Genomic DNA, 144,179 nt, shown 5'->3' on the forward strand with positions numbered 1-144,179 from the left:
GGACAGACAAGAGAGCCTTGGCTGTCTTGCTCTACCACTTGGAAACTCAACAAAGGACTTATGTGGACACTAAAACTGTCATTAAACTGAATAGAATAGCTACATCACACCAAGAAATCTAGCCCTAGAGTTTTATACAAAGACTGAAGTCATGATCATTCACTGATCACTGCAGTACATTTCAGAATGTAATGAAATTATTAGTAAACTATTTTAACTTAAAAGCTACTGAATCCAGTAGATTTCTTGAGCTCTGAAGAACATAAATGAAGGACAAAGATAAGCAAGACATCTAAATTAAATCTAACAGGATAGTCTAAAACCTATGAACAGGGGTGTTTTTGGTTATTTTCTTTGATTTGATTCCGAATGAATACTACATATATCTGGAATATTTTCTTGTTATTTCTCTATGTATTGGAAAAGGTGTGTTTTTTTTTTTTTAGGAAAGTGCCTTTCTATAAAGCCCTGGACTGAATTTATGCAGAATAGTGCATTTTCTTCTCATCATTTAGTTTTAAGAAATATAAATTTGTAATGAAAAAAAAAGGTGAGAAAAGCTACCCAGGAGACTGAAAGAGATTGATTCACTCAGTAAATGCATTTCTGGAGGTAAAAACAAAGGAAGGAATGAATAATGTTGTTGAAAAATCCCACAAACACTAAACCAAACCAATCAAACAGAATACTATATGTGAATTTAAACCAGCCAGAGTCTGAAATTAGAAAAAAAAATCTAACCATCAAAGCAGTGAAATATATCTTTCCAAGTGCAGCAGCAGAAAAAGGGTTAGATATTTTTACAATGTAACTTACATTTGACAAACTAACTGTGGACAACTTTTCATGGTGCAGTTAACTAAAATAACTGTAGACTAAAACTAATGTCTCAGAAGTCAACTCCCAGACCTATGATCAGCTTCACAGTATACACAGAAATGCCACTGCACCAAAGAAACAAAGGATCTCATTAAGTAGAGGAATTAGTGCTATGCAAGCAGGTGTGTATTCCGTTCCCTTCCCACCACCTTCCCAACATGACTAATTAAGCCAAGGCAGAGCACCCCAATAACATGGCTATTGTCATTGCCAAATTATTTCAAGCTGGCTAAAGTGTCTTTATAGATTACTACACTGAGCTGGGTAGAATCATAAGTAATCTCAAATACTTAGCCAAGCCTACTAAAAGCACTCTGTGTGGAAATAGTTAGGTGGAAGCTAGGATAAACTTAAAGACAAAATAAGAGAAAATAACCATAACCATGATTAATCATTGACATTTGAATTAATCATTGTGATTTTCAGTTTTTAATGCATTGATCACTTTTAGAAATTAATAGTAAAATTAATATATAATAATAATAGTTAATGATAATAAATTCCACCAGTAAGCTATGCCACTATAAGACTATACTGAAATCAATTCTAAAAGGAAAGTTGCTAAATGTACAACATTTACTCTGTAATGGAAAATTCTCAATCTTTTGCTAATACTGTTTCAATCCCGTATCTTCAAGACCTGGTGCCAATGATGAAAATGATTTATGTGAAGTTGCTTTCTATTACATATGTAATTTTGAAGTATCATGTACAATTGACTCTGATGATTTAAATCCTCCCTGACAACTATGGGTTCAGTTCAAGAACAACCGTTGCCTTTTTATAGAATCTAGAATTTTAAAGTCCAGTTGACTTCAGCAAAAAGAAAAGGAAGATATTAACAAGGATCACTAAACCAAACGTATTTGTCTCTGCATTAGAACATAAACATATTTAAAATCTTGTGAGCTATGAGGTATTTTATGGCTTATCCAGAATTAATAAATTACGAGATTAAGGGCTGGGCTTTCAAGAGTTGAGGAACATTCAAGCTGAAACCTGGTCTTAAACTCAAGTTTGACTTGTGATTCTTTCAGGCTGTTTTCTCTAAACTCATTCTGCAACAAGCTTGAGCGAGATGCATTCACCTTCCCTTGAGGAAATTCTCACCGGAACTCCTAAGTTCCTCTGTGAAAACATGTCAGCACTTTTAATGAAGATATAGTTCACGATTTACCTCAGCAGGATTGCTCACATGAACACATTTTTGAAAATCCTTGTCACTTGCTGTAAAAGGACTGTACATCAGGGTGTGTTATAGCAATACTTTCTGCTGATAAAGTACCACTTCACATACTATGTCCATTTTCCAAATTATTATAATTTATATTCTGCCCAAATGGAAATATCTAATAGATCAGTAGTTGTAAAGAACAATAAGGAATGATGTCACTTTGATCTGTTGTTTAGTTTCAGGGATAATGTTCATTTGCTATACATCTTGAAAGAGTTTCTAAGAGCAGGATTCTTGAGCAGGCTGGTGGAGAGGCAAGGTCAGAGAGATGGATAATTACACTCCAATGTAAATAATCCAGTTGTCCAAGCCCTTATAAACAAGTCAAAATATGTTGTCAACCACTCATTCCATATAAAAAGTTATATATATGTAAACAATTCTATGTAATTCACACAAATCCCCACACACATTTTGCATCAAATTCATTAGCTGAAATAGGTCAATAGATGTCAAAATGTGTTTAAGAAGAGCTACTCAGGAAAAAGTCGACACAAATAGTTTGTTTTTCAGCAGTCACAATTCTGAAAATCACTTTTGAGTAGCAGTGTTTATAAAGTAACAACCAGCTTCCAAACTAAGCTACCCCAGGTCTTATGTTTTGGAATCACTTCCCAGATCATCCTAAAAGATCCTCTGCAAGTTATTGAAGCCAGACAGGAATTCAAAGTGTCGTTGACAGTTTATATAGTTCATAATCCTCTTACTAGATTTATGTCCTTTCTCTGTCCTTATGCTAGATGTGACATGTACAGCCAGTACAAAGATTGGAGCTAGCACAGACCACAGCAAGAGAGAGACAACAGTTAGTGGGAGATATTACACTTTGGTCTAGATCTTTATGATTCACTTTCTCCCTAAATTCATACCTGTGTTTGTTACCTTTCAGAACATGCTGCAGACTCTGTACGTCCTCCAAGATGAAAAAGAAAACTGTTGTCGAGTATGGCAGGATGAAAAAATCTGGGCTCCCAGGTTGGATTCCTTCCATTTCACATGTACCTGCTGTCACTATGACTGTGCTTCATCTGTTCATGGGCACTGAGAAGTGCTTATTTGAGAGAGGTGGGTTTTTTTTAGTTTTAATGTAAAATACTCCAACAGAAACAAAGGTAGTCCAACACCAGCAGATTTCAAAAACATCATATCTAAACCCCTGACTGTATGCACAAATATCAATACAGCCTGAAATGTAGTAATATCAATACAGCCTGCAATTATCCTAGTAATAATTCCACTCATTACAAGACACATACAGCATCATGAGAATTTTCTCAACCCATACAATATTTTACATATGCAAGCAATCATATTTCTAGCATCAAAATCCATGGGAGTTAATTTATACACGCACAATTTTCTTATCAAAGTTAATTTTTTGTGTGCAAAACTATCCCACAAGCAAATTTAACAAAAAAAAAAAGTAACACTCAAAAAAAAAAAAGAAGAAACTTAAAGTTTCACACTGGGAAAATGGCAGGCTACTCTGGCTATTTAAGCATTGTTCTGCTATGATTACAACGAGTAATCAAACAAACAAAAAAAAAAAAACAGGAGTGCTCACCAACTAGCAGGAACTGTCTCCCTTGAGGCTTGAGACAGCAAAACATTCACAGGGCCGCTGACTCCAGCAGAATAGCTCACTTGCTTTGAGCTAAACAGAGTTTAACAGATTGAAGCTTTGATTAACAAATGGAGTTAATAACAAAGTAAGAAATTAGTTTGAAAGTCTTTCTGCTTTTGATTTGACTTTGTGCACAATTGTTCACAGGCATTTCTGCCCCTGTCTTAGACCACTGTTTGTTCTGTTCTTTTTTTGTAAAACGTAGAGAAAATACTACCTTCCCACTGACGCTCATTATTTAATAGAAATTCTGTTTTCAAGCACATAAAGAAAAGATCGGATTTTACTCCAAGGCAGTTAAGACACGATAGTGAATATAAACATATCAGCTACCCCTCAACACTTCTTTTCGGTGATGATTGCTTATGGAGTAAAAATTTACACTGTATTTGTATCTTTGCTTAGTTGTCTTAGAATCATAGAATCATAGAACGGTTAGGGTTGGAAGGGACCTTAAAGATCATCTAGTTCCAACCCCCCTGCCATGGGCAGGGAAACCCTCCACTACACCAGGTTGCCCAAAGCCTCATCTAACCTGGCCTTGAACACTTCCAGGGATGGGGCATCTACAACTTCTCTAGGCAACATGTTCCAGTGCCTCACCAAAGGCATTTGTCTTCATACAAAGTGGATACATATGCACACATTATGTTTACAAAATGACTAATATTTAATAATAATATTGTATTTAGATATTAGACCATTTCAGGGTGGTATTTTTATACATATGCCTGTTATCTATAAGACCGTAGGGTTTTTCATTGAAGTTTCCAACCTATTCTCCCTGTATCAATATATTTTCTGAGTTCTGCTGTATATACACTTGATACGTACATGTGTTATGTTATTACTTTGAAATATACCACTCTTATTAACATTGGATGAGCTCTCACTGAGAGTAAAATATAGATCATCTATCTGCTTTTCTGCTTTCTAATTTCTCCTACTATTATGACCTACCTCCCAGCCCCACCTCTCCCCTCCCCACCCCACCCGCCCCCCCCCCCCATCTGATTAGTTTCTTGTATAGTTTAGTAGAGATCTAAAGAACATTATGGATAGAAGAACATCAATTGCAACTGGAACTGGGGAACTCCATCTGAATTAAGAAAATTAAAGCTTAAGATAGAAAGTGCTTGAAAAATTGTCTGAAGAAAAATGCATGCAATCTGTTGGTCATATCTCAGTTTGTTAAAAGACTAATTTAATTAACTATGAAGTAGAAACAATTTATTTGTACGTATCCAGAAATTAAATGCAACAGCCAATAGTTAAGAAAACCAGACTAAAAAGTTTATTTGTTTTAGTTACCCCAAGACTTAATTTTAAAGTAATATATTTTGAAGAATGTTATGTTACAGCTTTGTGGTAAGCAGTTATATTTCCTACGGAGAAAACTGGCAAACACTCTTATACAGAATCTCCACTTTATTTTCAGAGACTGAAAACCTTTGCTAAGCCTTTGGTTGCTTATTGAAGTATACTTAACTACTCATTTTTCTTTTTAGTGACTTCACTCCCATATTTAAAAGTTGGCCTTTTTGTTTTAGTATTGTGTTTATAAAAAAAAAAATCTGTTCTATTTGTGGTTTTGAGCTTAGCAATAGGTCAAAGCCTCTAGGGTTTCATACTTGAATGAATTACATCCTGGGGAATCCTGTGTACTGAGAAAGCCAGATTAATTAACATAATCAAACATGTCTCAGTAAAACGAGGATCTAAAACTACAGTGATGTCATATCCTATCACAACACCCTCTTAAAATGCTGCAATGTTCAAACTGGCAGTACAAGTGTGGTAAAGACTACATACATGAGGTCTTTATTCCTTACCATTATGATACTTGTGGTTTTCAACTCTGTCAGCTTGGAAGCGAATCTAATGTTTGTAAGATCAATGTATTGCTTTTCTAAGAAACCGTATAACTTTAACTTTGTAGCTGAATATATCATGACAAAACATTGTGAGTTTACAGATTCGCATATTTCAACTCTGGAGCCATTGTTGATTTGAACTTCTGGATCTCAGGGCTCATCAAATTTTACCCAGGGGCTCCTGAATCAAACCCAGAACATACAGCTGACCTAGATTTAAAGATTTCAAATAGTGATCAGTTCTGCTCCCTCTTTAATTGTTTCAATTTTTTAATTGCTTCAAAGTAGGAAATTGTTTTTGTACTCTGAACTCTTTTATCATGTTCCAGTCTTGCTAATTTACTACCTCTACTCATCTGAAAAATTACCTTCCTTTCACAATCTTTTTTTCCATCATGAAGGTGTCTAAAGACATCTCTGAACCTTTCTGGTTTTTACAAGATAAACTGCTTTAATCTTATGTTAGAAAAGTATTTCAAAGTCGTCAGCAGTCTTCTTACAGAATGATTATTTAAACATATAGAACCATAACATATTCCAGATTGAGTACACTAAAATGATCGTAACAACTTCTCATGACTACAGCTATGATTAGTTTGTCTTAATATTCCGCAAGGACTCTGTCACACCAGAAAGCACATACACTAATCCTTCAACTATAACTGCTCTACTGTTGAGTAGCCGAAGGATCTTACATTCAGTTATATAAATTGTGTGTCATTCAAGTGAGCTACTCTATAAAATTGACCCATGCTTATTTCTTGCCAAGTACAAATATACAGAGCTTTTAAGTATCCCCATTTTTGGGACAGAAAAAAAAAAAGGTAATCTACTGTTACGATCCAAATTAGTAACCTTAAAGAATTTTGACTCCCAGGCTGAATTTTGACTCCTGGTGAATATCTCTCAAGCTCATAAATACAAGTGCTTTACTTTCAAATATACCTAAATACTTGTTGGACCAGAGAAAGAGTAGTTATACAGCTTGCTGTTTATGAGGAGAATTCACATGAACATATTTTGGTGAAAACTTTTCATTTCAACATACTAGTGTTTTCCATTTATGAAGAACATGCTTCAATTAACCTCCAATAGTACTGAAAGTAAATTATACAGCTCAGCTTTGTACACATACGATACACACATACCACTATCATGTTTTGAATGATGAGTAATATTTTATGATGTTGTTATCCAGGTATATGAGACATATGTAATGAGCGACATTAATAGTTAAGAGAGATTCATACTACGGTGACACTCTATGGACTTAATTTTTTAAATGGATTTTCAAACAAGTCTCACTTTTCAATTTACTATATCTACCAGAAGTATCAAAAGATTCCTTAAAGATTCTGCTATGAAGACAGGCTGAGAGAGTTGGGGCTGTTCAGCCTGGAGAAGAGAAGGCTCCGCGGTGATCTTATCACAGCTTTCCAGTACCTAAAGGGGGCCTACAGGAAAGCTGGAGAGGGACTTTTTACAAGGGCGTGTAGTGACAGGACAAGGGGCAATGGCTTTAAACTGAAGGAGGGGAGATTTAGATTAGATATAAGGAAGAAATTTTTTACATTGAGAGTGGTGAGGCACTGGAACAGGTTGCCCAGAGAAGTTGTGGATGCCCCATCCCTGGAAGTGTTCAAGGCCAGGTTGGATGAGGCTTTGGGCAACCTGGTGTAGTGGAGGATTTCTCTGCCCATGGCAGGGGAGTTGGAACTAGATGATCTTTAAGGTCCCTTCCAACCCTTACCATTCTATGATTCTATCTTTTAACGATTGGACATAGCCAATCACATAGCCATGTGATCAGCTTTGTATAATAGCAGGTTAAGTCTGTCAGTAGTGATATGGAAAGCATAAAAAGGTGGTAAGTAAAACAATAGTGAATTAAACCACTTAAAACTATTAGGGAATATTTTATCAAAGCTTGTGATTAAAAACTAAGTGTGCTTCTATGCTTCTAATCTCATTGAAGTCAACGGTATGTGCTTGAGCACTTTGTTGAACTGGAATTTTTCATACATCGAGGCATGTTGTTTAAATTTGTTCAGAAAAGAGTCTTTTAATATTCAACACTACCCATATGAGAATTTTCAAAAGCTTGAAAACAACGTTCGTATTTAGCAGAACAAAATGGTGCAACAGCAAAGCTGCTACTTAAAGTTTTTCCCATAGGGATTTTGAGAAGTTTGACCTCTGCATATCTAAAGCATAGCCTATATTTATAATTAATAGAAATGTTCCTATTGGAGACCTGGAGTGTTTGCGCCGGTAGTTTTCACTAGCAGCATCATAAGAAAAATGCACTTGCTTTTGTGCAAACAAATGAAATGTTGGACCAGTTCACTGTTGCAGTACATAACACTCAAAGATAAACAGCGCCTGGAGAAGGAGCCTCACTAAATACTTATTTTAAGGGGAAAGATAAGAATCAAGTGTTCTGAATATACTAAGGAAGTACTCTACACTGATTCTGTAGAGCACCTGCATTGAAAGTCTGTCCTTGAGCAAACAGAGGGATTCTTTAGTTAGTTTGCTATTATATTTCCAGTTAAGGGTTTAAATCAGGTTCTTTTTGTGATGGTTGTTGCCACCTAGGGCAAAGGGGAGAACAAGAACAAAAGGATAAACTTTTTGCAAAGTGGACCTAGAGTACTGAATATAAAGAGTTCCTGAATTTGTGTAACCACTCTGAATAAAAAATGTTCAGGGAACAGAGGAAATAAGTTAGCAATATTATAGTACATTCTTCAGCCATACACTTGACAGGTATCTACAAAGAAATCCAAACTGGATCTAAAACGTGTGGTAGGCATCATTATTTAGTGACACCTGCTGGAACAATCTTGAAGAAGAGCTAAAAAAAGAATAAAGATATGGCAAAAATGGAAAACATAAGTTAAAAACTGAGGTGAAAGCTGCATGTGGGATATTTTTGAAAGAAAAAAAAAAAGACAATATACCTGGAAGAGGAACATGTGATTGCCTCTAAAGATTTCTAATGAAATACCATATTTCTAACACACACCCTATCCTTGGATATAAGGAATGCATAAAATTCGTTTTTTTTTTTCTATTCTGTATAAAAAGTTGTTCTATATTTCACTTTCTCTTTTCTGTCTTCCTTTTTCTGTATTGTTTGATATACTTCCCTAAACTTCAGTTTCTTTTACTCTGCTTCATGTGCCTAATCTTGCTGAACCTTTATCTTTTTCCACATCTCCTTCCTTCTTCAGCACTTGGGATTTCTGTAGCTTTTTGACAGCTTAAGTAAGACTTTGGCCTGAAATAATCACATGGTCTGCGCAAGCAGCGGGGCTGCTGTCTAAAGCAAGTTAGTGGTTATAGGAAAAAGTAAGCAAGCAGATGTTACGAGGCGAACACTGACAGGGGGATAGCCCCATCCAGATACATTTCACGTATGCAGAGATCTGTTCCTGAACTGCTCCCAGATTTCTCCTTCCAAGTGACTCTCGCAGACATGACGTAGGTGTTCAAAGGCCACTGCCTTTTAGGCTCACAGAGTATCACTACTCTACAATCTCAGACATATTTTCCTCTTCTGCCCCTCTCCAGGTATAGTCCTTCCTCACATATCTTTCATTTTACATCCTTGTTACTTCATGCACAAACTGTAGAGATTCCTGCAAGAATTTCTCAAACAATATTTCTCAATATCAACTCATGCATCCTTGTCCTTTTCTAATGCAAGCAGCTCCTGGCTTGCGTGACATGTTGCTTGGTTTCTCTAATAACAACTGTAACCATCGCACTGTCCCACTGTCACCTGTCCTTGTAAACTCATTCTCTGGTCCTCTCTCTTCTCGGGAATAACTTTCTTGTTTCCCTCTTACAACACTCTTTCCCTTTTTCCTTCCCATAATCTCTTCCAGTCTCCTCTGCAGCCAAACTTTCAAACTCTTAAAATTTCACCATTAGTCTGACTCATGGCACCAGATCATCCCTCTTTTCTGAAAAGTGGAACAGAGCTGGATATACTTTTTCCGTGTCCATCAGCACTGTACTTTCAAAGAAGAAGAGACTGAAATACAGATGCGGGTTTCCCCCCCCCCTCCCCTCCCCGTTTCCTAAGGAAAATCACACCACCAGCCTCACAGGCAAAGCAGAATAACTGCCACCCCTCTTTCCCCAATCCCTTCCGAGACCCAAGGCTCCGTGAATTCACCCCAGCTCCCGAACGATGGCTGCGCCGTGCAGGCATCATCCCCACCGCCCTTTTCCCCGCAGAAGGCGCTCAGGCCGGGTCTGCTCTGAGCGCGAACACCAACCGCCGGCCCCAGCCAGGGGCAGCCTCTCCAGGGCCCCCGCTCGCCGCCGCCGTCCCCGGTCCCGCCCCGCCGACCTCCGCGGTGGCAGCGCGCTCCGAGGGGGCGGCCGGGGCCGGCCCCCGCCCTGCCTCCCCGCCCGCCCCGCCGCCACCGGGGCCGCGGCGCCCCCCGCGCCCGGGATGCGGCCGGCGGCGGGGTGCCGGCTGCTGGCAGGAGCGGAGGTGGGCTCCCTCCGCCGCCGCGGCTCGGCGCCGCCGCCGCGGCTGGGATTAGGCTCCCGCTCGGCGGCGATGCGGAGCGGCGGGGCGGGAGCGGCGGGGCCCAGCGGGCGGGCGCGGGGCGCCGCCGGGCACTAGGCGGGCGGCGGGCGCGGAGCCGCCGGAGCTCTCCAGGGTGCTGGGGCGCCGCCCGCCGCGGGGAGCCGCGCCGCCGCCCTCGCCCGCCGAGCCGCGCCGCCCCGCCGATGCCGCGGACAACACCGCTCCCGGGATCCGCGGCGCCTCCGAGCACCATGGCCCGGATTAGGTACCTCCGCGCGGCCGTCTCGGGGTTTTATCTGTGGGAAGCCGCGGTACTGCTCAGGTGAGTTGTTTCCTTCGGGGAAGCAAAGGTCCTCCGGCCGGTTTTCTCGGGCGGCTGAAATGCCTGGGACTCGGGTCACTGCCTTTCCGCACCACGAACGGCCGGCTAGCTTGGGCAGCCAGGCTGTGGGCACGGGAACTAAATCCGTGGGGTCCGTGCTTCGCCTAGGACTTTGTAACATTGCATTGCCTGGCGTTTGATTTCGTGTTTTGCAAGCTGCAGGCTGTGCGTTTTCTTCACCTGTTCACTGTTAGGGTTCCCCTACGTGATCTGTGAATTTTATCACGGTGTTTAGCAGGAAATGTAGCATTAACGATCTTGAAAATTCTTCAAGAGCCAAGTCTATATGTAAAAGTTACAGAAGATAATCTCAGTCAGGAATATATCTATTTACTTATTACTATCAGCTCTTTCCAGTAAAAGGAAAATCAGGGATAGCGTTAAGTCAGAGTAGTCTTATACAGAAACAGAAAAAAATGACAGCTGAGTGAACAGAGGATGTGGTCTACAGAATTTCCCTCAAGAGTGAAAGTGTTTGCTGTACCACTGGCAGTCTAGGATTTGTATTACAAAGGATAGCAACATACCCAGAAATTATGACCTGAGTAGAAGACTGAGGTTCATCTGGCTTTTTCTACTTTCTGCCCAGCACACTTTTCTAGCTTAAGTAATGTTACGATATCAGTGCAAGCATTCTTTTGAAACATAGCTCTAGAAGTGCGGTGATAGCAATCTAAAATAAACTTGAATCCTCTGTTTAAAGGTGAGAGGAAAACTTAAAAAGAAAAATTAGACATGTAAAGAAGCAGATTTCATTGTCATCGTGTATTCACTGCTGATGCAGAGTTAACTCTGCTTGTTATCAACAAACATCCTAGCTCTGTATCACAACAGACTATGACATATAAAACGACAATGCCAGACTCTTTTAAGAATCACATAGTTACCTGTCAAAGATAAAAAGGGAAACTTAGATTTGAAAAGTGGTTTTCCAGAGAGAGTTTGGAGATTATACACGTAAGGGATTTACAGTCACAAAGTTAAAACAGTAGCACGTCCTGCCCCACAGTGATGGCACAGTTCACAGGTGCTCACAGGTTCACAGCAAATCTTTCCTTTTTGAAGTTAGTTTAATGACCTGTTTTGTATCAACATATGTAACATAAATAGTTTATAATGTGTTTTTATTGTAATTGTGCCAAAAGAAAGAGATTTTAAGAAACTGGGTCACATGGTATGGGATTAATTAACACTGGGAGGAAAGAGTAAATGCATGTATATTACAGTTTAAATTTTCCAGTTGCATTGAGTATTTAATATTCAGAGTAGATGAACAAACCTCTGTGTAGTGTAGACAATACAAGAAGTACTGTGCTATTATTATTTTATTTCAATGTACTTACTTTTTTTTTTACTTATTTTGAACTCATTTTTCCTTTGCATATTATTTAATTGACATCTTACTGTTGAATGATTCATCCTTTATTTTAGTAATATAAAAACACATATTGTATTCTAAGGGGAAAAAAAGTGAAAAAATCAGATTTGGAAAGCATACATATATTTTGCATCACATAATTCTAGACTAATATTTAATTGTTTCAAAATGTGTACAGGTGTTTTATTTTGCATAAATTCAAATTATTCTCTTCAATGTCCAAGTAGCTCTTGTATTTCAATAGCCTTCTGCTCTTAAATTGTCATTTTATCACAACGAACACGGTTACTGTCCATGAGGACTATACAGTCTGAGAATGACTTCAGAAAGCTGCTCGGAATCTATGTATATCTTAGATATATATCTCAATATAGAGATTGTTGTTGCATTTAGGTCTAGCAATAATACCTGAGAAAGTCAGTTTGAGACACACAGGAGTCCTCTCCATGCTTTGAAATGGAAAAAGAGTTTTAAAAAAAAAAAAAAAGGTTAATATAGTACAACTTGTAAAATTCCCAAGGTTCTGGGAGCCATTAATTCTAGTTCTTTTCCAGCTTAAGCCTTGTGCTATGATTTACATTAGAGCAAAGGGAACAGGGAACAGTAGGACACTATTTCCACTCTCTGTAAGACACACAGGCTCCAGCCTTAACACCTATATAACACCCTCAGTGAGAAGATGGATGTGCTATGAGCACAGCCAAACCCTAAGCGTTTCACTTGCTCAAACATTACGGAAAAAATAATGTATCTTCTCTTACATTGTGCAACATGAAAACTTTTCTGCTCTTCATTAACAACCACTCACGGCTGTGTGAGAAGACTGAAGGAACCCAACAGGAAGAACCTTCGATTCTTGTCCAACAGCCCCGAGACTGTTTAAAGTGATTGTTTAAGTAATATGCCTGTGAAGAGAGGCATTTAGTTTTATTTTCTGTACAGAGCAAATGAAAACAAAAAGGATTTTTTTCAGTGTAAAGTTACAGGCTTGCTACTTTAATGAGTAAAGTCTCTTAATTGGCATGCTTCACAAGAGAAAACTGCACTTGATTACGTTTTTTTTTAATAATAATTTTTCAGCCCACATCTAAAGACTCTTCAAATTGAAATGACTGAAACAAGATGTATACTGGTCATAATAGGATCTAACTATTAATTTGATTTCTGAAAGACATTGTAGAGACAATAAAACATTGTTAATAGTTTTCATTATATTGAGCATGTTTGTACTAGTATGCCTTAGATCAATAACATACTTATTGATAATATATTAATAGATTTCAGCCATGAAAACCAAGGGTTTAAGCACATAACATTCTATTATGTTTTCAGTGATATATTTAGGGGCTGGGAGAAAAGCTATAATTTTATTATTTATTAATGACTGCCAGGCCGAGCCTCAGTGTGATATTAAAAACAGGGCAGAGATGTAAAAATGAGGGTAAAAGCTGGGAAAAAAAATTTAATGAAGCCTAAATAATAACTGTAATTCACTAACAGACAAGGAAAATAAACATTTCTAAGATATGGTTTGAAGTTATAATAATCTCTAAGACAGAGTATTTCTCTGTTTTCATTAAACATAATAGTGTTAACAAAAAATTCCTTTGAATTTCCCTGGATACCAAGAGGTCATGCTGAAAGGAAGATAATATTTGTAGAGTCAACATGAAGATCATATTTGTGAGTCAGAGTTTTATGACAGTTCTCGAACTTGCAAGGGCACCAGCACAACTTTATTAGAACTACACTGTCAGGGACTTGACAGGGACTCTGCTTTCTCCTGAAAGAGTATAATATGGCTATTTTATATGTAGACCTATGTATGGGGAAAGCACAGAACAAAAAGGTAGGTGGCACTGCGGAAATGCAAAATAGATTCTCCCTATATGGTATTTCTTGAAGTATCCATATTAGCATAGACCAAGAATCATGCTATGATTAGATTATTGCCTCTTTCCTGGTTCTGTTCACTGGCCCATTGGTCTTATACTGAAGGAAAGGGTATTACAGAGACAGCTAGTTGCACTTAGTGACCATAATCTTGCAGAAAAAACCTCTTGGGCACATCTGATCTCACAGTTAACTGATTTTGAAATTATTCTTGCATTGCATTGCAAACTGATTTCAGATGAAAAGCTTTAAGAAGCAGAAGTCAATATCCTTTAAGTCAGCATTAGTTCCTCCAAATAACGAAACAGAAAAAAATGGCAGCTAAAAAATACTAAATCTATCATATCGTCACAAAGATCTTTGAAAATAAAGATTTTCAGATGTTCTGATGAGACTTCAGTAGCTTATTAATATGTTAAGAATTATACCTACAGTACAATACAAGAAAATAGTCTTATTAGTTACCTTTAGCTGTCTGCTAAAATCAGGTTGTGAGTAAAATACTGTGTGAAAGAAAATGTAGTAATTCAAGATGGAAGCACTGAGGCACAGTACCTTTCCTCAGCAGCAGCCCAGACTCAATTTGAAAATATAATTTCTATGAGATAAATCAGTCAACAGACTCCAAGTCAAAATGGAAAAGATTTGATATGTCTCAGGGAGCAGCAAGGGAAGGGAAGGCAAGCTGGGAGTCCAGACTCACAGCAAAGCAGGCAGGAGCAGGGTCCTACCAACAGAGTTTGAAGTCCCATGGAACCTGTGCAGGAGCAGAGCAAATCCAGTCCAAACAACAGTTCAGATTGTCACGCAAAGTTGGTATTGATGAGGCAGGTCCAAACTCAAGCCAAAAAGTCAGGTCAGATCAGGATCAGGATCAGAATTAGGAAGGTACAAGGCTGGGCAAAGGTATACTTGCACAGTAGCTCACACAGAGACCAAGAGCATCTCCTCAGCACTCCTGAGGGAGAGAGGAAAAAAAAAAAAAAAAAAAAAAAAAAGAAGCAAACAGGAAAAAAGTAAAAAACAGCTCCTGAGAGAAGAGGAGTGAACTCCTGCTGAGGCTTCTACAGCTTTTTATCAAACAGCTCTGCTTCAAAGCTGGGCTGCTGCATTATCAGAGCTGGCACTGAGCCCAGGTAGCCAAACCCCTGGGATGAAGGAAATGTGTGCAGGGTCCTCATAAAATGTCAGGAGGAGAGCCTTGGAGTTCTCTTGCATGATGTACTCATAGGCAGGCGTTGTACCTTCCAAAACTCAGACAAAAAGGAAGTGTGGTTTTTTTTTTGTCACTAATAATATGTAATTCAAGTTCTCTTGTGTTTCAACTATACCAGTGAAAACACGGAAATTCCTTTGAACCAAATATGACTTTTGCCATGAGTGTGAATTTAATCAGAACTTTTTACTACCCATTCTTTATTTCTACAAAACCCCAATTATTTTTGTGACTAACATGTTTATAATTTTGAGAAAGAATTATGTGTAGATTTTTGAGTTTATAACATTATGAACTGTAAGAAAATTAAATAACAAAGACATTTCAATTAAAAATGTGAATCTTCAATTCTTACCGTGCTAGTGACATTTTCTTACTTTTTAACCTCTCCCAATTCATTCCAAGCCAACTGATGCTAACAGTAACTGAAAGCAAATAATATTGTGAGATAAGTGCTCTGCTTCTGTATGATGAAAAATGGAACAGCTCCTCTGTCAGATTGGTCTTGTACCCTAAGAATCATGACAATTAGAGAAAATGAAAATTTTTATAAGATCAGAGCTTCTTATTTTAACAGATTTAGAATACAAGCTCCAAATGACCTTACAGAGTATTATGTAATAATACCTATAGGGAATGATGCCGCAAATCAGCTTTTCTCAAGTAATGAACAATAAAAAGCCCTCTGTGCAGTGTTGCATCTTCTCCTTTTTATTGCTTTTCCTGCTGGTCTTCATGATGTTTAATGGAAGAACCAGTAAAAAGAGATCGAAACTAAAAAGTAGTAGTTTTACTTTCACTGACACACAGACATTGTGAACAAATCAAGTAAAAGACACCTTTTTGAGAATATTAACTACCAGCAGAAAGGAAATATGTCAGAGAGCAGGAAAAAAACAGAGCTAGAAACTATGTGTAACAAAAATGCAGGACCAGAGCAGGAGAATGAGAAGACATCAGGAAGCAGAACATTCTGCACAACAAAGTCAAGAGAAAAGAAGATAAGAATCTTTGAGAACGTACTTTTTTCTAGCCCAGACTGTAATCCATTATTTTTATGGCTTCTGAAGCAATACGATCCTTCCTGTCTGATGTCTTTAGATGTTGTGTCAATACCAATGCTAAGCAGTATGAGTAAAAAGAAAGAATGAAGGGAAAAAAGTACAAAAAGAGACACTATGTGATTATAAAAGTACAAAAGAATGCATTTTGTTACTCTTCCAGTCAGCTACCTAATGAATTGCTCCAACATTATTCAACAGCAAAAGGGGTTATAATACTTGGTGTATATTGCAGTGGACTTTTTACATAATGACTACTTCCTATATAATTTTCCTGTACCATGTACCATCCTGTTATTCCTCTAGTTCTGCCACAGATGTGTAAAATAAGCAGCAACAAGGAGAGTCAGGGCTATTTCCAGATAGGAACTTCCCTGGGGAAGATCGATACTCTTCAGTATTCTTATTACCGAAGTTTCTATTTGGTGACATAAAAATTTAGCAAAATGTGGTTTCCAAGGGAAAAGTTGAAAACCAGTTCCAGTTGAAAACAGCAGAAAATGTAGAAAAGTTGAAGACGATTCTGGCCTGAGATAATCATGTGGTCACCAATGGGACTGTTGAAAGAGTGGATCTGCACAAGTAGTGGGGCGGCTATCTAATACAAATCAATGGCTATAGGAAAAAGCAAGCTAGCAGATCATCCTGGCATGGTTTCAGTGAAACAATAAAGTGAGTAGAAAGCAAACACAGAAGTACTAAATTATTTCAAACTGTGAGGCTGAGTTAATTGCTATTAACCTGCATGTGATTCTTACAGCTAAGACTGAGTTAGGAAAGGTATCATAAGGAAAGTCAGTACAGTTATGACATTTAAAAAAGCAAACTAGTTTTTTTGCTCTTCCTGATTAAAATTCAAGCTGCAGTTATAGCTACATAACCTACTGTCTTAAGATTTTGCCCTTTGTTGCATTTCATCTTTGATATAAAATATATATTAAAATATCTTTGATATTAAAAATAATATTGGAATATGCTACTCATCTCACCCTTGCCCAAGGCTTCACATACTATGTGCACTTTGCATAAGACTCCACTATGCCTAGAACTTATCTCCAGTTTCTCATAAAATAAATTTTTCTCTCAGAATTTTGAGAGGTAAAATATGAGCCTAATGTAATCCTAAATAGCATCTCTGAGGATCTACAGGTGCCAGAATATATCATTTCCAAGATGACTTTCTATAAAAATGACTGTTAACAAATTTGTATAATTTTTACCAACAATTAACCTTAATTAACTTCAATTTCACAACTAACCACTCAGCAGAAATGCCTAGTAAATACAGTTATAACAGCATGGTTCTTCAGAAGATTGGGTTTTTAAAAAATTATTATTAATTTACATCTTAGTGAATGACTGCAGAGCTTAGGGACTTTTTTGTGAAAAGTCATTTTATTATGTTCTGGGATACAGTGAGACTTGCGTATTAAAAAGATTCTGAGTTTTTCTCCTGCTAAGGCTTTTAATTTCGTAAAGTTTTCAAATCCGCGCTGTCATCTGTTAGATTCAGTAATGCGCAGGAGCATCCAGCTCTGGGCATATGTAGGCTAAGACATATTCATCTGCAGGGACCAACTAAGCTTCCAGTTTTGTGAGCAACATATCTGCTGGCTAAGGGTGCCCTACTAGATAAATAAAATAAATGTCACAAACTGGTAACTTGCTGGCAAAAGTAGGGTAAAACTTTTCGTTTTTCGAAGGGAAAAATAAAACTTCTGAAATCAAACATGACTAAAGCACTGAATTCACACAGCTAAATTATTACTAAATACAGTATTCTAAGATAAATGTTAATTCTGTGCCTAAGCACCTATGTAACACCTCCACGAAGGGATGCACATCTGAGCGATGTTTTCCCTGATGCTACAGGGTCAGATCCATTAGCTCTGACTCAGCAGTGTTAGAACTAAAATCAAAGTAGGCAGATTTCAGCATCACATCCAGACTGCATCCCATAAAAGATTTTTTTTTGTAATCATAATGGGGTTTTTTTGTCGCTTTACCTATCAGAAAGAATGCTTTAAGCAAACGTTTTTCTTTTCTTCTTTTTTGCAAAAAAAAAGGGAGCAGATTTATCAGAGTTTGTAAGATTTATCAGTTTGCTTTAACTCTTAATTTGCAATAATTAAAGTAAAATAAACTACCTTCTGTTTTCCTTCAACTCTTGCACATTGAAAATCGGATACTCATTGTTTTGAACATGATACTGCAATTTTTTTACTGCATAAAGTGAATACGGAATGCACCCACTTGAGACTGTAACATGATTACAAAAAGTGCAATACAGTAGAGTACTAAAATTAAAGACCTACTTGCAACCATTTGCTCCATATATCTATCAAAATCTTACCTCCAAAACTTATCCCAAAATTCTAACACTGTTGAAACAAACTCTAAGAACGTATGTCTTTAACTATTATTGTTATTCCTGTACGGAGATATTTCAATGTAAGAGTATTCAAATTTTCACTTGAAATCAAAATGTGAACACAAATGCACTTGCTCAAATTCTTTAAGTAATGGTAAACAGAATGGCCTCTCTCCTCCTTTTTAACAGTGATGACTCCTTCAGGAGATGAAGTGTCTTGCACATAATGAAGACCAGAGTGCATTCGGTCATGGTCTTTCTTTCAGCCATCATATTTCTTTTGTTTATACAAAGCTTAGAAGACTCAGATGATAATTAAGGGGATGCTGGATAAGTGGCATAAGCAAGACTAGTATGCAAAGACAAAGCACATATCTGAGGGCAAGTTTAAACATCACTTTCTGTGTGTGTAAGAGAATGTGTGCATGTGTAGTGGACCAGGATAATTTTGGTGGAAATATGAAAGGCTAGCAGCACTGGTTTTTAACCTTCACATTATTTTCTTTGACTTATTCAGTAAGGAATACGCTTCAGTGCATGCATTAGGAAAACTGAGTTCTGTCATTATGTGGCATAAATCCTGCCACTCTCATCATCACCCTGAAGCTCAGCCTTCTTGTTCTTTAAAGAAAGTCTTATATTGAATTATTATAGTGTCATTTCTAGGTAGAATTAACAAAAAGGAAAAATTACTTAATCCATTTATTTCGTGTAAATTAACACAGCTCTTTGAACATCACCATTCTTGTCTCACCAAAAATTCCAAAGCTCTGAAAAGATTTTATTGCTTTTTCAATGCATAAAAGGAATTTAAAGTTGCAGAAAGCAGAAGAAAATCTCTGTCAATTCTATGAGGCAGGTGTTCAGAGAATTTTTTAAAAATTAGAACCTGAGACCCCACATTCAGTTCCCATTGTTATTAGAAAACTGATTGTGGCTAGCAGAATAGAAAGGACACTGGACAGTATTCTAGCAAAGCCTGCCAGCACTTCATTGAAACAACATTGAAAGAGTTATGTTTCTGAAAAACCTATTTCAAGAAATCAGCAATTTTCCTACTAGAACTATTTCGTCTTAATTGAAAATTCTTAATCAATAGTAATAACACAGTATCTACACTATAATTAGCTGACTAATCAAAACAATTTAATGAGAAGTGTTTTGGCAAATAACTTTATATAGCACTGAGTTCTATTTACTGATAAGTTTTTACTTGTCTGAGCTGTAGTCCTGCTTGTTGAAATACTTCAAGGTGAGTGCCTCTTCAGGCTATATTCAGCTTTTCTCTAACTGAATTTGTATCTTATCAAACTTATTTTGGAGAAAAAGTCTCATCTTCTAAACAGCCATCTGGCACGCTCACTGAGGATACAGGACAACACTGTTGTACTGATACAAGCAGAGCTTCCCTAAGGCAAGTGGAATAGTGTTTAACCAAATTGTGCATCAGTCTTTACAAACTCTGGGGTTTTAATTAAAAATCAAATTTTTATCTATTTTTTTATAAACCCCAACTATTTCATTCTATTACAAGATTTTCTGTGAAGATTTTTATGAATACTAAAACAATTGTTTGAGAAGAAACATGTCAAAGAACTCCAGTTTTCAGTTTCAGTTATGGTTTTCAACTCATAAAAGTGGATTTTTAAAGCAAAATAAGGCAAAGGAGGAACAGAAGACTTATGACGTTCTAAATGGTCATTAATTATGATTATGATAAATATCTTTTTTCTACAGATGCACACTTCAGTGGAAACTTTCTGTTTATATTGAGTGAGAGTACAGCAACATAGTGGATGCAAAGTAAGCTGATGGGGCAATGCCACAACAACAGGAAAAAATCTAGGCAGTGAATTAGAACTAGAAAACACAGTAATACGAAGCTCTACAATTTAAAGGACATTTTGCGATGCATTCAAAATACCAGATCAACCAAGGAACTATAATCTATAGAGTTCTGTTTTCAATATTCACAGGTTGCTCCTATTTGAAAAGAGTTTGCCTTGGGAAACAATGATTTGCAGATTTTAGCCAGGCAAAAGTCTCATTTTAATCAACTCTCCTTTCAATCTAGTGTTGCCTCATTGACATCAGTTGAATTACTATTCATTATGGTGGTGAAAGACATCAGTCTGATCCTGCACAAGTTCAATTGATTAGAGGAATCATTCATTAATCACAAAAATATATGTAATTGTTCAGCTCCGACATGCTTTCATAGAAGGATATCTGGTGTTGTAAAAGATAATATTCTGAAATAATTTTACTTGATCATTTTGCAATCTATCCACTACTCCAATAACTTTTCTCAATTATTTAATTAATGTACAAATTATTCTTCATAGTGAGATAGTAATGCAAGTTCAGACTACTATAAATTCATGATTTAGAGTTTCTATTTTCAAAGATCTTCTGTTCATTTTAGCCAACTATTATCTGTCTGAAAAATAACTCAAAACAGTTAATTGAGTTTTGGGAAGAACTAATTAATTCAAAGTTAAAGTCGTCAAAAACTAAACCCATGTAGGAGGTCTTGGAGAGATTTGTCAGAATCTGAATATTTAAAACATTCTTTGCTCCTTGTATAGCTGTTTGAGTCAGGTATTTCTCAAAAAAAAAAAAAAAAAAGTAGGTTGAATAAATTAAGAAACAGCAAGAAACCTAGACCTGAATTTAGAACATTCATAAAAATAAGATGTACAACAGGTACAAAAGATTACTAAGTAGATTCTTCTGGGAAAACAAAGAACAAATTGTCAGATTACAGTCATAATTCATAAAATGTTCTAAGAAAATTCACAGGCTGCATGCCTGAAATCGGCAACAATAAACTTGTCTTAAACAAGAAAGCAGAATTGGAGTTGGACAACAACTGGAATTAGAGTTGGAAAACAACCTGGAGTTTATTGAGTCCACAATTTAATTAAGCTAGAAAGCCATGCCCATAGGATTATGAAGAATGCTGACAAATTAGTGTTCTTCCTTTACCTTAAGAGATAATTTTTTTTTCCCCCCAAGGAGGGGTAGTAAAGCATTGTGCTTATATCTATGTACTGAGCCACAAACAAAAACAAATATATGCAAATTTAGCCTCATCTAGAATATAAAGCCCTTCAGCTTGTGGAACGGTGATCAGGTCAGAGTGACTTAGTCAGAAGATTTAAAACCCCATTGTTCTCTAATTTTTCTCTCTCTTCAGAAAAGCTGAAACACTCTCCAGCAATCCAAAAACTGTAGTAGATAAAGTAAATAAGCTATAAACATTCTATCATTTTACTTCCATGACAAACAGGACTGGAGGACTACTGTAGGGCTGGAGGAACTCTCAACTGTTTTGATAAAAGAAAAAAAATTTACACCGTAAAGGTATCAGGAACATCATAACAAAATGCTTCTAACCATCGCCTAACCTTCAAAGAGCACTGAAATGCAATTACTTCAGTCACCGAAAAAGAAAAATGATTTTTTTCCAAATCTGAAAGAAAAGACATTTTTAATATTTGCATTGAAACACAATCATATATATTTTTCATGTAGTTTTCATTTCTAACTACTAAAATAATAAAGAATGGATAATTAGTGGCCTTAAATGGAAATGTATTTTTTGTTGCACATAAAAATTTTTACTTTAACTGAAAATATGTCCTCATGTAACTCTACTAATCTCTGCAGCATTATATCAAAAAATTAATCTGACCATTTGAATTTATTCAAATTACGAGGATAAAAGGACAACTAGGAAAATCTAAAACTGTGAAAAATCAGTAGAAAATCTAACCTGTCACAGAAAATATTTAAAATTCTCCTGAGGATTTTTATTAGAAAATACGTCTTGGTGATATAATGCTTCTGCTCCTATTAATTGAAGTGACAGTCTTTTCTCTGGAAAACATGAGTTAAGAGTTCTGTGCTTCTCTCTGATCTGATAAAATTATTATTGTCTAAAATATTACAGATATGAAAATGTGCATTTTCATTACATCAGGAACTGACAACTTCATGACCTGTAACAAAAAAAATTCTTCTTTAATTATCAAGCAACACATTGTTGTCATTTTAACAGAAATAACAGGGAAAAACATTTGGAATCTCAGTCTTTTTTGAGATGCTGCAAACTTAATTCTTTCTCCTCCATTTGCTATCTTTGGGTTTAGTACATGTCACCTTCTTCCACTATTCTTTCACTACTGGAAACTCACTTTTCTTTTGCTTTTTTTTTTTTTCCTTGGTCCTTCAGAATGAAATAGATTTTTTCACCAATATATGTCAAGTAGAATTATTTTTATGGTGGAATAGAAAGGAGTTACAAGCAAATGATCTCCTTGCATTAGCCTTGGACTGTAGAGGAAGGTAATGTTACCTAATTCAGGCATTTAAACTAGGAGTTCAGTTACCCTGGCTTTGCTGTGTAGATAATGTAAAGAGACTGAGTTTTCCAACAAATATAATTCAGAGAAGAAGGTGAATTTGGAGTCTTGTTTTGCTCCTCAGAAGAAACTCTTTCTGTGTGAGCTGGAATGGGACAGCAGTGACAGTCGATTCTGTATGTCACTTTCAGAACTGGATCCATGCCGCTGTGATCCTCTGACACAACTCCTGGCTTTCCAGAAAGGCCCTGGCTTTTCATGATTCAATATTGCTGATTAATGGCCTTCAATAGGAGAAGTCTATTTGTCTTCTTGTTTCTGTGAAGGATTTTAATTTTCAATAGAGTGAAGAGATTGCCTTAAAATTTCAATGCAATTCTTAGAAATATTTGCTTTAAACGTATTTGTTCCTGCTTCTGAGCTGCCAGTCTACAATACTTGCCTCATCTGCAAGGTTTTCAAAAGGTAAATTTGTTTACTGGAACAAAACACAGAGAATCACATCTCTCTTCTGACACAGCTATCTCAGGTAGTGAGTTTAAACACGTCACACCTCAGAAGAACATCTGTGTCATGCTACTTGACTAACCAAATGCATTTTAGTGACAAACCGCAAAAATTTGGAAAAACTTTAGAAAACAGCTTTATCCACAAAGATCAAACAAATAAGTATTGTTTTTGCTTTACATTGACATATTTTTTTCCTAAAATTGAAAGCAGTTTTTATCTTTCTGAAAAAACAGGATTATTATTTTTGTTCAATCATGGAAAACACTTTCATTCAAATGGGCTTTAGGCCTTCAGTGGTTGTTCTTAACATTTGCTGGTTTTGTTTTAAGCTGTCACATTCTAGAACATTCTTACGTCAAAAAGGTATTTTTGTCAGGTTTATGTTCACTCTTAATGTGTGAAATTCTACATACTATAAACTCTGATCTTTTCAGTTCTTTTCCTACTTTAATTAATAGATCAGATAATTTGAGACACTCCCTTTACAAAAAAAATCTTATGCTTCTGAGCTCTTCAAACACAATATTCCTTTTTCCCATTAATTATACCAAATACATTTTATTAAGATATCTATATTGCACAGAAGAGGTTTAAAGACTGTCTTCATACCACAAAATCTTACTGCCACAGTTTTCAAAATGCAATTATCAGACACCACCTGTTTGAGGATCATTTTATATTAGCAGGTCATGTTAATTACATGGATATACTGAGTAATTTTTATTTTTAAACTGGGTAATTCTGTCACCATTACTTACAGTTACAGAATCAACGGAATTAGTCTAGAGATTCATTCACCTAACCATTATTGGTGGACCAGCAAATAAGTATCAATTCAGATCAATTTGCTGAAATGTTTTTGTGTATTGCTGTTTGTGAGATGCAACTGAATGCATATTGTCTGGCTGCAGTTGTTGCTTTCCTTTTGAGTGTGTAATTAATTTCCTTGAGCTTCTGTGCAAAGCTTTGAGATGTAGAGTGTATTAAAAATATTAAAAGATCAGCTGGAGAGAATGAACCACAAAAACAACATCCAGTTGCTCCAGGGGTTCGGCCACACTTGCTGTCTTAAAGAATGAGTAATGAAATGAAAGAGCTATTGAACCATCATAATGCATGTAAAGCATCATATAACAGCTCTTTAGTATGTGTTGTAAGACGAAATACAAAACTTTTATCTCTCTGAATGGCTAAGATGGATTGTATTTGAGACAAAAGATATAATTTATGATCAGACGAGAAAAATCAGCAAGTCAAATATGACAATATTTCGGTGATTCTTCCCCTCTGCTCCACATTAGTAAAACCCCACCTAGAGTACTGTGTGCAGCTCTGGAGTCCTCACCACAGGAAGGAACTGAACCTGTTGGAGCAGATCAAGAGGAAGTCAAAAAAATGTTCAGAAGGATTGAACATATCTCCTATGAAGAAAGGCTGAGAGAGTTGAGGTTGTTCAGCCTGGAGAAGAGAAGGCTCCAGGGAGATCTTACTGCAGTCTTTCGGTACTTGAAGGGAGCCTGTAAGAAAGATGGGGTCAGATTTTTTAACAGGGCTTGTTGCAATAGGACAAGGGTCAATGGTTTTAAACTAAAAGAGGGTAGATTTAGACTAGATATAAGGAAGAAATTTTTTACAGTGAGGGTGGTGAAACACTGGAACAGGTTGCTTAGAGTGATGGTAGATGCCCCATCCCTGGAAACATTCAAGGTCAGGCTGGATGGGGCTCTGAGCAACCTGATGGAGTTGAAGATGTCCCTGCTCACAGCAGGGGGGTTGCACTACATGACCTTTAAAGGTCCCTTCCAACCCAAACTCTTCTATGATTCTATGATTTAGCTTAAAATTCTGTCCTCTTTGCAGGCACACTTCATACATGGAACATTAGCTCATTTTTTCCTAGTAGTGGTCAATCTCTGATTTTGAAGCTGCCTATGGTTTATGGACAGGTCAAGTGCAGTTTCCATTCCGGAGCTTAATTCCATACTGTGCATGGAGCTGACGTGCATTCAACTACTGGACAAGTCAAATACTCTGCTGTGAAAGGAATTGAGCTAAATGGGCCAACATTACCACATGTGACCTGCAACTCAGCTGACAGGTTACAGTACAGGCACCTGCAAGCCTGCAACCCAGCCCTAGCATAGAAAGACACTGAGAAGACACCTTTTTCCACTTTGAACAACTCCCATTGCTTCCTTTCCTTAACCTCTTCAAGTCTGTAATGAGCCTTTTGGCAATCTGGAGATTTGTGTGTGAGACTTGTAATTTCTGCTCTGAATTCAGCCTGCTTTTCTGTATATCATAGGTCATTCCTTTTCACCAAGCTACCCATATATGAAACACAACAACTTATATTTTGCTAAATTGTTTCTTCCAGAAAGCTGTACTGTCTTGACTGGTACAGTTTGATCTTCTGTTAAATTACCTTTATTATTAAAACTGGGTGCCTAAATTCCCATTTGAATTTGTCTGTCTCTTGTTGAATTTTTTTCTACTCTTCTTCATTAGATAAATATCCAGCATTTTCTGTGCCTTTGAGGTATTTATACACTTCAATCATGTTATTTTTCAGTCTTCTTTTTGATAAACTGAACAGATGGAACTCTTAGAGTCTCTTACTGTAAGAACATTTTCCCAACTTTCAGATCATGGTTTAGTGTCTTTGTTCAGTACCTTTCTTAATGCTTTGATGTCCTTTCAAAACTTGGACACAAAATGTGATGCAATGTCCCAGAACTGATCTCATTAATATAATCTAAAATAATAAGTGACCTTCACGCTCCTACTCACTTTTTCACTCTTTCCACACCAACAGATAACACAGTAGTGCAGTAAGAACTTTACCACAACAGTGCTGAGTTGTTCCACATGAATTCTGAATCCTTTTTAAGACTCACTGCTCTCTCTCCAACTCTGCCCACGTTCTCAATTCATATATCTCTTAATATCTTTTCTTCATCTGTTTTAAACTGTTCTACTTAAATGGACTGAACTTAAGAAATCAGGTTATTTTCTTGTCATCATCGATATTTATATCTGTCATTTTTTTGCAAGTACCTGAAAGGGGCCTACAAGAAAGCTGGAGAGGGACTTTTTACTAGGGGATATAGTGATAAGACAAGGGGCAATGGCTTTAAACTGAAAGAAGGGAGATTTAGATTAGAGATAAGGAAGAAATTTTTTACATTGAGAGTGGTAAAGCACTGGAACACCTTACCCCAAAAAGTTGTGGATGCCCCATCCCTGGAAGTGTTCAAGGCCAGGTTGGATGAGGCTTTGAGCAACCTGATATAGTGTAGGGTTTCCGTGCCATGGCAGCAGGGTTGGAACTAGATGATCTTTGAGGTCCCTTCCAATCCAAACCGTTCTATGATTCTATGATTCTATAATTCTTAGTTTGAAACCATCAATGATTTCGTATTTTCTTTCCAGATCATAGATGACAGTGCTGAACACCATTACTACTACAACTCCCTACGGTAGCTTTTTGTCTAGAATTTAGGATCTGAGTGCTGATATAGAGAAACTTCATCTTGATTGTGCCAGGCTGCTTCTTTCTCTCTAACATTTATAGCCCACTGTAACTGTCCTCAGCTTGACTTAACAGTTTCAGACTTAAATATGACTTTTGGTAGGTCATGCACTGTCATAGAGCTGTGATTCAGGATGTTTTCGTATCTCGGTCCCTGAAATTCCAACTTCACAGTCTTCAAGGCATGACACAAAGCTCATCTCTCCTCAGATTTTAGGTGAACACTGATTTAACAGACAGAATACACCAAAGACAGGAGTAATAATAGACCTGGTGATTGTAGTTTTCTGTTCGTGCCTCGTTTTGTATAACAGCGTATTTGGAACAAAAATTCAGACCCTAACTTTTGATGATGTAAATTCAGTTGTTCACAAGTGATTTTTCAAATATATTGTTTGACAACATATTCCATTTTTTTCTTCATTTTTGTCCACTATTTTAGTTAACAAATTTATTTTTAACTGTTTGGCAAGGGTTAATATACATTGTAAAGGTGTTCAGGATACATTCAGGGAAGTGAAATAAAGTATTACTTTCAGACTGAAATTTGAAGATGGCTTATATCCTTATAACTGTTAGTAATATTTACCAAAACCTCACAGGAATGACACACAATCACTATCAGAGTTAGCATTCCTTGGTAAATATGAATAGACCAGAAGACTGGGAGGTTATAATCTCTCTCCAGTAAAAGACTTCAGCAATGGGAAGCCTTCGCTGCCTCCACCTTTGAACAAAAATGTACAGCTTTCCTTGGTAATTTTAGAGATGCATGATGACTTTATACTAACCACAAGTTTATAGCAGCTTAATTCTGAAAGCACCACAAGATAAAACTTTTGCTGATAATAAGTTCTTATAATTCTATCTGTTAATAAATGAATGCAGAAATTCTTTTAAAAAATGCAGCAGGTCGAAGTAAATTCCCTCTAGAGGTGCGCAAAGCCATTCCTGGAATTATGCAATAGTTGTGTATTGAGGAGGAAGCTATGTACACATTAACACTTAAAGAAGCCAAATTCATACTTCATGAATGGGGTTGAACTTTTTCTAACCACTTAGCCAGAGGTTTATTTTTCAGAGGCAGGGTACAATAAAACTGCAGAATCTTTACCATGCAGAATTAGTTTTTATGTTAATTTATAAACAGAAAAAAACGTACTTTACCAGCTAGACCTTCTTAAAATCCACTGCCTTACTCAGGTTTTACTATCTTACCAACTTTTCCTCCTTTTTAACTAGAAGAATATTCCACAAGTCAGCTTGGATTGATGAAAGTATTTGTCCAACAGTATTCTTTAAATACATATTTTTGATTAAAGACAACTTGAACAGGCAGAATTCTGCAGTGCTCAATCTGCTTTCACCCAGTAATACACCAAGCTGAGAAAAAGGAAAAACATTCCTTGAAGAAATATTTAATTACAAATTACAGCTGATTTCTAAAATAAAACTTACTTATACAAAATGTATTAATTATGCTGAATATATTATTTTCAGAAGGAGGCAATACAATTATTCAAGATATTCTGAGACTTAATGACTAATGGAAGCAAATATTAATGATGCTACCATACAAAAAGATAAATGTGACTTTGAGAAGATCCATAGTCACAGCAATTACTATTTTTCTTGTCAGCATGTTACCTTAATTTCAAAGTACTGTATTCCATGGTAGCCTTTAAAAGCAACATCTACAAGTGCAACAACAGAAAGATTTTTAAAAAGTTCAGAGAAGAGAAAAAAGCACAAATAAATTATCCATTCAGAGAAAGTGATCAATATTGAAGCTAGCAATGGGCCTTTCTTTCTTTGTTTTCTGGAAAATTTTTATCTAGAATAAAAATATAGGATATATAGATATGCATATGTCATGTAGTGTAGGAATTCTATATACACTATAGAATAGAAGTGTTATATATGTATGTATATATACAGTATATACAGTATATATACAGTAACTTGATTCTTCTGCCTTGCAAACAGATAAAATCCAGCAAAGTGTAATTGGACTCGTATTTTATTTGCTTTATAACTGTGTATGATACTTTACAGAAATACAAATTAATATGAGTTGCAATAATGTGATGAACCAAATACATTCAGAATGATTGATCATGAAAATTATGTCAGAGGGCAATAGGATAATTTCAAATTGAACTAGAAAAAGAATATGTTAAGTACTTACTTTCTCAAAAAGCGAAATACATTCTCCAGGTACGGGAAGAAATAGAGAACTAGGTTAGCTACTGAATAACTGTTTTTACTGAAAGTTAATACTGAAAGAGATACCTAAGTATGCAGAACAATTTAGTAATATTCAACAATTTAGAAATTTATCAACAATCTAGAAATATGCAAATCAACTTACATAGAGAATACAATAAACACTAGATAAGGAAATAAGCAGAAGTGTTAATTTTTAACTCTTGATTTCAGTTAATATTACAATTGAAAGACCTTATTGCCAGTTTTAATTAAAGTATGAATAAACCACAGCATTCTAGATGTCTCTATGTTCATATTCTGTGTATGTCCAAATTTGTAACACTCAAGATTTAATATGAAATAACTTTTGATTTAAGATATGAAACTTAAATTTCAAATTTGAAGACAGATTTTTAGCAGACCTTCTAAATGTAAGTTGCCATTAAACTGCAACTTTTCATGTCCTGAGTAACACCGTCTTAGGAGGAAAAATATTACATTTCCAGACTGCATTTAACATGACATCTGGATACAGACATACCTGCACATATTTTTCCATTTTGGAACTCAATCCATTTTTACAAGCAAAGTTCAGCATAGTTTTTTCTATGTGTTAGAAAATTCCGAAGGATTTTACGTTATTCCCTGTGTTTAATTCTAAATGAAGACATTTAAGCACTTCTAAAAGAGTATATTAGCATTAACAGGAGACAATGAAGTGGGTAAGTAAAAGAGATTCACATCTTTCTGCAATAAATTTTACTAGAAGTCAGCACAAACAGGAAAAGCTCTTTATCTTTTTTGAAACTTCAAAAACCACGAATGATTCTAGTTGCACTGTGTATCACAATGTTACTCATGATTTTATTTATATACGCTTTTATTGACTGTTGTTTTTTCAATGTGTTGCCTAGCACTTGAGTAATACTTGAGTTCCACAACAATAAAGACTTTTTCTTTGGGTCTACAAGGCTGATCATAGTGCCGATACTCTTCTCTCCTGGCACGTACAGAGAAAACTTTAGAATGTCAGTGGGAGTTCTGCATATGTATGGATAGGAGGCTATAGAAGATGACGTTTGCCATGTGGCCTTGAGATGAAAATTTTGCCCTAAGATAGTTCCTTTGGTAAGGTTTTCTTTTTTTTTTCCACCACAGCAGTCACTTCTGTTTTAATAGAAAAAGAACCTCTAAGACAATGTTAAAGAATACCATTTGCCAGGAGACTGGTTTGTTGTATTATGTTTAAACATCAACACAAAACACTGGCTGAACAAAAATCGGTGATAGTAGTATTATCCTATTAAAGATCCTTACTGTTTTTTGTTTTTTTTTTTCTGATCAAGGCTTCTATTACACTACATCCAGTTAAACAGACCAATCTTAGAGTAGACTTCAAATTATGACATTCCACATGTGCAGCTATTTGTGTAGATGACATTATTTAACTCTGTGATAATGGATTGATTGCTGTTTACTGGAAATGTTACTAATCTCCTGAAGTCCTGAGGAAGAGGTAACAGCAAGCTATAACTATGCTAAGCTAAATAAAATTTTTATATAAAATGATATTTATAAAATGAACTTACAGTTTCCCTTTCTTTACTACTATTTTTGAAGCACAACTAGCTTGAACAGCAATCTTAGCTTTCTTATTTTCTGTTCATACAAAAATGATCTAAGTGATTGTGTAAAATTAAAGTTTCCCTAACAAAATGTTTTGTTCTGTTTGTTTGGTTTTCTTTGCTATTAGCTTGGTGGCCACGAAGGAAACAGACAGTGCAAGATCTCGTAGCATGCCAATGTCACCATCTGATTTCCTGGATAAGCTCATGGGTAGGATGTCCGGCTACGATGCAAGGATCAGACCAAATTTCAAAGGTAATTTCAAACCTAAACTTCCAGGTTTTCCATACTTCAGTTTTTATTCTCACACAAATGTAGTTTCTGGAACAAATACGAAAACGAAAAAGTACACTTACTGAAAAAAAGTGCCTTCTTTTGCCTTTCTTTGCTATGACAGTTCATTTCAGTAACAATATGCTCTATTCCTGTCACTTTCAAAGCTGCTTGAACGCAGACCTTTTGAAAATTTAGATTATAACTAGATTTGAATTGTCTAATAAGAGTTGGTTATTTTTTTCTTTTCTGAAATGCTTGTTAATAGATTCAAATTCCCTCCTTGGACTACTATAGCCTAAAGCACTCCAGAAACCATGTTGTGTGAAAGGGAAGCCAAACCCTCACACCTTTCTGATCCTAACTAAAGGGAAGAGTGTGTTAATGACATGACTATCAGAGCCAATGCAAGAGAGCTTATCTTAGTTACCGAACCTATCACCAAATTCTCCTGTGACACTAGACTCCTCACTCCTGTGTCCCAGTGCTGCTTTGAAATGGCAAAAAGGACCACATTTCCTCTTGTTCCTTTCCTTATTCTCAGTATTCCACTGAAACTTCAGGTTCAAAACACCTGGAATTGTCTCTTGGTGTGTGCCTTCTATGCACTTGTTACAAAGAAGATTCAAACAAAACGAAGGAGCTTCAAAGAAGATTGAAAGTCCAATGTTTGCAAATGCAACGATTACATCTTCTGAAGGTCTTGGCGTCACCTATCTCATCCATACTCAAGCATGCTAAAGTAGAGTATCTAATGAAGGACTCTACAAACTACATTATTATACAAATATACAAACTATTATACAGGCAAATACCACCCATTCTAACTTTTGCAGTCTGGGAAGCTTAGGTGAATTTGACTATTCTTTTTTAGAATGCAAAGAGTTCCAATAATATTTATTTCTGAATCTTTAAATCAAGTTGTCAGTCTTTAAATTCTGCAGAATATAAATTTTTTTTAAAGAATAAACTTATTGTGATTAAAAATTATATTATTCTTACTTTGCCTCAGCTGCCTCCTCCTATCCCTATCTTCTTCAGTCTAAGACATTCCACTACAAGGCAGGTTTTACACCATGTTTACTACAAAAAATTTCCCTTCAAGCAGACAGATCTTCTTTCTCTAAGTCATCTGTCACTGCCTTTCCATCTTAATTCTTATTCAGCGTTAAATTTTATAATTTTTTGACATCTCCAGGTCCCAGAAACTTAAGTGCTTCTGACTTTAAAGCCATTGCTATTTGCTGGTTTTGCCAGAATTTGCTCAGACTGATTCATAAGGACCAAGCAAGTAGTTTGTCAAATTACTTCCTCATCAGTAAGCCATAAACAGTTGGTTTATGGCTTGGTAATAACAGTTGTTAATAAACCTATTACCCAGGATTTACTGCAGTTGGACATGCTTTGCTTTTAATAAGTTAGCAGCGCTGATATTTCTCAGAGAGTGATAAACATGCGTTGGAAATTTAAACATGTTGCTAAAATATTTACAACAGTGATCACTATCCCCAATGACCATACAGAATAAGTCCCTTGAACTTTCCTTGTCAGAACTACTTTGAAGAATGTTCCAGTGTCTGGCTTCCCAGAGGGTTAATGTATCAAACAACATTTGCAAAGTAATGCAAAACACCGTATTTCTAAAATTACTTTCTTATATGACTGGTTGATCTTAAATTATTTTGTTCCTTATTACAGTAACGTTGACTTGTTGCCACAGTACACTCTCTAGCATGCAAACTGCAGGTTCAACCTAAGGTAAAGCTGTGCTGGGCAAAAGAAGACCTCAGGCAAAGTCTAAGCACTTCAGTTTATCTTCTTTGAGTCTCCTGATGTCCTACAAACAAGTGTTTAACAACGAGGACCTTACAATTTAGCAGTTGATTTAGGGATTGGATTTTGGATTGTGTCATGGACACCATGCAATCACAATCTTCTGATGGGGCTACAGTGAAGAACAGGCAGATGGTTTAGAGATTAACAAGTTCGATACAGTACTTCTTGAAAGTATAACTCAAAAGACTTAGAGCCTTGTTTTGTAACGGTTTAAATTTAAAGAGACAAAACTTAATTTGACATTGTTCTTTTTTAAAAACTGCACATTCTAAATCTTCTAGACAGCTATGCAGTTTGAACAAATCTGTCCAGAATGATTCAGATCTATCACTAAGAATAAGTATCTCCTTAAGTGACTTTGCCACGTTCTGGTTAGTTTTATTAGTCTTAGAAAAAGTGCTGGGGCTTAATGCCTTTTTGAGCTTTTAATCTGGCAATAGTTTTAAACAGAATGAGTTCTAATAAAAGAACTCAGACAATCATTTAAAATCATTTGTTCTTGCAATAAAATTCCTATGTAGACAAGATTTTTAACTACCATTGTTTACTCATAATTAATCTTGGTCTGTAGCACATAATTTTATATTTTCTCTGAGTTCTCTGCTTTTGGATAAGAAATTTTGCATATCTGTTCTTGTTCAACAGAAATAATAGAGAAGACTGTTGGTGCTTATTTAGCTATGGAATAAAACAAAATTAAAACCTCTTGTAGAACCTTTGTTCCAGTTGCAAAATATTCTTATTTCCAGTACATCAAACCTATGGCAATGTGCTTCTCTTATTCAGCTGTTTCAGATCCCAGACTATGTCTGTTCCTGAAAACATAGAAAATACTTCACTACCTTTCAAATTTGTACACAATTATGCAATCCATGCGTAAAAATTGTCATGGCCTCAAGATGCTCAGAATTAACCTGAGAGAGAAGAAGTGTTATATTTTTAAATCTACACACCCCAGATTTCGCCATTGACTGCAATCTAGAAGGTGGAAATATTGGGATTTACACCGGAAAATATAAAGTTTTCCTTGTCCTGGTATTGCCAAACAGCACTCAACAATCACTAGTTTAGGAACCAGGACTTAATTGAGAAAACTAGTGCTCTTCTGATCACTTCTGGAAGCTGTTCATGCTTTTCGCCTTTTCGATATTCTATGGTAATAAAATATTTGTGTTTTGGAAGAGTGAAAAGTATCATTTTTTGTTTGCTTTGAATTTGATAGCTATTTCACTGATTTTCTTGTTGTGTGACATATTGAAAAATGGAGGAAAATTACTACTTCCTTTTGATCTTTACAGATTTGTATACTTTTCCATGTGAAGAGTCCTGTTCTACTTAAGCTGTTTTTATGTGGCAAAATTTGATAGAACTGGTGATCTTTGTTTGACTTCTTGACATCTCTTTTATCCCTAATATATCCTTTTGAATTGCACACATGAGAAATTTTGAAATATTCAAGACGAAAGTTCATTATCTACTTGTACACTAGTCCATTTTTTTAAAAAAGTAATTCTTTGCGTTCTCCTATCTTTATTGATTACAGAGCATGCTTCTCTTTCCTTCATGGAAATCATTAATTTGGAGCTCATCAGTAGGAATGCATAGTAAGGATTATTTGGCATTTGACTGACACAGAATTTCATCAAGCATTTTATTGTTTGATAGCTCTATATTTTGTGATTTTTCTGCACCTCCTTGCAGTTAGCTTTATATACAACCATCCTAAATAATCTTATACCAGAAGCAAAATTATATTGCTACATCTTCTTTTCTAGGTCATTAATATTGAACTACAAAGATTCAGTGCAGATCCATGAGGGAACTCACCAGCAATCACCTCGCTATTTATCCCTAACATTAAATAACTATAAAGCAAAAGGCATATAAGAGGACTGTCTTTCACTTCAACGAGACTAATATCCTTAAAAAGTCTTTGACAAAAGATTGTCTTGAAAAGTTTTTGAAACACCAAATAAACTATTTAAATTAATTTAATTGTATATTGTTATTAAAATTAATATTTATTTAAATGAATTATATTGCCTTTGTCCACAAGATTATCAGCTCTTTCAGAGCGCTTCAGTATATCTGAGAGATGCTATTTCAGCAAAAATAATATTAATCTATATCTCTTAATCATAACAGTTCTCATAATTTCTACCAAATTGGCTGGTAGAGAGATAAGGTTTAAAGGGATAAAGTTCATTGTCAATATAATCCATCATCATACCTGAAGTCTGGTTTGCTTTTTTTTATTCAAATTATATTTGCTGGGCATGGTTCACATTTCCACTGATAACAAAACTGACACAGGTGATAGCTGACCCATAATCATTCATATTTCCGCAATTTTGCAAAGATTTTTATAATGTCTGGCTTGACATCACCTCACCCTATCAGTTTGTTCCTGTTCACTTAGCCTGAAATGTCTTCTACAGTCCTCATACAAACCTTCCATCAGAACAGCTGCAGTATTTGACACAGGTAGCAGTTGAAGACAAATGCTGCTACAAAGACTTCATTTAGTTTTTCTGCTCTGACCTTCTTCACTTTCATGGGTACTTTTATATCTTAATTATCTTCTCTTGACTTCACTTTCCAGATCTTGGAAGGATACTATTTTTAACGCCTCGCAGATGGTTATCATTGTTAGCTTTTCTGTCTTTAGTGAGTTTCAGCTTTATGTTTTTTCTCCTTGTATTTAGTCTATGTTCAACTTGCCTGAGTTCCTGTGTTTGAATATGACTTCTAGTTTTAATTTAAGACTCTTTTTGACTGTGTTTGGGGAATTTAATTTTTACTCTCAGCACAGTATCTTTAATTAGTCTCTAAACTATCTGCAAGCTGCTTTTAGATTCTCCTTTCTCTTTTTAACTAACTGTAACTATAATTTTTTAATACTGCTTTTAAAATTAAGCATCAGTGTTGTAATTTAGGGTTTTTTTCTTTATAAAAGCAACTATGTTGATACAGCCAACTTACACTTTAAAACACAGTACTATTTTAAACAAGACACTTTCATACAAAATTTGAAATTATGACAAGAACTACAACATAAAACCGTTTGAAAGAAGAGTTGCCTTGCAAACAAATTATCTAACATAGCCAGGAAGTACAATTTTCTCCCTGACAGTTTTTAGTGAGTCTGCCTTTGTCCACCTCCCCTGCTTTTTCTTTTTCCCTTGATCCTTTTCAGGAGTTGCCAATGTCAAGCTTTCACTGAATTCTCAGAAGTATTGGATACGCTCAACAGCTTTAAAAAATTAACCAAGTATCAAAGTGAAAATAACACCAAAGTGACTGCAGAGTGATACCTCCTTACCTGAGAATTCTGCTCCAAAGGTGTAGTCTTGTGTATTATAATGACTGAAGTACATGTAGCGATTTTTTCTTGCAATTGCCATACACTACTTCAAAACAATTATTGCCTTGAGGAAAGAAAACTGGACGTTCCAAGTTGTATCCTGTTGGCAGAATTTTTAATGGATGTTCTGATTCTTCAAATATTTAATATCAAGTTCATCGGTCACGTGAGATTTTGCTAGTTGGAAACCACCAGCAGTGGTACAGCAGCTTCTTACCTCACCAACCCTGAAATAGAAACATTGCATAAGGGTTTGTAAGACCAGTCCTCAAATTCCAGATACAGATCTTTCATTATTAGGGACTGCTTACACCTGCAAAAAGAAATCAGGTTCTCAATGCTGAACTGAATTATTGATATAATAGCATCAAGGTGCAGGAAGGTGACAGAAAAATCTTGTGATGGAAACGCCTTGTTTCCACTGTACACAGACTGAAACTGATAAAAAATAATTGAGAAATTAGCATGCTTTACCACAATGCCATTTTTACAGAGACTTTCAGAGAAATAATTTAAAACCTTTTCCATTAAGAGATGATTCATTGTTCAGTTATCATAATAACTGCTCTGCCACTACTGATGCTTCACAAATGCAAGATAAGACAGAACAACAGTTGACTGAAGACCCATATCTACAGAAAATTCAATTTAAATGGATTCTTAACCATTTTGTGGATTTAAGAGAAATGAGAATAGAATCTACGTTATTCTTTCTTATCCACATTTGTTCCTGTAAGCAGTAGAGATAAGAGCAGCAATAATTTATTTCTGTTACCAGACAGATAACGTTAAAGGCAGCAGCTGCCTGGAGAGAAAAAGGTCACTTTCCCCTAATTGTTGTAAGAAGTGACATACATTGCTTACTGAAATTCATATAAAAATATTTTTTACTATATATTTCAAATGGGATGTTGATTTTTTTTAATGTAGAATCATCTATGCAAGATTATAATGAACTTTCTCTCTTTTCTTTTTATTGCTAGAACTGGCCAGTCAAGTAGTGTACCTTCGAGAAAAATCAAAAGGAAAATTATTAGAAACCATTCAATTGAATTTTTCATTAAATAAGTTGTGAACGTACCATTATTTCCACCTAAGTCAATAAACATGATTTCATACTGGTTTATATTTTACAGTCACTCAATAAGCAATGGTTCTGGAACAGAGACTGGTGTTTTTTCTATATTACAGGGCCTCCAGTTAATGTCACATGCAACATATTTATAAACAGCTTTGGATCCATTGCAGAGACAACCATGGTAAGGTATTTTACCTCAAACAATGTTTAATGTCCAAGTTCAATATGTTCAATGAGCTCAAAAGCTAGCTAGGGCCTCTCTTCACCTGAAACTAAATGAAGAATTAGAAATTGGCTGGATGGTTGAACTCAAAGAGTTGTGGTCAACGGCTCAACGAGTGACATTCCTCTGGGATTGGTATTCATTCATAGATTCATAGATTTCTAGGTTGGAAAAGACCTTAGAGATCATCGAGTCCAACCATCCCTAATCCCCATTAAACCATATCCTCAAGTAGATCATCCACCCTATTCTTAAACACATCCAGGGATGGGGACTCAACCACCTCCCTGGGCAGCCTATTCCAGTGGCTGACAACCCTTTCAGAGAAGAAATACTTCCTAACATCCAACCTGAATCTCCCCTGACTAAGCTTATGCCCATTTCCTCTTGTTCTATCACCCGTCACTAATGTAAAGAGCCCTTCCCCTACCTCCCCACCATCTTTTCTCAAGTATTTATAGGCCGTAATCAGGTCTCCCCTCAGCCTCCTCTTTTCCAGGCTAAACAGCCCCAACTCCCTCAGCCGCTCCTCATAAGTCTTATTTTCCAGCCCCTTGACCAGTTTAGTTGCCCTTCTTTGGACTCGCTCCAGGAGCTCAATATCTCTCTTAAAGCGAGGGGACTGGTGTTATTTTAACATCGTTGTTGGTGACATGGACAGTGGGATTGAGTGCACCCTCAGCAAATTTGCTGATGACACTCAGCTGTGTTGTGTGGTCGACACGCTGGAGGGAAGGGATGCCATCCAGAGGAACCTTGACAGGCTGGAGAGGTAGTCCTGTGAGAACCTCATGAAGTTCAACAAGGCCAAGTGCAAGGTCCTGCATGTGGGTCGGGGCAATCCCAAGCACAAGTACAGGCTGGGCAGAGAATGGATTGAGAAGAGCCCAGAGGAAAAGGACTTGAGGGTGTTGGTTGATGAGAAGCTCAACATGAGCCAGCAATGTGTGCTTGCAGCCCAGAAAGCCAACTGTATCCAGGGCTGCATCCAAAGAAGTGTGGCCAGCAGGTCGAGGGAGGTGATTCTGCTCCTCTACTCTGCTCTCATAAGACCCCATCTGGAGTACTGTGTTCAGCTCTGGAGTCCCCAACACAAGAAAGACATGGAGCTGCTGGAGCAGGTCCAGAGGAGGGCCATGAAGATGACCCAAGGGCTGGAGCACCTCTCCTATGCAGACAGGCTGAGAGAGCTGGGGTTGTTCAGCCTGGAGAAGAGAAGCCTCTGGAAAGACCTTCTAGCAGCTTTCCAGTATCTAAAGGTGACCTGCAGGAAAGCTGAAGAGGGACTTTTTACAAGGGCACATAGTGATAGCACAAAGGGTAACGGTTTTAAACTGAAAGAGACTAGATTTCAATTAGATATAAGGAAGAAATTCTTCTATCTGAGAGTGGTGAGGCACTGAAACAGGCTACCCAGAGAAGCTGTGGATGCTTCATCCCTGGAAGTGTTCAAGGTCAGGTTGGATCAGGCTTTGAGCAACCTGGTATAGTGGAAGGTGTCCCTGCCTGTGGCAGAGTGGCTGGAACTAGATTATATTTAAGGTCTCTTCTGACCCAAATCATTCTATGATTCTATGAAGAAAGAAATATGCTACTGAGAACAGAAAGTGAGAACATTTGACTTTGCAATTGATTTTTTCTAACAGAAAATCCATTGTTATACCAGCAAACACACAAGTAAAAGTAAAGGCAGGGGTTGTTTTTTCTTTATTGCTCCGTAAGTTTTATTTGACAGTTGTAATGAGCTCATTATTTTCAGTTAGATAGGTATTGGTTTCTATAGTGTTCAACTTTTCTAACCTCAAAAACGTTAATTCATTAAATTTCTTTGTTAATAATATTTTATAATTTCATTCTACTAGTTCTATGGGGACGTATACTTCATTTTAAAAGTTCTTCTTACATAGAGCTACTGCACAGAGAGAATAACTAAAACAATGTTCTGATATATAAGATTTCATTATGAATTCTAAGAATGGGATAAATATAAATTGATTGCATGCTTTTCGTACACACATTCATAATTTGTCTATTAAAGAAAGACACAACATAGAGTACAAAAAGACTAGAGATTTAAGGAAATAAGGGGAAAGAGAGGTCAAATTCTAAAGATACTAAAACTAGATACTGAACAATTTATTGAGAAAAAGAACTTGAATAATCTTATTTAACACGTGAAATATATAGGCTAATAACTTGAAGCACAGATTTAACTAATAAAATTTGCTGAGAGAGAAGATATAGGTATTGTTTCTCCATACAAGAGCCTCACATATTTTGAAGAAAGGCAAATAAATGCCTTTGAAACCAGTTACATAGCAATTTGGGTACACAAATGGTTAAAATCTAGAGAAATGAAGGAAGAACTGTGGGATTTTGTAAGATTCAAATGTATTAAGTACTCTGAAAATCCAACAATATGTACTTGGAATGACGGAACATAGACTGAAAACTAATTGGTATAGCCAAAAAAAAAAATAATTATAAGATGAAGGAATAATACTAAGCAATCTGATATGTAACAAACAGATCCAGGTAGTATGTTATAGAAAATACCAAATCTGGTCAGAAACACAGAGTTTTTCATTCTATCGATTATATGCATTCAAAACACAATTGACAATTAAGCACAACCTTGTCCTTAGGACAATTGCTGCCTTCATGATGATGATATTCAGTTTATTTATTCATTGATACAGTTCAAAACAGACTTTTGCTTATGCTCAGCAGCTATTGACCTCTCAGAGACACAAATCTTCCATTGCAGAAAAACAAATTCTTTTGTGTAGCTAGGACTTTCAATTGTGTATTTTATTTGCTTTACTTCTCCCCAACACTCAACACCTAAAAAACATGAAAAGTTTTCTAACTTAAAATGTCAATCAAAACCTCTTGTATTATTTCACAAACTGATTTTTTGCATTGATGAACAAAAGTCTATTCACTGCCGTTCAGTATTTTACCAATTGTCACTATTTTACTTCTTTTATTTACCATAGTCCTTGAAATTCAAGTACCTGTGTCTTAATATTTATTCTCAATCTTTACACATAGACAGACTTATTAGATCAATTTTGAGACTCAAAAAGTGCTTTTATATTCTTGATAAATACTTTTTTCCAAACTGTAAACAAGAGCTTAAATAAGCAACAAGTGTAACACAATACCTGGCCACTAAGTGGCACCTTAAAGTCTTGCTGGTATTTAAAACTACTAGCTGAATAACAGGATATGCATATAATCTCTTAGCTTTAAAGAAGTCCGAGTACATCAAGCCTTGTCGGCCACTGTCGTTGTAATTGTTCTTGGCACTGTCAGTCTCTGTCCCCCTGTCCTTCTAGTTCTCTCACTGATGACCAAAATCTTTGAGCTCCCTCTGCTGCCTCGGTTATGTATAACACAGTAAACTGTTACCGGAAAAATAAAGGGTTAAAAAAACCCCAACAATATCGGCTGCAAAATAGCCCGGTGCCAACTTTACATTACCAGACTCAACAGTTCTCGATAAAGAAAAGTTTTTCAGTGAGCAATGGGAACTTACAGTCTGCAGCAGGAATAAGCTTTCAGGCAAGTAGGTTCTCTTAAACTCATCCACACCTGGTCTAACAGGTCAGGAGAGACAATCAAACCAAAAAAAAGGGTAGCTTAATTCGGCTTACAGCTTGTTAACTCTGTGAACTGGTTCTTTATTTCTTTTTTCTTCTTTTTCACACTTCTTTCAACTTCTTTAGAGTATGGGTTACAGTTACTTCATATCTCCTTCCTTTTTCTCAAAAGAAATCAGATGGTTCCCAGTGGGGAAACGGTATTCCACCTCTTGCTAGGAAGCTGTGATTCTAATTGAACCTAGGTCATTTCAATTGATCATATGAGGAACTTAATTTGTCTTGCATGCTCTGAGGAGGCAGAAAAAAAGTAGTTAAAATTTAAAATTTAAAAATTTAAAATTTAAATTTTAATCACAATTTAAAATTCCCTTAAATAAACTTTCATTAGCACCACTTACGATCGTACCTTGCTAATCTTTCTATGCTATTGAGCTGAATAATATCAGATCTGTATATGTCTCGATGATATTCACAAAGTGAGGATTTCACACTCATCCTCTAGCCAAGTAAATCTCATATTGCTTCACATATATAAAGGAAAACCTAGGTGCTTTCATTTTTTACATGTTGCTATAATTCCTTTTTTCACATAAGGATTTAGCAATCTTAAAGAATAGGAGATAAAACAATGTGGAAGCCCAGAATAAAATTACTATTTCACTACATGAAATTACCATAATGTTGCGGTTTAACCTGAGCCAGCAGCTAAGCACCAAAGAGCCACTAGTTTACTCACTCCTGGTGGGATGGGGGAGAGAAGCGAAGAGTAGAAGTGAAAAAAGTCATGATTTGAGATAAAGACAGTTTAATAGAGAAAGCAAAAGCCATGCATGCGAGCAAAGCAAAAGAAGGAATTCATTCACCAGTTCCCATCAGCAGGCGGGTGTTCAGCCATCTCCAGGAAAGCAGGGCTCCATCACATGCAATGGTTACTTGGGAAGACAAACGCCATCACTCACAATGTCCCCCCTTCCTTCTGCTCCCCTCAGCTTTATATGCAGAGCATGGCATCACATGGGAATCGTATTGTAGAGGAAACCAAATCATTTACTTGTTGGTGCACGGGAACTTAAATCACTTTTATCATAACATCCTCAAAAGTTTCTTACAGAGATTTTTTTTCGAAGCTCAAGCTGTGCTCAGCTTGTATTTACACTGTATCTCCTAATGCTAACAGATGTCCTGATTTTTAAGAACAGTGTCATATATATTGTTGGCAATTTTCCACAAAAAAAAAAAAAAAGAAAAAAGAGAAGAGATTATTCAGTCTTACATGGTAAGATCAATGCCAACATTTTCAGCTACAAATGTCCAGAGACATTATACTGAATACACGAAGCAAAGGCTACAGAATAGTTAGGCTATGAGGCAGATAGCAGGCCATACCAAAAAGCCTCTTTTTATTCTAGTATGACCGACCAACTTCCTCAAGGTCTTCAAGGTTTTAAAGGTCAGGAACAAGACTTTGATTTTAATGCAGATTTACCATAATATTTACTAAGTATGTATGCTTATGGTTAGTACAATGCATGTGCTAAAATTGTGTTGAAAGGGACACTCACTAAGAAATCTAATGGCAAATGACAATAGTGCAAACAATTAACACATAAAAAAGCATATGTCTGTTATTTGTTCCTGCTACATTTTTACTGATGAGTATTTCTTGACTCAGTCTGAAAAGAACTATGTTTTCAAAAGCACAATTATTATCTCAGATGAGTGAACATGCAATAAAGGCCACTTTACAGTTTAAAAATTAAAAAAAAAAACAATTTTACAATTAACTCTCTTCTATCAAGTCACAGAGACATCAACAGATTTTTCTTGTATGAGTTTGGAAGGTGGATTGTTTAACATCCTTTATTTTATCATAAACTTTCCTCTGCCTGGACCATGGAGTCAGCAGCAAACAGAGCTTTTTCAAACTCTAGTGGGTCTGCAGCTGTCCAGTTTGTTACACGACCAGATTAATCCATGCAAATCTCCCTGCTGAACTTGCATTTTAAGCAGACAGCTTCATAGCATCCTCCTCAGACACATCAATTTTCCATATTGTATGGAAATTCTATAGCATACAGCCAAAGCGTGCTTGAAAAAGCACATGACGATGCACGCAGCATATGATTTAGCAAACAATATCTTTTTTTTTTCCAAATTAAAAAAAAACACAAACAACCTAAACCCTATATCAGTTTGTTTTATAAGCAGCAAAGGAAAATATTGTTTTGTGCAGTTCTGCTCTGAAACCTTTAGTCTAGAATAACTTTTTAGAAGGGAATTTTGGAATTCAGGTATTGTGTGGTGGAAGATATCAGGTAAAATGCTTGCTGGTATTACAACAGAGCAACAGCATGATGAAGCAGAGAGGGACAAGGAAATGTTAGGCAAATGTAACACAGCCAACTCCTGTCTGTCTCGTCAAGTTACAAGATATGGCATGGTACCAGTTGCTGGCAACAGCTAATTCAGGGTGCATATTGCATATCGCTCATGGGTGTGGAGAAGAGGGGTTTTCAGGTGCCTATTGAGATCAATTGGAGCTGTGCATAAAAACATGAGGGTCAAGTATCTGATTTCCTGATAAACTGTAATGGTGCAGCAGATGGATAGGTTGGGTGACGCTACGCATAGAAGAGGCTGGTACAGAGGATACTGCATATAGTGGTTGATTATCAGGTACCAATAGCTGAGTTTCAAAATCTGGGGAAATCTGGTTCCCTAGTAACACTGAAAATCATCCTTACACAAGTCAGTAATGAGAACAAATAATATCACTGTGTTTATCTCCTGGCCTCTCAGAAGCTTATGAAGATGATTGTACTATTCTATGCCTTTTCTTAACCTTCTCTTTCTGTGTTATGAGAATATTCCTATATTCTTTTGTGACATCTATACTGGAGGTTTTCCTCAGGAATTAACTTCAGCATTTTGGCCTCCTTTTATGACTCTGAAAAAGTAAAGGAAATTTAATTTTTTCTTTTTTGATTCCTTCAATGATTTATAAATGATTCAGGAAAAAATAATAGTGTCTGGATTGGATCTTCCAGAATTAAATTCCAGGAATTTGGGCAGCAGATGGTTTTGTACTGAAGAAAATAGTTTTGATTGTTCTGTTTGGTTTAGTTTGGATTAGCAAAAATGGCTGATTGAATTGATCTTTTAAAATCTCCAGAAGCTTCGCCTTTGCTGGAGTTGATGACCTTTGCAGAAGCTGGTGGCAGGCTTCTTTCCCTGGCCCCTCAAACCTGTGGTTTTTAAACTGTTTTCAGAAACAACTCTCCACTGAGTTATTAAGGAATAATAGTGTTCATTCCTTGGTTAAAAGAGTGTGATTATGTTATTTGAAAAAGATGCTCAGTTACAGGGAAGGTTTCCACATATTTCATATGTTTGAAAGCCAGTATATTCAACATGGATACTAAAAAAAAAAAATAAATTATAAACTATGAATAGACACATCAACAAGAAATGAAGACATAATCTTGTCTTATTAAACATTAGGTTAATCTTTCATGTTTGTCACTGTAAAACAGCAACAAATGAACTCAAGACCTAGCCTCCGGTTCATTTTTGATAGCATCCTGAGGCCAAAGCTCTAGAGATATAGTGCAATCTTACCTAGTAACAGAGTTCAGTTACTGGAAAAACAGCAAGGTCTTGTTTTCGGGTCTCAAAACCTGCCATTTCTAGATATCCTTTCAAGGATTTATGAAGAATTAAAACTTCCTTTATGAAAGGAAATTATTTAATGCAGTCAACATCTCTAGATTGCCTGTGAAGATACAATCTAGAATAAGTGATGCTGTAATGATGAAAAGCTGCTTGAAAAAGTTTCAGATATTTTTGATAGCTTTACATGAAAGTAGTCATAGAGGATCTGACTAAGTTGTTAGTATGCATTTGCAGTATTAATGGAACTTTAAAAATGATTGAAGAACTGAAAAGGACTATATTCTGTGCATGAACAAGTCAAAGTTCTGAAAATATAATAGCAAGTATTTACAGTAAAGCAAAAGTTTAAACTGAGTTTTCACTGACAGCAATCATGTAATGGGCACAAACAGAATAAAGGTTTGGTCCTTTCGCCAAACCAGATGCCTTTAAAGCAAAATCTAGGAACATAATATACCAGAAGGTTTCCACAATGAAATACTAACATTCCCATTTCAGTTGTTCTGTTGTAAACTGGACAAATTTTTGTGGTTGTGACCCAGAATTTATTTCAAGATTTTTTTGAAGAAGATGAATTGTAATAGGTTTTATATGCATCCCAGCAAGGCTTGATGCCTGAGTCACAACCAAATTCTGTAATGTTTTCTAGAACTTGGAGCTGAAATTCAATGGGATCTTTATGCAATATGAAGAATAAATATCTAAGTCAGAAATAAAGACTGCTGGATCCATTTAATTTTTCCTACTGATATAAACAGATCATCTGGATCTTAATATCCCTCTACAAGGGTAGCTTATAACTAGTTTCAGACTTGTGCAGTGCTGTGAAGGTTTCCAGACATAACTTTTTTTACTTATTGCCAACAGACAAGAAGTAATCTCTCAAGTTTCCCAAGATTCAAGAACAGTGTTTCTAGACTATAGCACATGCAGAAAACAGGCACTCTGAGCTCATGTAGAAAAGCTGCAGGTGGAGACTGACAACAGATTTTCCCATTTCAAAGCAGACTGCTCATTGCTGATCCTATTTTTGTGGTGCATACCTATAAATTAAATTAGTTGAAGAGAACTGCATATAGATTTTTAAAGAGCAAACATTAATAGTCTTCGCTTCTTAAATTTTAGCAGGTTTTTGTCATTCGGTTTAACAAAAGACTAGGGCATGATGCTTAAACACTTTGGTACTCTTTGCCAATAAATAAATCCACAAACAAATGTTTTCATTAATGAACAACAAAAACAACAGAACGTTAAATGTTCAATAAAAGCTCCAAGATTCTTCATGAAAAACAACTAACAGTTTACAGTCCCAGCTGTCACACAAAATGTGGAAAATATTTCAGTATCTCAGGCCTAGTGCTGAAAGCTGAGTGGCTGTATCCACTCGTTCGAGCTGGGCATCAACAAAATCGCTCTTCAGCTACCAGCAGACGCACACAGTATTTCTGCTTTCACTTCCTAGTCCTGGGAGAAATGTCAAATCAGTTATACAATGATCTATACCAACTTCAGGTATACCCAATTCTGTAAATGTTTTAGAACACGTTGGTCAGAGGTTGTTTCATAGGTCTAGGGAACAGACAGCAGTGGTAGTCTTACACTCGTGTGCTGGGCGATATTTGCTTAAATTCTTACTTACATTAAGGGAAATCTAGTTTCAAACATTTTTCACCTCAAGAAAAGACTGAATCCAGGCCTGCAGTTGCCTTAGTACTCTAAGCCTAGGAGTAATTTTTCTGTTTTATCTAAATGTCTAAATCTTCTTCCAGAACCTTTATCTCCTCATTCCAAGGGAGACAAATTTTTTGCCTTTAGGCAAATTTCTAAGTCTTGTTTTTACCTACACCCAACTGATCTTGTTCCCCCCTCTTATTCACTGTTACCTATGCTTGCTTACATTGATTCTTCTTTCTCTGACTGCTCTTTTTCGCTTAAAGGAAAAGCCATGGCTTATACAACACTGCACTATGAAAGCCTGCGGCGTTACTCTCATCCCCTCCAGCATTTTCTTACTTACTTACAATTTTATATTAGTCTTTTCAATCTGTTTGAATAGCAGCTATCAGGTTGTTAAAAGTCTATATCCTGCTATAGCAATTACGGCATTACCCAGAAAAAGCTGGGTAGCTTTAAAAGACAACTGGTAGCTTTAAAGACAACTAATTTGTAAGCTGAAATATACCCAGTAACTGTTGTAGAAAATCTGAGGATCTGTGAAAATAAGATTGTGGCATCACTACATAGCTCTGTTCATATTGTGTGAGGTATGCTGTTTATAAATTTCATATTTTGTTGCAATCATGCAAGAAGATTAATTCCATTGAGATTAGGATTATGTAACACTCATGATGTTTCTTTAATTTATAAGGACACAGACACTAATGTAAAGACATTGCAAAAGTATAAATTGAAAAACTAGACCAAAAGAAATAATTTTTCGAATATCTTTTGTGTAGCTGCCTCATGATGTGTATTTAAGCACTGGAAATTAATCTCGTCAGTATATACAGAGATTTTAACTCCCATTAACACTAATAGAAGTTAAATCCATAAATCCCTGTCTATCACTGTTAGAATATAGCCATTCTGCCTCATTTTTGCATGAACCTGCAATTTACTAACACTTTGTCTACAGAAATAAAAGCTACAGTCAACTTTAGAGTAACTATTAAATGAATCTGAATTAAGAAAATAAAAGATTTTCAGATTGTCACCTTTGTTCCTACTTTCTGTTCTTGAGTCTAGTAAATATGTTCTGGAAAAGTTCTCCAGTACAAATGCTTTACATGAAGCATTAACCTTGGAATTCTTCCCTTGAATAAGTTTGAATTATTTTGTCATCAGTTCTGCTCTCATGTCTTCATTCTATTCCGAATACTTGGTACTTTACACACCCTGGGTGTGCATTTTTAATTACAATAGCCAAAGTTATCACTCAGCATGAAAGACACGTGCGCTCAGATTTTTTATACATCATACCCATACTACAAAGACTTATCCAAAATCATATCCAAAAACATTGAAACTATTTTATAATACTTCAAAAGGAAACAGTAAAATTATACAACTTATCAAAAAAGCTTTTTTTCAAAAAGAAAAGAATCTGTTTTCTACATAGCCTTTTCCCTTTTCCAAATAGACTACACAGCGTGCTATCAAATACAGTCATTAACAGCTGGTAGGACAGGAAGTACTCTGAGACTGTGATTCAGGCTGTAATTTTCTTTAAAAGCCAACACGATCACACCAAGGTGTGGGCTGATAAGCATTTTTTAATGTCATACCTCTCCCTATGTCATTACTAGCATTATAACAATGGTGCCAGATCTCTTTCCCCCCCCCCCTCCTAAATCCTCCTAGATTATAATACCAATTTACACTGTAGTAAAACTCAGCATCTCTGGGACAATTTGGTTTCTTCAACAACACAAAATAGTCCTTATGACTTCAAAATCTGTCTCACTTATTACATAGTCCTCAGCAGGCCCAGTCATCTCGTACAGGACAGAAATTGGGTTCTGTATCTTTTCTCACTCCCAAGCACTTTCCTTTGTGCCTTCAGCTAGTTAACCATCTTACCCAGGAAGCACTACTCTGCCATCTGGATTCTCTAGAATAGATGAATAGATTATCTAGAATGGATTCTCTAAAGGCAGGTGTCTCTAGACAGGGATCTGCAGACTGTCACCTTCCTCCCTCTCTCCAAACTTCAGGTAATCCCAGCTCACAGGCTTCTCTGCTTCTCATGCTCCAGCTTGCAGAAGCTTTTACTTTCTCAACAACTTCATCCAGGGTTTTTGGCACAGAGAAGCCAACAAAAATCAGCTCCTTCTAGCTGTAGCCTTCTTCTCAGTTCAGAAAGGTGCCACCTTGCAAGCCTTCTACCAAACATTACCAAACCCTAGAAGCAAATTTAACCCCATACCTTTCCTTCCCAGAAAAAAACAGCCAGCTACTGTGTCAAGGCATTTCTTGTCAGAGACTTTGAGCCAGTGTGAACAGATATTGATCAAACATTTTATCACAATCAAAGACATTGAAAGTGAATTAAAACCATATATATTGAATACACATAACTGAGAAAAAGTATGTATTCACTATTTCTTCTTTACCTGTTTTTAATGATAAAACAGTAATCTTCAAAAACACTTCTGGGGAACTCGATTTTATTCCCTTCTTTAAAAAATAAGCAGTCTTTACATTGCCTGATCTTTCAGTAACTAGATTTCCTTTTCAGTTTGTAGATTTCCAAAATGTAAATGTATAGGAACATATGAAAGCTAATTTATTGGCATAACAGGATTAGTTAAAGAAGATTGCTAGTCTGCTTCCCATCTACAAACATTGTGTGCTACAATATTTGGGATCTCTCAAAATCCTCTTTTTAGTTGCTCTATCTTCTTTTCTAGATTTAAATTGAATAAAGGTTTATCTACTTGACTCCTAGTAGTACTAAAGGGATAGATTACTGAAAATTTGATGTTTCTGGTCAGTCTTCCTTAGTTTTGAAATATATTTTTCCTGATTTTTGTGGATGTTATGAAACTAGCTACTCTACAGTTCCAGAAAATTGAATATATAAAATATGTAATTTGCATGCCTTAATATAATGTGTATTATATATAATACATAGTGTGTATATATATAAAAAACACTTTTCAAAGTGTATGTTTATACTTTACACTGGTTAAGTCTTTCATTCATTTTGGATAACTTTACTGCAATTTTTAAATATTTTTACTAGACCTTACAGTGTAACAAGTCTGTTTCCCAGCTTAGCAAAATGTAGGGAAAATGTTTCAGATTTATGCCTGTTACTACTGTTCTGATATGACTGTAGTATTACAAACCAAGGTATTTGAGATCTATCAAAATAAAGTTAGGATTGGCTTTTCAATGAGTAATCTCTACTTCCATCCCCTTCATCATAGATATAGTGGTAGTGTTGTCTAGGCTGGAAAACATATCATAGGATTGCAGGAGACGTGCATCTTTCTGAACCAGCAGCCAAAAGGCAGATTATCTTAGCACTTTTCAAATGCCATTAGATGTCTTTGTGTAGACAAACAAATTGTTCCCTTTCTCCTCAGTACTGGTACAGTTCAAATCCACATTAACTTTTGTGTGTTGCCATGGCGTTAGTGTAGAACCTCTAAACCAGCTTGATTTTCCTGAATTTCTTGGTGCGCTTCATGCCTGTCAATAAATTTAAAGAAAACTCATATCGAGTCAGATTTGTTTAAGGTTAGAGAGAGATCCCTTCCCACGGCTCATTTTAGCAGGTGTTTAAGATGCTGGAGTTAGTAGGCCCTGCTTCTAGACTTGAGCTAGTTCAGCTTTTGTTTTATTTTACCCTATTTACGCAATTATAGACAATGTCATACTTACCTACCAACACAAGAAAGGCTGCAGGGAAAGTTAGTATGGAATTCCCAAATTCCTATTTGATCTAATTAGGTTATATTTCCCTGAGGAAATGAAAGAGAGGATGATTTGCCCCATCCCTGGCAGTGTTCAAGGCCAGGCTGGACGAGACTTTGGGCAACCTGGTGTAGTGGAGGGTTTCCCTGCCCATGGCAGGGGGGTTGGAACTAGATGATCTTTAAGGTCCCTTCCAACCCTAACCATTCTATGATTCTATGATTTCAAATACATGTTTTCAATAAAGATTTCTACTATTAGCCCATTCAGTCACTCATTGAAACCAGTCATATTCTAAGTGCTAACATATAAGATGTATTAATAACAACACGGAATATAAAGCACCAAAAATTCAACTGAACAAATGAATAATATCTCAGAAAAAAACTCAATTTTTCACTTAGCAAAAAATATTTTCTGCTGTTAGAGCAAAGACATTTTCAGGGGCACATCATTCATCTGCAGAAAAAAAAGAAACAGAATCTTTTGTCAACCGAGAACATGGCAAAGATCAACAAAGACAGAGGCTTAGTGCATGATGTTTGTTCATGTAATTGTCGTGTCCATTTTCATCTAATCCTTTATACTACTGCTTGAAAGTGCAAACATTTTAAAAGCCCCTGAGATACGGCGTAAAAAAGCAATTACATTGAACAAGTTCTAAAATGTAATTTTAGTGTAATGCATTAGGAGTTTGGAACACACAACTTCCATTAAGAATGGAAGCAGTATATTCAATCTTCAGTTAATAAATATTCTACAACATGCAGTAAGAGCTGTGACAAATGTTATTATACAGTATGTCAGTACTGTGTTTAATTATTTTTTTTAAGAGTAAACATTGTAGATATTAACTAGCCTAGACTCTTGATATCATGATTATTTGTGAGCACGGAAACTAAAATCCAGCCACTAAAATCTATGGAAAAGAAGTAGATTTTGTAGCACACTGTTGAATTCAACAGATTTTGAATGTTTTGTAATAAAGACAAGAGAATTAGAACCTAAAAATCAAGGAGTCCTCATAGAAACTACTGGCTATATCCTTCTTTTAGCTATGGGTTTAATGACAAAGACTGATAGCTCTGTACTAATAGCATCCTGTAAGTGACTCCATACTTCCAGTAAGGGAAAGACTGAACTGAAGTAGTGACAGAACAGTTCTCATCCTCCAAACCATTAGCAGTGATGGCAAATGAGAAATTACTCAACCCAGAAGAACAGAAAGCAAGTGACATTCGTCTATGGCAGGCAGAATATTAACAGAGGTGATACCACTTCAGAATCCAAGGTTATGAAAACAGGTGACACACCTAGGAAGAGCACTTGGTGCACAAGTAGTGTATATACTTATTTGATGAACTCTGAATTTTGATTTTGTAAGGGAATCTGAGATGTCTGATATTACAGGTAGCAATTTTGAAATCCTTGCTTTAGCTAGTTATTTGCCAAAGTAGTTCTAGTTCTATTGACTTCAATACAAGTACTGCTGGACAGTTATTGGAATCAAACTCTGCTAAAGAATTAGGAAAAAATTGAATAAAACTTCACAGGACACCCGCCCGGATACCTAGTAGTTCAGAAGCATAAAAAAAGACAAGCAAAAACAAATAAAAAACAAACAAACAAAAAAAAACCACCTTAAATGAACACCTTCAATTCTGCATTTATACATCCATGGACAAAGAAAGAGAGAGCTCTTCATCCAAAATCCATCAACAATCTCTTCTGAATAGCTCAAATAATTTCCTAAATCTTCCTGAGAGCAGAGGCAAGTTAGCTCACACCCAAATCCCCAAACCATCTGGCCTGTCCTACTTAATGGAGTGGGTAAGAGCACCCACTGTTTTCAAACTAGTCTAGGATTAGAGGTTTTATCCAGGAACAGAACAAGTTCATCCTGCTCATCCTCAGCCTGCAATGGATCGAATCTAGAGATCCTAATCACCAACAAATTGCTTAACCAATTAACTTGAAGCAGGACCAGACAGGAAAGTTTTCCATGTCTTCGTGTATGGAGCTGCATACTTGCCTTTATGAAGCAAAATTGAAAGAGTCACAGGATTAGTAAGAAAAATTGCAAGAGGAAAGCTTTCTTCTAAGACCCATCAATGAAGACATTCCTTTCTGAGGGAGGAATCCTGTGGTTCTGGAAAATTCATGAAGTTGCTTCTTACTGAGGGAGTGGTGCAGTAGTGCAGTTGCTCCCAGTCTGTAATTCCAGAATGAGAATGATAAGGTCTTTAGTTTTACCCGTTGCCAAAATTGGTTCTGGAAAGAGAGCTTCCACCCGTGGAATAACCCAGGGACAGATCATTAGGAAGGATTCTGTGAGTCAGACAAACTCTTTATCATAATCAACAGCATGTCTGTATTGCTTCTTGCAATGAATGCCCTACAGCTATTCAGTACAGAAAAGCATGTTCTTGGGGATGTTTGGTATTAGTCAAATCTTGTTACTCTGACACAGATTTGACGTGTCAATTAAAGTTAAGTACTCAGCGATCAATTTAAATCACAGCTAATTTCTCTTTAGCTGTTATGGTAAATCTCTGACAAAATAATGAGTTACAGTTAATGGTGGAGCATGGAGTCTGTCACAATTTTTTTTCACTGATTAATTGAACTGCCATATAGCATAGATATATGCACTATCCTTGTTGCAGTTCAGACCTGTAATAATGCAAAGATGTAATAAAAATTAGACTCCTCTTATTTGCCATAATAAATCATGCCAGTGGAAAGATCACAAATGTTTATTAACATGATAAGCAAAATGATGAGTCATTTCAGTTCAGCCTAAATTTATTGATAATTAAGGACGCTTTTATCCTTAGATTTAAAATGTTTTCTCCCTCTAGTATTTGCACTTTGATATATTTACGGATGGCAATCAAGTCATCAATCAAGTCATAGTACAAGTCCTTTGTACTACCAGTTTAAAGATTTCAAACTTTTCCTATCCACTCTCACAGAACTGACTATGCTATCCAGTCCTATATCATCCTTTTCTGCACCTTCTTATATATTCTTTTTCTGAAAATGCATGGCTACAGAAGAGGCCTCACCATAGAAAATTTCAGTAATCATGGAATTCTAATTATTAAGCATAAGGAAATACAGAGAAATCCTTCAGAGTACACAAACTATATTTACATTTCTCAAATGTCAGTGTCAGGGTCTTCTACTTTGATTTTGGAATGACATTGGTAACTTGCATGGAAAATGATTTACCAATTTGAGGGGCTTGCTTAAATTTAAATACTTGAGTTTCTATACTAGGGAAATTTCATGAAAGACATACTGAAATCATTAGCTGAATAGCTTTTGGTTCAGTCTGAAATTTTCAGATATGTAAAGGAAAACTAAGAAAACTCCTTCAATTTACCCAAAATAATTAGGTTACCTAAAGTGAAGCCATAATGCTTAGGGCCAGTGACCAAATTTAAAATGGAAAGATGTTATTACCACAAAGTACTAATATGCCACAGGACATCTTTTCTAATTATACTAATCAAGGAGGCAATACAAAGCATGTCAAGTTGCATGTTTATCAGAGACTGAGATAGTAACTTTAGAAAATCTCACGAGTAAAAATTAAAACTATTAATGTGTTCTGTAACGTACTAGCTTTTCATGTGCAGCAGTGAGAACGAGAAAGCAAACCTGAGAGAGAAGACAATTGTGACCACCTGTATCCATCAATTCCCCACATGGTACCACCTTTGTATTAGTATAACAATATGCAAAATCATCCTTCACTTTTTATGAAAAAAATACTTCACTTTTTTTTTGATGGTTCTCTAAAATAAAGGAAAATAATAATTAATTCTAGCTATGGTAAACCAGAAAAGCATATCTTACAAGGGGAAAACTCATCTTAGAAATTGTAAAATAAAAAAGTTAGTGTTATGTTTTTACTGCTGTTCCACAGCAGTAACAACTTTAGTACTGTATTGGATTATGCAGCACTCATCTGGTTCAGAATATAAACATTTTCTGCTTAGAAAATTTTATCTTCCAGTTATGTGGTTAGTCTTAAATCTGACTTTTATTCCACAGTATTACATCTAAATTGAAATATTAAAGGTAAAATTGCTAAGAGCTTTTAATTAGCCTCATGCAAGCATCTTATTTAACAAATTACATCAAGATTAAGAAGTCAAAGTATATTGAAGATAATATGCATAAAGCAACCATAACATTTTGTAGAGCAAGGACCAAACATTTTTCATTTAACTAAGAAACAAAATTGAAAATGGAGTGACATATTCTCTACAACATTCCTTTGTAGATTGGTATACAAAGGATGTTGTGCTGACATATGAAATACTAATTTCTATTTCTAATATGATTATATTGCATTGGCAACTGAACACTTGATAACTTGTCATCTGATAACTTTGGGGAGGGGGTTGGATAGAGGGAGAAGAATGATAACACACATACCACTGTATGACCAAACAGTCTCATTCCTTATGGAGTGATAAACAAATTCAATAAAACAAATAGCTCACTATATTTACAAAAATATACTTACCGTATAAAAAAAGTGGCTTTTCAAGACATCCGCTACTTTTTTAGGCCAGGATTCCCTTGGGTCTTATTCTTCCTGATATGCATTCCTCTCCCTTGCAACATCTACCTAAACCACTTAAATCATTCCAACTTCCCTCCATGACTGTAGTAGTTCCCTCTAGTTCTGCCTTTTACTCCAGGTCACCCTGCTAATTTTCATTCCTCACTTCAGCCTTTGTGTAAGCAATTCTTTCCAACTTAGTAACTTCTAAGAAGTTTCTAAACTATCTTCTTAGAAACAGAGGATCACATCCAGCTTTCATTACAACAAAGTGCCATAGTTACCAGACTAAAAAAAATTCTTCACAAGAACAATATTTCTCGTAGTGCCTTTACATTCACTCTTAGCAGTGTTCTTGGAAAATCCACAAGACTTCCATGTTAAAATTTTACACCAAGCCAGCACAAATAAAGCAAGAATCATTTGACTACATTATGCAAAAGACAAGTCTAGATTTCACTTAGATAGATATATTAGTCAAAACTATAATACCATTTGGAACTGCAACACGTAGAGTTCTGGAAGATTATTCATTTATGCATGAAAGTTCGATGATTTGGTTCAAATGACAGCATTCAAAAACTATGAAAGCAGGTGATATGCAATGTCCAAATAAAGGGCATGTTCTGGAAACTTGATTTTATATATCTCTCTCGCATATCTAGAAAGATTCCACGTACAGTGTGTATTAAAAATGTATTAAAGAAACCAGTGGGAGTTAGGAAATTAATTTAATATCTTCAGGATTTATGCAAAAGTTTCCTTAAAGCAGTCTAGCTATATTTTTTATGCTACGGGAATATAGCTCTATCTGTATCAGTATAATGAAGAAGAAATCAACACATTCTGTTAAGTATGTTAGATTTCGCTGTATATAGGAGATTGCTGGTCAAAACGTTAGTACTGAAGCCCACAATGGCCTCAGATTCAGCATGGACAGCAAAACGCAATTACCTGATCTCCCAATTTTTATTTTATTGAGCCCCCTGAAGTAGATATCTTGATGATCTAAGGAAGTTCACCCTGTGGCTGAGGGTTTCAAAGGACAGTGGAGCAAGTGCAGACCCATAAAGCAATCTCATTCTGCAGAACCAGGGTACAGCAGCTGTTCAGGCTATGGCAGCCTTGAGGTTATAGAAGTGGCTTGAAATTCACCGCGACTGAAACGATGATTTCTCTCTCCCCTCAAAGAACCTTGCTAGCACAGAGCTATTTGAGTTAGGAGTCACTCCTCTGGTCAAGGAGCATGTGAGAATAGCAATCCTCTTGTAGGAAAGCAAATCAATTCTGGCAGTTTCATTCTGATCTCTGTGTTTGCATCAACCAACCCTATTTGTTTAAACCTTGTACTCACAATGTGTAATTACAAACTGAGATGATGAATACTAGTCCTTCATAAAATAGCAGTCAAATGTATCTCTTTCCTTTTGATAGATTCGGAATTTTTTTAGTGAATAATGACAGCAAATTTAAGTCAGAGTTTTCAGGAGACAGAACAATGAAAAATTGCATCAATGAAAAATTTAACTAAGATTTTTCCCATCTTAAAAGCTGGAAACAATTTAAACCAATAAACTCTAGGCAAACTGACATACAGAATAGCTTAATATAACCTGGAACATTACTCTGTTTGTCTTCATTTTCCATTTTTATTTGAACTTTCCGCTATACATTTTTCACCTGTTCTGAAACTTATACACATGAGAAGTCCTTCACAATGTAAATAATCTCATTCATAAACTCATCATATTCCACAGAGAAAAGTAAAATAAACAGACATATTTCAGGTTATACAACTTAAAAGTTAAAGTTTGGGTTTGGCTGAAGTGCAGATGAAGTCCTGACAGATGCAGTGCTCACACCCAGTGCCCCAAGTTTAGAGCTAATGTTTCCTTTAGAGCAAGGACTCCACAAGCTGGGACAAGCAGTAGAGCTATCACTGCTTGCACAACTTGTTGCTGCTTGGCTTTTTGATTTCATACAGGAATTTAGAAGGAGAACTAGCACTACATGGTGTTTGGGATATCATGCAAAGAAATAAGGGTATTTCAAGAGGTATTACATCATCTTACTGCACAGAAAACACCAAAAGTTCAGTCCTAGGAACACTGAGGCATGAGTTTGTCTAAGGATTTTAGATAAATTTAGAAAACAAAAAAAAAAAGCTTGTTTCTACATCTGTAAAGTACACAACCCTGGCTCTGGTTTCATCACGCCATGGTGCTAATTATGAAAAATAACAGCAGCTTCTCTTAAGAACTTTTTGTGGCTCTCGAGGCTGCCACTACCCATGATGAAAAAGAAATTTCACAGAAACACAGAATGGTTAGGGTTGGAAGGGACCTCAAAGATCATCTAGTTCCAACCCCCCCGCCATGGGCAGAGAAATCCTCCACTACACCAGGCTGACCAAAGCCTCATCCAACCTGGCCTTGAACACTTCCAGGGATGGGGCATCCACAACTTCTCTAGGCAACCTGTTCCAGTGCCTCACCACCCTCAATGTAAAAAATTTCTTCCTTATATCTAATTGAAATCTGCCCTCTTTCAGTTTAAATCCATTGCCCCTTGTCCTATCACTACACACCCTTGGAAAATGTCCTTCTCCAGCTTTCCTGTAGGCCCCCTTTAGATACTGGAAAGCTGCTATAAGATCACCGCAGAGCCTTCTCTTCTCCAGGCTGAACAGCCCCAACTCTCTCAGCCTGTCTTCATAGCAGAGGTGCTCCAGTCCTTGGATCATCTTCGTGGCCCTTCTCTGGACTCGCTCCAGTAGCTCCAGGTCCTTCTTGTGTTGGGGACTCCAGAGCTGAACACAGTATTCCAGGTGGGGTCTCACGAGAGCAGAGTAGGGGCAGAATCCCCTCCCTCGACCTGCTTGCCACGCTCCTTTTGATACAGCCCAGGATACGGTTGGCTTTCTGGGCTGCCAGCGCACATTGCCGGCTCATGTTGAGCTTCTCATCCACCAGCACTCCCAAGTCCTTTTCCTCAGGGCTGCTCTCAATCCATTCTCCGCCCAGCCTGTACTTGTGCTTGGGATTGCCCCGACCCATGTTCAGGACCTTGCACTTGGCCTTGTTGAACTTCATGAGGTTAATTTCTTACAATCCTTTTCTGAAAGGGGGGTTAACAAATTCACAAACATTTTCTTTTTAAAAAATTGATTAACAAGTCCCATGCCTTTTCTATCTGGCACCTGATGCTATTTGCTTCCATTTGGCCAGAGTGCATTTTTCATGTCTGCTGAAAACAATAATATGAATTTTCATTCTCCAGATGTAGTTTTCCACTTACTGGCTTTGTCTTGAAAATTTATAAGGCTATATGAATACAAAACACTCTACTGAGACTTTATCTATATGATAATTTTATGATTATCTAGCAACATATGTTTGGTAAGCATCTTTTCAGCACATTGGGCTACTCTTATTCAAGCCGAGTAATTAAATTGACCAAAACAGCAAGATGCTGAAGATGTAAAAAACTATTTCTCACGAGTAAATGTTGCATATTGAGATTCCTGTTGTCCTTTACTATGTCTGTTGGTATGATTCTCAAAACTATATGACTGCATTTCCCTCATTTCATAAGAGCAAATATCGATACAACACTGGAATTTTAACAGTACCCACAATTTCTACACCAGTGGGGTTTTAACTAGCTATTCTAACCACTAATAACTACACCATAGATATCAGCCAAATTGCATTGCTCAGTCTCGAACACTTCATTTCCCCTCCTGGCTCAAAAAGTTTTCTTTTTAAAATTAATTTTAATTATTTTTTAACAATAAACAAGTGATGTTATTTAATTCTATTACATTCAGAAGTGTCACATCAGCTCTACAATCAGCTCCCATTTCCCCTCTACACCTAACATGTCTTTGTTTCTATTTTATTTTTATCTTCTTTCATTAATGCAGTAGTGCAAATAATGAAGACAATCACATTATAGAATCATAGAACCATAGAATGGTTTGGGTTTGAAGGGACCTCAAGCATCATCTAGTTCCAACCACCCTGCCATGGGCAGGGACGTCTTCCACTACACCAGTTTGCTCAAAGCCTCATCCAACCTGACCTTGAACACTTCCAGGGACGGGGCATCTACAACTTCTCTGGGTAACCTGTTCCACTGCCTCACCACCCTCTGAGTGAAAAATTTCTTCCTCTTACCTAAGCGAAATCTATCCTCTTTCAGTTTAAAGCCATTGCTCCTTGTTTTATCACAATATACCCTTGTAAAATGTCCTTCTCCAGCTTTCCTGTAGGCCCCCTTTAAGTACTGGAAGGCTGCTATAAGATCACCCCGCAGTCTTCTCTTCTCCAGGCTGAACAGCCCCAACTGAGAAGAGGAGGCTGAGGGGAGACCTGATTACGGCCTATAAATACTTGAGAAAAGATGGTGGGGAGGTAGGGGAAGGGCTCTTTACATTAGTGATGGGAGATAGAACAAGAGGAAATGGGCATAAGCTTAGTCAGGGGAGATTCAGGTTGGATGTTAGGAAGTATTTCTTCTCTGAAAGGGTTGTCAGCCACTGGAATAAGCTGCCCAGGGAGGTGGTTGAGTCCCCATCCCTGGATGTGTTTAAGAATAGGGTGGATGAGCTACTTGAGGATATGGTTTAATGGGGATTAGGGATGGTTGGACTCGATGATCTCTAAGGTCTTTTCCAACCTAGAAATCTATGAATCTATGAATCTATGAATCTATGAACTCTCTCAGCCTGTCTCCATAGCAGAGGTTCCAGCCCTCGGATCATCTTTGTGACCCTCCTCTGGACTCACTCCAATAGCTCCAGGTCCTTCCTGTGTTGGGGACTCCAGAGCTGAACGCAGTATTCTGGGTGGAGTCTCATGAGAGCAGAGTAGAGGAGCAGAATCACCTCCCTCGACCTGCTGGCCACGCTTCTTTGGATGCAGCCCAGGATACGGTTGGCTTTCTGGGCTGCCAGCGCACATTGCTGGCTCATGTTGAGCTTCTCATCCAGCAGCACTCCCAAGTCCTTTTCCTCAGGGCTGCTCTCAATCCATTCTCCACCCAGCCTGTACTTGTGCTTGGGATTGCCCCGACCCATGTTCAGGACCTTGCACTTGGCCTTGTTGAACTTCATGAGGTTCTCACAGGCCCATCTCTCCAGCCTGTCAATGACCGATATAAGTATAGTCCCTATGTCCTTACGCTCAGTGTCTCAATTCTCTCATTTCTTGACATAATGTAATGAGATGCTAGTATTCATTTTTATTTAAAAACAAATATTTTCATCTTTCAGAGTAGTAAAGTTTTAGGAAAGTGTGCAGCCTTAAATTCAACATTGTCTCTGACAGAGAGTATATACAATTCCAAAATGATGTCCAGAATTTTGAAGCACTCCACTCATCTTTTCTGTAAAAGCACCCTTGATTAAGACAGGAATGTCTGTACAAATTAATGTGACTCCACTGATACCTAAGCTAATTTATCATAAGGATTTATATGATCTTCATCACATTTGAAAAGAGGAGGAACATGTGTCCTCCTCAGACGGCTGTATGGCAATTTACTGTCCACACAACTTTCCACAGGGAACTGAGGCACAGAAAGTCTAAGTGGTGAGTCTAAAATATGTAAGGATTAGAGAAAGAAAAAATAAATTAATTTAGCTCCCTTACAGTGGGACAGTTTCTCACTGCCTAAGAGAGGGAAGTAGGAATGCCTACACCAGAAGCTGGGCACAAAAAGGTAACTCCATAAAAATCTTTTAATGCTTCTCTCATTTTGATTGTATAGAATCATAGAATAATAGAATAGTTTGGGTTGGAAGGGACCTTTAAAGGTCATCTAGTCCAACTCCCCTACAGGGATCAGAGACATCTTCAAGTAGATCAGGTTGCTGAGAGCCCCATCCAACCTGACCTTCAATGTTTTCAGGGATGGAGCATCTACCACCTCTCTGGGAAATCTATTCCAGCATTTCACCACTCTCATTGTAAAAAATTTCTTCCTTATATCTAGTCTAAATCTACCCTCTTTTAGTTTAAAACCATTGGCTTTTGTTCTATTGCAGCAGGCCCTGCTAAAAAATTTGTCCCCAGCTTTCTTATAGGCCTACTTGATGTACTGAAAGTCTGCAGTAAGGTCTTCCTGGAGCCTTCTCTTCTTCAGGCTCAACAACCTCACCTCTGGCAGCCTTTCCTCATAGGAGAGGTGTACCCTCCCTGTAATGATTTTTGTGGCCCTCTCTGGACCAGCTCCAACAGGTCCATGCCTTTCCTATACTGAGGACTCCAGAGCTGGATGCCATACTCAAGACAAATTACTGTAGGGCTAGAGTTATACGGAGTTATATGAACTCTATGTGGAGGTTGGATTTCCTCAGCTTGGGATTTTTTCAATTGCCCTGAAATGCATCTTTATTCTGATCCATTGTGTCCCCACTAATACAAATAGGTATCATGCTGACATTCAGCTAAGTAATTCTTTTGTCATCCACAGATGGACAGGGGATTACATGGCTAAGAAATGAAATAAAAGCTAAATCTCTATGCTTAATAAAGCTTTGCTTGTTTTCTCTTTCATTCAGGATTACCGAGTGAACATCTTTCTCCGTCAGAATTGGAATGATCCACGCCTTGCGTACAGTGAATATCCTGATGACTCTTTAGACTTAGATCCATCCATGCTGGATTCAATTTGGAAACCTGATTTGTTCTTTGCTAATGAAAAAGGTGCTAACTTTCATGAAGTTACAACAGATAATAAGTTGTTGCGAATTTTCAAAAATGGAAATGTACTTTATTCCATCAGGTGAGTCTCTAATTAAATGATTTTTTTTTGATAGAAGCTCAAAAGTGTACCTCAGAATTGCCAATGGGTATCTTCAGTTGCTAGCCATGAAGAACTAGAACTAAAGTACTTGTGGTTTTCGAATACAGAACTTTATCATCATTACTGTTCATTGTTAATACCGAAATAGAAAATGATCGCTCATTAGGCATGCACATAGTAAAAATAATAAAAAAAGTATCTTTCCTATTTTAGAGTACAGGTACTGAGCCTAGAGGAACTCGGACACTTGCACAGAGCAAATAATCCTGGAGTATTATAATCTGAGCTGGCCCATGTAGGAGTTTCACAGGCTGTAGCCTCCAATTTCATGACAATCCAATGTTATTTCTTTTTCACCGTTTTAGATATTGCAGTTACACTTCAACATGGAAACATGACCTGTTTGAAGAAGTGTGACATTTAAAGAATAGTTCACTTACTGCTGGAGATGGAGAGAAAAAGGGAAAGTAAACTTTTTTAAAGTTTTAAGAAGCTGTAAGCAGCACTTCTTTTATCTTCTCTTCTCCCTACTTTCTTTTTATTAATGCAAACACTGGTAGGCCTTTTACCTCTATCTTCAAAAACATACTCTAATGAAAAACACATTGGATATAAGGATACTAATGCCTCCTTAGACGTGGTATAGATTTGGTATTAATACAGTGACCTACTTGTGCAAAATGTTACACTTTTAAAATAAATACACCTCTTGTCCACCTAGCCTTTGCTTTGCATTTTTTTATGACACTGCATTAGTGGCTAATTGGACTTTTTGAAGAGATGTCAGGAATCTGTAAAACAGTTTGTATACTAAGAGAAAAAGAAAACATTTGTGACGTGTGTGGTTCTATCAGTGGCAAGGGAATCTCCTTCCTCCCTCCTTCTAGTGCAAGTGGGCAGTGTCTTGTCAAGATTACACAGAGAGAAAGGGTTCGGTTAAAATTCCTATGAGCATTCTGTATCCAAAAAGAGGTCAGTCCACTAGTCTGGGAACATAATCATTCTTCAATGTCACAACATGTGTTCTGTTACTAGAAACAGATGAAAAGCAAGTAAAAAGGATTCCTTCTCCGGACCCAAGTAGAAAGTAGAGCTAAATCAATTACCTCCAGACTGTCTGAGTCACCCTGAGAGGCACTGGCAGTTGTTTCACTCTAATCAAATAACTCCTCCTCCTTGCCCTATTCCCCCCAGATACATACGACACAGCGTATAGACACCACCACTCAATTGAAGCAATTCTGGATTGCAACTTCAATAGAATTCAGACCAAGTTCATGGTCACATGAAATGTGGAAAAAAAAAAAAAACCAAACGTGAGAAATATTATAATATTTAATTATAAAAGCAAACATTGACTATGATGAAAGCAGATGCCAGATAGCTCCTGTGTTTCTTATTGAGCCAGAAAGTTTATGTTGCCATGATTTAATTAAGAACTATTACAATTTCTGAAATAGATTTAAAATCATATAATTGGCATCTAGTTGAGTTGTTATGTGAATTTGAGTCTGTTAAGCTTTTGATGAGTAGAGACATGCTAATTGCTAATGTGATATTAAGAGGAAAAAAAATATTTCTAAATTGGCTTTTTCTGTTCATTCCCTAATGTCTCCTCCTCCCCTAATTGCACTGGAACTGTTCAGACAAGAAAATAATGAGAAGATTCCCGTTCCCCATTCAATTAATACTAAAATACTTACTGAAGCATGAAGTAAAGTCCAGGTGCCTCTTCTATGAAATGCCATGTTATTAGCCTACTAGTCAGATATTGAATTTGGAACCATTTTTGATGGCATAAGAATAGGGCCTGGGTCTGAGTTCCCTCCTCAGACTGTCCCCCGGCAGCTCAGTCACTGGCAAGCCAAACAAAAGTTACAACCAAAAAAAAATCAAGGAGCTTTGGAGAGGCAAAAAGTATGGTAAAAGAAATTTACAGCCATACTTGCCACCTACTGCCCATTTCAGTTTAGCCTCAATGCCAAAACCACAGGAATGGGTTTAAGAGAGCGGGATTAGAACACTGTCGTTCTAGAAAAGCCTTATACATAAGGAATTGAGCTCAAGCCCCTCAGGTTTTTGGACAACATTCTATCAACTGAACCGATAAATGAATGTGGGATAAAATTTTCATGCAAGATATTTTCTAGCAAGAAGAAAGGTGCAATCATGGCCCTGAATCATGACTGCATACCTAAATATGGCCAGTGAGGGAAAACGTGCCTTTACCTCTTACATTCTTTCTCATTCCTCCGAGAAGTATCACTCTAAAGATAAGTTATTGTATTGCTATGTAAAATGTAAAAATGCCTCTTTTGCCTATAGGTTGAAAAGTATTTCACAGAAGATGTCAGGACTAATGTGAAACAGCTGCAGTTCAAAATCACAGGCATATTTCAGTCTACCATCAATATCATAAAATGTTATCTTAAACCTTTGTGTTGACAATTTGAGCACCTTATTTTAGGACAATAACACATAAATTACTTTGCCACTATGATTTGCAGCTGACATCTGTTATGAAATTCTTGCAAATCTGGGTAAATTTTATGTCAAGGATTTGAAATACTGTAACAGTACAATAATTCTGCTGCAGCACAAAAAAAGCATGCTGTTGCTGCGTTCCTTTAGATTTTCATAAAGTTAGGCAACGGTAGTGAAAAATTTGGTTTTTTGAAAGTCTGTAATAATTTTTTTCCACGTTGTCATACTAGGCTGAACGAGTTAAATGAGTTCAGCCAATATACATAACTTTTGAGAGCTTTCTGATGAAAAAATGTATTTTCTTTTATTTCTAATGACTTCTAGTGTTTTCATGCATTCTTTTTGCGCAGTTCTATGGCATTTTTGTGGCATATTTTTAATTTTTTTTTTGTGTTCTTTCAGATTGACTTTAATACTATCCTGTCCAATGGATCTCAAAAATTTTCCAATGGATGTGCAAACATGTATAATGCAGCTGGAAAGCTGTAAGTTTGCGTAATGTATTATCCTATAAATACTTTTGTATGTATTTCCACAGCTATGCAGGAGGTAGAAAGACCCCTTGTAGTTGGACAAGACAAATTTTAAAAAAGCAATCCTCTATTTTACCAAAAGAATCTGTGAAATATACATGAATTTCAAAGGATGAGATTGTTTCATCCTTACTCATACTGAAAAGCAAGACTTTTGCTTAAATCCAGAGCTACTACTAAACTTAAGTAACCAGAGCGAGTTTACCTTTATGCAAAATTTATGCGTATGGGGAGTAACCATCGGGTCTTCCCTGTGTTCATGCATACACAGGGACAGTAATATGAAAGAGAATAAAGGAAACGTGAGAATAACTTAAGGAAGTGATTTATGTGAATATCCTGAAATTGATAATAACTCGATGCCCTTAAAAGCTGGAAACAAGATGATATACACTGTGTCCTTGCTCTTTGGATTCCTGCCCTAGCTATAGTTACACATCTGTAATTTTTACCTAATCATCCTAGAAGGGATTAGGGAGAGGGTTTACTACAAGGGAGAACTGCAGAAGATTGCAAAACATATATATGTGTATGTCCATGTACCTACATAGGGTATGTCACTCACACAGCCCTCGTTCTCAAGTGAGGCAGTGCCTTGGATCAATGGAACACCCCCTAGAAAATCTTGGGAATGGCTGTAGAGACCTTACTTTATGAGGAGGAAGAAATCCATACAAGGCATCATCTAGCTAGGGATAAAATATGAGTATGTTCTGACCATCAGCCATAACACTGGAAAAATTTCTAGCATTTTCCAAAGACTCTGGGCTTAAAGGAGATAGCACAGATAGCTTAACATTGAAAACATGCAGCAAAACACAGAAAGAGAAAAAGATCTGATAGCTTTCTAGCTCAAAGAAGGTCTGACAGTTTGACCAAATCTGTTGTTACACTAGAATTTCAATGGAAATAGTGAAATTACAACTCCATGTGTTTTAAATAATCTCTTCATAAATCACCATTTCTGTTACACACAAATATCTTGAGGAGAGCAGAGAAGAAGGTAAAAATCAGCTTAGACAAGTCAGAAGACAGGCTTTGCAGAATTATTATTCAGATAACAGCAATACTTTTTATGTGAAATAAAATCAGCATTTGTCAACTCACCTCATCATGTACTGTACTTGCCTCCCTTGATGATACCTCACTCAGAACATAAAAGAAGACAGAAATCATGCAGCAGCTATGCCATTTCAAGGCACACACACACACACAGAGAGACAAAAAAGACAAGACCAAAGAATCTGTCTGATGCTATGATCTGATCTAACATAGTATGTATGAGGAGGAAGGCACAGATATGCATTAAGTTCTCATTTTCCTTGTGATATGAAGTATTTGGGATTTGCTTTTTCTCCTTAAAATGAGAAGACTTTGGAAGAGATTACTAGCAAAAAAAAACCCCACCTCCTAATGATTTGAAGAACAAAAATAAAATAAAACAAAGCATTCTTTGAAAGATTTCAGAAATCTTAAGTTTGTGAAATTTAATGATAGGGGAAAACAGATAAATAATAAGTACTCAATGTCAGATCTAGATTTACAGTTTTAAGATCAATAGGTAAAATATTTCAGAAAATAATTTTCTGCATGTAGAATGAACATACTGAATTATCTGAAATGTGTAAGAGACCAGAAACACAACACGTAACTTCATTAAACTATTTCTTGTGTTCTTTTTTTACTGGAACAAAGTAGCATCTAAGAGAAGGGGGAGGTAACTACGTATCAGTCAGTATGTCAGAAATGTTTGTTGTATGGATAATGGTATGCTTTTACAAAAAAAAAAAATTACAGGGTAAGTATGAAAGCCAGATCTATCTTTCACTACAATGGGCAGACGGTAATATTATAAAGCAGGCTTTCAATATGAGGGCAATGTCTGAACCTGACAGCACAAATTTTCTTGACTAAAATTGAGAGATAGTTATTTGCTGAAAATGTCAAGGAATTTAGGGCAATATTATATATTCAACATTTAAGCAAAACTCCACAGTCAAGTCAAGCAGATAATCCTGCTAATAACCTATGTCAACTTCATAATTAATGTGACTAAATAAAAGGTCAGTATGAGGCAGCTGTATCAGAGTACATACAGATGGCAGGCATATTCACTACGTACAATTATGTTTCCAACAGAACATACCATAGCATTTGCCTGAACAAGCAAAAGTATAATTAAAAAAAAAAAAAAGGTGTTCAAAGTTATGAAATTGTTGCTTTAACAACTTCATAAAACTCAGCTGTATTTTTCCTCTCTTTCAGCCCTTCTGAGGGCAGGTCATACAACAACTGAGCACTCTTGAACAAACAGGCATCTATTTTGCTTTATAGAAACCTTGCAGGAGCTCACCATTCCCACAAAATGCACCACGGGGAACCAATACTTATTAGTTGAATAGCACTGTAGAGGTTCTACTGTATTATCCAGCAGAGCATTTTTCACTGAAGTCTTGTTTTTAATCATTCAGTTCAGTGGGAGTAAATTCCCCGCTGCATATTCACATAGTAGAAAGAGGCAATGTTCACAAAAGAAGAGCCGAACAAAATACAAATGAGTGCTCCAAATGCTTCTAGTTACAGAGAAAGATCAAATTTGATTTTATAAGGAAGTTACAGGTAATAAAGCTTTCCCCATATCACCTTGTCTTATTCTATTTTACCTGTAACTCCAGATATTGAAAAATAGAGACTATGGGCAAAACTGCTGGCCTGAGGCAGAAAATTTTGCATCATGTGGGAGCTTCGGGTACACCTACATGTCTGATAGCAAAATAACCAGTTAGATTTGCAAGAACAAGACAGCAGTTCTCTGAAATTACTCTGGGAGAGATCCAAAGACGACAGGCACAGTGACATCAATTTGCAGGCTCCTAGGCCTCCAAGAGCAGAAATTCACCTGCCCAAAACCATTTTCTCTATACAGGAAGTACAGGAAGGGAAATAGACACCTTGGAGGAGTTACAAAAAATATCTACATGATGGACAGGAGAGTAACTAGGTAAAAAAAGTTTTATATGAGTCTGAACTTTGACCAATTTTCAGAACTTAGAAAAAGGTGAGCAGAAACATTCAAATTCCAGCGTCTTTAGCTGAAAACAGGCATCCAGTTCTCTTTAAAATTATAGAAGAAAAAAGGAGGATGGGTGCATTCAGCATTTTCCCAGGCTTCATATCAAATCTCCTGAGGTAAGAACCGACATAACCCTGAGAGTCTGAATCCATCCAAGCATCTCTAATTTCTAGGCCACAGTGCCATACTCTCCTGTGGCTGTCTGGCTTACATTTCTTGGTGCATAGTGAGACAACTGAAAGAGAGGAATGGAAGCACTAACCCTGGTGGTTAACGCACAGTCTGGGGAAGTGGAAGACGTGAGGTTTCAAAACTGAGAACACAGTCCTCTCAAGTCATGAGTAAATGATCTGATCATCAGGCTGTTATAGAAACCAGAGTGGTTGCAGAAGCAAAACAGCAGCAGCCATGATTCCAGATGTTTCTTTTTAAAGAGATGTTCATTGCTGTTTTTTTCCACTGAGTGCCAACTTGGGTAGAACATTGTACAATTACAAATTTACAAGGCCCATTTATCTCACAATATCTTTAAATTGTATCTGATCTAGCAAGCCTTGCATTTGCATGTGTCACTAAGCAAATTAGACTGTTTCTAATAGATCACTCTTCTTTTTCTTGCTCATCTTACCACTAGGTTGCAGAGAAAGACTGACAGTTACTTATAAAGGACACATCACAGGTTTTACCTCTGCTATAAAACAAATAATTTTGTTTAGTACTAGACACATTCCTTCAATATTGATAGTTACCCCAGCATAGAAAGCTCTAAGAGGAAAATTGACATATAGCTTCTCTTCCCAAATAATATTTTTATTTTTAGCCAGCTCATGTAATGTATTTTTCCAAGGTCAGTCTAAGCAGCTGGATTTGCCTCTGGTTAAAGTACTTCACTTCTATCATGAAGTGTCTGAAAAATATTTAAGTGGAAATGTCTTCTATTTTTAAAGGATTTATTTTACCAAATGATTTCTCAGCAACTAGAATGAGCTGCTTTTGTATCTTAGAAAGGAAGCAAATGAAAATGCACATATGAAATAATTCCTTCTACATTTCTATGCTTTACACTGAGGCAGCCTATAGGCATGTGAGATAATTTTAGCTTTACTCTGCTTGAGTAAGATACAAAGAAATGTCAGCTACATATTTATTTTTGTGACCCGTCTCCCAAGAAAGAAATGTTTTTTTTCATGTGCTAGAGCTTGTTGTCCTCTCTTTTTTTAAGTTGCACTTTTATCTTACAGCATTCTTTTATTCATATATTACAACTTTAAGTGACATTCACTATTGTCGATTTTTCAAAGAATAGTGAAGACTAACTCAGTTATGAAAGAAGAAATATGCTATGAAAAACAACATATGTAAGAGATAAAGTAGCTGCGCATCTCATAATTTTATTTTGATGCTTATTGTCTCTCTTAATAAATTAAACAATGGTCTTTTTTTTTTCTATTTTGATTTATGTAGGCTTTTTAGTCTTTCTAAGCAATCATCCTCCTGTATTTTGGATTTTTAGATAAAATTCATTCTGTTCTACTTAACGCTATTATCTGAATAGCACAATTTCTTTCCTTCCAGTCTCCAAATTGGAGACTGTGCAAATAGAAAAATCTATAAGCAGGCTATAGCAGGACAGGCTACTAGTTTACAGAAAATGATGTGCGAATTGTTCCTCTCCCTCAACAGCCCGAAGACACCATAAGAAAGATGATAGAACTGGAGTGTATTTCTTATCTTCCAGGGAACCTCAGATGTCTACCTGAGTGACAAATTATGGACACACTAGGGCAATGCCTACCCATGCCTGAACATGTGGAAACCATACCTCTTCTTGTCTTTCCATTTCAGTAGCAGGAAAGTCAAGAACTCTGCAGATGGGTGACTCAGCCCACTGGACGTAGATGAAATGAGACCTGACACACAGTTAAGAAGAGCTAGATATTTGCAGTCTTCAGCTCCTGACCAATGCAGGATGAAAGAGCAGCAGTAACTGTACAACTACTACTGAACCCACAGAAACTAACATAAAAGTGACAGCTGAAAATCTATAGGCTTCAGCAAGGAATATTGGGTTTGAGAGATGTGGTAGAGGGCTGGGCCCAAAATGCTATTATTCTCTGAAATTCAGACTAAGAAGGATAAACTTGTAACTCCCAAGGGAGAGATTCTATCAGAACAACTTAGAAGGCAGTGCAAAGGGCAAACCCTTTGCAAAGTGTCTCAGAAGTACATAGATTAAAATCCTGCTTTCTTGGAGATCCAGAATAAATTTAGATTGAAATGCATCACAGCAGATTTCTAAAGCTAATATTTTCAGTATGTAATGTATATAAGAAGAATTTATTCTAACCTTAAGCCAAAACCAGATTCGTTAGTTCTGTCGTATCTTCCCACTGTTATGTTGCTTGGAATTTAGGGCACAATTCAAACCTCTGCCATGTTCTTAGGAACAGTAATGTGCAGGCAGTCTATCCTGGAGGCTTACTGTTGGGATGTCTAACAGAAAAGTAGTGAAATAACTCTAGTCAACATGACTGTAATCCTTGTCTCAGCTGCATACCTAAAGAACTGTACAGTTTGCTGAAAAATCCAATGTTCCTCTTAGAGAAATGAGAATAGAATTTAGCTAAATCACTGGGATTAACAGAACTATAAAATAAATTCTACAGTCAAACTAAACTCTCTTGTACAATAATGCTAGATATTCAGCTCAGTTGTTTCGTGCTATTCATGTTTGTTTATTGAACAAAAGGTTAAGAATTAGGTTTTAATACACCTGTAGGCATTATAAAATGACACAAGGGAAGCATGGCCTTCCTGGAATAAAACAGAATGAGTACACTTCGATAATTCTTCAAGACAAATTTATTGGACGTCCACTGCCTTGCCTATGAGATTATGGGCTTTTAATGACTACAGCTGATATTGAAGAAGGTAAAATAAGATCTTCATACTCTTAGCATTCGTGTACACAACTGGTATAAATATCTTGGTTCCAGTATGTTCTATAGAGTCATGTGGACTGATGTGGGTTGAATGGAACCCTATTTTTTAAAGCGGGCTTTGTTCCTGTATTTTCAAAATCAGATGAATGAAAAGGTTATATTTTATTATTAAGATAAATAATAATGTTTAAAAAGACCATAGATACAATCTACTTTTTTCTTTCAGAGACCTCATACGGGTTTGATAACAATTCGTGGCCACCATTTTTGAAAATACAAGATTTTCTGGGAAAGATGACTGAGACCAAGGGAAAATTTTGTTTTTCTCTTTTCTAGACACCGTAGTTGCCCTTGCTACTTAGAGATATTTCTGCAGGATCACATTCTTTTGCCCTGTAATTTTTCCTGGAACCTGTAATTGAACGTGCTGAAAATTTTCACTCTAGCTAGACAATTTTCAGTGCTGTTTAAAGCCTAGTGTTAGTATGTCTGTCTTGTCCACCTTCTGCTAAAGACTTTTGTATAGATTAGATCAATTAAATAGACTATCACTATGGTTTCTTTTTTATCTGATGTCCATACATTCAAAATCCTGCATCAAGTAGTCCAGGCACAAGTCCTGACAATGCTCTTCATCCGATGCCCTATCTTTTCCACCGCCTCTCTCCAAAAGTGTGAACACACAGAGTTTTACTTTCATTTTTTCACACATCATCAGCTCTGTGACAGAACATTTTCTAAATAAAAACTTCCCCAGGCTAAATACAACTTTCCCAATTGTTTCAGGCCCACTACAGCGCCAGCTAAATCTAAATTATACTTAGGCAGTTCTCACATTCATCTCAGGTGGAGTTATCAGTCTGCCAGTGCATGCTTTGCTATCTAACTACCTGGAATGAATTTGGGTTCCTAAAAAATGAGTTGTCTCTTTAAAGAGAGCTGTTTGCTAAGAGGTTAGAGTGCTATGCATACACACAATTCTTGAGTTTTCCTGAGAAATACTTCCTCTGGCAATCTTCTTCTCCTGGGATGATAGCCTTGTCATATAAACACCAATAATTTATCGCCTGCTTGTATATTACAGATGTGCAAGATCTCAGACATTGGGTTAATAGAAATGATACTAATGTAATCTGACTAATCCTGTAACTTCTGAACACTACTGCTCAGCATAACAATGTGCTTTTTCAGTCCTTTCTTTCCAGTTCTATGATGACATCACTTACATTTTGTGTGATTAGTAATATCTTTATAGAACTAAGTAAGAGCAAACACCTGGACAGAATCCAGACAATAGCATATACATTGCAAACTGTATTATACTTCATTCACAGCAGCTGGTTTGTGTCCCATAACACCCAATCTGGCATCTCTAGTTCCTTTCTCAACCTTCATGCATTTACACCCTGCAAACCCAAACCCTAGCACAGTGCATTTCAGTGACAGACGGCCTTACTAATCCATCTGATTTAGTTTAGGTTGGCCTGATCCTGCAGACCACTACACTAGATGATAGCCTCCATTGCTTTCAGCTATTTCTATAGGATAAAAGGGTCACTGTTTCCACGAGCAATGAAAAAGTGAGCTGCGCCCTTGCATACTAACTAGGCCAGTGACTGTCCTCCTTACAACACTAAAATGTAGCCACCAAGACTTTCCTACATAACACTGTATTTCTTAATCACTGGTAATAAAAACATCTGGTAGCAATTTATAACAGTCACTAAAATCACCTCATAGTCAGAAAAGAACTCCTTTTTAATGGCAGAATAATACATTCCTACGACATTCTATTTGAACTGCTTCTGCATATATTTACTCAAAAAATTAGCCCTTTCTGCTAGTGGTGCTATTATTCAAGCATATCAAAGCAAAATTTGAGAGACTACACAAAGATATCTGTCTTATTGAATTTTACTATTTGCGTATTATTACATTCAGATCAATTATTTTTAATTGCAACTGTATCACAGGAGCACTGAGCTTTAATTACGAGCTTGATCAGTTAGATTGACTGGTGCTGCATAAACCTGGAACAAAGAGAGTGCCCTTATTCACTTCTTTCATCTGCCTTTCTCAGCTAATCAGTTGCTAATCTTATATAGAAAATGAAATAATTTACTTGTTTTCATTTTCATTCCTGTAAAACTCATTTCAGCAGTGAATGGAGGAGTGTAGTTCTTTCAGATGAGAAAGATAAATGTATTTTAGTGAAGATCTCCCTTGTAGCATCTAATCACTTCCATTTTGTAAATGTAGGCCTCAGTACTGCAAATACACATGCATGAAAGATCTGTATAGTCCCATTGAACTCAGGCATCAGAATTTTGAAATTATCATAGAATCATAGAATGATTAGAGTTGGAAGGGACCTCAAAGATCATCTAGTTCCAAACCCCCTGCCATGGGCAGGGAAACCCTCCACTGCACCAGGTTTCTCAAAGCCTCATCCAACCTGGCCTTGAACACTTCCAGGGATGGGGCATCCACAACTTCTCTGGGCAACCTGTTCCAGTGCCATATCATTCTAACATTGTAGAATGTTAGATTCTAACTGGCAATTCTAGGATCCTAAATCTAAAAAATAGCTTTTCCTTCGTGGCTTTAAAATTTTTTATTACCAAAGCTCTCTACACTTCTGCTGCTTGCTGTGCACTTTGCTTCCCAGCCCCTGATGATGGCATTAAGCAATTTGGTGCCTTATCCACACCAGGATCATAAGTTTCTACTTTGTTGGCGAGCCTGAACTTTAAGGCAATTTCAAAATCTGCCATGATGTTCTCTCGTAGTGCTGGGAGTCCAGCCACTTTGATAAGGGACACTAATGACATTAATCAGCAGAGCTCTCAAAAGTAGGGTGCTAGAGGACTGATTTTTAGGTTCATTGCATATATAACACCATACACTTAACCTGTAATAGTATATACTCTACAATATGAAAATCGCTGACTCTTTTAAAGGACCGTTTCTGTAGAAATGCCTTTTTCCCCTTATGCACAGTTCACACAATACCATGAGCATTCCGAGTTTTAAGCACTGTGCTATTCAGCAGGTCGTCTTCATAAAATTAATTAAAACCCAAAAATATTTTCCTTAGTCTGAGATATTAAGGAAGCTCAGTTAGCTTAATTAGCATAGCTGTTCTCCTGAAAAAAATCCAACACAGAACAATGTGGGGTTTAGCCCTTTTGTGCATAGAATATCCTGCGATGGGCCTAGGACATGAGGACACGAGCTACAGTTTGTTCTTGCAAATTCTCTGTTTCTGCTTTATTTCTGCAGGTCATCAGATAGTTACCACTGTAGTATTTCTTCCTTTTCTCCATGATAAGAAGGAAAAACGATGCAGTAGTTGGAAAAAAAAAAAGAGATAATTTATTTATTTGAAATCGTACCAAATAACTAAGTATTTTCAGTTGGAAATCAGGAATACCTGTCCTTGTTAATACTACTCACTAAAGAAAACTTAGAGACAAATTTATGTTATCAAATAGTTCAATATGCTTAAATAATTTATGTTTCCTCCCAGCTCCAATTACAGGACTATTACAAGATTTCAGATTTCCCTAATTCAATAGGTACATTTGTTTGGGCCATGTATTTCACATTTAATAAAAGGCCATACATTTAATAGAGATTTAATTTGATTTAATTTAACATACGTAGTGGAAAGATGATATACTATATTATTTTAAATTTATTTAGTATAACATAAATTCACATCTCCATTACGTTCCTCTATATTTTAAGACACGTTTACTTTATAACTATGATCTTGACTTACAAAACGGAAGTTACAGTATTTAATACTAAAGGTGTATTTGGGCATTTAAAATGTAAACATGGTAAAAAGGAATTACTACATCAGGGTTCTGCATACACAGCTATTATTTTTAAGAGATTGCACTATAGAAGAATTAGTGGACAGGATAGAGAATCAAAATTAAAAGCGTGCGTTAGAGATGAGTGAATCTGATTTAGTAAAATATATTTTGACACAGCAGTTGTTTCTTGTCAGTTCAATGAGTTTTACTCAGGGGATATCACTTCTGGCCATAATCTACATGCTTCAAATGATAATCTGCTTTACACACAACTGCTTTTTGTCTGAAATCATGCAAAGTTTTATAAGAGCTATACTTCTGATTTTTCATAGTTTATGGCATTTAATAGTGAATTTTAAGACTGTTTATGGAATGCCATCTATTCAATGAGACAGAAGAATGAGTGTTTCCTTGTGCAGTTAGTATAGGATTGTATACTTTGTATAAACATACTCCCCAAAAGAAGCATCAAGAATCTAGAAGCAAAGAGAGGTGTTGAAAACAGTTTTAAATTCACGAACACCAATTCTTAGGTTACAAGCGCATTCAACATAGATCAGAAAGGATGAAGTGTGTCTTAGATTTGAGGTCAGCATATCAGCACACTGCAACTGAATAGCATTTATAGATGTATTCAAAGAGTAATAAAGTCACTGAATATATCAAGAGAAAGATTTATGCCCACATCCCAAAGAGATTATTTCCTTCACTGGAACTCAAATTTCAGTATTTGCAGGCAGACAGTTACTCTTAGAAAGTTCTGAACAATATATTTTGAACAGTAATTTGTTACTGAAAGGTTAAAAGTTATTTCCAGTTATCAGTAGGTTATCCTCAACAGCTCATTGACATTGGACTAAAGCAGAAAAGAAATATTGCAAAGAAGCAAAATAGATGAATGAAAGCTGTATAATTTAAATGTAAAAAATTACTTCCTTTTCCTTCTGGTTCAAGCATTTTATGTGGCTCGAGTGTACTCTTGTCATTCAAACTATTGCAACAATAGAAGCTATCGAGCTTTAGATTTCGATCTTAAAATCTCACTTTGTCCAGATTTATTAGATTCTGAGAAACTCTTAATGAAGTCTGAATGAGAACAGGAAGTCTTTTTTTTTTTCCGATTGTTAATACCAGATAAAATTTCAGAAAAACTTTGGATAAACGCCAAGCATATACAGGAAAGTTAACATATCACATATTCAGAGGAAGTAGAGCTATTTTCTCCAACAATATCACATGCAAATATTCAGCTGAGACAGGGAAATAGAAAGAAAAAGTATTTGCCCTTTACAAAGTCTGGCCCTTGGTTAGTACTTCCTACTACTGCTTTTGTTGTTGTATCTAATCTTGTACACACGTACATGAGATACATATAGGCACAGGAATCTGAATATTAAAAGTGAATGCCTTTTAATATCATAATATGTCACAGTCAGATAATATAAGAAAATTACAATCAACTGCTTTCCCTTGTTTTGTACCAATTTCAGAGAAAAGTATTTTTTCAATTCAACTAATACCTCACTCCTGCAGAAATTCTCATTCATTGCTCTCTTCGAAGAATTTGCACCTAACAGTTCAAATTGACATAAATTCATAAACATAGCTTTGGCAACCCGCCATTTCACCTCAAATAAAAGGAGAGAGACATCTGAGTGTGAAGGGCCTATTTATCCTTCATGGGCTGAGGAGGGTAAGATTTTCCCAAGCACCCAAGTGAATTGGATGTTGAGCTCATTTTGATGCTTTTGTTAATTCCATTAACAGAGTACCTGGCTATTAAGATTTCACAAAGGATGCATAACACTGGTGCTTTTTTCTAGTTCAGCATGGTATAGAACGGCAGATAACACTTTGTGATTAACAGGTACAAGCAGGTCCCCTATATTATCTCCTCCTTATGACATTTACTTAAGTTATCACTATTTGGTACGTCCCTGCTTTTCCAAATTTACAGATGACTTAAGAGTTTATTTATGGTTTGTTTGTTTTTTTTGCAGTTGGGTACACAATGAATGATCTCATTTTTGAATGGCAAGAAAAGGGAGCAGTTCAAGTAGCAGAAGGTCTCACTCTGCCACAGTTTCTGTTGAAAGAAGAAAAGGATCTATGTTACTGCACCAAGCATTACAATACAGGTAGGAAAGAAAATTAGTGATAAAAACTGGAAAGACATTTAACATTAATTGTTATTTTGGAGAGTTGTTTTATTTAAAAAAACTATTCTCACTGAACTCACAAGAAGATTAAAAAATACAGGTGTGTTGTACAGGATAATGCAGTCTTAAATAACTGATACAACAAAACAAAACTACCTGAAGGCTGATCAAACTTCTATTTCAGTAAACTTAAGAAAGTACATAGTTGAAATAATTCAGTTTTATTTTTACAACAGGTACCATGACCATATCTACACTGTGGGATCTGAAGCACTGCTAGAATCCAAAAGGTCCATATGCTGTGCGTTAAGCATGGCCTGGCTCAGTCAAGAAAAAGGGACACAGGGTTGCCAAGCCAGCTATCCCTGCCCTGGTTTTTACAGTAAGGGGGCAATGCAAACAAGCTGAAAGCATCCTTAATGTACAATGGCCAGGTGTCCAAACTAGATGTGGCCTTTCTGAGTTGAAGCCTTTGTAGAATCGCACTATTTAGCTCACGATCTCTGGGATTATTTGAAAAAGAGGAGGTTTAACATTACTAATATAGTTATTTTATTTTTAATTGTAAAAAATTATCTCAATGACTGGACAATCGCATTAATAATAATCCTCAAAAAAACATATAATGAAAGCTAAGAATGCATAGCTTCCATCTTCTCACAGGAAAAAAAAACCCAACAATCTAGAACTCTTTCATTCTAATATATCTCTCTCAATTTCTGCTTTCCAGTGTGATTCTTAATAGATGAAATGTATCTTGAAATTTCAGCTTAGATCAGATTTATTTGGATTCTGCTGAAACGACAGAAGGAGCAATATTCAATAGGTGACACTCCTAAGGAATGTCCTGTTGCAATCAAATTTAAGGAAGAATGCTTTTCAATACTGAGTTTTATCACAGCTACCATGGTGCCCTAAGGGAGGGAAAAGTTCTCTAATAATTTCCATTTAGAGTGAGGAGATATTGATAGAAACATTTTGAAATGTTCCCTAAAATAAATTAGAAATACATAACATGCATTTTTACTGTATAAACACTAATATCTGGCTAATCCTTAAAGTCCTTCCAGAACTGCAAATATATATCCTACAGCAGGGCATTTTTTCACTCAAATATCCTTTTGTTAATGATAATAATGAAATTAATATTATTCCTTTTTTCTTTTTACCATAATCCCTATGACAAGAACATTTTATTTCCATTATTTTTCTCTGTCTCCTTTGAGATATATAGACAATCTCCTCTTCCTTTTTAGGATTCTCCTGCTTTTGTGCCATTTTAATATGTCCCTGTAACTGTACTTACATAACCTGTATAGTGACATTAACAAACAAGAATTGTGGTAGAAAGTATTCTTCCATTTTTCCAAAGTTCGTTTGGACAATATGATGCACAAAAGTCTCTAATCAAGGAATTAAAATATTACTGTGGCACTTAATCTGATATTGAATGGAAACCTGTTTTAAAATGTCAGAAGTTCCAGCTATTTCCAAATATCTCTCCAAACATCTCATCCAAAGCCAAATTGTATTCTTACTTACTTGTCTGAGAATTTTCATTACATTCATCATAGTTTAAACCTTTTGTTTGACTGAAACTTTTGTTTTTTTCAAAATTTTTGAGCCACTACCTTTTTCTTTGTTACCTATATTTCAAGCCTACTCAAGTTGGTACTAATTTTCTTCCAAGCAGAAATAGGAAAACATGCCAGGCTTAGGCATAACACGCTAGGTCACACAGGGTCAACTTACATCTACTATGTCTTTCACTATGGCCCTAAACTGAGCTGAGAAATGGGAGAAACAGATCTTAGCAACTGCACGTGAGGTCTCATGACTCTCAAAATATGCCTGTAAGAAAAGTGTGCTTATATTTGTGAACTGCTGTCACATTTAGGTGGTAGAAGGGGTTTACTGTCATAACTCCAGAGGACAACGTGGCCAATCATCAGTCCATTTCTGTATCGCTTCAGCCAAACTGCATTTCTATGGCCAAATGGATGCTCTAAAATGTGAATGCAGCCCACAACCCTGAGAAGGGTGCAAATCTGGAAGAACTTTGGCATGGAAAACCAGAAAGAAAAGACAATCTTACTCACACAAGACTGAATATAGTGTGACATTCTCCTCTTCAAGATAATAGTTTTTTCTCCAGAGTATTTATTTTTTTATTCAAGTCTTCAGTATTAAGTTAGTTTAATTAAATTAAAAGAGCTTGGTTTCTAGAGGGGTGGGAGTGCATTTCATGTCTTTGTTACAACCAGTATTATTAACTACAATGTGTAGGTTAAAACCCCTAAACATTATATTAAAAGACAACAACAACTAAGAGGTTTTTTCCTTCCATTACATCATTCAGATATGTGACCAGTAATGTGCTTTCTTAAGGCTCCTGCAACGAGACACTGTAGATAGATATCTTTTAAGATACTCTATAAGAAACAAAAGAAGTCATTTTCCAAAACTAGAAATAAAGCCTATTTCTCCATCCTAAAACAGATTAGATTAAAAGGATTCTTGAAAGAATGCTGAGCAACTGCAGCTAGTATGCAGTAAGTGACCAAAGAAGTTCTCAATCTAAATTTAGTTACAACACAGGATGGAAAGCTTTTCTGAGACATCTCATAAAACAGAAAAAAATACCCAAAAATCTCCCTATGAAAAAAATTCGCATGAAGCTTCAGGACGGTATGTGGAAACTCATCAGTGCACATCTCATCAGTGTTTCATGCTCAATTGAAAATGGATCACTGGAACCACAGCTTGAAAAATAAACTGCTTCTAAATATAGGGACGTAACAGTTTCAGCAACAGTACAGCATAATGGCTCATCAAGTCTCGTTTTCTGAAGTGATGCAACAACATTTTTAACCATTTTCACATTTTTGTGTCCACTGGCATATCAATAGAGAGAAATTTAGAAAGTGACGTAGAATCATAACAACCAGAAAAATCACAGAATGCAAACTGTTCATATTACAAGGATCGTCTTGCTTTACTGCATCCTCATTCACTTCCTAAGTCACATGCATCACTCCCCTGAGCTTTTATGCAGCACTCAATTTTGGTTTCAGTCACAAGTACTTTCAATTACGGCTGCAAAAAGGAAGATACATGATAGCATGAATTTATGCATAATAGCACTGCCTAACAGGCACAAACAGAAATACTCTGAATCTCAGCTTTACTCCTGCACCATGGATAATGTGCTATACCTGCACTTGAATGATGCTGCTCAGAACTGTCTTATGTCTATTGATGGGTTTTGGTTCAAAGTTTGGATGAAGTGTTCCTGGAGACAGTGGAGTTATGGTTGCTACACTTTCCACCAGAAGTGTATGTGACCACTTCTGATAACTCTGTATCCTTAATACAGTAAATCTGTGTGACAAAAAGAGACTCAACTACAAGGTCCAAGCAAACGGTCTATTCGGACTGCACTTACAGGTTTCACTAAGGTCCAAAATAATAATCTACTCGAACTGCACTTGCAGATTCAATACGCCACTATTGAAAGAGTCTCGACTACAAGGTCCAAGCAAACGGTCTATTTGCACTGCGCTTACAGGTTTGACTGTAAGGTCCAAGATAACAATTTACTTGAACTGCACTTGCAGATTCAATACGCCACTATTGCAGGTTCTTATGGATACAATGGAGAAATGCACTATTGCAATTTAAAACCAAAATATACACTATTACAATACACTGTCACAGCACATGAGAGTCACAGAATGTACTATTACAGCACAGCAGTCACAGAATACACTATTACACACACACAATTTAAAACCAAAATATACACTATTACAATACACTATTGCAGCACACAAGAGAGTCACGGAATGCACTATTACAGCACAGCAGAGTCACAGAATGCACTATTACACACACAAGAGCGAGAGAACATACAAGTGCACTAGACTTAAAGCATGCTAAAAAGAAAAAAAAAAGAAATCGCTTACCCCCTCAGGTAAGGGCTCTCAATTCCAGGGTTACCTTGGCCGACGTCCCAGTCAAGGGGGGAAAGAATCTCCTCACAGACCAGCTGTGTAGTTGGAGAAGCAACTCCCCGTTTCCAATCCAAATCGCAGGGCTTTTATCCCCTGATGTACGTGTGACTGTGTAGGTACCATGCCTAAGGAGGGTCTTTAAGGGTGTGACAGGAGTTTCCCCTTATTGATTGTACCTGAGGGGGGGTGGAGGGGGTCTTTAAGAGTCTTCAAGGGTGTGACTGGGAGTTTCCCCTTATCGATTGTGCCTGAATACCTTATCTCAAGCAACTGGACAACGGTTGGATTGAGACTCAGGGCATATTCTTTGTTGAGGGATTTCAAGGCCTTAATCAAGATTTGGTTCTTTGAATAACGCAGCACTGACTCATCAGACAACTCAGGGCTGAGCGATCTACACAGCTCCCCGTGGGTCATCTCTGCCTCAATGCAATACAAAGCAGGGTTACTTCTACAATCCCCCTGCATCACCTGTGTGCTGGGCATTGCCAAGGAACTTGATTTGAATTTATGAGCCGGATGATCCATACAATCTGCAACCTCAATGAACAGCCCACTTCCTTAACTTCACATTCCCCATTCGACCTCGTAACACATACATCACATACACAATCTTTTCTCATGATCCCTTTGGTTCCCTCTTAAGGTCAAACAAGTTGCTTAGCAACATGTATATTGTACTCCTTCTAGGTGCTACCTTCAACCGACTTAGTGCCTTATATTGGGCCATTTTGCTGCCAATACGATAGTGATTAAAGGAGACATAACTTTGATGCCTTACTCTGCCAAGAAGAACTCAAACCACTACTTGTTTTTATGAACATCTAAACCACTCTTTTTGAAACTACAGCAATGATTTTTAAGCCATGGCTTTTTAACATCTTGGGATTTTTTCTCAGAAAAGGAGGTTTGTGCTTTCTACCAGTAGGTATTCTATGGGTGTGAAATCTCTGAAGCTGCTCATTCCTTCACTGAAAAAGAAGAAATGACACACACTTCGAAAAAACAAAGTCTATGACAGACTGAGGATGTGACCATCCCTAGACACAGAAAACAGCACTGCCTGACTGAAAACTGCACAGAAAACTGCACTGCCTGAAAAAACAGGGCATTTTTCTCTGCAAGAGAAGATACCTCATTTGTCACCCCTGCACTTATCAAAATTTAAAAATTCTACCTTAAAGATTCATTGAATAAAAATTCATCAGCTGTCCTGGAAATAGAGATATTCCATCTAGATGTCCTTGCTATTTATTTTACTATCACATTCTCTTTAGTTTCTCAGTTTCTACTTCTCCCCTCCCTGACTTTGCTAACACAGTGCAGCACATGTCTAGGTTTTCACATCCCAACACAAGAAGGACATGGAGCTGCTGGAGCAAGTCCAGAGGAGGGCCACGAAGATGATCTAGAAGAACACCTCTGCTCTGAAGACAGGCTGAGAGAGTTGGGGCTGTTCAGCCTGGAGAAGAGAAGGCTTCCTGGTGATCTTACCACAGCCTTCCAGTACTTAAAGGGAGCCTACAGGAAAGCTGGAGAGGGACTTTTTACAAGGATGTGTAGTGATAGGACAAGGGGCAATGGTTTTAAACGGAAAGAGGGCAGATTTAGATTTGATATAGGGAAGAAATTTTTCACTCAGAGGGTGGTGAGGCACTGGAACAGGTTGCCCAGAGAAATTGTAGGTGCTCCATCCCTGGAAGCGTTCAAGGCCAGGTTGGATGAAGCTTTGGTCAACCTGGTGTAGTGGAAGGTTTCCCTGCCCATGGCAAGGGGGTTGGAACTAGATGATCTTTGAGTTCCCTTCCAACTCTAACCATTCTATGATTCTATGATCACAAGAATGCACTGATAACTTCTGCTCAACTCGATATCTGCCATGCTTACAGGTCCTTCCTGTAGAACTGCTACCTGCCCAGTCCATTCCCAGCCTGTACCTGTGCATGAGGTTTCTCCATCCTCATCTCAGAACTGTGCATTTGTCTTTGCTGATTGTCATGCTGATCTGTTCCTCCAGCCTACGGAGGTCCCACTGAATGACAGCTTGGTCCTCCATTCTGAGAGAGATGGCAATTGTCAGTGCAAATTCATCAAGTTGAAAAAAATTAGTTGCTCTTTTCCACATTTATTTTCAACTTTCTTTTACTGTAGTCACTATCAGTCTTACATCAATGTGAAGTTTACCACCTGCCCAAGTATTTGTTTCCAAACAAGCTACATAAAGTCTCTTCCTTCCTGAGCAAGAACTTACATACAATGGCAGGTGACAGCACCAGCACTAATATCCCCCAATATGCCATTGATACCTGCAGACTGCGACTTGAAAGAAAAAATGAATGGTAGTGCATTCCTACAGTCATTTTGTGAATCTTGGCTTTAGATACAGAGATACCAGCCATATATTTTAGGACTTCTCTAGTTCTGCATGCAAGGCACTCAAAAATGATCATTTCTAGTCAGGCTGCATGATCATAGATGCACCTGAATGTTTTATGATGAGGAAAAGCCAAGTACTTTTATAATCAGTTTTTATCAGCAAAATATAATGAAATTGCAATTTATATTTCAGTGCAAACTGCAGAAAGTATCTGGACACTGCACTTACCAAGTACTTTTTTATTACCCTGTCTCATTCTTAGAGAGGTATGAAAATAATTTTGACTAACTTTACTTATACATAATCAATTTTATAGACACTGTCTTGAAATTACCAGTTTTGCACACACATAAGTTATGGAGTGTCTTATTTATTTAAGGAATTTTATAATGGAAAGGCAAAAGGACAGAAAGTATTTAACTGTATTTCAGTACTAAGTAAAGCAGAATGCCTCTCAAATGACTGTGTAACATTCTGGGAGGAATAAAAAGGGAGTCTTTTTACTGAACAACATAAATTCAGCTAGACTGCTTGCCTAGTGGTGATTCTGATAATGACTCAAATGGGAGAGAAAGTAAAAGGAACAGTATTGCCTCATGGAAAAGTCGGTTTATATATTTCATTCTCCTTATTCATGCTCTCTGTGAAAATCATCTGCCATTATAATTGCAGTGTGATACATAATACACTGTACTTTGTTGCCAATAGAGGTTAATTGTGGTCTTATTTTAGCAGATGTAGAGCAAAAAAAAAAGCACATAACAAAAGGCAGAAGGAAAGTGCTGGTGGTCTATGTCATCCCTCTTATGGCAATTCAGACTTATTTCATTCCAAGACTATGTTTTCAGCCAAATTGCTATTTCAGTTAGAACATAAAATTGTCCTCAGAAGATTTCTTTCAAGGTTAATAACTTTAAAATAAAAAGCTTTCTATTTGGGTTTTTGAGGCTTTTTTTTTCATTAATCCAGTTTGTCTGAGGACACTTGGAGCCGGTTCTCTCACTCTGAATAGAGACAATAGCAACCTTTGCCAGGGTGATTCCATCCTATGTACTAGATAACCTAAAACATTAAGGTTTACATATGCAGGGCACTTTACAAAAGCCTTGACTAACTACATGATGAATGCCCCATCCCTGGAAGTGTTCAAGGCCAGGTTGGATGAGGCTTTGAGCAACCTGGTCTAGTGGAAGGTGTCCCTGCCTATGACAGGGGGGTTGGAACTAGATGATTTTTGAGGTCCCTTCCAACCCAAACCATTCTATGATTTGGTTTCAGGACAACACTGATCAAAACTTCACCTCTCTGGGGCTCTAAATTACACTAGACTATCTTTCTATTACCTAGCACACTGACATGTCCCAACTCAGGTTGAGATGAGTGCCAGAACCAGCATTAAGGAAGGGCTGGAAAAATATAGCAAAGAGAAAGTCTATGGTAGCCTGCAGCAAGATCATGTTAGGCTGTAGCTGAACAGCAACCTAAAACCCTCTCACAAACTATTCTCCGTGTGTGTCCTGTGATAGACATTTGTTTTGAGTAAATATAGGTCCTTTTTTTCTTCATATAAAGGTATAGAAATTAGACAAGAATATTCAAAACATTGCAATGGCAACTATTTAGTGAGAACCTGGGAATCCAAGCTATTCATCATTAGAAAACAGTGAAAGACATAAAGTGCAGTAGTTACATTGCATCAATGCATACAAAATCTGTTTCTTGAGTCCACCTATAGTTTTGTCTTAAAAGAGTCTTTAACTCTTGCTTTTAGAAGAAAGGACTGTCTTTACTTTTCTCTCTATAGAGAAAAGTATGTCAGCTGGCTTTTGCAATGTTATCTTTTCCACACTAAATGAGGAACTGTGATTTTTATAAGTCTACAAATGGTGAATGCTGCAGAGGTTCAGAAGAGCACCTAGAAATAGATACTCTAACACAATTTTCAAATTCAGGCTGAGCTGGATTCTTATGATCTTTATGAGGAGTTAATGGAATTGAGCTGCTTAAGAAATTAATTTCCAGAAGACAGACAGATGGGAGAAGGTCTGTATTGTATTAAGGGATCTAAACCTAAGTCAGCCATTTAGGCTGAGCATATCCTAGCCACTGAAGATGTCTCACTATCCCTTTCTCCTTTCCTGCTGTCTCTCAGTACTAAATCTCAGGTTAAACTTGTGGCTCTAGCAGTTTTTCCAAGAGGGAAAATGCAGTGCTAGAGGAGAGGGCCATCATTACTGTCAATTGCCCCAGGACTCTGTTAGCAAATCTCCATAGCTAGCAATATTCTTGTCCTTGGGCTGGCTGTTTGTGCTCATTAGCCACTGGCAAAACCAGAATTGCATAGTCTAGACTCGTATTGACCAATGTGTTGGAATCAGAATATAAAATATCCACTTCTCAGATCTAAGATTCATACTCTGCAGGGATCCATAAAGATTTATTCAGATTTGCTTAACTTAGTTTAGTTTAATTTTGCTAAGCTTTGGACTATTCTCTATTAGGCCAAGTATAAAATTCTTATTTTAAGCACACATTTTAACGTAATTTCATTAAGCTAAATAGTCTTAAGGCCACAGTCCTCTCTACTTCTATAAAAAATTTCACAGTAGACCAGATATTAGCATTATCAATTACTTTTCTTATAAGGAAGGCTAGACTATGACTTACTAGTATCTGAAGTATATGAAGAACCAACACTTTCAGCAGATATTTCTCCATTTTGCATGGATTAACAGTTGAATCTCTGCACCCTTAGTATTTTTGTTTGTTTATGCTTATTGATATTTATATTTTTATTATGTTATTAATTTTTAATTTCATAGTGATTAAATAATTATTACTCTTGTCTTTATTAAGTATTTCTCAAGCACACTATTTCCTTCGTTCAGGTTCCTAAGGCAATCCTCCATTATGAAAACTTTCTATGTATCTTCAGAAACAGCTACTCAGCCTCCCTGGGAATTGCAAACATGACCATGACATTGTAAGGGTACAGTAAGAAGAATTTCTCCAAAGGCATATCTTAAGGGATGTTAAAAGAGAACAACTATATTTAAGTTCTACCAACTACTGTCTCTGGAGCAGTTTGAGGCAGATAAAACTGAAAAGAAGGACCCCTTATGGCCTGAAACCTACTGCTTGTGCTTGATTTCCCTTGTACATCCCACAGTGCTGGTCGTGCCTTTTAATCACATAGGCATACTGCTGCAGAAAATTGCTTTCCTTGGGTTACTCACAGTTAGCCACAGCAGAAACAACCAAAAAAGAATATGTGACCTAGACACCGAGTCCCAAGAAATGCCAAAAAAGAAAAAAAAGATGGGGGGGGGGGGGGGGGAAGAAAAATCGTATAGACTGACCGGAATATACATTTTTGCACTCTAATATCAGTTTCAGTGTGGACATTGCATGGAAATCATGTCAATACATCAGATCTGATGTTGTTACCAAAGAACATGTGTAAGAGAGAAAAATGCACCGTTGCATGTATATATACCAGTATGCCCACTTCATATGCATAGGTACAGCATTCAGTAAGGCAGCACTTTTGGTGCCTTTGTCACTTGAAACCCTAGTTAGGCTAGACTTACAAAGAACATTACCTCTCTTTCAGGAAAAAAAAACTGCTTGTCCTTTAGGAAGCCTTCAATAACTGTTCTTTCTTTTGCATTACAAAAATCCATCCATTGCATGGATTTCATGCATGTCTATGTTTAGCTCTGGTCTGAAACTAGCATCACACCTTAATTTGTTACTCAGCCTCAGCAAAACCACAATACCACAAAGGTTTCATACACTCCTTCTAGCTGCTCTCCATGACATTTACAGTGCACATCAGAATGAAAGAGAGCTTACCTTCTATGTACTGCAAATGAATTATTAGAGCAATGCTCTTAGCTGCTCGTCTATCTCCTTCCCCAGCTGAGATGACTTCACGGGTATGTGTCTTCTGATCCACTCAAGCATCCAGTCAAATAGATTAAATCATAGCTAACTTGGCTTTGAATTCGAAATGGGAAGAGGAAAGGGACCGACAGCTGGATGCTGGCTTCAGCTGGGAAACCACAGCACAACCTCTGCTGGCTGCCTTCTAGCTGAAGCTCACATCTGCTAGTGCAAATGGGTTTTTTCCATTCTGCTTCATTAGTCAAGTCTACGCAGGTGGTTCTGATCTCAGCCAGGAAGAGCAAAAACTAACATCAACCCTTCCACACTTAGATCAGCAACTGCTGTAACTGCATTGCCAAGACTGTCTTCCAGCTGCTGCTTTTCTGCCCTGCTGTCTTCCACTGGTGGGAAAGCCAACCAGTGGAGTAACAGAGAAAAGTGTCTACCTGGGTAGCCATCAGTCTCTGGGCAGTTGCCACATGTTAAGTTAATTTTTCAGTGTTACACTGGAACAGAGCAGATGAGGAACACAGTGGTCTTGACTGAGAAGCAGTGGACCTATGATTGGCATGTCCATAAACTCACTCGGCCTAAGACGAAGACAGGAGTCTAAGTCATATATTCTACGGAGTTAAGCAAAAATATTTTTCCACTTTGAGACACACTTCACTTTCTTTTTCTTTTCATTTTTTTGTTTTGTTTGGTTTTGTGGTGTTTTTATTTTATTTTGGCCAATGTCAGTCCTAGTGCTGGCCTCTTCATAATCCCATCTCTTTTCTTTTCTTTTCTGTCGTTACAATATATTTCATTTGCACTCTTTTCATTCACAATTTTTTTCATTTCGCTAGGGTTCTGTTGTCCACAGCTATTCCTCTCTTTCTTCTTAGTTCAGACAAACCTGGCAAACTTGCAACTACACAAAAATAACCCACATCAGAGCTAATATATTATTTATTGCTACTTTTTTAGGATCATAGTATTTTGTGCTGAAATTTCTGAAATAATTCAAGCCCACTTGAGTATTCAAGAGAGAGACTCAGATCCCTTGTCCCACCTTTCTCTGAAGAAAAAAAAACTGTGTACAAGCAATAGCCAATGTTTATTGACACTCCAGTTATGCATATATTACCAGTTCTGATGTTCCTTAGTTTTTCTTCCTAATTTGTTTTGAAAGAAGAATGTAGGACTCTATAAGAAGAAAAAATTGCATGTTGAACTGTGATTCCTGCTGATGTGATGCCAAATAAAATGGCTTTGCAAGAGACCTAGATTTGGCTGATGCATTTCTGTCACTCTTTACCACCATGATTTACTGTGATGTACGAGAGAGAGACTGCTGCTGTCCAAGGCTGCTAAATCAACAGAACAAATGTCACAAAACAGAAATCTTCAGGGTAAGGACCAGCTTAAAGTAAGAATATGATTCTGAAAAAGGCCAATGAGAGTAAAACTTCTAGTTCTGTGGGTAGTGCTGATCTGCTAAGTAGAAGAATGTATCATTTAGATATGCTTTTGAAGATCCTGGAAGAGAAACATGGGGGGAAATCCTGGACTTTTCTGAAGTAAACACCAAAATTCCCATTTGTTAAACCAGGACTTAGTTCCTTGATTGAAGCAGATATCACTTTTGAAGCTGGGACAGCAGATGGTTGAGCCAGGATTTGGGACACAGATTTCAGGAATGTAGGTAGGATTCAGAAAACACCGGCAGTTAGAAATGGAACTAATAACTGAGCTGGCAGATATGAAACTCCTGAGATATATCATGTCATTTCAAAATTGAACATCATAACTATCATCTTTCTAAATATGATTTTTTTAGTTCTTCAGTAGAATACAAATTTCATATAAACACATTTATTACAACATCATAGAAAGAACTAATGACCTGTTAAGATAGCTATTATGAAAATAATGGAGTTCAGAAGATATTTCCAAGTACTTAATATGCCTAGAATAAAAACATTAGTTTGACTTTATCTGAAACTCATTTCTGTATGCCTAACTGTATTGTCACATAATACACAATATATTAAATTAGTATAGGAAAAACTCATAAATAAGGCCATTACATAAATTTTGTTAATATGATAAATATTAAAACACTATTAATGTGCAACAATTTGCTATAAAATGGCATTTAGGGAAATAAAAATGGGTTAGCAAAATAGCCATCAAAAATTACTGGAAAACGTAACTAAAAACTTCATATCACTTAAGAAATAAATAACTACATAGCTTTCCATGTTAAATTTAGAATTAGGAAATGCTTTCAGTCAAAAAAGGAAAAAAATCTGTCTATTTCTTGGTGGGAAAAACTGTTTCACACACACGCTATTTATAGTGACAGCATTGCCTTCAGCACCATTCATATGTGACAAATACGAGCGCTGAGCAGAATTAGAATATATAATAAGAGCAGGTCAAGATCTATGAAATAATCTACAGTTTACAGGGTAAAAAAAGAAATCTGGATAAGAGAAAAAAATGGGTTTATGGTATTTTCATGAGCAAACAATATATTTTTTTTGTTCTGTTCTTGTTAAATTAGTGAAAGTTGCTTGATGTTCAGTATCTGGAAAAATTAGGCAATTTAACCATCTTCCTAAAGTTGCCTAATCTCAAGTCCTTGATTTTTGTTTGAACCTTGGTCATTGTACTTTCGAGTTGAGACAGTTTGAATGGGGATAAAGGGAAAGATTTACAAAATCTCTCATTGATAACCCACACCAATCTTACTATATTTTTCCCAAATTCATTGGATAAAAAAAAAAAAAAAAGCTTAAAATTGAACCAAAAGATAAAAAGATTTTATACAATGGGAGAGCAAGACTTTTCTTTGCATACAGCAGTATTTCCAAACAAAAAGTGGGATAACAAGAGTGATCACAAAGAGGAACTTTCCTGTGTCATAATCACTCATGTTTCAGTCATCTCTTCCTCTGTTCCAGAGTTTATTGAATTCTTAGATTTTTAATTTTTCTGTCTGCTTTCTTTCCAGTAGATACTTCTGTTATAATGGGGACTGTATATATTAAAAATCGCTGAAGAGAAATCAAAACATTCAACTTTCATTAGATAATACATACATTTGACTAAGCAGAAATTCTTTAAAAGGTGCACTAGAAGTTGACAGTAAAGAACGCTCTATTTCTATTGAATATTTCTTCTTTGTTATAAAAAGGAAAGTTTACATGTATTGAAGTCCCGATTTCACCTTGAGAGGCAGATGGGTTACTATCTCATCCAGATGTACATACGAGTCTCTTGATCGTCATTCTCTCCTGGGTGTCATTTTGGATCAATATGGATGCAGCTCCAGCCAGAGTGGCTTTAGGAATAACAACTGTACTGACCATGACAACACAAAGCTCAGGTCACGAGCGTCTCTTCCAAAGGTAGGCAGAATTTTCTTTGTTTGTACTGCATTAGTCATAATGCTATGTGGCAAATAAACGTCAGTCAACCTTACAATATGTGTTTTAATTAGGAGCATTTAAGCATCTTCTAAAGGAGATAAATAGCTTTGAAATATTATGGGGGGTTTTGAGCTATCAATCAAATATATTCTGTTTCTCTCCTGTCTCATCTATTTAGCCAACCACATATCTACTGAATTCCATGAACCTCAGCTGGTGATGAAAGCAATATTTTTCAGTACTACATAAATGCTGCTTGTTAGGAATTGACTAGCTTGTCCTTTTCCAGATTCCAGCATCTGATGACATGCCAGCAAATATGACTGAATTTCTAAAGGTCATGGATTCCAACCTGTTCTCAATCACATCCCTTTAAAAACCTGCCTAGATTATGAATTAACTCACTAGTTACAAACACATTTACATTAAGATGCAGAAAAATATGAAGCTAAATAGTTCCAAACAATAGTATAAAGAATGTGTCACTACGCAACGTAAATAGCTTAAAGTATATTTCTATGATTAACTATTTAAGTTTTCTGACTTGTCATTGCTTTAAAGATTTTCTTTTAATTTTAAAGCTTATTCATTGACCATCTTCAGGTGTCATTGCCGTTAATAGAAATAAAATATATACAACAAAAATACACAAAGTCTACTTCTGTATTAGTTTTAACATCATACTTTTAGGTTTGCTAATTAATATTTTATCTAAGTAGAATAGATACCCTAAACAGAGGCGAGTGCGCTTTGCACCTCGAGTATGTGGATCTAAATGCAGCTGAATGTAACACTGACAGATCAGAAAACGCAATGCCATAAATGCTCCAAAAAGCAAGAATGTAAGAGGTTATCAGAGAGAGCTACAGATGTGTTTGTCACTTTTCTGAGGCCTGAAGCTAGCTATGTTGGTTTATACAACACAGCTCTTGTAAATCTGCACACAGAGAAGGAAGATGGCCCTGCTTTCCTAGTTCAGATTACGTCCTGCAGCTGAGCTTGGCAATAAAGGATTGCATGAGTTCATGTACTCTGTAATTCATTTTCATACTTCCACTGTGTCCAAATTACAGGACTAATTCGAATCCTATGCCTTTGATTTACCATGTCTACATTAGCAGAGAATGAACATATCAGAGTTATCTATCTATTTCCCTTCTTCTACCTAATTTCTATTCCGGGAACTTTAGGTCAGATCCATTATAATGCAGGAATTCCCATTGGTCCCACTATAAGCTGTCCTCTGGTTCCTTAATATCATTCACAGATCTCAGTAGGATAAACAAAGGAAGAGCATGTGCTTCTCGTGGATTATTTGGTTTGTGATCAAATACACAGTACATTATGAGGAACTGTTAATGACATAAACAGTAAACACATTTTGTGAAAGACTATGTATTTAAAAATAATATTTAACCCTTACAGATTGAATTGTTGGCCCTCTTGTTATCTAGCTTTTTTTTTTTTTTTTTGTAAAAGTAGTGTTGAGATGTGGAGATATTAATGCACTTCCTCCCGACATGAAATACTAAATTTCACATCTGTGTTTTTAACACATTCAGTCTTCTGCTCTATTCTCTCCATAGGTGTCATATGTCAAAGCGATTGACATCTGGATGGCTGTGTGTCTGCTCTTTGTATTTTCTGCACTTTTGGAGTACGCAGCTGTAAACTTTGTGTCAAGGCAGCATAAAGAACTTCTACGATTCCGCCGCAAGAGGAAGAAGAACAAGGTAAAAGTAACAGTGTTCACGACTTTGAAAAAGAGTCTGAGATTGATTTATGCCAGGATATAGGGTTAATTTGGTAAACATACTGCAGCTTAAAGTGGCAGTATAAATAAAATGGCAGCACAGAATGAAATTCACTGTCGGCAGAGGGTCACTACAAGGACTATGCACTGCACAAATGCAACTTGAATTCTCGAAAGAGGGATTAAGAGGGATTTAAATGAGACATAGGCCATGTGGGAGCCATCTGCACAAGCATGAATTTCACTCTGTTAGAAAAGTCAGATTATACTTCAGTGGATGAATGTTACTGGTATTTCCAGCAGTTTGTACTACATTGAGATGCAACAAATAATATTTCTAAATTTCATTCTAGAATTCAGTTCAAAGCCTTTAAAGTTGTGTTTCATGTAAGTATTTTTCTAATACAAAAAATACTTATTCAATTAATATTATTGGTGGAAGAACAAACATTTTACTTTAAAAGGCTGAGAAGTTGAGGTTTTTCCTCCTTCTGTCATGTTAATTTAGTGTAAATTGTTAATATAACTAGCAGGAAACTTTAGTTCAGCAATGTCACTACCAATGTGCAAGTCAAACAGTTAAGGATACAGGCTTGAATTCTGAAGTCTGCAGTTAAACCAAGCAATAAGCAAAATTTCTTACAACAATATGTAATTCCTACTTTGTATTTTTCAAAGAGAATATATTTCTCCAACCTATTCCTTAAATGAGTACCCACCACTGATGTCATGCAGACCCTTCCCACTGGCTTTCAGTCACTATCTAGAATATTACTCTGGATGTAAGTCTGATTGTAGCGACATGACTCAGTTCAGCCATCTTTCATTCCTGAAGATTTGACTCCATTTACTGCTTACATCACAAGAAGATGTTTTACAGGTTGTTTCCTTTTTACTTAGAAAATATTGAAACTCCATAATGCTGTAAAGCCCACTTAATCGTAGAGTCATAGAATGGTTTGGGTGGGAAGGGACCTTAAAGATAGTCTAGTTCCAATCCCCCTGCCATGGGCAGGGAAATCCTCCACTACACCAGGTTGCCCAAAGTCTCGTCCAGCCTGGCCTTGAACACTTCCAGGGATGGGGCATCCACAACTTCTATGGGCAACCTGTTCAGTGCCTCGCCACCTTCAGAGAGTATGTGAGGAGGGATCTACAATACACAAAGCACTTCCAAGAGAAAATCACTTAAAAACTTATGCACATGAATAGTCTCATTGACATAAGTGTTTTGCTGGATCAGTGCTTGACATCATGGTATTTTTGAATTCACATTTGAAAGTCCTTATTCTAATTTTACACTTCAATAGACAGAGTTCTAGCTTCTGGTAGGTTGCCTGCTAGGTTCTCATAAAACTCGGGGATTAGATTTAGAAACTGCAAGGTCTATAGTAAAGTATCAAGTAATCTCCTTAGGTTCTGAAAGATGAAGACACGCATTTCAATGCTTTTCTTCATAACATACCCAGGTGAGGGTATTTGGGAGCATATGGCTTTCCCTGTATCTGTACGTTTCATCATGAGACAGGTTTCTCAGCCTAAATTTACTAAGAAAAGCTTTATTCCCATGCAAAGTTATGATTTTGACAAATAGACATTTTTCTGAAAAGATTGACTTAACTGAACATTTCTTGACTGACTCCAATTCTACGTAGAGCTAGAGCTCCTAGGCAGAGTCAACCTTTGAGAATACACCTTCTCAAGCTCTAGAGACAGCTCAGCTAATTGCTTCTCTTTTTCTCAATGTTTTATTAAACCATTTCTTGCCCAACAAGGATACCAGAACTTGAAATGTTACAGCATGAAGATTTTACTTCTTCAAAAAATTGGATCACATCCTGTATCCTTTGGTACACAAATAATAAACGATGTTAAAAGAAAGCAGTTAATAATCAGCCCTCCTAACCACAAATGTTATTATTTATTCACCACAATTTCTAACATGAAATGCAGGCCCTAGAATCATAAGTCAAATTAACTTGTGTTTCCTTCCTCTTTGGTCTTTATCAAAGTCAGTTACTATAGCTTATTACTACAAAGTTCTGTATGTGTTTGGTATCCCTTCGAAGTAGGTCAAACAGCCACTGGTGCTCAGGAATTAGATTGTGTTGAGTTTTAAAACTACCTTGTATAATGAAATGTTCATTTGACCACAAAGTCAAAAGATGAAAAGAAGTTAGGTTAAAAGGCTATGTACAAAATAAACTTCAGCAGTTTCCTCCTACGTTAAATCCTCCTTCTTTTCACAGTGAGAACTGTTATTCTGTTCAGTATTTATGTCCAAACAGATCAGAGAAATAAAGCAGTTAGGATAACTTATTAGACATTTTCATCCTATATGCTTATCGGTTGAGACATTTTACTAGGATTAGGTTTTTCATCCAGGTGAATTCCAACTGCTGAATATAGAATTTTTTGGCATTGACATTTTATCTGCAAGGGTACAGCGAAATTCCTAGTGATCTGACTATATGCAAGTCGAAAAATAGATGGTTTTGGAAATGTTTCGTTTCAGGTATATGCTGACAGAAAAGAATATGTATGAATAACATCATTTTCTTTGTAATTAAAAAGACATGCTTGTTGCAAGAAATATTTACTTTTGCCAAGGAACCCCACTAATGGTCAGAATTGAATTTCAGTGCAGGAATACTCTTGGGAGGTAAATGAATCTCTTTTCCTGACCTAAGTCAAAATCAGTTACACCTAATTCATCCCAGACATAAAAACTCCACAAGTTCCCCTGCAATCTATTCCACTGGTTTAGAAAGTTTTTAAGTCATGCCTTTGTCAGCCTCTCATGACTTGTGTAGAAGGGGCACAGAGAACAGACTACTTCACTCCTTTATGTAGGCATTTGCACATTTCCATTCAGTCTTCTTTTCTTTAAATATTCCTGTTTGGTACAGCCTTTTTTTTAATTTTCTCATTCTCATTCTCCTTCCCTGGAAATTCTCCTAATAAGTCCATACAATTCCTCAAAACTGTATTTGCACCTGATTTTATACTGACACCTAGCCAGTAACAGATGAGAGCAGCTGAAGGATCACATCATGCAAGTTATATACTTGTTTATACAAACCAGTTTGCCATTTGCCTTTTTAACAGCAGCATGGTATTGACTCATACCAAGATTGTGACTTTCCATAACTCCCAGGTCTTTTTCCAGAGCTACTGCAGATCCATTCACTTTCCATCTTACGTTTGTGAAGTTGATTATTCCTGGCTAAATGTAGTACTGTGTATTTGCACCTACCAACTCTTCTCCTGTATTTTTCAGACTCTTTGTCTAAATCATTGAATTTAATTTTAAGTTTAAACATATCCTCAAGCAGTTTTTCCCAGGTTGGAGTCTTTCGTAAATTTAATCAAAACTATGGGATATTCTTCCTCAATGTTGATTAAAAACACAGGACAACTGAAATATCTCCTTTAAAAAGTATATGATCAGACTCGGATAAAACCTCTGCAGTAAACGAGTGTAGCAAATGAAATAAGAGCTGCTCAGTTTTATGAAAAATCATACAGTTATAGAAAATGTAATTATATACAGAGCTGTATCAAGACATTTTGGCATCCAAAGCCCATCTATCCTTGCCATTTTCCTTATGCTTTTTCCATCTATAGTTGCCTTTCTTACACCATCTAGTACATTTACAGCCTCCCTTCCCATAAAACAGTAACGGCAGCATCAAAAGTGATTCTTACGTATAACTGCACCCTCTGGCTACTGTTTTTATGGTTGTAAGTATGGACCTCAGTCAATGATCCCAGATAACTGAAAGGTAAATTTCTTTTCAGAGGCTCAATCCAATTTGCACAGAATTGACAAAAATTTTGAAATGTCTAGAACTGTGGTATAAATACATTTAAAAATAAAAACTGTTATTGCGACATAATATGCAACCTAATCATTGCTCTTTTCCTACAGACATCACAACAGGCATAAGAGATTTTTCAAAAAGGATCTCTTTTCTTTATGATTACACAAACAGCATAATGAATCCAGAGAAGAGGGGAATTTTGGTTCCCAATTTGAGACCTTATTTGGCAGTCAGTATATGATCCATAGCACTTTGTCAGAGAAAGAAATTTGGCTAATGAACACAACTATTTCACAAATATTACATTGCTAATGTGATGGAAACATTCCTTCAGAATGAATTAATAGTAATTATTCATTACAGTTACACTCCTTTCAGTCTTGAAAGACAAAAGGAAAAAATGGCAGATTTAGAAGTTATACAGGGATACTGAAACATACCTATGATCGGTGCTTTTTCTTAGTTACATTTACACTGTGCAGGGAAAAACATTAACTGTACGTATACTGAAAAACACTTGGATTTTAGATTAACTTTTAATATATTTAGTTTTCAGGAATAGTCAATCTTTTAATTCTATTTTCAAAAATCTAAAGATCACTGTATCTTTAGTAAGGAAAATAGACATGCAAACTAGAGTGTCTTTAATGGTAATCACACCTCTTTTCTTTTGTTTTCTTTTTGGTCAACCCACCCATTTTGATGAAAGTATTTTGAGGGAGTTCTTGATGGAAATGAAATCAGTGAATCATTGCAGCATAGCAATGGCTTGAGATGTGCAGGACCTATAGACGGGACTTTGCCTCAAATCTACAGTACAAATTTAAGGGTAAACTATGAAGAAGATGTCCCATTTGTCATAATGTGATTTCCAGTCATTAATAGAGGCCCTGTCCTTTTGTCTGAAATAATGTCTTCCCATGTGAACTCCATATACCTTCATTGCTACCTGTATGTGATGACGTGAAGTGTTACTAAAGGTATCTGTCTTGTTAATTTTGTAATTTGATCTGTTTAAATCTGGATTAAAACATAATATTAAAATTTTACTTTCTGCAACTTCAAAGGAACAATGACATTAGTTCAAGGAGAAATCCATTGCTACCAGATCAGCATTTAAAACCAAGCTGTTTGTAGTGTAAAATAACTTTTTTTTTTCTTCTCAAAAATAAACAGTAAAAAATATAGTGTTCAATTAGCAAAGCCAAGGCTTCAAATCAGTCTTCAAGCTGTTACCACAACCTACAGTGGAAAGGCTAAAGAGATATTTTAAGCCCCTATACATATTACTCACCAAGAGAAATATATTATTACATATATGGACAGAAAACAGCATAGTCACAAGGCCACGAAAGCTGACAGCTTTCTGATTCTTTATAGCTAAGTATTTTGTAGAACAACACTTATACAAAAACAAACTAATCAAAATTATTTCCTTCAGGTCTCCAAAGAATGCTAACTTTCTAAATAAAAGTTGTTAGCTAAATTTATTTCCTATCTTTATTTACAGTAATTTGAATAAAGATGGTAAAATATTTATATGTAGCTGTAGGCAGAATAACTTTCAAATTGTTGATTCCAAAGCCATATGTGTAAAAAGCGCATTCATATTGAGCCTTTATTAAAGTTCATTCAGAATAAGATTTTAAAAGCTTTATCAAAAATCAATAAGAAATCATTCATTTTCTTTTCTTATCATTAGTGATGACGCACTAATCAAGTACACAAAAGACACACACACATAAAAAGCTTACTAATTACATTTTAAAAAAAATTCAACCAAAATATAGGATTTTTTGAGAAAGAGTCACTGTCCAGAATCTCAACAGGGGCATATAGGGTACTTTCACTACATAATTTCAACAGCTGAAGACTCAGACACGTGCATTATGAGAAATATTTCTAGTCAAAAAGAGGGACTGTAGCCAAGTCAATTGATAAAAACAAAGAGGGCGTCACTGATATTTTATAAAAATGCCTTTGAAAAAGCACTCAAAAGTTAATATCAATAATAACAGTAACTGCATGTTTCCTGCTGTGCACGAGCACTCTCAGATGTGAACCTGAGGCCAAATTTATTATTTTTGTATATTATGAACTTGCCGGGAAATTTGCAGAACCACATGTTGGATATTCCAGCTGGTAGCGTAGAAAAAAATTATGGAGGTACTTGACATGTTACAATGCTCTGGAAGACGCTCTTTCCTGCATGTCCATTAGCCCTAGCACTTTGGTATGACTTGGCATGTTCCAGCCATCCTGCCTGTCCTCGTGGTTTCAGGTAAGCATAGAATAGAGACAGTAAATCCTAGTATATAGTGCTTCATCCTGAAACCATAGCCAACTGGAAGCTGCGACTCAGAAGAATTATTTTATTATCTTTTTGAGCCTGTGCAATCATAAGCATTATTTTCTGGAAAAGCATGAAAAGATTTAAATGCTGAATTGTACATATGAAGACAAGTTTAGTGTAAATTCTCACAGTCCTTGTATTTCTAACTTCTGTTAAGGGAATACAACACTACAAAACTTCAATATGACTACTATAAATATGTTGTTTCCCATTCTTTTCTGACAGGAGAGAACATTATTGTAGTAATTGGACCTTTGTTTTATCACGTCATCAAATAACAATCCTATCATTATTTATTTCCGTTATTCATTTCCATAGTGAAGTCAGTGATTTTTCCTCCTCCTTTTCTTTCATGTTAATTTTCCTTTAATTTTTTTTTGTTTTTATAGGAGAATTCAAACATAGATTTGAAATATAGCAGTTTTAGTGAACTGTATTACTCTACAAGTTCATTCAATTTACAGATATGAAAAAGTATTGCAGTTGGGTGATAACTACAGAAGCTGGCTGATAACTGCAGCTCTGCTAGATGCTCATGCTAATTGCCAACTAGTTCACTTGAAACTTAGTAGTTGATCCACATTCTTTTGTAGATAAATTACTCAACTAATATTGATGATAAACATGATTGGAATTTTTTTAAACAAAGTAATTAACAATGGTTCTTCTAGCAAATACTACTTAATTGAAACTTTAAATATGTTGAGAATTAAATCTCCTTTCCAAAACATTTTTAGATTTTCCAGATGTCATAGGCATTTTCAAAATGAAAAATGTGAAAGTTTGAATTTAAAGTTTGTTTATTGAGAAATTACATCTCTTGTAATTCCTTGTAAGAGGTTTAAATAAAACAAAAAAACTTCAGAATTCTTGAACTGAAACACTAATTATTTTACTTCTTTTAGTAAATATGTTTTTTTATCCTTTTATTTTAATTTCAGTTAGGAAGAGCTTCAAAATATCAAAAATTCTCTTACAACAGGAAAATGGACTGTTACTCAATTCTTTTTTTAATGCTTATGGAAATTTCTTTCCAAAATACTTATTTAAGAAATAATATATACATAATACTTTGTCATGTTTCATAAAAGTCTAGAATCTTAATACAACTAGGCTAATTAGACATCCAAAATAGGAAATCCTTAATTTAAAATCAAAATTTAAAAAGTTGTGAATGCCATCAAAATCACGTGACTATCATTGAGTAGCATACATAGTGAAGGAACACACTGGAATATATTTCAGAACCAAACTTGGCCCCGGCTTCACAGTCTATGTATCGTTTATTTTCCTACATTTGTAACTCCTTTGTTACTTGAGAATACCTACAACCAGCTAAAGAGAAGTACAAAGAGTGTCTCCAGATAGAAGCCACATTCTTGAAATGCATTCTATGAAAATACGTATATCTTCAGACCATCTACTTTTGTTTCTGTGCCATGTGATTAAAAACCATTTTCTCTTATAGCTGCCTGAATTCAAAATGTATTTTTCAGTTTTCTCCTGAATCGACATAAGAATGAGTCAGAAGAAAAATCTGGCCTTAACTTTCATTCCCTTAATTTTAAATTAAGACACTTTACATACTATTATTTTTAACTGTTATATTCATAGGGAGCCACAGAAACAAGGCATACAGATAACTGAATAACTAAATATACAATGACCAAATAGGCAGAATTCTCACTAGTATGATTAACGTGAACATCATTACTGCTTGTATGAGTATCTCTAGAAACCAGGATTCCATTTCCTCAAACAATGTACAGACCTAATGGCTGTTGTCTAAAAGACCAGTGAGAAGTTTGCCCAGTTGAAGACTCTGCATATTTACTGTAAATCGAGAAAATCAAAACGAATCAGAAATTGTGTGCCTGATTACCAGTAGTTTACTAAGCTTTCTCTTTTCTCTAAATAGATTACAGAATCTATAAACAAGTAGGAAAATTCTGTGCTTGTTAAAGCTGCTGCAATATTTTTGACAGACACTATAGGGCTGAAATTTCAACCATTTAAGATAAACTGTGGCTTCAAGAAGGCACTGAGGTAACGATGCAATATTTGTTATTTAGCAGCTGATAACATTTCTGTAAATAAATAAAAAAAAACTTCTTGTTTTTGTTCTTTTTCTTTTTTTTTTTTTTAACAGGATGATGACGTAAGAGAAAGTCAGTTTAGCTTTACAGCATATGGAATGGGCCCATGTCTGCAAGCAAAAGATGGAGTGACACAAAAGGGGCCAAATAACCCTGTTCAAGCTGCCCCAAAAAGCCCTGACGAGATGAGAAAGGTATTCATTGACCGGGCCAAGAAGATAGACACAATATCCAGAGCTTGTTTCCCATTAGCCTTTCTGATTTTCAATATTTTTTACTGGGTAATTTACAAAATCATCAGGCATGAGGACATTCACCAATAACAAGATTAAGGCTTTCAGTACACACTGGCTGCCATGTTCAACAGGAGGCTTTCTGTTAGAAATGTGCATCGGAGGAGTGATTGGGAGAGTTAAAAGCATTGAGGTGTGGGGCAAAGGATCCTGCATGACTGAAATGCCCAGTCACAGCGGAATGGAAGAATGACTCCCAGAGAAGATACATCTGCTATTGCAAACTTTCTGTGTCAAACTAAATATTAACAACTTTTTCATTGTAAATCACTCTCTACTGAAGCTTTACTGCCAGTATTTATACATACTGTTACATAGTGGTATAATTGTACAATACTCTTTGATGTTCCTTATTTTTTTTTTATTCTGGTGTATTTTTAATTTAAAAAAAAAAAAAATGGATCCTGAATACCCTAGGTAAATCCCACAGTATTACAGAATAGATTAGTATTTGTAACCTTTATTTCAATTTTACAAGATAATGACAAATTACTGATTTGAGATTACAGTTTTAAGGACTTTTTCTTGTCTTAAGGACAGCACCTGTGGTTTTGCAATAAGCACATTTGACACATTTATGTTATATAATTTATTCAATGTACTTTATATTACCATTCCCCTAGAAGGTGTATGTTGAAATAATCTCAGATAGCACAAGGTGTCTACAGCCTAATAGTCTGCACATCGCATAGGAAATATATTAAAATTTGTAAAATATTGATTTCTGCAAAAAATTTTTTTCTTTTAATTACCTACACTTTGATAATTGATACTTATAATATTTTTTAATAGCTTTGATATTTTTGAAGAAGTTTTTTTCTCAATTGATAAAACTCATATAGCTTGCGAGATAGACAAAGTAGATCAAAATTTTGCGATGCTTCATTTTGATTCAATGCAAAGAAATCTTGGACCAAAACTAAAAGTAAATAGTCAACTGTTTCACTGAAACATTTGGAGGATGAGTACAGCTGTGTTTATGCACATTTATCTCCTACATGTTGCATAAATACAGAAAGTTTAATTTATTAATATATCAAGCTTTCTGGCTCATTCTTTGAAGTATACTGATATGACTCATATGATATAGTGTGACCAGCAGGAACAGGGAAGTGATCCTGCACCTGTACTCGGCACTGGTGAGGCCGCACCTGGAATATTGTGTCCAGTTTTGGGCCCCTCGCTTTAAAAGAGATATTGAGCTCCTGGAGCGAGTCCAAAGAAGGGCGACTAAACTGGTGAAGGGGCTGGAAAATAAAACTTATGAGGAGCGGCTGAGGGAGTTGGGGCTGTTTAGCCTGGAGAAGAGGAGGCTGAGGGGAGACCTGATTACAGCCTACAAATACTTGAGAAGAGATGATGGGGAAGTGGGAGAGGGGCTCTTTACATTAGTGATGGGTGATAGGACAAGAGGAAATGGGTATAAGCCTAGTTAGGGGAGGTTCAGGTTGGATGTTAGAAAGAATTTCTTCTCTGAAAGGGTTGTCAGCCACTGGAATAGGCTGCCCAGGGAGGTGGTTGAGTCCCCATCCCTGGATGTGTTTAAGAAAAGGGTGGATGAACTCCTTAGGGACATGGTTTAATGGGGGATTAGGGACGGTTGGACTCGATGATCTCGAAGGTCTTTTCCAACCTAGAAATTCTATGATTCTATGATTCTATGACTTAGATCTTGGTTAAGAGGCACTTCACAACTTTGGAAAAACATGCAGCTCTTCTGACACGTGAAAAATGATTTGGATGGTCTTTTACGTTTATTATACTTCACATTAATAAATAGGAGAACAACTGTTAAAACTCTTAGATTTTCCTTATTTAGGATTAAATAAGTCATATTAGTTGCTTCTTTGAATTGTAACACAATAGATCACATTTATAGCATAGTTTGTAGGCAAGAATATTTACTTTTACCAATCTTGTCTACCTAAAAACAAAAACATGTTAAGATATGGAAATCTGACATTTAGAATTACCAGATATTTTAAGTCCAGTAGTTGAGGCTGTTTCTCATTGCAAAATATTTTTATTTTGAACATGTTTTAAATTTTTTGTTTGTTGTTGCTCAGAATGTGTATACAAAAGCAAAACCAGCTGGAGGCAAACATCTGGTGCACTGCCAAAGGCATGGTGCATATGAAGTAACAGAAGCAACACAGTTCTACACTGAGGATTATAACATCGCAAATTTGGTTGGGTTTGTTGTTGTTTTCCTCCAAGGATTAGTTAGAGATATTCTAAAATAGTAGCTTTCAGGTTTTGTTCAGCAGTGTCAGAAAGAGACTGTATAATCCTCCTTTATTTTAAAATAGTATTTTTATATAATTCTCCTTCATTTACGATCTAAAATGAATTCAATTCACTTTAAACAATTATTGTTTGCTGAGGCTGTGTCCTGGTTTTGTTGATTTCTTTATATGCATGTTCGAAAAAATCCTGTTCACTTACAAAGGTGCTCATCTGTGTGAGAGGGTATCATGAACTAATGGCTGACATGTCAGTTGAGTTATATTCATCTCTCTAAAGTTATCATTAGCTGTATCGCATGAAAAGGGATGTTACCTTGCTTCTGTTATCAGTAAAGTCAACAGTATTTTAAGGACTGTTTGAAGTACTGGATCTATAATCAAGAGGCAAACATAAAAAATTATATTATCTTTCAAGCTCATCTCTCTTCTTTCCTTCTAAAATATTTGACTTACATTCAATAAAGAATTCTTAATTGGAGAGGTAAGTACATAAAAAAAATGCTGGCCAGATCAGAATAACTCCTAGATATTCCAGTTTATAACACTTGAGTAGTTGGTTCATATTGCCTCTCTCCCAATCATTCAGTAGTCTGTTTCTCTCACATATGAAGTACTACCTTTTTTTAAAAAAATTACAGATTTGAGTAATGCAGAGCTAAAGAAATTTAGCCGCAATTTCTTTCCTCACTCTTTAAGGCAGAAAAGGTCTATGCTCTCAAACAGAAAAATCAGAGAAGATATCTCGAAAATGATAAAAGAGAGATTGGATTGCCACACTGGCAAAATGTAACAGAGTCAGAAGGAATAAGCAAGAAGGACAAGATCCTTCATTCATATATGAACCTGTTACCTCAGTGAGGGGCAATAACCCTTGTGCCACATTTCTCCTTGACTAGAGTATGGTAATCTAAGGAAAGATTGCGGCATATAGCATATATAAAATAAAAAGCATAAATCTTCATAATAATTTTTTCTGACCTTCCTAATGGATTGTACCTATATGTTCTATTTAAAATAAATGAGATCTGTAGATTTAGTGACTGGACTTAGTTCCTAGTGTTGCCTCTCAAGATGCATCTCTTCAGCCATACACTATGCTGAGAGAGAAGAGGACGGTCTCAGACCTGGCCAATGGAAAGTATACCCCTTTCTCTATGTAGTTAGATTTCTCTTTCATAGGCTGTTACATTGGGAAGTTGAGCATACTCTACTTCTATACTGAAAATTTACATATAATGCTCAGTCTTCTAACAGGAAACATTGAAAACAAATTAAATATGTTTAAAACATCTTTATGAAAACTCTACAGTGTTACTGGAATATTTTTTTATTTAGTAATCCATTAATAACAAAAGTATTTCGGAGGGGAAAAGCAAAAAATGATTCCATTATGCTGTTTTCAAATGCATATAACGTTTGGCATGTCATTCTGCTGCCCTTGGGTAAGGAAAGATTTTCTACTTTGATGTAATGAAACCAAAATATCTCCTGAATTGATGATTTGTGGTTTTTTACTGGAACCATAACATTTGCCAAGGTAACAGAAGCCTCTGCGATCCACTAAATAATGTGTTTTTCAAAAGAAAGCAGAATTGAATTCTATGAATTTAGAATTTAAATTTCATTTAGATTATTTTCTAAATTACTTTGTGTAAAGTCGCATGGTAAAGAAAGAGAGAAAGATCATTTCAGATTATAAGAAACTTCAAGGCACAAATGTCTGCTATTCACCACTGAGTAGAGGAAAAGTTCAAAATGCCAACAGGCGTGCCAGCCCTCTGTACAAAGCTAGAACCAACAGCTACTGTCATCAGCTAAGGTTAGTGTGGGAGATGATTCTTTAGTAACTGTAATGAAGTGGCAGGGAACAACATTAAGAAGATGCAAAAATTGAAAGGTACTTTGCAGTATTTATCAGACTGCAAAGTCTGTAGTAAATACTGTAGTATTTATACTACAGTCCTGTGAAAGAGGCAGAAAAATCATCATCAAGGAAATAATGCTTGTTGCAGATACTACCTAGCAGGGCTTCTCCTACATCTTGAAAAGATTCTATTCATTAGGCTGAAGTATGTAGCTATCTCACCTCACTATCCCTGAACCTCAGCTCTGCAGCTTACAGGTCCTTTGCAAAGCCACAGAAGTCTTCTGTAAACACAAACCCTATGTGACAGGCTAATGCAGCTTTGCCCCAAGTTGTTATTCACCATAGGTGCAGACTCTGTGCTGTTCAGGTCATGTTTTTGTGGTCTCTGTAGACCAGCTCTATATTTCAAAAATAAAATATTGGCACTAGAAGACCACTGCAATACAATGAAAGCAGAAGGAGAAACTAGGATCTGAAGGAATACTCCAGTAACACACGTACCAAAGCTGACAGAGCCACCATAAAGGGGAAAGAAGAAAGTATGAAGCATCCTTACTACTTTTCCCCATCCCCTAGTATCCTCTCCATAGATACACTTGTTCAGGTAGAAGCAGTAGCTGCAGAGGGAAAAAACTTACGTCAACTGCAGCAAAGTACATATTGTCTTGGGATAATAGTTTCTACCTGTGTGGACAGAGAACTGACTTCCACACTATCCACTTTCTGAATGGAAACAGAAGCTGAGCAGGAAGGTACAGGGTGAAAAGCTTGGGCTGTACCTAGCATAAGAGGGACCACAGGGAGAGAGAAAGTCCAAAGCAGTGCCTGAAATCTCATAGGACTGACTGTCCTTCTTGCACGAAAGAGAGAGATGTGGCCAAATCCATGTCATCCGTCCTAAGGCAAAAAATTTCAGAACCTTGAGAGAAAATAAGAAAGGTCCCTTAGAGGTGCAGTAGATATACCCATCTACCACAGTACCCAACTCGTGCTGAAATTCTGAATAGCAAAATGTATTTTATTTTTCAAATTATGTTCAAATATCAACAAAATAGACTTGCATGGTTAGAGGGCTGGCTTTTTTCTCTAGAATGCTGATAAACTAGAGCAGCCTTGAAGGAGAAAGGGAAGAAGGGATACTAGTGTTTTACTATTTAGAATTTAGCCATTTTAACACCAAAATAAAGCACGTTCTACTTTCGAGGAGTTTTGACAGCAACCAATATTATTTGAGCAGGTTAGCAGAATTTAGGAAGAACATAGGTTTTAATTATTTTTTCAGCTCAATCATGTATTGGTTTTCTTTGGATTCTTTTAATTAGAGTTTGTTGCAAAACCTTTTTATAGGCTGTTTTATAAGGAATCCTTTGTGATGTGTGAGAGATGATTCTGTTTACTCACTAGAAAGACTTATATTTAGGTGATTTAGATGTGCACTTTACATTTAAGGAGTAAGGTATTGCTTCCATTTTGTACTATAACCCCTTATAGAACTGTAGTGTGGTAATGTAGATAACACTAGAATATAATAAACTGTACAAAACCCTATATTTTTAACAGAAGGGAAAGATAAAATGTCTTCCTTAACCTTAAAAAAACAAAAAAATATTATTTTTAGCAATAATTTTATATTAGATGGAAATGAATTTATTTATACAATTCCCAGCCCAAGCTGAAATGGTTGGTTGCAAAAGATAGATATACTTTATGTGCAACTTCTGCTCTCATTTGAGCTATCACAGGAATTAATCTAATCCAACAGAGCAGAATTTGGCCTTATACTGTGAAACTGTGGAATGAGCTAATAATTCTTACAGCACCCCTGTGAGGTAGTAAAATAATTTTATCCACATCTTACTGTACAATGATATGGTTGCTTAGATGAGAACAGCAAATCATCTCAGCTTTTTTCTTTTTTGAGGCAACTAAGAAGAAAAACGTAAATCACAAACCAAACTACTTGTTAATAATAAAATGGGTATCCTATTTTGGAGCGATTATGGAAAAGGTGCCTTCAGGCAACACACATCACCTACAGTACTTACTGAAATACTATCAGTTTGGAAGGCTTGTGGAAGCAAGTTAGATTGCTAGAAGCAGTGGGTTAAATGCCAGAAAAATGTTGGCTCATCCTATATTCTCAACATTCTTGAATATTACTGCACTTCTTCACTTTCATCTTTGTGAAATATGCAAGAAACATTTCTTATGTTTGTATTTTAATGTACGACAGAGTGATATTAACAGATGAAATGGATTAAAGTAGCTACTGGTGTTCCATGAATGTGTAATTGTGAGCTGTATAAAAAGAAATAGTGCCATAAGCCTTTGACATAAAAGTTTAACGTAATATACAGTATTTTGTGTGTTAGTGATCCCGGCTTTTTAAAGGCTACAGCAAGAAAAAAGAAAAAAATTCATATGATAGTGTATCAGTAACTTGTCTGTGAGTTTTCAAAATATTCTCCTGTGAATTCTGTCTGATGGCAATTTCATCTCAAAGTACTTCCTTTTTGGTAAAACTCTATAAATGTGTTGTGCATGGATTTGATTAAATTCCTTTTTATTGTATTGCAGTATCATATTGCACTTAAGCTCACATTTTCTGCAGACAGCAGTGTTAGAATATGTGAAATTTATGCTATCATCCATCTCATTGTAGATATTTTGTTCAAAAAAAATAAACTTAACTTTTTTCAGAAACCATGCAACTATTTTTGTGATATTTTAGACCATGGGTTTAAAGTCACAGGAGGGACTATCAACACCATTGGAAAAGGATGAAGCCCTCAGCAGTAATTAAGGTGCATTACCATTAAATGTTTCAGGAGTGAAAACTTGAGAGAGAGGAAGAGTGCCTTCAATTGTTATATTATCCAGATTAAACTTTAAAATATGTTACCTGCATTAATTAAATATACAAAAAGGTATCTTCAGGGAGCATGACGAAGGATGGCAGGCAATGAATTAGGAGTTCGATCTTCCCAGGCTTCCTTTAGAGTGAGTGGACAGAAAGAAATCTCTCCAGAGACCAAACAGAGGATGGGCTCCAGTTCTGAAAAAATCTTATTCTGAAAACTCAGGGAAAGCTATCTTGATAAAAGCCTGTCGAAATAAGAACAGCCACTCCAAAACAGTCCTACTGATCTTATTATGAAAAAGGCAAATAATTTCACATGCAGCGAAATAGTCTTGTGGAAATTTTATAGATCTGTGGCTGCCCTAAGTACTCCTTGATAGAAAAACGATTTTCAGAAAACTGAAGTTAGCAAATAAAAAGTCCTTTGAGAACAGTCTGAGTTCTGCTAATCTGATTAGAGCAGTGTTAATATGCTTATGAAGAGCATACAGAACGGTCACCTCAGTAACAGCCACATGTCAATGAGGTGCCATTTAGGCTAGAAATCTTTAGCAGTCTCAGCACAGATATTTTGCGCTCCCTGCCCCCATATTACAAAAAGCAACATCAGGTCACTCCTTTCAACTTGCTTTCCATGTCAATGGGATACAAATAAAAGAACTTTGCCATGCTCACTAAGGAAATATTTCCATTATCTGGTGCTAATAACTAAGTTCAGCAACGTATGGCTTGGAGCTTTATGAGATGGAATTTTCTCAAAAGAACAGCCAAATGTAACAAGAGTGCCAGTGTAATCTGAGCAGAAATCCTGAGCGTGGCTTCATAGGTCCTGCAGAACAGCATGATCAGACCCCTGCTATTTACGAGAGCTGTTACTCCAGCAGGTCTTGTTTTCCCAAGATCAAAGCATAACTGGTACCTCTGGCCTTGTTGAGGTAGTTCACAAGCAACAATGTCATGAAACTGTTAGAGTAGAAAGTGTTTTCATGCTGAGGTGCAAATTCCCAGAGCATGAAAACTGCAAATACACTGCATGAGGTATACAACAAGCAATTGAACAAGAAAGTAACAGCCAGGTAAAGTAACCCAAGAGTCACAGAAAAAAGAAGTAACAAATCTTAAAGATATCAGTATGTGATTGAGCTGCATAAACTATGCAGCCCTTTCAAAACAGAATTCTGGAAAAACAGATAACTAATATTCCCTTTTTCATGTTTGCATATATAGCTACTTAATTATTTAAAAAATGAAATAAAGATTTAATTCCATGTGGTCCATACAGTGGATTTAATTTTTAGTATCCTACTCTTTATACACTAGGGGGCTATGAGAATAGTTTTTTCTGAATAAGACACAAGCATGTGAATTTAAAACTCTGGATGACAATCCACTAGAGTCATAAAACTAGAATCGCAGGGAAATTTTCATTTGGGAAATAAACGAGACTTTTTAAAAATTTTAATAATATACCTCCAAACCTTCAATAAATGAATATCTATATTATGTTTAATGTTTTTTCATTGACAAAAATTAGATATTTCAACATTTACTTCACAAACTCACAAAGTCACAGAATGGTTGAGGTTGGAAGGGACCTCTGGAGTTAATCTTATCCAAGCTTCCTGACGAAGCAAGGCGACCTAGATCCGGTTGCCCAGGACTGTGTTCAGATGGCTTTTGAATATGTCCAAGGATGGAGACTCCACAGCCTCTGTGGGCAACCTGCGCCAGTGCTCAGTCACCTTCAGAGCAAAAAAGTGTTTTCTGACATTCAGAGGAAACCTCCTGTGTTCTGGTTAGGGCCCTTCTTGTCCTGTTGTTGAGCATCACTGAAAATAGCTTGGCTCCATCTTCTTTATACACTTCATCTGATTTTTTACATAAAATTATGAGACCCTGTAGAACTGGACACAGTACTACAAGGCGTGGTCCTACCAGTGTTGAGTAGAGAGGAAGCTGGCAGCACTCTTAATGCAGCCAAGGGTACCATTAGTCTTCTTTGCTGCAAGGGTATATTGCTGGCTCATGTTCAACCGGTACCCACAGGACCCTCAGGTCTTTTTCTGCACACCTGCTCTCCAGCTGGTCATCCTTTGGCATACATTGGTGCACAGGGTTGTGCTCCCCAGGTGCAGTACTTTGCACTTTCCCTTACAATATTGAAAAAACTTTTCTTGTAATGTTAGCCTCAATTTAAGTAGTTTGCATTTAAAACTTCTACTGAGGTAATGAGCTCAGCCTGAAACCCACTCACATCATGTTTTAATTTCTCTCTTAACAGGTCAGATAACACACCTGACCTGCCTTGAAAACCAGCATGTTACTTCATACTTTAGGCATGTTCAGTAGGTACAGAAGACATTCAAACAGTTGTTTTTAAAAACATATGATACTGCAGCTTGTTTGCCATTGCATGAAGTAGGAGTAAAGCTCATGTAGATATATTAAAACAGAATAAGTCCGTACATTATTAGAATTTGGTTGAACTTATTTAAAGTAAGAGGTAATTGAAAATTCTTACAAATTGTAATTATACTTGATAGCATTATATGAGAAACAGGTTTCTTTCTTCAACCATTTCTTGCTTCGTTGTAGCAATGGCACCGTCATTTCTCATGAAAGTGTAAATTACACCACGAGATGGCTCCCTCTCATACAAATTGAGGGATGTCATGGAGGTTTGCATTTTCTTCAGAGAAACTTTAGCAAAATGCATTCTTCATGTAGAAACTCCAAGCACTGATAATCCTTATTAAGAAATTTATAAGTCATAAGCACTATACATGCTACAAATCACACCTCATTTTGAAAGTGATGCTAACGTTTTGAGGTGATGTTGTCTTAGAAATGAAAATAGCTGAGATTTTAATTTATTAAGAAGAAAACCCAAGGGTTTATGTCTAAACACATATATGAAAATGTAAAGGTTTTTGTACCTCAATATTTTATTAAATAAAAATATCATTTTAAACCAGAAACCAATAATTTACTTTTTTTAAGAGTCTATTGATGGTCATCTACTTATTGCTACAGATATGATTTTGTCCAACAGAAAATGAATGGCTAATCACATTTAAAGCAGCCTTTAAAAAATTAGAGAGGAAATCAATAATTTACACTCCGCTCCCAAATCTGTTAATGTTAGAAGGTCTTTGGAGTAGATTCCTCATGTTAAGGATGCTTTTAGAGCACAGGTACAGGCACAAAAAATACATCAGTTATTAGTTATGCACAACAGCGATTCCACTTATCAACTACATGTATGCTGCTATGCTGTAATAAACGCCAAGAAGGAAGCATGTGTAGCTTTTACTGAGAAATATGTAACTTCATATTAGCTCGTATCTAAGACGAGGTAAGCACATACACTTCAGCGATGTAAGCAATGTAAATCTGTAACTCAGTTTGCCTTGTGACAGCTTGTTGTGTCACCACCCCTGCACTTTCCTAGCAGACTTTACCCATTCACTGAACAGATGTGGAAACAGCAGTAAAAGCACCCTGAACTTTGATCTGAAATGATACTAAGGATTCTATTATAGATAATACAACTACAGAATAGTTGCAGACTAGAATAGGTACTACAGTGTAACAATAATATCCATTTACTGTTTGTCCTTAATTTCTCAAGAGAGTACAACATCTATTCTCTTCTGTTATTTAGATGCTAATTAAAGGGGACCACAATGAAGACTATTAACTTTGAATCTAATACTAGTTAATAAATTGTCTGCCAAAAGTTAAATAATGATATAATTAAGGTTCATGGCAGTATTTACAATTCAAAAATCAATAAATATTGTGTTTGCTGTACTCTTTTTCCCCAGGCTTTGCAGGCTCTCCTGAATGATGACTCAACTGAACTACTTTGATGTAACAACCAACTGTTTTGTATTTAACTGCATTGCCAATAAACAAGCTCAGAAAAAATAAAACAAGAAGAGCATATCTTAGTTCAACAGGAAACCTTTCAATTTTATCCAAACATGGTGAGAGGTAACACAGAAACAATTTTATACCAACACCCAGTTTTGAGAAAACTAATTTAAAAGCAATTTCAGAAGTGTCCTATCCCCTTTTCAGTAGCCTCAGATTTATTTCAGGTTTCTAAGTACCAAAAATACCTTTGGATATTGTTACTCCTAATATATGAGATCAAATAAGTTTGTGAAGCGTTTTGAAGCAGTATCAAAGCAGCTTCTAGGTGAGGAAACAGGGGAAAGGTAATATGTCTTTCCTTTCTCTCCCTTTCTCTGTCTTTTCTTCCCAATACCTTTGTATCTCACAGCAAATCTGATCCATGTGGGAGACCAGAACATTCTTGGAGGACTTTGCTCAATAATTGCAATGCAAGATGGCATTGGTTCAAGTCCCACCTGGGCTACTGATTGTGGTAGAAAGAATTCAGTAAAGTCCTGAAGGTATAAAAAAGTCCCTTTCTGAGAGTTCCTTGCATACTGACCTGAGTTGATTCCACTCCTGTGTTAATTCTTTTAGTCCTTAATGACACCTTGAGAATGCTGCCTTCATTTGAGAGTTGGGACATTCCAACACCACTGTCTGACATAGAGCTAAGTATATTGAACTGGTTTGTTATCCCTGCTCCCCTTCTAATTATTTCTCCCCTCTAATTAGCATCACTGTTTCACACAACTGGTCCACTTGTAGTATAGTTACATTGTCTTTCAGATCATCAAATTTCTAATACTTTATTTTAACCTACAATACTCATCCTTGTGCTCCCGCTCAGGCTCTCCCTATAACAGAAAATATGGACTCAGATTAACATGAAAAACTGTCCTTTTCTCTGAGACCCCAGGCAATCACTTGGAATAAGAGTTACAAGAAAATTCAGGTGCCTAGATTCCTTCCCCACCTCTTTCCTTCCTTTATTACCTAATCCTGGAAAAAGTTCAAGCTCAATTCTTAGTATTAGCACTTTTAAGTTGCCGAAAGTCTTCAATAGTTTATAAGCATCTTCCTCACTACACATTTTCCAAGTATCAAATGTATGTCTAAATCTCATCAGAATTTAAAAAAATTATTTATTTCTTTCCTGGTTTCTTCTGAAGGGCACAGTTCCTTTGGGATGCCCAAAGGGACCACCACACAGTCTCTTTAAACACAGAAAATCCTGAATGGTCTTTTCCTGTCCACCTTCATAATCTCTCCTGAATCTGTACTAGCTCTCATACAACAATATCACATTCACTAATGTCTATGAGATGGCTACAGGATAATTCCAAGACACAGTCAGTATTTGTTGATCTGTGAATTTTACAAGGTTACTTAACCTTTTTAAAATTAGACTATTTCACTTGCAGCAACCAGAGCAACGTATCCTGCATGCTTCTTTTGGCATGTGCCAAAACAAAAATATTTTTTCCAGTGTGATAATGTCAGCGTTTCTCATTATTTTTTTCATGTCTAACAGTTCTCTAATTCAGGGTCAAATTAAGCCCTAGTAAGCACACAAGTCCAACTTGCTGTGTGTATTTGTCTGTGCCAGATTCTACATACATCAGTAACAATTTAGATAGTATCACAATTTTGCAGCTCCAGATCTATAGAGTAGATCTATTTATGTTCACAAAAATGAACTGAGTGTTCAAATTCACAAGCTATGTTTACATATTCATCTCGAACAAAAGAGAATAGTTATTCTGCCATTGATTTTTGAGCAAGATTGCCTTACCACCACATGATCTAATTTTCATGAAAGTAAGTGGCAAAACACCTAGTTGGCCACTGGACGATGATTTTGAGAAGTTGTCATGTCCTCCAAAGCTTTATTTGCAGCTTTCTTACTTCTGTTGATGCCTACACATGCCCACCCAGGTGTTCCAGAGCAAACAGAGTTTGTAGCAAGAATAAAGACAAACTGGGAAGTGTACTCTAAGACACCAGCCTTAGTGAAAGTGTTGAAAATTGTTTGTTTATCTTTACCTTCCCAACAAAGCATTCAAGCAGTACTTTGAGTGCTTGTAAGTGCAGTAAAATGCAGAAAGATCCATTTCCAACAGAATTGTCCACCCACATAACATTTTTACAGAAGTATATATAAAATACATCAAAAATTCATGGGTTTGCTGTTTTACTTTTCAAAAAATAGCAAATAGATTATTAAATAAGCACTGGCAAGGGAAGATGCTGCTAGGCTTGCTTCTAGGTGCTATTAAAAAGTACAGAAAAGTAGGGTAACATTACCCAATATTTAGCCCAGCAGAGGAAGAAAGGCTAACATGCAACTACTGTGTGAAGTCTGTCACAGGTTTTTGAGAAGAAAATCTTTAACAAGGTAATAGGCATTTTATTTGTCTTATTCTTACTCCTAGAATATTAGTAATGTCTCTGAACCCTGACAGTTCCATGGTATCTAATGCAGCTACCTAATCAATCTGAGCTGCCTTCTTGGGAGAAAAACCTCGTAATGTCACTTCTGAGTGGGAAAATCATGAAGCATATTAAAACCTTACAAATTTTACAAACTGTGCATCCCATCCATCTTAACCTATATGTCTCCCACAAAAAAAAAAAAAAAGATATAATCAGTTTTCTAAATTGTCTAGTCAATAGTTTAAGATCAGTCAGTGACAGAGTTCATTCCGATGTTGCAATTTTCTGAACTTGATATGCTTGATACAGTTTTAGTGGCTGGAGTTTCTGTGAATCTGGTTTGAACAAGAATTTTCTGTCAAGCCTGCTTGGGTAGTTCCCAACAGCCCTGTTCTATGGGTCTGAAGTCAATGGAAAAATGTCTACAGAAATTGGATCAGGCTGGCCTACCTGCTTATAAAAGGCAGTGGTTATATATCTCATTGCAGCTGGAACTTTAATTATTACTTTTCCAAAGGAAATTGTATCACCACCTTTGACATCATTCTGAAAAATTTCGGTTTGCTTCAGACCTTAAACAAATGTTCTGAACTCAGGCACTTATGCAAGTTATGAGTCCATTCCAATGTTTATTGTGTGCCTGCAAGTTAATCAGCTATTCTTAAAGTATTCTGTTCATAAAAATAAAGTGCAGCAGAATCTAAACTAAATGAACATCTGAACCAAACTTCAACACCTGTAAAATACACTTGCCACCTTGCCTGTCTGTGCTGGTATTGGCTGGGATATGAGTTAACTTTCTTCATAGAAGCTAGTGTGGGGCTATGTTTTGGATTTGTGCTGAAAATAGTATTGATAACACAGAGATGTTTTTGCTATTGCTGAGCAGTGCTTACATAGCATCAAGGACTTTTCTGCTTCTCACCCCACCCCACCAGCGAGTAGGCTGGGCGTGCACAAGAAGCTGGGAGGGGACACAGCTGGGACAGCTGACCCCAGCCGACCAAAGGGATAGATATTCCATGTCATATGATGTCATGCTCAGCATATAAACCTGGGGGAAGAAGAAGGAAGGGGGAGATGTTCGAAGTGATGGCATTTGACTTCCAAAGTAACCAATACGCATGATGGAGCCCTGCTTTCCTGGAGATGGCTGAACACCTGCCTGCCAATGGGAACTGGTGAACGAATTCCTTGTTTTGCTTTGCTTGTGTGTACAGCTTTTGCTTTCTCTATTAAACTGTCTTTATGTCAATCCATGAGTTTTTTCACTTTTACTGTTCCAATTCTCTCTGCCATCCCACCGAGGAGAAGTGAGTGAGTGGCTCTGTAGTGCTTAGTCACAGGCTGGGGTTAAACCACTACACTCTCTTAATTCTGCTGCAATCCAGTCTTGCTCTATCTGAAGTGCAAATATTTCTACAGACCTCACCATTGGATAGGAGAGGCTTTTTAAGACTTATTTAGCCCATGTATGTGTAATTTCAATAGTTTCAATTACATAATAATATTTTAAATGGTAAAACAAACATGGAAATATTCTCAGAGACCATAAGATAGTAATCATGCAACATCCACAAACAGTAAAACCAAATTTCCTTTCACTGTACAACACTGACACTTCTTTTATCCTCCAATCTCTTTTTATAAAAATTCTCATTATAAAAGCATATGAAAACAGACTATATACTTTTCTTTGTGCTGTTTATATCCAGACAGTAAATAGTTAGCATAGAACAAGGAAACACTTAAATCCCCTAGCTTTAGACAACTTATTTGAGTTAGGATCTAGAAAAATATCACTTCTTTTTATTTATCCTGTTTTAGAGAGGCTCCATAACTACTTCAAACGGTTCACGACTTTTGTTCCATTCCCTCTCGGAAGTCTGAATTGAAATTTTCTCTATCAACATTTCAAATATAGCAGAGTACAACAGTTCTTGCCTTTTCATGGATGTCCAGAGAGTAATTTCATTAAAGGAAATCTTTACCAAATCCCTTGTGGAAGGAAGTGGACTCCTTCAGAATCTTGATGTCTCCTCTAACTGACATACTAAGCAACAGTGCAGTCTTTAGCATTACTCTAAGTCCAACTTGAACAACATGTTTTTCATGTCCAACATTCTACATATGAACTGTCTCCCTGGAGTTTCTGTGCTGATAGAAACTTATCTTTGATCAGATCTCTCCAGAGCTCATGGAAAAGGGGGGAGAGACTTACACAAGCAATTAAACAGATTTTACATGTATTTTACCTGCTGAGGAATCACTTTTGGGTGTTGTTACACTTTTCTGGAAAAAAATGCAAAACGCTGGAGGTCTCCTTTTTGATCAGCTCTTCTACAGTCCGTGTCTACTCAATATGTATGAGAACTCCAGCCATTTAACTACATTACAATACTACTCCTAAGATTATTTAGACTGGAAAAAAAAAAGAACTATTTGGCCAATTTACCACTCCATAGATGGGTGTGGAAATAAGGCAGACTCTTGCTGTGCTTCTTTTGGGAGATCAGTTGAATCAGAAGGGAAAATGAGTAGAAGAACAATGTGTAGGTGCATTTCCAGTCCTTTTGTCAATACAAATAAATCCATAGAAAGTAATTATTTGTGAGCAGTTAATTTGAAACCTAACCCAACTAGTCATACTCCATGGCTGCATCTATACAGTCCTGAAGGCAGCAGAGTCAAAACAAACAAAAGTGTTTATTCAACAAGAACATGTAATTAACTCCATTCTGAAATCATGTAATGAAATTCACATCCCTCAGCAAAGAACAATCCAAGATGCAAGATTAGTATTATTTACAAAATGATCATAGAGCTATGAACTCAATTTCTTCATATGGCTGACAATAGTTCTATGCATCTTCAGTGTGTATTACAGAAAAAGTCAATTAACCACGAAAGAGTAAGAACTAAATTATCTTTTCTGTTTCTCCATGATGACTCCCATGAAATAACTTGAACTGTAGAAGCATAAGAGAGGATAACTTAAGCCCATTCCAATCTCAAAAATAACTTTATTGCTCTTTGTTACACTTAGGGCCACATCCATGGAGTATCTACTAAACAAACATATTAAGTAACTTCAAGTCTGGCCCCCATTGTTTGCTTTCCCTCCATGTACTCATAACTCTTGCATATTAGCTGCATACTAGTAATGGTAGGTACAGACTCACTCTTCACAGGACTCACCCAAAGTATCATAATATCAATAGTTACAGCCTATTTCAAAGGACAAAATGACAGAGTTATTTTGGGAGGCTGAAAGTAGGAATCTTTCTTTTCCACAGTAACTGTCCATTCCTTGACCTCCTCAGTCAGGCTAGGACCTCTCTCTTGTGGAACTTTTACAATCTAGATAGCCTTCCATGCAAGACAGAACTGAGACCTCCTTCTTTCTTTCCATCTCACGGGGTATTGTTTTTCTGCCACAGCTCGGCTTTTTCTGTCAAATATTCCTTCCCAGAAATCCAAGTCCCATGTATGCTTTGCTGGCAAGAGGGAATAACCTTATCAAACTGATGGATGGTTCTTCCCACAGCTACTGAAGTGGACTGGTCATGCACAAAATACTCCCTGACAATCTGGAAAAAGAACCAGTAGGAGGAAGCAGGAATACAGTGGGATGAACAATAAATAGTAGGGCTACAATGAGCCAGACTAGATTGCACAGGCCAAGTCAAAGGCCACTGCTATAACATACAACAATACTTTCATAACCCGAATCCTCTGACCATTGTCTCACAACAAATTTTATAAAGCTCATCCTGCTCTTCACACACATATAGAGGCACTAGCTGGTTTATTTGCCTGGTGAACTAAAAAACTTGTGGAGAGTTAATACTCCATGTTTTTCCTGCAACTATGCAAAACAAAATTTGAACAAAAATTTACCCTGATGGTGGTTTATTTTTAATAAAATTAAAATTCAGTTTCATATCATAGAAGCAGTCTTATTAGAAACAAAATAAGTAATATATTGAGTAAAGCTCTAAATTAAAAATCAATTTATCATTATTTTAACATTTTACATGTAAAATATTCCTTAACAAAATGTTTCACTTAAAAAAAAAAGTCTAATACCATTTGTCTGATGCAAATCCACATATTTATTCACTGTGCCTAAAATGTACATAGTAAGTAAGCATAGAATCACAGGGGTAATAGGGACTTCTACTTTAAGATAGAATCAGCTATGTATATCTGGACAGACAGATATACTTGTTAAACCTGTTTTTAAAGAACTTAAATGATTTTAGCTTCAGAGTTCCCCAAGGCTTTATTCCAGGACTTCACTATTCTTAGTCCTGGAAGTTTTTCTGAATATCTAATACAGTTCCTCCTTCTTGCAATTTAAGGCTATTACTCTTTATTCCATCTACAACTAAGAATAGAAAACACATTATTCCCTTCATCTTTGCTAGTTTATTTACCACATTCCTTCTCCATACTATATTCCTTGAGTCTTTTCTTGTTTAAGACAAAAAATTCCAATTCAGTTATTCTTTCCTCACAGATCAGAGTTTCCAGACTTCAAATCACTGCTGCTGCTCTCCTCTGTGTGCTTTTCAGCCAGTCCTTCCCCTATGTCGGAGAGCAAAACATAGAACTGAACAAAGTATTCTAACTGAAGCCTTACTATCGCTGTGCAGAGTGGAGGAATTACTTTGCATGTTTTGGAATAGAGTTCTGGTTATATGTTTTCCTTTACAAAGCAGTGTTCCTGTGGATTTGCATTCATCACTGAGCCATACTAATTCATAGATCCTTTTGTGCACAAATAGTAGTTAGCCTCTTGTTTTGCTTACTTGAGCAAAACATTTTGCTCTCTTCTACTGTGAAGTGACATGAAGACAATGTAAATTGAATTTATTCCAAGGAACAAGAGGCCCCTTTTAAAATTCCTTCCTCAGCTTCACAGGACCTTCCAAAATGTTTTAAGACTCTGTTGGTAGAGCTAACCCCATCACTCAATAATAATAAAGTATTCCTGTCACAGCCAAGCTACATATTATTCATATGCTGTAATAACAGTACTTTTAGGGAGGAAAACATGAAGATTTTGAGTAAATACTCATTCAATGCCATTTCTTTCTTTAAGAAAAATGAAAACCAGATTTTCCATCCTTCCCTTTTCACACATGTACACTCACAGGCACAAATCAATTTGTCATGGAGGGTGCAGGATTCCGTCACTGTTAGAGAGCTGTTAGAATATTTTCAGTATGTAGCTGGTGCCTAGAGAAGACTTCCTATTGTTGAATGGAAAATTTTTGTGATCAAGGTTGGAAGAACATTTTAGGTGTAATTCCTAAAAGTATTTCAGCTGCATGATAACACTATTTTAGAGGAAAAAAAAATCTGTAATTTCTGATTAAAGCACTAATACATTTAGGTCCTAGTCTTAAAGCAAGGGACTCATGAAAAAAAACTTGCTTTTAAGTTAGACACAGATGGTCACAGAGAATCACCAAAATGCAGGGTCAGAGTCCGATGAAACAAATAATTACTCCATTAATAATTCTGAAAATAGTTGGATTATTCAAGAATTTCAAATAAATAGAAGTTCCAGGTGTGTTTTAAATTAACTATCTTGGTTTATTTTTTATGACCTATAACTTTGGGGATTACATGAGAAATACTAAGTAGATAAATGAAAAAGTTATTAAGGAAAATAATGACTTCTGTGAAATAATTATAGAGTTTCTGTGCTCTTTTACTGTCAAATCAATTATGTAATTTCTCAGGAGTGACAGCTCAAGGTCAAGGTAAACCCAAGGTAAGAGATTGGTGGGAACAATACCATTGCAACTGACTTTATACAAAAACTGAGAGTAGCATTGTATTGCTCAAAGCTGAAATGTCCTTTGATTTTTTGCTGGCTCAACAACCAAACTTACAGCTTTTCATCTCTAGTTATTAACGTTACAACTAATAAGGAACTAAAAAAGTCCCTGAAGAATGCCTTCCATATATTGAATAATAAAAAAGTTACTCATATATTAGATTTTCCTCTATTAGCATAAATATTTTGAAACCTTTTAATATCAAATTGATTTACACTAACAATTCTCAATTTAAGATTTTTCACTCATCCTTGACTTAGGTAACTTCTCTTGGAGGCAGCTCCCTGGTAAAAGCCAAACGATCATTACATCAAGGATTTCTCCTAAGAATACAGAGCTTCTTAAGGTTATTTTATGCATTTCTGAGGCCACAGTTAGCAAACTCAGTGAAATTTGCTTTCTCACTGAAGCTAGCTGGTCAGAATTTATTCAGCAGGTTAAGAGCTACCTTACAAGTACCTAACAAGAAGAGACAATGTACTGCCACAATAAAAGACTTTAAATCCATAAAAACGATAACATAAAGGTATTATTTGTGACTAGTAATGATGAGAGAGATTCATATAAAGAAAAGAAATGTTAGGCTTTCAGAATGGTAAGAAACTTGCCATCACTGGATAAAGGTAGCATTGGCACCATCACATCTCATAAGGGAAAGAAAAGAAAATGCCAATTTCTAATCAGCAACTGCGATGTACTAGCCTATTTTATGTAAGTATCTAGACACAGTCTCCAAGCGAACTCATTGTAAATGAACCTAATTAACTCAAGTGACATGACCTATTTACTGCAAACTGACAATAAAGGTATTATGGATTTTTGGGATAGCTTTCATTCCTTTGGGGGTGTTAATGATCAGAAAATAAACTGGTCTTGCAGTCTACGTTGCCCAGCATCTATCTCCCCACCCTTTTGTTAATCCAAGTGGTTCCTATGCCCCTGAATCTTTTCCTGGAGAGGGTGAAGAATAAGCCAAGTATGGCTTTTTTAAATGTCGTATTCTCATCTGCATAGCACTGGTTTATTCCAAAGACGTTTTGGGTTTCCCTATTGTAGACCCTTTACATTTTCTCCAAATGAATTTCAGCCATTAGGTAGTAAGGGAAGAAAATACAATAGCTTTCTAGCATTCTTTGACCATAGTCCCAACAGTTATATTGATGCTATCCCTAAAGGCAGTGTCGTTTGTTGGAAGGCAGCTGGATCTGAGGAGAAGAAAGGCCTTTGCAGAAGACGGATTCAGGAAATCTATAGTACCACTATGGACAACTGTGTTTAAAGCTATTTTTCGCTGCTCTTAAAGTAAGACGTGGTTCAATTTTTTGAGGTTTTATGTGATTTCAGTAATCATAGAATCATAGAATGGCATAGGCTGGAAGGGACCTTAGAGATCATCTAATCCAACCTCCCTGTCATGGGCAGGGACACCTCTCAACTACATCAGGCTACTCAAGGCTCCATCCAACCTGGCCTTGAACACCTCCAGGGATGGGGCATCCACAACTTCTCTGGGCAATTTATTTCAAAGTCTTACCACCCTCATACTGAAGAATTTCTTCCTAAGATCTAATCTAAATCTGTTCTCCTTCAACTTAAACCCATTTCCCCTTGTTCTGTTAGTGGACACTCTTGTAAAAAGTCCCTCCCCAGCCTTCCTGTAAGTTCCCTTCAGGTATTGGAAGGCAGCTATTAGGTCCCCCCGAAGGCTTCTCTTTTCAAGGCTGAACAATCCCAGCTCCCGCAACCTGTCCTTGTAGCAGAGATGCTCCAGCCCCTGGACCATCTTTGTGGCCCTCCTCTGAACACACTCCAACAAATCTATGTCTCTCTTACGGTGGAGACACCAGAACTGGACGCGGTATTCGAGGTGGGGTCTCACAAGAGCAGAGTAGAGGGGGAGAATCACCTCTCTTGACCTGCTGACCACGCTTCTCTTGATACATCCCAGGAATAATCTAAAATGTAATAAAACATAGCACAACAATTTAATATCTTTACAACTGGGTTTACAATACTCTTAGAATGAGCACAATGCTCTTAGAAAGAGCACATTCACACTCGTTTTCCCTCTTTCCTGTCTCTAAGGACAATATGGTCAGAATCAATACTTTTTAAAGGACATTTTTCTCTGAACTTGCCAAACTTTTCAGCATGTCAAGAATTATTAAATGGGATTAGCAATTATTTCAGAGAGCACATGGGAAAAAAAAAATCCAGATAGTTTTCCAAAATCCTGAAATGTCAAGTCTAAACACTTCCTTTGACGCAATTTCAAACACCTGAAAAACATTATTAACCCAATGCTAAGGATTCCTTTTAAATCATTAAGTCCATTTAAATCATTAAATTAAGACAGAAAGAAAATAATAGATCTGATTCTCACTGTCTTTAATCTCATATAGTTATTAGCTGTGTAAAATGTTTGTACAAGAGGATGTTACATTCAAAATTAAGAGGGAGGGCAGTGAAGTATTTCATCTATCAAATCTAGCAAACTCGTTGGTGTTAAGTTGGAGGCTTATTTAATATTCACATTCACTGAACCATGCTGTGGCATATCTCTTCTGTTAAGCACTTTGTGAAGAAAAGACATTAATCATTTCTTGGTGAAGGTGAGTTGTCCTTTGCTTCCCTCTTTCATGTCAGTTGTATCTGTGATTGCTAAGTGAAAGAGCGAATACCAGGTCGTGTGCCCTCTAGGAAGTACAGTATTTGGTAAAGAATAATATATTGATTATCTTTTATTAATATATTTTTATTAATATATTAATATATTTATTAAAATAATAATATATTTGAATATTTAATATTATTAATTAAGGTTTTGAGAAAAAACATTTGTTCTCTTCACCTGAATTTATTTTTCTAATAAGGTTCTTGTTTCGTACTGTGGTTCATGCTTCATTACTGTCATGATTGACTAGATATATTGAATTATGTGACAGTATACTATTTCAGTAACACTATACCTGCAGTGCAGAAAGTCTTGTTCTATTGAAAAAGAGAATGCACCCCCTGACTTTTTTTTTTTTTTTTCTCCCAAGGAGTCTGGCATTACTGTATTTACTCATACCTTATCCAAGAGGTTGCTGTTATTTTTACTTTACTTTTTTTACATGCTTGCAATGGTGTAAATTACTACAAAAATACAAGGTAATAGAGAAGAAGGGCTCATGGTGACCACGGGCACGTCTGGAAGAAATTCTGTAGCCAAACAACTGTGAGGGCCTTGCTCTGAGGAAACCTCTCTGAGGATGGGAAACAAAATAACTACTTGGGAATTAATTGCAAGTTTACAGCAATGTAACTATTTGCTTTGGTTTATGGTTGGGGTCTTTTGGCTGGTTGGTTGGGTTGTTTTTTTTGTGGGTATTTTTTAAGCCCAAATAAAAGGAGACAGTGAAAAGAGAAAAAGGCATAACTGGCTGAATTTTCCATATAAGGGTGAAGCCTCAGTACAACACATTACACTGATTATAGAAATTCCCTGTGTGGTTCCGGGCTTCTGTCATGCCAGAGCCATTATCAAATCATAGACGCATGTATTCCTGGTAGCAAAAACTCTTTCTAAGAAGTAGATGCAGTTGATTAACTTACATTTAACAGCTACTGTCCAGTCAATCCTTTGACTGCTTTAGAAACACAAGGCACAATGCCAGATCAGCACTACTCGTACATATGGTCTATCACATCAACTTCTGTAAGTCTCCATTAGTGTGTGGCTTAAAATTCTGTTTTACCGCTTCCAAACACAGCTTTATGGAAATATGCAAAAGAGTTTCCATAAACTTCTCAATTATCTTGTGTACTGGAGAAGAACAGAAGAACCGATTTCCATTCAATAGTATAACACAGAGATAAAACTGTTCTGAACGCATATGTTCAAAAATCTAAAACAGATCCAGAGGAAGACTGCTTGGATTACAAGAAGAACCTGAAATCTGTTGTTCACATGAGAAGGCTCAAAAAGCTTGATTTTTTTAATCTGGTAATAGAAACAGCAAGGATGTATGACTGATCTTTGGAAATTGAATATATCCTTGTAATCCTGATGAGCAATAAACACTAAGAACAGAACTCTGTAAGTTAAGAAAGAATGTAAGAACAAAAAACAAAAACAAAAAAAAAGAGAATAAATTTAGTCATTAATATTTTAGGCTTTCTTTTCATAGAAGAAAGAGTTCTAACCTATAGAGCATTCAAGATTTGGAATAGACTTCAACTGAAAGCAACAGAGGTAAAAGCCTTCAAAAAGATAACTCCTTTTATGGAACATAATGTGATTGCCTATAGCGGAATGGTACTTCTCTCAATGACGAAGTAATTTCCTTCTAGTCTATTGTTTCCACTACTGCGTGAATATGTATGTACCAATGCATGTACATATACCCACACATATATGTATTTGCAGATAAAATTTCTAGTACATAGAAGATACTTGTTACTGTATAATGCATTTTACCCATGATACTGTGTATTATTTGATCTGATTATACATGTGAACAGTAAATAGATGTGAAACATTGGCTAGGAATTAAATGTCATATCCTATTGTCACTGCAAAGCAAAATATGTACTTTGGGTGTAGAGTCCTGACTCAGTATTTTTATTGACTTTAAGTTGTTATACAATATTTTTATTTAAGATAAACACAACGGCAAAGCAAAAACAAATATATTTTTCCAGGAACTAGTCAGGATCTAGCGTACCTTAGCAGACCCTGAAAAACAGTGTGTAATTTAGGAATGACTCACTAGGGCACCAACTTCAGTGAATATGTTTAATTCCTGCTCTCTCATGGACTTACAATTAGTCAGAAGAAAGCCAAGTGGGGCCTACTTTTACTATTGTTAGTTCAGTCACAGTGTTGATGGAACTACTGAAATCAGTGCTAACTCATTTACCACACTGTGTGCAGCATAGTCTTCAAGACAGTGGGATAAAAATGAAGTCAGCCCAGCAACCCACAGACAGTGAAACAGGTGATCTCATTTCTTCCACTTTCCTCCCTGATGCCCAGATACATAGCCCTGCCCTCTCCTTCATGCCACCTCTGTGTCCGCCCCTTAGAAATCTGATTCAGCTCATTAAGCTTACTATTTCTGTTTTACCAAAAAAATATGGAAGGAACAGCCAATTTTAGCTGCTCAAACTCAGGACCATGGGAGACAGGCTACATCTTTTAGTATAAAACGTTCTTCAGTTGGTTCAGTCATCTGAAACTGCATTCACTATCTTCAAAAGGGATGAAAAATGCTATTCCTCGAAAGAGACACCACCATTTTCTCAAACCTCTTTTAGGCAATCATTCTGCCAAAATGCTGAGAAGCAGGAAAGAGAGGTAATTTGCCCAGGATTATACTCAAAAATGCACTCATTCACATTTAGTATATTTCTAGTAAACTATTAATCTTTAGATCTAAATTTCTTCTGGATAGGTAAAAATGTGCGTATATTTGTGATTGTATTATATGCATATAAACAAAGAATATTTTAATTACCCATTTTGTATTTCAATCCATTTACATTTCAAACATTTAGAGCCAAAAATACTGGTGGTGTTGGTGAATTTCTATTCTGGATAAGGAAAGGAAGGAAAAAGAGTATAAACAAACTTCTTTGTTTAATTGCTTGGGATTACGTTTATCTTGTACTGACAGGAAATTCTCATGAGAGAAGTTGGCATGTTGAGTAGGGCTGATAAATCTCAGGTTGGTAGGGATCTTAATATTAGTGACCAATAGCCAATTAACATGACAAATAACCAATCAGAAGACATCTTTAAGTTACACTGAAATAATTATTTTTCTTGTTAGGTTTATCTACATACAGGAACACTGCAAAATATTCATTCCACAGTCATCATAGATCAACATGAGCCATTACAAATCTCTAAATGAAGCTAGATACTCTCAGCATTTTCCTACACAAAAGTTGTTCTCAGCTTGATGATTATTAATGATGTGTTCATTCAGTTTATTCAAACTTTTGAGTAATAGACAGAAAAGAGAATAGAAAGTGTCTGTACTTATTGACTTAACATCTTTTTAATTGGATGGCTAAAGTGAGATTGCTACATCACTAAAAAAATGCTAAAATAGAAATAGACTAATCACTGCTGAACACTTTTAATTCTCATTAGTAACAAGATAATTTACCTTATTGTGACTGGCATCATGTCTATAATCCTAATTTATTTCCATTTATTATTTCATTTTCATGGTACATCTTCTTTAGCAGCAACACTATTTTTCTTATCTGTATGACCCGGGCAACTACAGACCGGTCAGCCTCACCTCTGTGCCTGGCAAGGTCATGGAGCAGATTCTCCTGGGAACCATGCTAAGGCACATGGAGAGCAAGGAGGTGGTGGGTGACAGCCAACATGGCTTCACCAAAGGCAGATCGTGCCTGACCAACTTGGTGGCCTTTTACGATGGGGTGACAGCATCGGTGGACAAGGGTCGACCAATGGATGTCATCTACCTGGACTTGTGCAAAGCTTTTGACACTGTCCCGCACGACATTCTTCTCTCTAAATTAGAGAGTCATGGGTTTGATGGATGGACCACTCGGTGGATAAGGAATTGGCTCAATGGCCGCACTCAGAAAGTAGTGGTCAACGGCTCAATGTCCAAGTGGAGACCGGTCACAAGTGGCGTCCCTCAGGGGTCCGTGTTGGGCCCGGCCCTCTTCAACATCTTTGTCGGTGACGTGGACAGTGGCATGGAGTGCACCCTCAGCAAGTTCGCTGATGACACCAAGCTGTGTGGTGCCGTCGACACGCTGGAAGGGAGGGATGCCATCCAGAGGGACCTTGACAGGCTGGAGAGGTGGGCCCGTACCAACCTCATGAAGTTTAACCAGGCCAAATGCAAGGTCCTACATCTGGGTCGTGGCAATCCCAGGCATAAATACAGACTGGGTGGTGATTGGATCGAGAGCAGCCCTGAGGAGAAGGACTTGGGAGTACTGGTGGACGAGAAGCTCGATATGAGCCGGCAATGTGCTCTTGCGGCCCAGAAGGCCAACCGCGTCCTGGGCTGCATCAAGAGGAGCGTGGCCAGCAGGTCGAGGGAGGTGATTCTCCCCCTCTACTCTGCCCTCGTGAGACCTCACTTGGAGTACTGCGTCCAGTTCTGGAGTCCCCAACATAAGAAGGACATGGACCAGTTGGAGAGGGTCCAGAGGAGGGCCACGAAGATGATAAGAGGCCTGGAGCACCTTTCCTATGAGGACAGGCTGAAAGAGTTGGGGCTGTTCAGCCTGGAGAAGAGGAGGCTCCGGGGTGACCTTATAGCGGTCTTCCAGTACCTCAAGGGGGCCTACAGGAAAGATGGGGAGAGGCTGTTCAGGAGGGCCAGTTATGATAGGACAAGGGGTAATGGTTTTAAAATAGAGGGAGGTAGGTTCAGGTTGGATATTAGGAAAAAATTTTTTACTATGAGAGTGGTAGAACACTGGAACAGGTTGCCCAGAGAGGTGGTGGATGCTCCATCCCTGGAGACGTTCAAGGCCAGGTTGGACAAGGCCCTGAGCAACATGATCTAGTTGGAGATATCCCTGTTCCTTGCAGGGGGGTTGGACTAGATGACCTTTGAAGGTCCCTTCCAACCCTAACCATTCTATGATTATGTAGCAGAGTGTATTAAAAATAGACATGGTTATTCTGGAATAATCACATAAATAGCAGGCATCTCTTACAGGCCATGTCATGGACAATGCCTGTGCAATAAGTGTTCTTTCAGATTTAATGTTAGGAGCAATGGAAACAAAAAAAATCAAACTGGCTAGACCTACCGGCTCAGAACTACAAACAAGGAAACTGATTCCAAAATTTTGTTTAATGGACTCCATAAACAAATAGGTCTGAACCAATGCGTATCATATTCATCCCAAGAATTGCCCCTCTGAATGCAAAATAGTGACCAAGCTAACTATCAAAAGAAGCAATAGTATTCGTTCCATAGTACTGTAGGTTTTCATGGATATTTCTAAGGGAAAAAAAGAAATTCTGGTATTTCTTGAACCAGCTGACAAAGTCACTGCTCAAGGTTTTTCTTAGGCTAGTAATCTGTTATCTCAGTTTCTCAATTCACTAAGCAGCTCCCTTCAAAATGAGCTGGGTTAGTTTAAACAACTGGATTTTGACTCGTTTGTTTTGACTGAAATGATCCCGGGAAAGAATATACAAATAGTTTAGCTAGAAGAGCAGATGAGACTGTAGTCTCTGGCAGGACTCCATAATACACATCCAAGATTATGGTACTCTCTTCTATCCACAGAGATGCTTGTGAAAGAAATGAAGCCCTAAATAACCTGTGTTTAATGGCATGTATTAATTAAGGCCTTTCCTCCTGGACAATTCTAACCAGCCTGCTGGTTTTGTGATGAGGAGCCACTGTCTCAAGCCTCACATAAGAGGCAGGGATAAGACTGGTGGCTTCCTGTATCCAGCACATCCAGGTAGCTACACCTGAGCTGTTCAAACACTGCTACTGCAAAACAGAATCAAAAAGATGAGGTTTTTCTACATTATATTCTGTATTTGTTAATTGTATCTAATTGGTTTACAGATACAGTATCTTTTCTACAATACTGATTGCACATTATCTAACAGCTCCATTTGTATTTTTAGAGTACCTCTGTGAAAAAAGAATCTTTTTTTTTCCATTTATGAACACAGAAATGATGAATAAGTACCAAGAGAAATTATTTTAAAATTTAAAAATAGGAAAAACCCTAAAGGACACCAACAGAGGACCTTATGCTGAGTCAGTAACGCTATAAGGCTCCATCCTTTAGTTCTTAAGTGATGCAATAATAACAAAAGAAACACTGGATTTATTTAATATTTTACTTTACTACCTTCATCTACCTTTTTTATACTCAGTGGCATTAGCAAGAAGAGGTACTCTCCGCCATTCCCAGCAGAAAACCCAGTAAGACATAGGCAGTTGAATCAACCTTTCTTTCTGTTCCTAACGACTCAACAGCTGCTTACCATGCATTTGAATAACACTGCCTTTAGATGCAACAAGGTAAGCTTGTGTAGGTTTGCATTTTTTCCTATCCAACTGATAGAACAAATTCTACCACAACAGCCTACTTATATACAGATCTCCATGATTTTATTCAAAAGCAATTTCACTGTGTTTCTTCTCTAGTTCTCCTTTTAGTAATGTTATGTTGCTTGTATTTATGAGACTTCTTTGCCAAAGAATAAAATGCTCTCTTTTTCTGGAATGCTAAAATGACTAGTTATCATCAGACCCATGGGTCTACAGATTAAGCTATGTTTTTGTGCCTCAGCAAACAGATTGCAATCAAATTTTTATGAGTACCATACATTTCCATTTCCCTTAAACTCTCTAGTTTCCAATTCCATAGTTATTTTTGTTCAGAGATTTCCAGTTGTGAAGGGAATTACATGAAAAGCACAAGTGCTGAAGGTGTACTAAGGAAATCTTGTTGTGCTTTGTTATGAGTCAGACTGGATGGAGTCAAAACACATGACTTGTTCTTACGAAACACTGGCTGAAAATCATGGAAATCCTAGATATACATCTGCTTTGATAGAGTTTATAACATCTGGGCTGAGATTCTTCCATCATCCAATTGCAAGAGATAAATATTCTCTTTCTCTTCCTTCATTGGATCTACTATAAACTACAAATATATTATTTTTTTAATTTTAGAAAATATATAGAAAAATCTGGAAACAAATTTCTGTGTAAAATTTGTGATGCCTACAGTCAGAATAGCTTCTTTTAATTCCTCTTTCACATACAGTTAGTGGCAAGCTTCGCTGTCTTCATGTGACTTCAGAAAGTTTCATCTCATGCTACAGTAAACACAAAGTCCAAAAACCAAGTTATAGACAACAGCTTCCCTATCAGTGTAATCAAAGCCAGTGACCTTTGCTCTTCTTTCTCTTCTGGTTTCTTTAGCTGTATTCTAAGCTTGCTGCTGCCTCCTCATACTGTAATATTCAAATGTGAATTTGTCTCATTAATACCATCCCTTTTTCACATCTGCGTGACAGGAGATGTTTTGGAGTGTTTTATGACCAAAAAAAAAAAAAAAAAAAGAAATATAAAATTCACTTCTCAAAAGGACTAAATGCAATTACTTGTGTAATTTCAGAAAGACAGTTTTTGGTATGCACAGTGCTTTAAACCTTGCTTTCTTACAATCATAGCAACTGCTCTTCAAAATATACAGTGTCAGAAAGGGGATTGCTGTAGGAAGGAAAAAAAGTGACAAGTGGAGACCAAACTTATGGCTGAAATGCCCTGTGGTAGTAGAGGGTTTTGAAAATAGAAATTAATTATTCTTTTTGGGTAATTCAGAATTTTTCCTTGAAAATGCAGAAAGATTTTGCTTATTTGTTGTTTCCTTTTATTTTGTTTTATTTGGTTTTGGGTTTTTCTAACTTTTATGCTGGAAAAGTCTTAATGAGCTACTTCCCCATTGACAGCAAAATTGGTATTTGCTAGATTCCTTGAAGATTGTCTTTCAAGAGAGAACATAGTCCAGGAAGTTAGCATACAAGAATTTGACTTCATGTCTTCAGGGGGCGTGGGGAACAGTGGTAGTGTGCTTGAGAGAAATAGAATATAACTCTAGGACAAATCAGAAAGAAAGATCACTCTTGTCCTGAATCTTTTTCTTTTGTTTTATCATTACCTCACCAGCTTCATCTGCTCGTTTGAATAGTTTGTCAGCTTTGTATCAGAGAGCTGATGGACTATTGTCTCTCGCTTGATGCTGTTATCTCAAAGCCACATAAGATGCAGTTTTTGGTGCCACTGAAGAACCTTCCCACCTGTGACAAAAAGCTCATTTTACATTGTCTAGGAGAAGAGGATGGAGAACTCTTTCAGTCTAAAAATTCATGTGACAGTGGAGGAAAACAGTATACAAAAGATTCTGCAAAGTAGACTTGTTTCTTGTAGTCTTATGCTCAGTTAAAACAAATATCTCTCAAGCCTAAAGCTATCTCCTAAATTTAGAATTCTCTTTGCCCTTGGTTGTGTACATATTCTTATGGACAGTATGAAAACCAGAGTATAATAAGTTCATTGTTACATGTTAAATTTATACTCAGTAAACTTGCCAAGAGTGTTTCCAGTTGACTTAGAAATATGTCAAGATATTGCCTCAGAAAACAGGATATTAAAATGCTTGCTGATAAATTTGCTTCCCCTTCAAAAAAAAAAAAAAAAAGAGAAGCCTTCTCTGAACTGCCATATGATGATAGTGACTATGTGTTTCAAATTAGGTTTAGTTCTTGTTAAAACACACATGAAATTGATAAATTACTGATATGGGTAACTAATTGTGCCTGCCGAGTTCCAAAAAATAAAAGATATGCTTCTTGGTTCAAAACATCATTAGCTCCAAGATTTTTTATGCTGTGTTCTTGCCATTTTGAATCCATCATTACTATTATAAATAAGTATATGATGCTATTAGACAAAGAAAGTAATCAAGTTGAAAATGTTTAAGAAATTAAAATCCTATTAAGCTTTCATATTGTTTTATACGACTAACATATATGAGACCCTCTTCATAGTAACGGCATCTTTACTTAGGGACTGCATAAAACAAGAGTACTTCAGGTTTTACAATCTCCATGATAACCATAATAAATAATCTCGTTATTGTTACCCTTCAAATTCTGCTTTTTATAATTTCAGCAGTTCCATATGGACATGACATATGTTAAAATTGACTAGACGTTAATTCCCTCACCAGAACACATAAGAAATATTATCGGAAAGAATATCACTGATAGGCTTTCTCTCTCTAAAGAAAACAACAAAACTTTTTCTAAGTTAGACTCAGAGGCTGAAGTCAGTCTTTGACAATACCTTGTTGCACTTTGTCTTTCTGGCTAGAGATAGCCATATTGAGATTTTTTTTTCAAAGGAATAATAATAAATATATTTCTAACAACAATTAGCATGACAGTTCTCCTATCCAGGACAGTGTGCAACTACTCTATTGTTAATACTTTCTATAATCATATATTTTTACATAAGGAGTCAATCTTCTGCATAAATTTCATCTGTATAACAATATAAGCACTAAGAAGAGTCCACCTGCAAGGTAGAACTTGTACTTCAACATATAGTGAGAAAAACTCAGAGAAAATGATGTGAAATCAGGTCGTCTCCTCTTCTATTTGACAAGTTTGGACAAATTACTCTGGAATGGAGCTGAAATTGTATTTGGTTTTACTTCAGATAATTATTATTATCAAATTCAAATCTAGAATTTTTTAAAGGCTGAAAAGAAGGATTTAAACACAATGGAGCCATGCTACCTTAGACCAAAGGTCCATGTAGTCCAATAGTCTGGCTGTGACAAGATCCAATAGTACATGTTTAGAAAAAGTGTAAGAACAGGAAAAAGACATAACATACTTTCTGTGAGTATTCCTTTTTACAAATTATTTGCAGGTAGCTCCAGGTTGTAGGTGATTTCTACATATTTAGAAATCCCTAATGGAGTTACATCCTGTGAACTGGTTCAAGTTTCTTTTGAAGCAGATGATAAAAATTTTGATACCTACATCGTCTGTAGAATGGAGTTTCATGGTTTTAATATTCATTGCATGAAAAATATTTCTGATTGGAATTCAGGAGTTACAACTGATTATGAGATAAGGAATTAATTAGTTATGGATTATTTTCATGTTATACCAGGAGGTTTTGTTTTATTTTGTTACTCAGCATTCATACATGCAAGTAACCTAAATTACAATAACATACATTCTTTAAGTATCTCAGGTCACTTGTTACATAAACATCTGTAAGCCAAGAGTACCAAATTGCCTTAAAATAAAATAAAATCAGACTGTTAGTACAATTGTCACATTTCTGTGTACCTGTAATAATTCTTGGTTGCCTGAGCAAAACTGCTTCTAAGACATATAGCACATTCTTAAGATGGTGCTGGTAATTACAATATAAATTCTCCAGAGATCCTGTCTACGTTCTCCAGTAGCAAGTGCATGGAAAGCTCATATTGCTACTTATCATTGCTAATATCTACAGTGAACACCACTGGTGATATAGTATTTGAATAAAAATCACATCAGTTTGTACCATAGGCTGAAATTCCAACCTGATTTTGTGTGCGAGCTTTTCTCCATTTAAAAAACACAGCCTTTTTTCACCTCCAAATGTATTACACAAGGTCTTTTTTCCTACTGTGACTTTGTATTCTTAAAAATTGCCTGGCCATGAGGAGAGCTCTTGTTTTCTAAGGCAGAACTAAGTAAAATATTAAAACAGAAAAGTATTTGTTTCTCATAACACTTCCTCCTTTCTTTTGTGGTTCATTCGTTAACCCAGTGTTAGCCTCCCAAATACATATGGTTTAACTCTGTATATTGAGAAATAGCATATAAGAACATAACCCAAGAAAAAAAATGTCCATTCACTGTGACACTAAGGTTGTCATTGTCTGAATTTACTGGACACACTCCAGTTTCTAATCTTATCATCTGTAGAACTTCCAAAACATACACAGCTTTCCCCACTGCCCTGGGTTTGATTCAGCAGTGTTACTGGTGCAGAAAAAGCTGCGGAAGTCACGTCAGGCCTTAGATGTAGACTCTACAACATAATGGATATCTCAGTATCACATATTTTTTTTCTTCAGCACATTTATAGAAACACAAATCAGCCAAAATAGCATTATAAGGCCTTTCTGAAATTACAAATATATCATTAAAAGCAAGAATTTCCTCTATGTCTCTAATTAAAAACCAAACTAAGACATATACAGAACTATCAAGAAAACAAGCTGACTCACAACTGTATCAGGTCCCATACACATTGAACTACGTATATTGCTGTGCAAACTGCAAGGGTGAGGCTTCACTCTATATGCAAGTTTGTATTTAATTCAGTCCTGTCTTTCCACAGATTCCATGTTGATTCAGTCTCACCAGTTAGTATTTAGCCATTACACAAACTAAATGACTTTAGTAAGTATCGTATGATCTAGATTTTTGAAGTCTCTGTCTACAGAACTTCAATTTAGAACATTGGCTGTACTCCTGACATAATATATGACCCTTAGCAGATAATTACTCTGCATTTTACAACCTGGAAAGGCTATGAAAACATAAACATAGCCTCCTACACAGAAAAGCCTTGTTTATTGGACAATTTGACCAAGACAAACAATAAGTTTGGATGTTTTTACCAAAAAAAAAGTGTAATGAAAAATTGCAGAAAAACTTCATATTTTAAATAAACTCTATAATTTTCAATTCTTAAAATAACATATAGTCTTGTAATTTCAAGGAAATCCAAGAGAAATTCAGAGTCAAATTAGTTTAAAGCCTTGTTTTACACACAAAGGAAAATGCAAAACAAAAAGTAAGTATCTTTTTTTCTTACAAGAAGTGGTCTATACCATATCAGTATTATAACAACACAGAATCTGAAGTAAGATTAATAATAAAATGTTCTGGTTCTAAATGAGGAAACAAACAATTTAAAACAGTTATCTCCTTTATGTTTTATGTCAGTTTAGTTTTCTTATATATAACATCCCTACTAAATAGCTCATATAGACATCTTTTTGTGAGAGACCATCGCTGTCTGTTACTTTAAAAAAAAATTAAAATATCCTGATTCCTTTTTTAAAAAAAAAAAATTTGAATCTTGACCTTACAGTTAGGTAGATGCATCTTACATTCTGCAGTCAAACAATACTGCTTAAAGCAAAGTGTGTAGCACAATAAAAATTTTTGAGAGGAATACGGTATCAGATCAATTTACGTAACTAATCCTGGATGTACTCATCACTTTCCTGCGAAAGACTTGTGTCACCATGTGTACAGTTATCACACCAAAACTGTCTTGACATTTACTGTTGGAGTTTTCACTCACAAGTTTCTCATTTGCTTTTCACTATGTCTGGTATGTATATCAGTTAGATAAGAAAACATACTAAGAGCATTCCACACTGATATTAACTGCTATTTCAGTGCAAACAAAGGAACATGGCAGCTGTCAAATGAAATGCACAATGACAAAAACATTATCTGCCATATTGTATGGCTTGATTCTGCTCTGTGTAAAGCCAGAGTATATTTTGAGCAATCATCTTATTCATCTGACTGGAACACCAGTGCGAGCACAGAATCCGATTCTGTATACCCCACCTTGTTGTACAAGCATCCTCCAAGAGCTAATATGAAGCCAAGTGGTTGTTCTTATCCAGATTTTACTGACAGAGAAACTAAGATAACCTAGAGATCTTATTAACAACTTGTTGCAGCCTACACAAGAAGTTAGAGAAGGTCAAGCAGCTTGTCTTAGACCAAGATGTCTTACTATCACCAGAACTAAATGGCCTTCACTTTGTAGTCCTGTCTTTGCATACTTTTCTTTCTGCTCAAGGAGAGAACTTTCATAAATTCAGTACACATAAAAACATCCATTTCAGTTTGTGTAATACCTTCATGGGTACCAAAAAAATCTCTATTGTCAGTTTGTATAGACTTCTATATATGACAACTGATTTTTCATTAAAGAGAATAATAATCCCTTGAAGGGCTTCATGTATTCTACACTTGCTGTCTTTCTTCTTGGATCAGAGTCAGGAACCCTCTCTATCCTCCTAGAGTGATAGGGAGTCAAAATATTGCTCCTAGATGTTCTAGTACCGAAGTAAATAAAATTTACTTCAGTACAATTAGAATGTAGCCTTGAAGACGCAATGTAAACTATGTGTTGTTTTCACTACAATTATTGATCTGAAAGTGTGGGACCCTTCAAAACACCGACATGAAAACCAGGAAGGATCACAAAATCACAGAAGGTTAGGGATTGGAAGGGACCTCAAAGGATCATCTAGTCCAATCCCCCTGCCGGAGCAGGACCACCTAGATCAGATCACACAAGAACGTGTCCAGGTGGGTTTTGAACATCTCCAGAGAAGGAGACTCCACAACCTCTCTGGGAAGCCTGTTCCAGTGTTCTGTTACCCTTACTGGGAAGAAGTTCTTCCTCATGTTTAAGTGGAACCTCCTATGTTCCAGCTTATATTCATTTCCCCTTGTCCTATCATTGGATGCCAGTGAGAAGAGCCTGGCTCCATCCTCATGACAGTCACCCTTTACATATTTATAAACATTAATGAGGTCCCCCCTCAGTCTCCTCTTTTCCAAGCTAAAGAGACCCAGCTCCCTCAGCCTTTCCTCATAAGGGAGATGCTCCACTCCTTTAATCATCTTTGTGGCCCTGCGCTGGACTCTCTCAAGCAGTTCCTTGTCCTTCTTGAACTGAGGGGCTCAGAACTGGACACAATATTCCAGATGCGGCCTCACCAGGACAGAGTAGAGGGGGAGGAAGAACCTCTCTCCACCTACTAACCACATCCCTTCTAAAACACCCCAGGATGCCACTGGCCGCCTTGGCCACAAGGGCACATTGCTGGCTCATGGTCATCCTGCTGTCCACCAGGACCCCCAGGTCCCTTTCCCCTGTGCTGTTCCCCAACAGTTCAGTCCCCAACTTGTACTGGTACACGGGGTTGTTCTTACCCAGATGCAAGACTCTACACTTGCCCTTGTTGTATTTCATTAAATTTCTCCCCGCCCAACTCTCCAGCCTGTCCATGTCTCTCTGAATGGCAGCACAGCCTTCAGGTGTGTCAGCCACTCCTCCCAGTTTAGTGTCATCAGCAAACTTGCTGACCATGCACTCTATTCCCTCATCCAAGTCATTGATGAATATATTGAACAATACTGATCCCTCTATTTGAGAAATATAGTCTGTCATGCTAAAGGTTATAATGATAATAAAAACAAAATGTTCAGTATAATTAGATAATTGATAATAGACTGACCTGCTGTTAAGCTGCTATGGAACCACTGATTCAAAACACATAGTCTGCAAGAAAAGAGAAGAAAAAAAGAAACCAGTTTATATAATCTTAAGACTATAAGATGTTGTTCTATAATTAATATGAATTAAATTAATAGTTGATGTTAATTTCATATAATTAATTATTGAGCTATTATTTTTATTAATTTATGTTTTGTATTAATTTGTTGAATTCTTGATACTCATAAGACAAAGTGAGAAAACAAATGGCTAAATATCTCCTAATTATTTTGAATTGTATTGTTTACACATGTCTATCATAGAATGATTTGGGTTAGAAGGGACCTTAAAGATCATCTAGTTTCAACTCCCCTGCCACAGGCAGGAACACCTTCCTCTAGATCAGGTTGCTTGAAGTCTCATCCAGCCTGACTTTGAACACTTCCAGGGATGGGGCACCCACAACTTCTCTGGGCAACATGTTGCAGTGTCTCACCACCCTCAGAGTGAAGAATTTCTTCCTTATATATAGTCTAAATCTACTCTCTTTCAGTTTAAAGCCATTCCCCCTTGTCCTGTCAATACCTGCCCTTGCAAAAAGTCCCTCTACCACTTTCTTGTAGGCCTCCTTTAGGTATATGTACGATGTACATGTATGCTTAAGGTACTGTGTGTGTATTTATATACATGTATGTAAACAGTACCACATACATTAGGTACTTAAAATCTTCTTTATTGCTATAAGCCTGTCAAGGACAGCAATTATCTAGCAAGAAGTCAGGACTTTTACTCTCTATTATTAAGAGAATGGAAAATGTTTGGTGCCATGGGCAAGTTACCTCTATATGATTAACACAGAAAAGGCGCAACCAGATTGACAATTTCTGTCAAGACTATCTGCCCTAACTGCAAGAGAAGTAACTTTCTGTACTCTCTATCCATTCCTGTATCCTCTACTTTCTTACAGTCATAATTGGAATAGCAAGGCAATGTTGCCCTAAGTTGTTTGCTTTCATTCTTCCCTAACAAAAGAAAAAAAAAAGAAAACACGCACTCCATTAAACAGTTATTGCAAAATGAATCTTTATCTGTCATACATCAGAAAAAAATATAAGATTAATTATGGCATGTTCTAGCTACAGCATTTGGAATCTTACCATATGCTAAATTTGTTTGCAGTTAACTTTCTTGAAAACAAAGAAAAACACATTAGTTGTGTTTAGATATTGGTTCCTACCAGTTTTCTTAACAGTCTTAGCTCTGTACTTTATCTACACTGTAGCATCATTAATATTTGTTCTTTAGGTTCCACAAACTTTCTACCACAACATGAACATACTCTTAAGCAAACAAACAAACAAAAACCAACCAAAAAAAAACAAAACAGTAAAGCAGACAAAAATGAGCAACCCAGCTAAAAAGAGAAAAATTATCTATCTAAATTAAACAAAAGCAAAATCTTTACAGGTCTGCATGACACCATTTTCATAAAGACCTTGACAGCAGCTCTTTCAAACTGACAAGGGAAGGGGAAGGGCCTCAAATTCCCAAATATAGGCTGTGAGCCACAAAGCATTTAGCAGCTGCTTAATTTGAAGCAGGCAATTAGTCCAAACGACTGTAAGCTCTATGTGCCCGAGTCTGCCTCGTACTTACTTGCATGCCTGCAGCTAGCGAAACCTTTTCCAAGCACGGAAGCCATTTTCATACAGGATGTGTCTTCACTACAACAGTAAGTTTGTCTTCGTCTATGTTAACAAACACCTAATAAATTCCCAATGGAGACAGGCAATTTGCAGCTTTCACACATTAGTAATTTGCCATAGCAGGTTTTGCTGCAGCGAAGGTCCAGCTTGACCATCAAATTCGTGTTGAAATTATGAACTGATTTAACTTCATTAGGACTTTACCTCACACTGATAATCCTAGTTATAATATGCTAGCTAAAGTGAGTCATGAACACCTTGATTTTTTTGAGAAAACAAGATGTAGAAGATAGCTCATCTGTTTACCTGAGGTCTGAATTAGGACTCATCTGAAAACAAAGAAGGCTACTAATGATTACATTGAGAATAGTCTGGCGATCTTTATCATTTTAGTGTTACAAAAGAAGGATGTTTCTCAAACTGTTAGATGCAAATAACTCATAATGATCCCGGGGTGGGAGGAGGAGTGGGACACGGTTATGCGTGAAGACAGATATTGGTCCGTTTTCAAGGACCGTTCTTGGCAAAATTTGCTAGTTAGACTGGATTTTTCCAGTCTATAAAAATCCAGTTTATAGGATTTTTCGCATAATTTTTTTTTTTTTTTCCTGGCAAGTAACCTGAAGGTTTACATTGTTTTAAAAATCTAAGCCAGATCTCTGGCGATTTGCCTGATTTTCCAAATCAAACAAACACATGTAACATTCCCAGTTTGGTTTGGTTTGCTTTGGTTTTCAGTGAAGATAATTTCCTGCTTTATTACTTTAGAAAATGATAATTCGAGAGACATTGGTTTTTATTGTTTTTGCTTTGCTTTATTTTTACATTCAGAGTTACTATGCTGAAGTAACAGCTTAGTAGAAGCAAGATTCTTCAGTTTTGCCTTCAAGTAAAACCAATTAGATCAGCAGTATGCCTTCAGGTCTCTCATTTTTTTAAATATTTGTTTACCTGGTAGAAAAACTGAGGTTCCTTGTCACTGCATGCATTTTGCTTGTAGTAATTGCCCTAAAGTAAAACCTTGCTTAATAACGAAAGCCAGTCTAAGGTTTTTATAATTATGTTTTTTTGGAGTGGTGGTTGCATGGATTTGGTAAAAGTATAAAGTCTGATGTCTGTTCTGGTAGTAGTCCGAAATTTTTACTGTTTAGTAAATACTAATAAGTTCCCTTTTCTCTTTCAAGAGACTCTGACATGGAATCAAGTTAACTTCTGTGTTGCTTTCAGATAAAATATTTCTCAGATCATTTCTCTAGGTACATTCTGACTAAAAGTTTAAAACAACTCTGTATTTTATCCTACAGTACCACACCTTTAACATGGTTCCTGAAGAGAGCTCACAAAGTCAATATAAACCTAGAAGAAACAATTGCAAATAAAAACTTGTACTCAATAATAATTAAATAGACTTTTTGCATATAAGTTTAACTAACTTTATTTAATGGCAAAGTTCATCCAGTAATTTCCAGTACATAAGTACATGTTTTTTATTTATACTCATTAATCACAAAAATAACTTTCTTTGACACTTTTCTTCTTTGAAACGTGTTAATCAGAGAGGTTGGCAGACTGCTGGTATGTAACACAGAACCAAATTTGGACAAACTTGTTAAGAATGCCAGTGTAAATGAGTCTGTTTCAATAAAGTAACTACTGAAAAGTACTAATGCAGAAAATAATTTTATTTACAAGAATAAATATAAACAAGTAACAAGCAGATGATATAAGTAAATGACAAGCCAAAATTGAAGTACAGAAAACTGTGAGACCATGGGTTCAGTGTAATGTTAGTATCCCAGTATCCTGATTCTAAAAGACAAAGGAAGTAGCTAGGCAAAAGCAAGTACACGGCAAGCACAAATTGTATTTTCTCCAATACTTTCCTGGCCTCAATTATTTTCAGTTTATGGAAATTTTTGAACCTGATGAGGTTTATTTATTTAATAACATCTCCCAAGTACTTGCATCACAATTCTAAGTATAATTACAGTTTTCTGCTTGAGCCTGTGTTTATTTTTTGAATATAAAACATCCTTTGGCAAAAAGTTCAAAAGATATACTACCTCACTGCATGATCAACCACCACCTCCTGTTTTAAACTAGATTCATACCAGCTTTATTCATTAGCCCCTAGTTCTTGTCCTGTAAGAAACAGTGAAGAGGTCCCTCCAGCCTCTCCACAGCTGTCTCCAGATAGTTATGATTCTGTTGAGCTTTACCATATGCCTATCCAGTCATCTCTCCTTCAGTCAAAAATCATTTCGTTTAATCATTACTCATGCTAAAGCTATTCTATATCTTTGATCATCCTTGTTCTTTGAATCTTTACAATTTCTGCTGTAGGCCTATGTTCTGCTGTAGTGAGATGAGAAAAAAATCACACTATTCTAGAAGATGAAGCATATATTTACAAAGTGACATAAACATTTATTTAGCATTTGTTCTTTCTTACTTTTGTAATAATTCCTAACATTCCTTTTTGTCCACTGCTGAATGTTAAGCTGATGTTTTGACAGAACTGTTTATCATAGCGCCAGCTCACTTGTGAGTGGTAATGGCAGTTGCAGGTTTCCAGTTCACATGTGAAGTTAGGATTGGTTTTCCTCGTGTGCATCATGTTATATATATTTACAATGAATATCAAGTACCCTTTCATTACATAGTCACTTAGGCTTCTAAGGTATTCAAATGCTCTAATAAATAATATCATTTGAAAACCGTTTCACCCACTGATAATATTGTTTTCTAAATCATTTATAAATAAGTGGATGAGCACAGCTTCAGTGGAACTACAGTGGTAATCTCTCTTGTAAGAAAAATACATATATTCTGTTTTGGTTCTCTTTTAACCAGTGATTTATCAGTGGGATCTTCCCTCTTATTCCATGACTACTTAGTTACCTTAAAAGCCTTTGGACAAATACAGGTAAGCTATCAGCCAGATCACCTTTAACTATGTGTTTGCTGATTCCTTTGAAGATCTTCAAGAAGTTTGCAATGCAGGACTTCCCTTTAGTGAAGCTATACTGAATCTTCCCAAAGGATTGCATTTATCCAGGTTTCTACCCTCAATTAATTTAATACACACTGACATTCTGAATCCCATAGGTACTTCAGTGTTTAAGTGTTTTGCTTAGCTGCATCACCCATTCAACAGCATGAGGCTATTTTAATGAGTGAAGTGACATGTACACTACATCTTTTTCAAGAATGTCCTGTGCTCTAATATGAACAGAGGATCTGATTATTTCTCCTCTATACTAAATACAGAGGTATAAATGCACTCCAAAAACACTAAGTTAACACAAGTGTACTGTAATGATGCTGCATTACAATGATTAATTTCTAATAACTGAGTATCTGTTAGAGGAAAAAGTTGGAAGCACCTCTCATATGAAACAGATACTTAGTCTGGAGGACTGGAGGTAGAGTATTTGGCATTTGGCAAGAGTTTTCAACATCCTTTGGTCTCACTCTGAATTTACATAATATAGAAGGCCAACAGCTGGGAAACACTGTGTCAGAAGTGACATCAGTTGGGTTAAAGTAAGATGAGGTTATTTAATCTGATACTATAGATACACAACAAAATAAAATGAAAAAATAAGACAAATAAACTTAAAAGTAATATTTTAACAATACACCAGAAGAACTGTAAACAATTCGCAGCCTAATTTCTTCTTGGCGATTCTGCAGAGAAGTGGAGGTGATTGGATCAGCACTCCTACAGCTCAAGGCTCCAGGAAAAAATACAGTAGTATGAGATTTAAAAGCTCTATTTTAATTTCCATAGAAGCAAAGATTCTCAAAGCTTGTAAATGCCTATCATTACGTGTAATGGTTATGAATAAGCTTTGATTTTGATAAAGTCTTCAGAGTAATTACAGACTATCAATTTTTACATATAGGAAAAAGTGGTAACACAAGTTTGTAATATAGATGGGGTAAGAGGCATAAAATTATGTATTTGGAAATATCAGAAAAAATGTAGTCAGGATGAAGCAGGAGACAGGAATAGGAGGCTTTAGAAAAGACTGTCACAGATATTGATTTGGAATGTAAAAAAAAAAGTCATTAACAGGATCTTACAAGACATTGGCACAGAAATAGAAATCTTGTCCCACCTTTACAGTTCTTGCCAGCTCAAAGCACCCTAGAGAGTATCACAACATCTGAGAGTCAGAAGTTACATCTAAAGTAACATTCTGTTTCAGACTACATGTGCCCTTGTGAAGGGAGTCCCCCAGCTGTCTCCAATTAGTACACGCTGGTTTGCATTGCAATGCAGTCTCAGAACTGCTTTTCTTTTGGATGAGACTGAGATACAGTGCAAGATTTCACCTAATGCACTTCTACATACTACACTTCAGCTGGTAACAGACATTTGGTTCATGCAAGCCTAGAGCTAACTTGAAATAACCTCTTCCCCCCTCCAAACACGTATTGTGTAGGTGTCCTCAGCAGCTTGCCACTAGCTAGGGTAGACATTGTCAGAATAAGAGACATCTCTCATAGAGGAAGAGAGCATTTGTGCTACAGAGTACAAGTACTATGTTTTGCTCAGCCTTCACAGTAACATATTGCAAAATCATAAAGTTGAATAATTATACTTCCATATGCAGAGCTGAACTAAATTTACCTGTATGGAAATACTCAAAATGCATGGATGAAATTGAATCTGATTAAACCTGCAACCAGAACAGAATAATGCTGAGCAAGAAAAGTAGTTAAGTATCCACTACAAATCTCAGTTTTCCACATTTTAATAATCAAGACTGATATTGGGCCTGAAGTTAAGTTTTTCTGAGTTCAACTTTTGAGTCAGATGCCAGGGTCCCACCTACTTTGGTGTTGAACATATAACAGGTGGCAGTTCCAAGCTAGGTCCCTTGAACACCATTTAAAGTCAAGTCTTCAGCTCTTTGTCTCTCATATTAGAATGAGAAACCGCAATACCTTAATACAAATGTTGAGTATTAAGGCAGCGAACCCACACAAAAAAATCTGATTGTATGACTCAAGAAGCCCTTGCAGGCCTGTAAATATGCCAGCAGAGTACATATATCAGTCAGTTACTGTTAGCAAGCTTGGCCAGGAAAATAGCCTCTTTGAGGGAGACAGACTCAAAATTCTACCCAAGCAACTCATAAATGAAGGTCAGGGCCAAAATGAACATATCCACAAAAGTTTATAATTTAGTCACAGCTAAAATAACCTGTAAATTATCTTAATCCCAGATATTTTAACAGGTCTTTTCTAAGCACTATTCCATTTGTTCACAAACAGATGTTCAGTGTAGACTACTTGGTGAAAACATATTTACTCTTCTAGACAAAAAAAAAGACTGATATTGGCAAGTCTGTTTAAATGAGGAATCATCTAGACTATGGAACTCCTGAGGCAGCTATAAGATAGATAACATCTAGCTTTTGGAATAAGGGCAATGAGGAAATTGTTTCAACAAAGCAACAGTGAAATATACGGAGTTACTGTAGACATCCACATAATAGCTGGGGATATGATAATTACAGTGTCAATCAAGGTGGAACATGATCAGAAACAGGAGAAAGGGAAGGCAAAGATCCAAGCAGAAAATATTCATTTAATCCACGTGAAGGCTGAAAGATGGTAAATACAAAAGGAATCTAGACAGATGACAGTAAAGATGAAGACTTCAGCAGTAGCGAAAATGAAAATTTTATAGTACAAGAAGTTCTACAAAAGATCCTGCAGATAATTAGACTAGCCACAAAGGGCACCCAAGGGAAGACAGCTCTGCTGAGACAACAGGATAACTTGGCAGTGGTCAGAGAAACATGACGGAGCTCTGCAGCCACTAGATACAGTGCTCTGTTAT

General features: G+C 36.4%; 1 protein-coding gene across 1 annotated transcript; it reads left to right on the forward strand.

The window, feature by feature from the left end:
* The first annotated feature begins 10,363 nt into the window (after nt 1-10,363).
* GLRA3 (glycine receptor alpha 3) lies at nt 10,364-100,629 on the forward strand. Its single transcript, XM_086611886.1, is given in 13 exon segments — nt 10,364-10,482; nt 30,832-30,959; nt 37,369-37,436; nt 61,324-61,547; nt 64,455-64,537; nt 76,425-76,562; nt 90,046-90,068; nt 90,070-90,118; nt 90,121-90,237; nt 90,240-90,259; nt 91,867-92,013; nt 96,567-96,686; nt 100,360-100,629. Coding segments are annotated over 13 exon segments (1,506 nt in total).
* The last annotated feature ends 43,550 nt before the right edge of the window (nt 100,630-144,179 follow it).

Source organism: Tauraco erythrolophus, chromosome 5 (assembly GCF_009769465.1).
Source record: "Tauraco erythrolophus isolate bTauEry1 chromosome 5, bTauEry1.pri, whole genome shotgun sequence".
Lineage (NCBI taxonomy): Eukaryota > Metazoa > Chordata > Aves > Musophagiformes > Musophagidae > Tauraco > Tauraco erythrolophus.